General features: G+C 43.2%; 3 protein-coding genes and 1 non-coding gene across 4 annotated transcripts; 1 reads left to right on the top strand and 3 right to left on the bottom strand.

Annotated features, from left to right (window-relative positions):
- Positions 1 to 24,141: 24,141 nt before the first annotated feature.
- NT5DC4 (5'-nucleotidase domain containing 4) lies at positions 24,142 to 49,165 on the top strand. The gene is given in 20 exon segments (XM_032243718.1): positions 24,142 to 24,235; positions 24,614 to 24,657; positions 26,149 to 26,364; positions 30,878 to 31,046; positions 37,236 to 37,408; positions 37,493 to 37,529; positions 37,532 to 37,619; positions 37,699 to 37,769; positions 37,772 to 37,793; positions 37,995 to 38,086; positions 38,198 to 38,255; positions 38,584 to 38,677; positions 39,420 to 39,521; positions 40,167 to 40,262; positions 40,528 to 40,594; positions 40,703 to 40,873; positions 41,504 to 41,555; positions 41,942 to 41,995; positions 44,569 to 44,653; positions 49,055 to 49,165. Coding segments are annotated over 20 exon segments (1,896 nt in total).
- Positions 49,166 to 52,310: 3,145 nt separating this feature from the next.
- CKAP2L (cytoskeleton associated protein 2 like) lies at positions 52,311 to 83,927 on the bottom strand. The gene is made up of 9 exons (XM_032243665.1): positions 83,817 to 83,927; positions 81,748 to 81,814; positions 79,782 to 79,833; positions 75,225 to 76,462; positions 71,660 to 71,867; positions 65,853 to 66,008; positions 62,604 to 62,667; positions 60,739 to 60,928; positions 52,311 to 55,032 (listed from the first exon to the last, which is right to left on the bottom strand). Exons 1-9 carry the CDS (start codon positions 83,851 to 83,853, stop codon positions 54,807 to 54,809), a joined length of 2,238 nt encoding a protein of 745 aa, XP_032099556.1. The 5' UTR covers positions 83,854 to 83,927; the 3' UTR covers positions 52,311 to 54,806.
- Positions 83,928 to 91,081: 7,154 nt separating this feature from the next.
- IL1A (interleukin 1 alpha) lies at positions 91,082 to 108,328 on the bottom strand. The gene is made up of 7 exons (XM_032243664.1): positions 107,394 to 108,328; positions 106,677 to 106,731; positions 105,669 to 105,717; positions 104,560 to 104,782; positions 96,506 to 96,679; positions 94,646 to 94,770; positions 91,082 to 92,417 (listed from the first exon to the last, which is right to left on the bottom strand). The coding sequence occupies exons 2-7, from the start codon at positions 106,721 to 106,723 to the stop codon at positions 92,217 to 92,219; spliced, it is 819 nt and encodes a 272-aa protein (XP_032099555.1). The 5' UTR covers positions 106,724 to 106,731; positions 107,394 to 108,328; the 3' UTR covers positions 91,082 to 92,216.
- A 7,726-nt stretch (positions 108,329 to 116,054) lies between these two features.
- Positions 116,055 to 116,161, bottom strand: LOC116527036. The gene has a single exon (XR_004258353.1). It is a non-coding gene; the product is annotated as a U6 spliceosomal RNA (small nuclear RNA).
- Between the last annotated feature and the right edge of the window lie 28,018 nt (positions 116,162 to 144,179).

Genomic DNA, 144,179 nt, shown 5'->3' with positions numbered 1-144,179 from the left:
TCCAGGCATTGCCTTTGCAAAGCCATTGGGCTGGTGCTAGGCTAGGGCTTGCTTCATTGCTGGGTTCCTCCTGAGCAGCCCTCCTGGCACCCAGGGGCAACCAACCATCTCAGGAAGGCAATGGCTATGGCAGACCAGCTTGCTTTGTTCAGAGCACTTTTTGCTGTAATAGCCACAATTGTTTCCCAGAAAAACCATTTGTCACAGGAACCCTGTCACTTAGAGCTTTGTGTGTGCATTTTATTGAGGAACTGGCCAGAACATGCAGCAAGAACCTGACTTTGCCTGACAGAGGCAGATGATATTAGGAGTCTACTGAAGATGTAGGAAGCAAAGCTTCTCGAAAGACACTAGTATTTGGAAACTGCTTCCTTCTGTGCCCCTTTGGGAAGTTTGATGCATTGGACACTCGTAGATACCCTGCATCCATACCCCTTCCCTTTCCCCTTCCCAGCAGGCTCAGACTTCCAATTGGGACTTCAGTGATTGCAGCTCTAAGCCCATCAAGGCATGCCAGTTCTATCTTCCGGATGGGCATGTGAACAACTCTAGGCTATTCAGGGCGAATCTCAGGACTTTTGCTGGGATCTTAAAGCAAAGAATTTTCTGCTGCTTTTAAAAGGGGAGCATGCAGCCCCAGGTGTTCCTCTGCGGAACACAGGGCCCCAGGCCTGTATCCAGGATGCCACTACCATGTGGAAGACGGCACGGAGCCAAGCAAAGCAATGGGTCCTGGCAACATCGTTGAGCTGTTGTATGCAGCCTTCCTGTGGACTTTTCTGTGATGTGGGCCTATGCATTTATTTTATTGTTTAAGCCAGTTTGAATTGTGTTTTTTGTTTCTTGAAACTGAAACCATCCTAACTGGTACCCTTGGGATGCCAGTCACTACTTCTATCTGAGCTGTTGGATGGTCAGAGACAAAGCTCCAGCCCTTGGCATGGGGGAGACAACTTGGTAACCAAGGCTAAGCCCTTCTGAGAACACAGAACTGAAATGCTCAAAGCCCTTCCTGTGGGCTCCTCCAGAGAGGCAGCCCTGAGCTGTACATCCCAGTAGTTGCTGGAAGAGGTGGGACCTAAATTCCCTGTTTTGAGGGAGTGTACCATCTGTTATGCCCATTTGACATAACTGAGGCTTGAACAGCGAATTCCCTAGTGGGCTACATTTAACTACTCGTGAAACCATGGAAGCCTAGATACCCTGTAAATAATCACAAAGATCCTGTCCTCCCATCCCCATTCTTCCTCCATCCCGACCTAGTAATACCAGCAGCTCAAAACACTGCCCCACTTCCTGTTTTTGTTTTCTGTAGCTCCTTCCCGCCAGGTTTACCAGATGACCATGGAGATAGGCGTCCAGGTCCTGTCAGGCGCCCTTTGTCCTATCAGCCTCAGGCAGCTACCAGCCTGCCAGCCCCACCCAGTGTGCAACTCCCTGACTCGAAGCTGGGACTCTCCCTTGCCCCAGAATCTTTGTGGGTCTCTTGTTCTGTTCTCACCTGATAGCTCAAAAAGTTTAACTGTCCTCTGTGGTAGATTAAAAAAGAAAGAGGTGGGGAGAGCAAGAACATAAACTGATTTAAAAGTTAATACAAGCTAGCATGGAGGCTCAAGCCTGTAATCCCAGCACTTTGGGAGGCTGAGGGGGTCAGATCACCTGAGGTCAGGAGTTCAAGACCAGCCTGGCCAACTTGGTGAAACCCCATCAGTAGAGATGAGGTTTTTAGTAGAAAAAATACAAAAAAAGTTCATTGGGCATAGTGGCAGGTGCCTGTAATCCCAGGTACTTGGGAGACTGAGGCAGGAGAATCGCTTGAACCCAGGAGGTAGAGGTTGCAGTGAGCCGAGATTGTGCTATTGCACTGCAGCCTGAGCAACAAGAGTGGAATTTCATCTCAAAAAAAAAAAAAAAAAAGCTAATACAAAACTGCAATAATGTACATAGTTTGGTATTACTAGTTCAAGAATAGTCATCAACTCACTGGAACAGAATTGAAAGTCCTGAAATAGACCCAAGGATATATGATATATAGGAATTTACTGTGTGGTAAAAGTGACATTTCAAATCACTGGGAAGAGGAACTGCTCAACTGTGTGTGGTTTTGTCTCCCTGGGAGCACTTAGCAACGCCTGGAGACATTTTTGGTTGTCACAACTGAGGGGATGCAACTGAAGTCCATAGAGGCCAGAGACACTGCTACACATCATACAGTGCAAGAACGGCCTCCCACAGCAAAGAATTATCCAGCTCAAAGCGTCAGTAGTGTCACTGTGGTGAAGTCTTGGGACACATGGGATCGTGGGAACAACTGGTTGGCCATTTGGGAGAGAAAAACAAAGTTAGATTCTGAATCATACCACAACATAACTAATTTCAAGTTTGATAAAAGATAAATTTTAATAAGTGAAATCATTAAGAAGATCCATAACAAGACTTAGAAGAAAACACAGTTAAAGTTATCCTTTTGGTGTAAAGACTTTTCTAACCACACAAAGCACAGATGTAAAGGAAGTACTCAGAGATTTAACTGAATAGTCATGAAAAAACACTACACAGAGAGTATAAAAGACTAATGAAGGGCCAGGCGTGGTGGTTTATGCCTGTAATCCCAGCGCTTTGGGAGGCTGAGGCAGGCGGATCACGAGGTCCAAAGATCGAGGCCATCTTGGCTAACACAGTGAAATCCCATCTCCATTAAAAATGCAAAAAATTAGCCAGGCGTGGTGGTGGGTCCCTGTAATCCCAGCTACTTGGGAGGCTGAGGCAGGAGAATCGCTTGAACCCGGAAGGCAGAGATTGCAGTGAGCTAAGATCACACCGCTGCATTCCAGCCTGAGTGACAAAGCAAGGCTCTGTCTCAAAAACAAAAACAAAAACAAAAAAAAACAAAAAAAAACAGTAAGAGCTGTGGCATGTGAGACAAGGAATTACTATCTTTAATAGGCAAAGAGCTCATAGAAATAAGTCAATAGACTTCTGTAGAAAAAATGGGCAAAGAAAAGGTATGACAAGGAAGGTTACTGAAAACTAAGATGCATGGACAGTAACCCATGAAGAAGGTTCCGTTTTCTGCAGTAAGCGGAGAAAGGGAAGTTTTACCTGTCAAACTGGCAAAGATGAAGAAAATGATAAAACCCCAATTGTATTAGAGGGCTGAAGAAATGGGTACTCTCATATATTGTTGGAAGGGTGGAAAGTTATAACATTTTGGAGAGCAGTTGTCAAAATAATAAATCATCTTAAAAAGGAAATAATCATGAAAGTGTGCAAGAAAAGAAAAACCCTACCAGAATGCTCATTGTAGCACTGTTATAATAGAGAAAGACTGGAGAAAACCTAAATGCCCAGTAATCGGTGGTCAATTACATATTCATTCAATACAATTCCTTGTAGTCCTTAATGTAATAACGGTATAAAAGGCGGGGGGAAAACAAATAAAAAATACTGTAGTCATATCATATTTTTGTAAAATAAAAACATATAGCTATGTTCACATGAGCAGAAAAAGGGCCAGATACCAAACAGTTGACGGGACGATCTCTGGTGGGGGGGATTATGGACTACTTTTTCTGTATTTTCAAAAATTTCTAAAAGATACTGTTTTGCAATAAATATAAGAATGCTATTTGAAAATTTTAAAGTGAAGAGGTGTGGAGTACTAACTGGGTACAAAGTGCACTCCCTAAGCACCTGCAATCTTGGTTTCTGGTCTTGGACCAGGCCCTTCCCCTCTTCTTCTGTGACCTTGGTTTTATCACCTGTAAAATGGGGCTTAGATGTTCTCAGACTCTCAAGATCCTATCATTTAAAGCTCCTGCTGTCGAAGGCTGTTGAGCCCCCTGAGGATTTTGTGCCAAACATTTGCTCATTCTTCTCATGCATTAATAGTCACAAGTGTTTTTGTTTTTGTTTTGAGATGGAGTCTCCCTCTGTTGCCCAGGCTAGAGTGCAATGGTGAGATCTTGGCCTCGCTGCAACCTCCACCTCCTGGGTTCAAGCCATTCTCCTGCCTCAGCCCCCCGAGTAGCTGGGATTACAGACCCATGCCACCACACCCGACTAATTTTTGTATTTTTAGTAGAGACGGGGTTTCACCGTGTTGGCCAGGCTGGTCTCAAATTCCTGACCTGGGTGATCCACCATCCTTGGCCTCCTAAAGTCCTGGGATTACAGGCGTGAACTACTGCACCTGGCCAATAGTCATAAGTTTCTGATAGTTGATTTACCCACAAAAGACTTACACTCAAGTCTCTCCTTTCATTGGACCTTTGCCCTAAGGCAAACACAAGGTAAGGAGGTAAATGGACCCATGTTAGAGCTGAGCCAGCTGAAGCCCAGGAAGAGGGACATCCCTTGGGTTTAGTGCTTTCCTGTCTGAGGCTGCTTTAACTCGATTCTGCCAACCCCAGGGCCTTTATGTGGACAGGAAACCAGAGCTGCTTTATTATTAGGTTGCTAGAGAAAATGGGGGCAGTTCTGAAAGGAGAAAAACATTCGAGCGACAGAAACAAAAGCAGTTTTTATCAAACTAAAAGCTAATTACAAAAAGATATTTGGAGTCAGTGCTCTGATAGAAAAGTCCCCAGACTACTGGGAAAAATGATGGTCTTGTTGGTTGACAATTAGGGGAATACCATTCAAGGGCTCAATTTGTTCACCTGCATTGACAGGTGGAAAATGGAGGTAGCTGGAGTATCCGACTCTTTTTGGCTGAAAAATCTAAGATTTTTATTTTGGACAGGGATTCTTCAAGGCCTTCTGCCTGTGCCACATTCTGCAAGATTCAAGAAGATGAGAACAGAAGAAATAGGGTTCTAAGGACTCCATCCATCCAAGTAGCTCATTGCTATACCAGTACTGTCCGGTAGAAACATAATATGAGCACACATGCAACTGTAATTTTCTCTAAAAGCCACATTAAAGAAAAAAACAAGGGCAGGGCACAGTGGCTCACACCTGTAATCCCAGCACTTTGGGAGGCCGAGGCGGGTGGATCATGAAGTCAGGAGTTCAAGACCAGCCTGGCCAACATGGTGAAACCCCGTCTCTACTAAAAACTACAAAAATTAGTCAGGCCCAGGGGCAGGCGCCTGTAATCCCAGTTACTTGGGAGGCTGAGGCAGGAGAATCGCTTGAACTAGTGAGCTGAGATCCCGCCACTGTACTCCAGCCTGCTTGACAGAATGAGACTCCAACCCAAAACAAAAAGAAAAAAGAAACAGGCAGTCTCGGTAAGGTGAGGTGGCTCATTCCTATAATCCTAGCACTTTTGGAGGCTGAGGTGGGAGGATTGGTTGAGTCCAGGAGTTTCAGCCAGCCTGGGCAACATAGTGAGACCCCGCCTCTACAGAAAAATTAGCTGGGCACAGTGGCGTGCCCGTAGTCCTAGCTACTCAGGAGGCTGAGGTGGGAGGATCGCTTGAGTCCAGGAGTTGGAGGTTGCAGTGAGCTATGATCATGTCACCGCACTCCAGCCTGGGTGACAGAGTGAGATCCCATCTCAAAAAAAAAAAAAAAAAAAAGAAAAGAAAAAAGAAACAGATGGCATTAATTTTAATATACGCTTTAACCTAATGTGTCAAAAATATTATTTCAACACATAAGCAACATAAAAATAACTGAGGGACTTTATATCAGTTTTCGGTACCAGCTTTGAAGTCTGGCATATATTTTCCAGTTAGAGCACATCTGAATTGGGATTAGCCACACGTCCCGGGCTCATCAGCCTCAGTGATTAGTGCTTACTATATTGAACAGTGCAGCTTTAAGTCCAACAAGACAAGCAGGGCTTATTTCCCTCTTACAGATAGAAAAGAGGCTCAGATGCCTACAGGTGTCCCTTGGCTGAGCAGGAACCCAGGCCCCAAGCCTTCGGGCTCCCTGCAGGCAGTTCCTCCCGTTCTCCACTTCCCTTCACAGCCTGAAGCACAGTTCTGGCTTCCTTGCAGCTCGTGGCCCACTGGGGAGGCAGAACCGACTTCAGCTCCACTGTAATGACTACCGTGACTGCAGTGGAGCCGGGCTTCCAAGCAGGGAGGGGGCCGTGAAGGCAGGAGGAGACAAGGACAAGTTATCTCTTTGCGACAGAATGACTTCGGCTATGAGCTTCGTATGGGCAGGGCTCCCCAACGAGCTGCTCAGGCAACAGATCCCCTGAGACGTTTCTGAGGAGCCACCTGCCAGCTTGCTTTCTCTCTTTTTTTAAGACAGGGTCTCACTGGGCTGGACCAGCCAAGGCTGGGCTCAAGTCCACCTATCTCAGCTTCCAAGTAGCTGGCACTACAGGTGCACACCACCACATCCTGCTAATTTTAAAATTTGTTTTTGTAGAGCTGGGGTCTTACTATGTTGCCCAGGCTGGTCTCAAACTCCTGAGCTCAAAACAATCCTCCCACGTTGGCCTCCCAAATTGCTGGGATTGAACCACCACCCCCGGCCTACCTGCCAGCTTTCTATACCTTTAACTCATGGTGTTCATCTGCACACAGCGTTTCTTTCTTTTTTTTTTTTTTAAGATGGGGTTTCACCATGATGGCCAGGCTGGTCTTGAACTCCTGACCTCAGGTGATCCAGCCACCTTGGCCTCCCATGCACACAGCGTTTCATGTTTCCATAAGGCTTGGCCCCTCCAGAGAGACTCGAAGTGCCCAGCAGAAAGAAGAGAAGGCATCCATAAAAACAACAATAACATTCATACAAATATGGGAGCAGTGCATGGCTACCCAGGCAAAGTGAGTCTACCACTGGCAGTGCAGTATTTCTCCAGCATCTGAGTGGCAAGTTGGATATGAATCATTTCCCATATCGGGGCGGGCATTCTCCACTGCCCCCAGGCCATGTGCTAGCCTTCAGGAGGAGCACTGACTGCCCTGGAGCCTGGGTCCTGCTGTCCACTTGGGGTCTGCAGGCTGGTTTTTCCCTGGGTATGGCTAACTCAGAGATTATTTGATGTGATCCATAAATGTAGGTGCCTTTTCTAATAAAAATTTTATTACAATAAAAGTAAATATAGAAAAAAATTTTCAAAATGCAAATACTGGCTAATCACAAACTCTTAGCTCTACAGACAAACGTGTAAGCTAAGGGACAGCGTGGGCATGGGTTATACATGGAGACTGTGATGCCAAGCAAGCCAGGGGGAGGACTGAGAGGGAAACCATGACATCTGGGCCTGGCCCTGCCACTCAGCAAAGAGACTTCAAAGATGTCTCTATGGATATCACAAAGATCTAAATATGCTTTCGTTATTTCAATGCTATGGCCAATTCTATCCAACAATGTCAAACAGTATTAGTCAATGAATTAGATCTTTAAAGTTTCTGAATGGAAACACAATTTTATAGCATGACCATAAGCCTGGATAAAATATATTCCCTGCTTTGAATGTTGCTGTGAAGATCAACTGCATTAGTTTAAAGGAAAGCGCTCTGTAAACCAGGAGGTTACAACAAATACACATAGGATGTTATGATTAATCATCCTTATTCATTTTCCTTTAAGCTAGCTGCAACTGGTATTCATCTTTGTAGTTTTTGTGAGAATCTTCTAATCAAAAAGCTTCTGTAGTTTTAAAAAAACTTTCCCCCCAGGCCCTCAGTAACAGCTTTTGAGACACGGCCTTTCTGTTGCCCAGGCTGGAATGCAGTGGCACAATCTCAGCTCTTTGCAACCTCTGCCTCCCTGGCTAAAGCAATCCTCCCACCTTAGCCTCCCTGGTAGCTAGGCGCAGAGGTGTGGCCCTCATGCCTGGCTAATTTTTGTATTTTTTGTAGAGACAGCATCTTTTTGTTTTTTGAAGCTCCATCTCAAAACAAAAAACAAAACAAAAAAAGACCATGTTGCCCAGGCTGGCCTCAGACTTAGGAGCTCAAGCGATCCTGCCCCCTCAGCCTCCAAAGTGCTAGAATTATAAGCGTGAGCCACCATGCCTGGCCAGCCTCTGCAGTCTTAAGTTTCCTTCATAAAAATATTTATTTTGTCCTCAGCCCAGAACCCATCTTTTCATTCTGACACCTAAGAATCCACCTTCAGCTGGCAGGAGCAGGCTGGATCAGGAACTAACTCACTGTGACCTTTTGCTCTCGACTGTTCCTCTTTTTACAGCCTGGTTATGGTGTCCACACATGCCTTTCCATGCTCTCTGCTCCGTGGGCTACCCTGCCTTTCACCCCAGGCCCCAGCGATCAAAACAGGCAAGGACTGAGTTCACAGCCCCTGCCCTAGAGAGAGGAGGGAGTGAGTTGACAGCAAAGGCCAGAATCCCCACTGGCCTCATTCCCCACTGCCAGAGCAGAGTAGGGTCTGGCTGGAGCTCCAGGATTCTGCTGGTGGTGGGCTCTGACTGCAGTGTGGGGCACTCGCCAGAGGCATCATCTGGAGGTGGAAACTGGATCTGACGACAGCCGTTGTGGGTGTTCCATCCTTGGGTCTGCTTTTCATGATGTTGCTCATCTGTTTTCCTATGGGGATGAACATCAAATTCCGAAAATAAAACGAAGCCAGCAGCCATCCCACACCCCTGTGCCCTCCTGATGAAGATGCCATGAGCTGGGCGGTTGGCCCACCTCAGAGTGATGATGCGAGCATGTCATCACCTTTCTTTCCCAAGCCTGCTCGGGACTTGCAGGGAGGGCAAGCAGAGGAAGGTTACTTCATCTCCTCACCTGGACCTGGTCTCCTTAGATACTGGCACAGATGATATGAGGAGTCTGATAGGGGCTGCCTGATTTTCTCTAGGGTGTTTACAAACTCACCTCCTGAATATAAATATAAATGGACAACGGTGACCATATTTTTCCATCATTCATTCATGAATACTCCCAAGCATACACACAAGTAAATGTAGCTTGTGTGTATGCTTGGGGGTATTTGTAACAGTGCTGCACGCCTGTAGTCCCCGTTACCCCGGAGTCTGTAGTTCCAGCTACTCTGGAGGCTGAAGCAGGAGGATTGCTTGAGAATAGGAATTCACGTCCTAGATCCTGGGCAACATAGTGAGACCTCATGTGGAAACACACACACACACACACACACACAAACACACACACACACACACACTCACGAGTAAATGTAACCTACATATCAAATTTTCACTCGAAACCTCCTTTTCTATTTATGTTTTTAAATCAGGCCAGTAGAGGTGGCTCATGCCAGCAACTCAGGAAGCTAAGGCGGAAGGATGGCTTAAGGATAGGAGTTTGAGACTTGCCTGGACAACATAGCAAGACCCTGTCCCTAAAAGAAATGTAAAAAACTACCCGGGCATAATGGTGTAGTCCCGGCCACTTGGAGGCTGAGGCGGTAGGATCACTTGATTCCAGGAGATCAACTTTGACCCTGCCACTGCACTCCAGCCTAGACAACAGAGTGAGACCCTCTCTCTTAAAAAGAAAAAAAGGCAAGATATGCCAGAAAAACCCCTAAAAAATAAAAAAAAGTCTCAGTCCTGACAGCCCACCAAATTAAGATTCTCAACTGACGTTAGCAGACTACCAGTTCCTCACCACCTGCTTCTTCCAAAGGCTCTGCCTTTTGCCAGAATACATATATTATTTATCTTTTCTCTCATGTAGACATTCTGATATATTTGTAGACATATTACTTTTAAAAATTATTTTAAACTTAAAAAATTTAAAGATAATACATGAATATAGTAAAAAAAATTCAAACAGTATGGAAAAATGTAAAATGAGAAGAAAAAGTCCCCTTCCACATGGCATTCTCATTTCTTAGGGACCAAACTGTGGTCCTGGTATTTGGCAAGTATCTTTCCCAACATTCACAATGTCTGATATGCACATTTTATGTCACCCCAATAAAACTGGGCTTCCATTCTCTTGCTTTAGCACAGTGACTGTGCAAAAGAAATACAAATCTGACCTCATGTTTGAGCTAGTCTAGTTCTTAAGATCCCTGGAGAGTGCTAAGGACAGAGGCACACAACACACGCACATGTGTTAGGATTTGCAGTTGTAAGCAACAGAAATCACTGTTTTCTGTTGGACAATACTGGTGCTCATAGAATCTCTGGATGACTCACAGCTGGGATGCTCTGCAGATGAGACCAATCCCCAAAATCATGTGGCAGAGTTGGTCTGGTTATGCACAGACATAGGCACTGGTGGCTGCAGCTTGCAACACCATGCCACCCACTCTGGGTCCTGGTTGCTGGCTGCGTGGCGGCTGCAACTGCCACCCAGGAGACTGGAGGTACTGCCACCACTGCCACCTCATGGACTGAGTGGGTTTTACAGAGTGCTTCATGTGACTAATTTCTTTTTCTTTCTTTTTTTGGGATAGGATCTCTGCTCACGGCAGCCTCAACCTCCCAGGCTCAGGCAATCCTCCCACTTCAGCCTCCTGAGTAGCTGGGACCACAGGCATACACCACCACGCCTGACTAATTTTTGTGTTTTATTGTAGAGACGGAGTCTCGGCATGTTGCCCAGGCTCCTGTGACTAATTTCTGATTCAGACACTGGGTCTGAACCTGAGGCGGTAGGATCACTTGATTCCAGGAGATCAACCCTCCCTGCAAGGAAAACTGAGGACATGAGTCTCTGGCATTTTCAGCTTCTATTGTGAAGGGAATTCTGCCTTCTAAAGATGGGGTTCCTTTAATAGAGGATCAGATGCTGGATGGCTCAAAAGAATGAAAATTGCCTTCTACAATACCACCCTACAAAGCTTCTTAAAATATTGTTTTTTGGCCGGGCATGGTGGCTCATGCCTGTAATCCCAACACTTTGGGAGGCCATGTTGGGCAGATCACCTGAGGTCAGGAGTTTGAGACCAGCCTGACCAACATGGTGAAACTCCATCTCTACTAAAAATACAAAATTATCTGGGCGTGGTGGCGCATGCCTGTAATCCCAGCTACCCAGGAAGCTGAGGCAGGAGAATCACTTGAATTCCGGAGGTGGAGATTGCGGTGAGCCAGGATCGTGCCATTGCACTCCAGCCTGGGCAATAGGAGTGAAACTCCATCTCAAAACAAAAAACAAAACAAAAAAAGACAATTGTTTTCTGTCTGACCCCCAAGTCTCTTCCTCTCTTTCTCCCAGGTCCCCTCTCTCCTCAACTCTCCATCCTACTATCTGCTTTTTCTACTGCTTTGTGAAGTTCCGTTGTTCCTTAGTGGGTGGTGGGGAAGCTCTGAACGCTTCTGCTTTAATAATTTTGTCCCTGCCATATATACATGTGAGAGGGCCTAAAATATGTGTGCAGTTTTTACACAAGGGATGCTATACTCTGCCCGAAGTTCGGCACCTTGCTTTGAACAGCACAGATATGGGATCATTCCGTTTTCACACAAACAGAGCACTGCCTCATTCTCTGATGGCCGAACAGTGGATGAATCACGATTTCTTCCTTTTTTTCCCCCTAGAGGCATGCTAGATGGCTCACCGTGATTTATGTAATACATCTTCCCCTGATGGTTGTTAGGTTGTTGTCAGCCTTTAGTAACTGAAACAGTACTGCACCCTGGTGCATGTGTATTACTCGCCTGTGTTAAATAGGGACGTTGCTGAGCCCAGCTGGAGGAGGATTCTAGCCTTGAACACTCCTGGGTGTGAAGTCACGGTGGGCTGGGCGGGCCTCCCAGGGCCTGCTTCCAGAGAAGTCTCCATATGCCTTGTGGGTGGATATAGAACTGGAGAGAGGCTTGGCAGGAAATCTGCAGTGAGAAATGTCACAACCCAAACAGTAACTCACAGACAGATTCACATGTCTCATTCTACAGCAATCAGCAGCTGGACCATTACCTGGAGGAGCTGCAGGCTTGATGAAAGCCCCAGAAATGGCTAAGGCAGAGGAAGTGCCTGGGAGTTGTTTGGCAATTGGATACAATATCTTTTAGATATTTTTAAAGCCACTGAGTAATTCAAATCCTCATGTTTAGGGATAAATTCAGAGGCCAGTCCTTTCACTATTGGACTGGAATGATTTTTAGTCATCTCACCTCCCAGCATTTACTCCTTCTCCCAGATGTAGCAGCCCCACCTCCTTCCAGGGAGTCACCTGTCCAAGTCAGGTGCCTCCTCAGAGGAAGCATCCCTCACCCGCCAGGTTGCCAGGGGGTGTGACTCCACCTGGGCCAAACATACCCTCTCTCATGGACTTTGACTGCTGTGTGGAGTGCGGCTGGAACCAGAGAAACCTGGCTGATGCTGACTCATGCTGGAGGTTCCTGCAGGGCGACGTGTCAGAGAGCTCATGAGCTCATTTCCCTAGAAACCAGCATGCCTGAACTTGACCTCTGGCTCTGCAGCCAGACAGCAACAGTAACAACAGCAACTCCCTCCCCGCTTCTCAGGGGGCCCATATCTGGCCAGCTTCTCCTGCCTTGGTCCAGCATAGTCTGCACTCCTCCTGTGCGGTCCTCCCAGACCTTCCACCATCCTGGCTTCCTGTTAGGCAATGCCCCCCTTGACTCATCCCACACCTCCCTCACTTCCATGCTCACTTGGGAGCAGCAGCCAGAGCCAGCTAAAGCTCTGCCTCCCCCAAGCCAAGTACACCTTCACTCTCCCTCCAAAGCCCCATCTCATCTCAATGAGATGCCTCACTGTGATGCTGGAACCACTTCATCCCAAGTGATCCGGGTCAGTTTCTCCCCAATCCTGTGACTTCTGCCTCTGGTCACCCTGAGGGTAGGCAGGAGAGCCCTGACGTGGCAAAGCTGGGTGGGGACCAAAGGGGCGCAGGAGAGAAGAGGGAAGGTGCGGGAGGATGAGTCACTGGCAGAGTGGGCAGAGGCGCTGAAGAAGGGAATGAGAGCATGGACCTGGGCTTGACAGCTCAGCTACCGAACACCAAGATGCTGCAATTTGAGAGTTCCAGAAAGTTCTCTCTACTTAGCAGTAGCTCTTTTACCAGCCTGGGTTAATACAGGATCTTTGGATCCCTTGAGAAAATGAAAATATTTACATTGTGAACCCGTTAACATCCAGGCACTGTCATTTGGATTTGTTCATAACTAAGACCCAGCAAAGAGTGAGCACTAAGAGGATGAGACACCGGCCTGTTGGCTCCAGAAGAAGAAAAACAAATCAGAAAATCTGGATTTGAGGCCCGGTTTCCCACCTACTACTGGGCAACCTTAAGCAAGGTGTTTGTCTAGACAACAATTCTCTCGTCATACCAGGTCTCACCTGCTTTGTCTGGAGAATGGGTAGAAATGGGCCAGGGAAGGAATGACCTGGAAGTGAGGCTGGAGGGGGCGGGAAGGAGTGGTGTGCCGGCATCCCTGCTCCTCTCCAGGATCCCCAGGCAGCCCCTATACACACCTCTCTGTGCCCGAGGCCCCCAGCCATGTCTCCACGAAAATGAGGCAGGAGCGCGGAGCAGACGCTGACGTGCGCCTTCCTGTGCATCTGTAGTTGCTGCATAGAGAGCCAACCTGGTGATAAAATCGATAGTAGGTAAACGCTGGGCTCTTTCTGAACGTTTTAGACCCTAGGCTGCTGCCAGTGGGGGCGGGGTGGGGGCGGGAGATGGGTGCTGGGTTTTGTACACTCAGAAGTGAAAAGTACTTTTTTTTCAGCTGGGCATGGTGGGTCACACCTGTAATCCCAGCACTTTAGGAGGCCAAGGTGAACAGATCACTTGAGGCCAGGAGTTCAAGACCAGCCTGGCCAACATGGTGAGACCCCGTTTCTACTAAGAAATACAAAAAATTAGCAGGGCATGGTGGCCTGCACCTATAATCCTAACTACTTGGGAGGCTGAGGTGGGACAACTGCTCAAACTCGTGAGGCAGAGATTGCAGTGAGCCAAGATAGTGCCACAGCACTCCAGCCTGGGCGACAGAGTGAGACTCTGTTAAAAAAAAAAAAAAAGTACTTTTTTTTAAGGTACATAACAGGAATAAAAATAAAATGTGTACCGTTTCTCACAGTCTGGTGATTCAGGTTTGGTGTGTTTAAAAGACAGCTTATTTTGAAATGTTTGAGTCTTACACATGTTTTTGTGTTGTCAATGCTAATATAAAAAAACCATCTTTTATTTTAAGGGATGCCTATTGTGCTCAGGGTATAATTTTGTTTTTGGTTGTAGTCACCCTTTCTTAATATGATTATTTATTTCCATGAAGTTTTAAATTTTTTTGAAGAGTTAATATATTTCCATGGCTTACAATTCAGAAATAGGAACCAATGTATTGTGAACAATTTCTCCCTTTTTCTTATTCCCTGTCTCTAATTCCTACCACATTCTTTGTCCTCTGAAATCCTGTTTTTAGTTTCTTATATATTCCTCCAGTTTCTCCATGTAAATGGAAGAAATGTCAAATATAGATTCTTTTTTAAATAAATAATTTCTTTTAAATAAATTCTTTTTTAAATAAATAATTTCAATTTATATTTTAGATTGAGGAGGCATTACGTGCATGTTTGTTACCTGGATATATTGCGTGATGCTGAGGTTTAGGGTATGATTGATCCAGTCACCCAGGTAATGAGCTTAGTACCCAATAGTTAGTTTTTCAACCCTTGCCCTCCTCCCCCCAACCTCCCCTCTTGAATAGTCTCCAGGGTCTCTTATGCCATTTTTGTGTCCATGTATATCCAGTGTTTAGCTTCCACTTACAAGTGAGGACAGGTGGCATTCGGTTTTCTGTTCCTGCATTAATTCACTTAGAATAATGTCCTCCAACTGTATGAATGTTGCTGTAAATAACGATTCCTTCTTTTTTACCGCTGCTTAGTATTCCACAGTGTAGATGTACCGCATTTTCTTTATCTGATCCACCACTGATAAGCCCCAATCCATGACTTTGCTATTGTGAATAGCACTGTGATGAATGTACAAGCACATGAGTCTTTTGGTAGAACTATTTCTTTTCCTTTAGGTATGTATCCAGTGATGGGACTGCTGGGTTGAATGGTTTTAAGATCTATGAGAAATCTCAAAATTGCTTTCCACGGTGATTAAACTAATTTACATTCCCACCAACAGTGTTCAAACATTTTCTCCACAGCCTCATCAGCTTTTTTTTTTTTTTTGATGTAATAACAGCCATTCTGACTGGTGTGAGATGGTATCTCATTACGGTTTTGATTCATATTTCTCTGATGATGAGCGATGTGGAGCATTTTTTCATTCGTTCATTGGCGGTGTGTATATCTTCTTCGGTGAAGTGTGTTCATGTCGCCTGCCTACTTTTTAATGGGGTTATTGGTTTTTGCTTGTTGTTACTCTCCTCTTTTTTTAAATGCAGAATGTGGATACTATTTGTTCTGCAACCTTTCCCCCAACACTTGTTGGTAACTCTTGGAGCTCTTTCCTTACTAGTAGATGGAGAACTTCCTCATTCTTTTTTTTTTTTTAAATTGAGGTATGATTGACATACCAAAAAGCTATATATATTCAATTTGTACATCTTGATGAGTTGAAAACAAATATACACCCATGAAACTGTCACCATAACAAAGCCATAAACATCATCACCTCTAAAAGATTCCTCTCTCTCTTCCTCTTTTTTTGTGGGTGTGTTAAGAACTCTATCCTCTCAACACAATTTTAAGTATACGATACAGTATTGTCAACTATATGTGCCGTGCTGTACAGCAGATCTCTAGGACTTATTCATCTTGAATAGCTGAAACTTTGTACTCTTTGACCAACACCTCCTTTTTTTGCCTCTCCCACCAGGTTCTGGTAACCTCATTTTTCATAGTTGTGTGTGTATAAGGTATTGCATTATGGTGGGGCCTTAACTTTATTTAACCAGCTCTCTATTGATGGATGTATACTACTTGTTTTACTGTTATAAGCAGTGTTACCATGAGCAGCCTTATACAGACAGACATTTTGGATTCGTACAAATCAATCTGTAATGTAAGTGGAATGGGTCAGAGGATTGATCTTTTTTTAAGAGTTAGGATCTTGCTGTGTTGCCCAGGCTGGAGTGCAGTAGCACCATCAGGGCTCACTATGGCCTCAAACTCCTGTGCCCAAGCAATCCTCACACTTCAGTTTCCCAAGTAGCTAGGACTACATCACAGCCAACTAATTTTAAACATTTTTTGTAGAGATGGGGTATTGCCCTGTTGCTTGGGCTGGTCTCAAACTCTTGAGGTAAATGATCCTCCCCCTCAGCCTCCCAGAGTGCTGGGATTATACACATGAGTCACCACGCCTGGCTGATTTATCTTAATTTTGATAGAAACTGTCAGATTGCTTTCCAGAAGTGGTTGTACCCATTTACATTCCCACAAAGAATGTTTGAAAGTTCCTCTTTCTCCACAGACTCACCAACTGAGTGTTATCAACTAATTGGATTTTTGCCAATCTGATAGGTGACAATAATCTGTAGAGTTAATTTGCAGTTGTTTTATGAGAGAGTTTGATGATCTTATATGTTTAAGAGCCAGTTTTTTTTAATTTTCTTTGAATTATTTGTTCATTTTCCTCTTATTGGGTTATTGATGTTTTTCTAGAAGCTTTTTATGTATTAGGGAGATTCACTCTTGTCTGTGATATGAGATGCAAGTTCCTCTTCCCACAGGGTTACATGCTTTTGGTTTTGCTTATGGTGTATTTCATCATAAGCAAAATGCTTATGATGCTTTTTAAATTATGATTCGTTATTTTTTTAAATTTTGAAATAATTTTAGACTTAAAGAATTACAAAGATAGTACAGAGAATTTCCTTAAATCCTTCTTTCAGCTTCCCCTACTGTCTTCCAGAATCATGGTACAATGACTTTCAGTCAGAAAGATAACGTTGACTCAACAGTATTAATTAATATGTAGATTTCAGTTGGGTTTCCCTAGTTTTCCACCTAATGTCCTTTTTCTGTCCAGGATCCAATCTAGGATCCTGTTTTGATTTAGTTGTCTGACTCTCTCATCTGTGATGGTTTCTCAGTCTTTTCTTGTTTTTCATGACCTGAACAATTTTTAACAGTCATGATTGGGTATTTTGTAGAATGTTTGTCAATTTGAGTCCCTTTACTGTTTTCTCATGGTTGTATTAAGGTTACGTATTTTAGGGAGAATAATGCAGAAGTAATGTGCTTTTCTACCAGTGTACCATATCAGGGTACATGATATTAACTCTGATTGCTTGGCTAAGACAGTGTCTGTCTCCTTACTCCACTGTAAAGTTTCTATTTCCCCCCTTGTAATTAACAAGCATTTTGGGGGAGATGCTTTGAAGTTACTGAAATATCCTCATTTTTCTTAAGCTTCTGATACAGGGCAAGTGACCCTCCAAAATGGAGATTAGCCAGAGGGGGTTCTTGGCTTTGCTCAGGAAAGAATTCAAGAGTGAGCCAGTGGTGTGAGACAGTGGTGTAAACTTTTATTGATGTGGCAGTGAACAGCAGCAGCAGAGGAACTGCTTCTTGTGGAGCAAGGCTACCCATGGGCAGTGTGCCCAGAGCAGCAGTGGAGGGGCCGTTTTGCGGTCGTATTTATATGTACTTTATTTTTTATTATTTTATTCTTTTTTTTTGAGACATTTGTCTCCCAGGCTGGAGTGCAGTGGTGCGATCTTGGCTCACTGCTTCTGCCTCGCAGGATCAAGAGATTCTCTTGCCTCAGCCTCCTGAGTAGCCGGGATGACAGGCATAATTTTTTATGTTTGTAGTAGAGACGGAGTTTCACCATGTTGGCCGGGCTGGTCTTGAACTCCTGACCTCAAGTGATCCGCTTACCTTGGCCTCCCAAAGTGCTGGGATAATAGGCGTGAGCCACTGTGCCAGGCCTGTATTTTATACGAAAATTAGGTGATGGATTATTCAGAAATTTCTAGAAAAAGGGGTGGTAACTTCTAGATGTTGCCATGGCAATGGTAAACTGTCATGGTGCTGGTGGGTGGGTCTTATGGAGAGATATTTTTGGTGCCTCTTTGTTTCAGCCAGTTTTCAATCTTGTCTGGAGTTAAATGCTGCCTCCTACCTTACTTCTACCCACTAATTTTAGCATTCTTTTTTCTTTCTTTTCTTTTCTTTCTTTTTTTTTTTTTTTGAGACGGAGTTTCGCTCTTGTTACCCAGGCTAGAGTGCAATGGCGCGATCTCGGCTCACCGCAACCTCCGCCTCCTGGGTTCAGGCAATTCTCCTGCCTCAGCCTCCTGAGTAGCTGGGATTTCAGAGGCATGCCGCCACGCCCAGCTAAGTTTTTTGTATTTTAGTAGAGACGGGGTTTCACCGTTTTGCCCAGGCTGGTCTCGAATTCCTGAGCTCAGGCAGTCCACCCACCTCAGCCTCCCAAGGTGTGAGCCACCTTGCCCAGCCTAATTTTAGCATTCTTTTTTTTTTTTTTTTTTTTTTTTTAAAGATGGGGTTTCTCCATGATGGCCAGGCTGGTCTTGAACTCCTGGCCTCAGGTGATCCACCCACCTCGGCCTCCCAAAGTGCTAGGATTACAGGCGTGAGCCACCGCGCCCGGCAATTTTATCATTCTTATGTGGATTTTGCTACTGACTGAGCCAGCTACATAATTTGTAGGGCTTAGCACAAAATGAAAATTCAGAATCCCTTTAAAATAAATTATTAGGAATTTCAAGATGGAGACAGCAGAGAATTAAACAAAGTGTGGGGTTTTAGTTATTACTGTGGAATTTTAATGGTGATTTTTCCATTTTCCTCATTATCTCTACACTAATTTATTGGAGTTCTTCTGTAAGGAAGAGTTGTCCCTTCTGTCCTGTTTACTTATTAAGTCATTTATTTATGTCAATATTAATTTGTAGATATTTATTTCATTCTTTGGGTTACAAGTACATACTATTGTTATTCATTTTTGCTACTCATGTAGTTTCACTTTTGAAAATGTGGGCAGCTCTTTCAAGTGGTTCCTGTGTTCTTTTAATATGGCCCCATTTTTTCTATGTTTTATTTCTTTTTATTATTATTTTTTAAGACAGAGTCTTGCGCTGTCGCCCAGGCTGGAGTGCAGTGGTGCGATCTCAGCTCACTGCAACCTCCGTCCCTTAGGTTCAAGCAATTCTCCTGCCTCAGCCTCCTGAGTAGCTGGGATTATAGGCACCTGCCACTGTGTCCGGCTAATTTTTGTATTTTTGTTAGAGGCTGGGTTTCGCCATGTTGGCCAGGCTGGTCTCGAACTCCTGACCTCAGGTTATCCGCCCGCCTTGGCCTCTCAAAGTGCTGGGATCACAGGCGTGAGTCACGGTGCCCGGCTTTTATTTATTTTTTTTCTTTTAGTACTTCCTTGCTTCCTGGTAGCACAAGATGCTCCAGGTTTGTTTGCATTTTCTTTTTCTTAACCCTGGAATCAACCACTTCACCAGGGAGCCCCATTCTTCTTATTGGAGAATGGAATTTTTTTTTTTTTTTTTTTTTTTTTTTTAGACAGAGTCTCACTCTTCGCCAGGCACCAGGCTGGAGTGCAGTGACGCGATGTCGGCTCACTGAAACCTCCGCCTCCCGGCTTCAAGCAATTCTATTGCCTCAGCCTCCCGAGTAGCTGGGACTACAGGCGTGCGCCACCACGCCCAGTTTGGAGAATGGTATTTAGAAACCAAGATTTGGATGCTAGGTATGCTCCTAGGTACTGGAGTGTCACTGTTTCTAGCCCCTCTCAGTGAACAGAGCTAGGAAATAGTAACTCATACTTACAAACGTATTTTCATATCTACCTATTGATCTATTTACAAAAATGAGTTAATATTGATAACTCCAATGCCAACCCAGTGCCAAAGAGCTCATTCTAGCCTCCTGCTTCTTTCTTATTTGCAACTTTTTAAGTTTAAATCATTGATTAAAAATAAACTCAGTTTTGAATATGTCAGGAATTTGTCACACACATGAAATATAGAGAACAGTGTTCTGTATTACACTGCTTCAACAGTGATCAACATTTGGCCAATATTATTCCCTTTATCACCTAGAGTTGTGTTTTTTGGAATATTTTAAAGGAAATTTCAGACATCATCATATTGTTTCACTCAATTTTTTCAAATATCATTGCCTTTTTTCTTTTTTTGAGATGAAGTCTTGCTCTGTTGCCCAGGCTGGAGTCCAATGGTGCGATCTCGGCTCATCCCAACCTCCACTTCCCAGGTTCAAGTGATTTTCCTGCCCCAGCCTCCTGAGTAGCTAGGATTATAGGTATGCACCACTATGCCCAGCTAATTTTTGTATTTTTAGTAGAGATGGGGTTTCACCATGTCGGCCAGGCTGGTCTTGAACTCCTGACCTTGTGATCTGCCCACCTTGGCCTCCCAAAATGCTGAGATTATAGGGGTGAGCCACCATGCCTGGCCAAACATTGATTTTAAAAAATTAATAAACTGCATCTTTTAAAACAGTTTTGGCTTCACAACAAAATTGAGTGGAAAGTGCAGAGTTCCCATCCACCTCTCCCCCAACATGCACAACCTCCCACGCCATGGACATCCCGCACCAAAGTGCCACAATTGATGCACCTGCACTGACACATCTCATCACCCAGACTCCATAGTTTACATTAGATTTCACTCTTGGTGCTGTACATTCCATGGGTTTTGACAAATGTATAATGACATATATTCACCATTATAGGATCATGCAGAATAGTTTCACTGTCCTCAAAATCCTCTGTGCTCTGCCTGTTCATCCCCTCCCTTCCCCCAACTCCTGGCAACCACTGACTTTTCTGCTGTCTCCATAGTTTTGCCTTTTGAGACTCTCATGTAGTTGGAATCATACTGTATGTACCTTTTTCAGCTGGCTCATTTCACTTAGTAATATGCATTGAAGTTTCCTCCATGTCTTTCCATGGCTTGATAGCTAATTTCTTTTTAGCAGTGATATTCCATTGTCTGGATGTACTGCAGTTTATTTATCCATTCACCTACTGTAGGACATCCTAGTTGCCTCTAAGTTTTGGCAATTATGAATAAATCTGCTGTAAACTTCTGTGTGCAGATTTTTTTTTCCTTTTAGACCGGGTCTCACTCTGTTACCCAGGCTGGAGTGCAGAGGCACAATCATTGCTCACTGCAGCCTTGATCTGCTGGGCTCAAGCGATCCTCTCACCTCAGCGTCCCAAGTAGCTGGGACTATAGGCACATGTGATCACGTCCGGTTCATTTTTAAATATGTTTTTAGAGATGTGGTTTCCCTGTGTTGCTTTCAAAGTGCTGGCATTGCAGGTGTTAGCCACCATGCCTGGCCTCTTTGTGCAGGTTTTTGTGTGGACATAAATTTTAAATTCATTTGAGCAAATATCAAGTAATGTGACTGCTGGAACACATGGTAAGGATATGTTTAGCTTTGCAAGAAACTGCCAAATTGTCTCCCAAAGTGGCTGTACCATTTTGTATTCCCACCAGAAATGAATGAGAGTTCCTGCTGCTCCATATTTTCACCGTTACTTGGTGTTGTCAGTGTATTGGATTTTGGACATTCTAATAGGCATGTGGTGGTACCTCATTATTGTTTTAATCTGTAATTTCTTAATGATATATGATGCTGAACATCTCATATGTTTACTTACTATCTGTGTATCCTCTTTGGTGAGGTGTCGAAGTTTTTTGCCACTTAAAAAACATTATTTTTTACTCTTTTAGAAACAGGATCTTGCTCTGTCACTTAGGCTGGGGTGTAGTGGCACAGTTGTAGCTCACTGCAACCTTAAACTCCTGGGCTCAAGCAATACTCCTGCCTCAGCCTCTTGAATAGTTGGGACTGCAAGTGCATGCCACCATTCCTGGATAATAATAATAATTATTAATTGTAGAGAAGGGGTCTCCCTTTGTTGCTGAGCCTGGTCTTGAACCCCTGGCCTCAAAGTGATGCTCCAACCTTGGCCTCCCTAAGTGCTGGGGTTACAGGTGTGAACCACTGTGCCCAGCATTTTGCCTATTTTTAAATTGAGTATTTTGTTTTCTGGTTCTTGCATTTTAGGTATTTTTTTTTATTTGTGGGGGCTGGGGGTACAGGGTCTCACTTTGTCACCCAGGCTGGAGTGCAGTGGTACAGTCATGGCTCACTGCAAACTCAACCGCTTGGGCTCAGGTGATTCTTCTGCCTCAGCCTCCTAAATAGCTGGAACTTCTTACCTTGTTTTGTAGAGATGGGGTCTTACTATGTTGCCCAGGTTGGTATCAAACCCCTAGCCTCAAGCAATCCAGCCACCTCAGCCTCTCAAAGTGCTGGGATTAAAGGGATGAGCCATGATGCCTGGCTAAGAGTTCTTTGTATAATCTGGATAACAGTAATTTGTCAGATGTGTCTTTTGCAAATGTTTTCTACCGGTTCGTGGCTTCTCTACTCATTCTCTTGGCATTGACTTTCAGTATTATTGCTTTTTAATTAATCATTTTGAAACTCTATAGAAGTGTTTTTTTTTTAAGACGGGGTTTCACCATGTTGGTCAGGCTGGTCTTGAACTCCCGACCTCAGGTGATCCTCCCGCCTTGGCCTCCAAAGTGCTTGGATTACAGGCATGAGCCACCACGCCTGGCCTAGAAGTGTTTTTAAGTTTTTTTTTTTTTTTTTTTTTGAGACGGAGTTTCGCTCTTGTTACCCAGGCTGGAGTGCAATGGCGCGATCTCGATTACAGGCACGAGGCACCAAGCCCAGCTAATTTTTTGTATTTTTAGTAGAGACGGGGTTTCACCATGTTGACCAGGATGGTCTTGATCTCTTGACCTCGTGATCCACCCGCCTCAGCCTCCCAAAGTGCTGGGATTACAGGCTTGAGCCACTGCGCCCGGCTTAAGTTTTTTTTTTTGAGACAGAGTCTTTTTTTTTTTTTTTTTGTCTCTGTCGCCAGGCTGGAGTGCAGTGGCATAATCTTGGCTCACTGCAGACTCCGTCTCCTGAGTTCAAGTGATTCTCTTGCTTCAGCCTCCCCAGTAGCTGGGATTACAGGCACGTGCCACCATGCCCAGTTAATTTTTGTATTTGTGGTAAAGACAGGATTTTGCCATGTTGACCAGGTTGGTCTCGAACACGTGACCTTAGGTGATCCACCTGCCTTGGCCTCCCAATGTGCTGGGATTATAGGTGCTAGTTACTGCTCCTGGCCTTTAAGTTCATTTTTAAGAGGTTGTTTTTTTTTTTTTTTTTTTTTTTATTTGAGACAAAGTTTCACTCATGTTGCCTAGGCTAGTGTGCAATGGTGTGATCTTGGCTCACTGCAGTCTCCGCCTCCCAGGTTCAAGTGAGTCTCCTGCTTCAGCCTCCCGAGTAGCTGGGATTACAGGCATGCACAAACATGCCCGGTTAATTTTTTATTTTTTGTAGAGACGGGGTTTTGCCATGCTGGCCAGGCTGGTCTCAAACTCCCTAGCTGCAGGTGATCTGCCTGCCTCAGCCTCCCAAAGTGGTGGGATTACAGGCCTGAGCCATCATGCCTGGCCTCATTTTTAAAAGTTTGAACTCATTTTTTCCTTGTCCTTGAGTACGTCTTTCAGTTTGTGCCTTCTTTCCTCTTTGTCTACTGTCTTCATCTTTTCACGGCTTGAATCATTCAATAAACATGAGTGAACACCTACTATGTGCCAGTCCCTGTAGATATTGTGGATATGCTATGGAGTAAGACAGATAAGCTCCACACTCTCTTGAGTCTTCCTGAAGGGTCACATCTACTACATACATAGAAATCTTAAAAGAAATACATGCTTGTTATTTTAAAAAAGAATAAAATAGAAGTATATAAAATAGAATGTGAATGTTCCCCTCAGTCACCCTAATCCCATTCCTCTGCAGTCTCTACAGTTAATGGGTTGGGGTGTGGACTTTGATGGTACCTTCGGCTAAACCAAATCTGCATGACACGGAGGTCTCAGGTTGTGGCAGACCTGGCAAAAGTATTTCCAGATGGAAATTGGCACTGGTTGGGATGTAAAAGCCAAGTCAAAGCATCCCCATTCCCATTCCCAAAAGTTCTGATTTTGGTAGGCTTGCCTGACTGCTGCCTGCTGACCCTGGAAGTACTTGAGGCTTCCAAAATGTGTTCCTTGGAACCCTGGCTAGGATGCTGTTCTGAAATAAAGATTCCATGGTCAACGGAATTTGAGATATACTCTCTGTTACATTCCCTTCTCGGGGGCTCAATATGCATATCAAAACATCAAAGCTCTGAGAAGTCCTGCAATCACAAATCCTGTTTGTTCTAGTGTTTCATACATGTATTTAATCATGTCTTCTGTTTGTTCCATGGAACTGTAGTAAACCCATGTTGATCCCAAGTTCCGTGGAACTGACTCGGGGAGCCCAGGAGCCTGTGCTAGTCCATCTGCCTGTGGCTCTTGCACCAACAGCTCAAGCAGGTAAACAAGCAAAGTGTCCCAGATCAATGACTCAGTGATACAGCGTCCTATGCAACTGTGCTGTGAATACAGCATTTCTCCAGGGGATTTTGTATCTTGCTAGGGTGAGGTGAAGGCCTCCGAGGATGTGAGCTTCCCCTGAAAAAATCCACAGCAGATGACCAGTGAGGCAGATCGACCTGGCCACTACTCATGCAAGAACATTCTGTATTAAGGCCCTTGGCTTGTCAAACCCAGCGACCACTGAGGGCTCTAGGCTTACTTGGACATAAGGTTGGCTTGCACTCCAAATTCAATGCCTTCTAGAAATCCAAAGTACTCCTCAGAATTTCCATCATTTCCCTGGACACCATGCCCTAATGTTATCTCTGACTGCAGCTCCTGTTCCTACGGGTGCTGTCCTGGTTCCACGCCTCCAGATGGTAAATGTCAGCCCTTGAGATTTCTGCAAAGGGAACTGTTCACACCAAGCATGTGGTGCATGGGAGGTTTGGAGCAGGAGTGGGCATGTGAAGAAGATAGAGGAGAGGTCTCGGCAGCCGATGGTATACTAGGCAGCCCCATCTGTAGAGTCCCTGATCTTGGGGGCACCACTGGCCTCGGTCTCATCCAGTCTGGCTTCCTTTGCACGTGTTGCTGCTCTTTCTGTGTCTCTTCCTTTTCTCCCCTTCTCTCCACCTCCTTTGCTGGAGCAAGACTCCTGACTCACACAAGAGTTCAGCCCTATCTTTAGATCTCACCTTACTCAAAGGGGCTTATCAGGCCGGTGGTGAGGGAGTGTGATCTGTACAACCACAGGAAGTAGGTTGGCCTGTTGGAGCATGAGCTGTTTTTTTACTTTGTAGCTCTTGGTATTTGTTCTTTTGGGGTTTTCCAGTGCTTTCTGGAAACTGTGATTTCTCAAGCTGTAGGAATTGGAATCAGGGGATGTCCCAGTATGGGAGCAATGAAGGAAGCATAGACAGAGACATGCATGAGAAAGGACAATTTTTAAAATTTTTAATGAGAAAAAATTTCTTGGAAAAGATAATCTAAACAAAAGCCAAAAAAATCCAAGTTATAAGAAGAGTATGCAGTGAAAAGCAGGTCTCTCTCCCCATGTTCAGTCCCTTACTACTTGTTCCTAAAATGGCCACTGTCACCAGATTTTTATTGATCTTTTGGGAAATGTTTTGTGTGTATATAAACAGAAATGTATATGTATTCTCCCCCATTAAAAAATAAATGATATGGTGGGCACAGTTGTTCACGCCTATAATCCCAGCACTTTGGGAGGCCTAGGTGGGTGGATCACTTGAGGTCAGGAGTTCGAGACCAGCCTGGCCAACATGGTGAAACCCTGTCTCTACTAAAAATACAAAAATTAGCCGGGCATGGTGGCAGGTCCCTGTAGTCCCAGCTACTTGGGAGGCTGAGAAAGGAGAATCACTTGAACCTGGAAGGTGGAGGTCGCAGTGAGCCAAGATTGTGCCACTGCACTCCAGCCTGGGTAACATAGCAAGACTCTGTCTCACAAACAGACCAACAAAAATAAATAAATGTTGGCCCATCATACATATAATCTTACTTTTGCCTTTTAAAAATTTAACAGCATACCTTCACTATTTTACATGGAGCTACGGGATATGTATGTTCATAAACATATATGTTCATAAACACACACTCACAACACATACATATTTTATTTTTTCCCTTTTATTTGCACAAAAGGAAAACCTAGGTGATCCTCCTCATCAGCTGTTGGAGAAGGCTTCCAGGGCATGGGATTATCCAGTATGAGGTGGGATTCTGGGTGCCAGACATTCCTGATGTCAGATTTGGTGATGATGGACACTAAACATCGTTTCTGACCGCTCATAGCTGTGGCAGATTGTATCCTTCTTCCCAGTTCTCTTCCATTTGCTCTGTAACAGGATCTGGCTGCACCACCCCAGGCCACGGGACCTGGAGCGCCTTCCTGTGGGAGGAGTATATTCTTTCGCTTCCTCGGCTTTAGCCTGGGAAGAGGGTGGGAGTTGTACACACCAAGTCCAAGTCAAAGCCTGAAGAACCAGTGTGAACTTCTGCTTTGTGTCTTTGTCCGTGACCATGAGGATGGAGATAGGAGCTGGGCTGTTCCTTCAGCTTGGGTCTCAGACTAAGAAGACGTGGAATAAAGCCACAGTTGACCCACATCTTATGAATAATGTCGTGAGAAATAAACCATGCTTGCTGTAATCCCCTAAAATTCTGGGGTTGTTGGTTACAGCAGCCTAACCTGGTGAAAGGTGCCTTCTGCTAGGAGACAGCGTTGGTTGTGCTCAGTCACAAAGCATCAGGACAGCTCTGAGGACCTGGTTACTTGCTCACAGTGTCCTCTATTTGATCCGGATCGGCCGCCCATTGATAATCACATTGATAATTGATAAGCTGAGTTGTAACCCTAGCACTTTGGGAGACCAAGGCGGGCGGATCACCTGAGGTCAGGAGTTTGAGACCAGCCTGACCAACATGGTGAAACCTTGTCTCTACTAAAAATGCAAAATTAGCTGGGCATGGTGGCGCAGGCTTGTAATCCCAGCTATTTGGGAGGCTGAGGCAGGAGAATTGCTTGAACCTAGGAGGCGGAGGTTACAGTGAACTGAGATCGTGCCACTGTACTCCAGCCTGGGCAACAAGGTCAAAACTCCGTGTCAAAAAAAAAGAAAAAAAGTAAGTTTAGGGTGTTATTGCAGGAGCCAAGATGTACCACACTTAGTTACTTTTCTGTACTTTCTATATTACGCAGAAGTCCCAATGGCCATGAACTTTCAGGAAACTGTTTGGCAATGCAAAATAAGAGTTCTTAATAATGTTCACTTCTAGAAATCTAGCTCAAGATAATAATTAAAGAGGGAGGTTTGTCAAAGAGTTATTTGAAAAATTGGGAACCACCTAAATGCCCCATAACAGAGGAAGAGTGTACATACACTATTCTAATGAGGGACATTATGAAGCCATTAAAAATCAAGTTGCTGAACATTTAATAACATAAAGGAGATGTTGATGTTTTGATATTGAATAAAATAAACAGGACACAGAACTGTATATGCATGACAATCCTAATGTGCAGAACAAATTTGGGATTGTGCAGTTTATAATTTTATATCTTTTTTTCACTTACACTTGTGAATAAGCACTTCCCCTCAGTCATTAAATATGTAAATACATTTAAAAAGAAGACTGGGAAGGAAATAAGCAAAAATAGTGGTTATTCTAGTAGATAGCATTTTCTTTCCTGTACTTTCTATATTTTCTAAACATTCTAGGATGAATGTGTACTACTTTTAAAATAAAAAAATAAGTGACTGCTACTTAAAAATGAGAATTATTCCGGTCACCTCTAGGGCTGTGCCTTTGTGCTGTGGTTACCCAGGAGCCTTAACTGGGGCTCCTTGTCTAAGAATAAGCCTGTGTGTTTAATTAGGTCACTCTCCTGCCGACCTAGAATCTCTGCACAGGGCTTAGCTTGTGTTGCCCAGAACCCCTGAGGAGCCGCCCCTCCGAGGGAACTCTCAGCTTCTCACAGACAGGCACTGACTGCTTCTGTCTGCTGACTGAATTTGAGACTTCTGTGAACTGTCACTCCGACAGAGCTGCCACTCTCAGGCCTCTTCAACCTATCTTCTTTAAAAATTAATTCAGACGGTCGGGTGCAGTGGCTCATGCCTGTAATCCCAGCACTTTGGGAGGTCAAGGCAGGTGGATCACTTGAGGTCAGGAGTTCAAGACCAGGATGGCCAACATGGTGAAGTCCCCTCTCTACTAAAAAATACAAAAAATTAGCCAGGTGTGGTGGCATGCACCTGTAACCCCAGCTACTTGGAAGGCTGAGGTAGGAGAATCGCTTGACCCTGGGAGGCGGAGGTGGCAGTGAGCCAAGATTGTGCCACTGCACTCCAGTCTGGGCAACACAGCAAGACTCCCACTCAAAAAAAAAAATCAATTCAGACATATCTTATTGAAGAGAAAATGAAGACGTGGGAACATTTTAACCATTTTGGGATGATGAGAATTCATTCATTCATTAGTGAACAACAGCTGCTATGCCAGGCAGCTATTGTTCATTGTTCCCTATGGCCTTCCCCATATAACCTGTGTCACACACATTCAGGCCCTGGAGCGACTGGTATGTGGACAGAGGGCGTGGGAGAATTCTCAGAAGTCAAGCTGGCATGACAGCTGGAAGCGCTGCCCAGGAAGGAGCTTATCCCAAGAGGGAAAGGAGCTTGGCACGATAGCAAGGCCTTCAGTAGAGACTTCCTGGTCTGCTTTCCCACCTGCTGTTTCACTCACATCTTTATCCAGGTCTGGCCCTTGTGAGAGGGTGCAGTGTGCTGTGTGGGGTGCTGTGCAGTGTGGTGTGCATGTCTGAGCATGAGTGAGCGAGTGGGCGAGAGTCCAGGGTCCGCTGTCCACAGGGGAAGCTGCAGTGGAGTCAGGGAGCAGAACTGGGGACAAGTGGAAAAGGGACTGGCAGCCTCATAGGACAGAGTCTGTGAAAAAAATAGTACAGCACCATCCACTTTCAAAGATAGTCTTCCATAGCCATTTTACAATAACCCATGTGAACTGCTGGGTGACACCTTGGACCTTTTCATCTCCTAGGCTGCTCCACATCCGAAACCTTACATTGTGTCATCTTTAATGCTTGTAAATTCAGGTAGGAGGTACATACAGTTATGTACATGAATTCCTACGCCCACCGGTCTGTAAGATTCGCCCATGTTATTGTGGGTAGCGCGACTGGTTTTTCTTCATTGCTGATTCCACTGGGTTGACATGTCACCATTTATTTACCCATTCTGGAACTGATGGAGATTTGAGTTGTTCCCAGTTTGTGACGATGATGGATAAAGGTGCCAGGGCATTTTACACATGTCTTTTGATGGGCACGCACCATTGTCTTTTCTTTTTTCTTTTTTTTTTTTTTTTGAGATGCTGTTTCACTCTATTGCCCAGTGCAGTGGCATGATCTCAGCTCACTGCAACCTCCACCTCCTGGGTTCAAGTGATTCTTCTGCCTCAGCCTGCCGAGTAGCTGGGACTACAGGCACCCACTGCCATGCCTGGCTAATTTTTGTATTTTTAGTAGAGACGAGGTTTCACCATGTTGGCCAGGCTGGTCTCGAACTCCTAACCTGAAGTGTTCTGCCCGCCTCAGCCTCCCAAAGTGCTGGGATTATAGGTGTAAGCCACTACACCAAGCCCATACCATTGTTTTTGAGCCCACTTTCCTTCCTGTGGCCTCTTTGCTGCTCTTTGAGACTCTGGTCCTGCAGCTCCGCCAGGTTTCTTGCCCATCAGTGTGGCTGCTGCCCTGATTCATTTCTTTCTTGGCTGAGACTTGTGTAAGGGGTGTCTTTCACATGCCGTTCCCACATCTGCACCCTCTTCTCCCTCCTGACTCCTGCCCTGTCTCACCACTGACATCTCACTGGCCAAGGCCTCCTCTGACATTGCCTAGCGCAGGGGGCATTTGAACCTTCTCTCCCTCTGCCTTTCCGCAGCACTGTGCCTGCTCCAGGGGCTTGGGCCAGCCTTTCTCCTTTTGTTCCACTCCTCTGCCTGCTTCCTCTCGCCTCCTCTGCTGGTCCTCTCCTGTCTCCATCCCACCTGGTTGTTCCCGGGGCTCTGTTCTTGCCTCTCTTTCTGTCCCTCTCCAAAGGTCCTCATGCTGGATCTTTAGCTGCCAGAGATGCTGATATAACATCTCTCATCCTTGATCCCTAGGTCCAAAAACCTAGGGAATTTTCCAAACTCATTTTGTGGAAAACCTTGATAGGCTCTGACAGGAGGTTATTTGCTGTCCCTACGTAGCCACTTTGTGTGAATGAATATTCATATGTTGGCTGCAGGAATGTCAATGTGTTTGACTATGGGCTGCTGCCCCAGATCCCAGCAAGGGTGTGATCATGCATATACAGAGGAAATTATGTTTTATCTTCTTACACCCAGAAAATATTAAATCTAGCTGGGTGTGGTGGCTTGTGCCTGTAATCCCAGCTAAAGGCGGAGGCCAGTGTATTGCTTAAGCCCAGAAGTTCCAGACCAGCCTGGGCGACATAGTGAGATCCCTATCTCTAAAAAACTTTTTTTTTTTTTGAAAGGAAAATATTGAGGCCAGGTGTGGTGTAGAAACCCTGTTTCTACTAAAAATACAAAAAAATTAGCCAGGCTTGGTGGTGGGTGCCTGTAATCCCAGTTACTCGGGAGGCTGAGGCAGGAGAATCGCTTGAACCTAGGAGGTGGAAGTTACGGTGAGCTGAGATCGCATCATTGCACTCCAGCCTGGGCGACAAGAGCAAAACTCTGTCTCAAGAAAAAAAGAAAATATTGAATCTGAATATATTATCCCTAATGGTTTCAGATTAAAAATTGTAGACCTGGAACTCCCAAGGATGCCTCAGCCTAGGCCTCCCCAGCTCTGAATGGGGCCATTCACCCTCCTGACAAGTCCCCTTCCTTCTGGCCTCTCTGGGTGGGTGGCCCCATACTCCTCTGGCTTCTTAGACTCTAAGCCTCTTCCCTCACCACGATCACTACAGCTCATCAGCCCTCAAGTCCCGATTAACCCAGTGGGTCTCTGGCCTGTCCTCTCTTCTCCGTTTCCCATTAATTCAGGCTCTCAATAGTGCCTTCCTAGACTACTGCAGTGACTTCTCAGCAGCTCTGCTTTATCCGGGCTTCCAGTGCCTCCTTGAGCTGACACCAGAGGCAGCTCTAGAAACGTGGTGGAGCATCCTCATCATGCTCAAGATGCTGCCCGGCTCCCACCACCTGCAGGATCAAGGTTAAGCTCTTTAGTGGAACACAGGAAGCGTCCCGATCTGGCCTTGCTCCCCTCTCCCATCTCCCATGGGTCCCTGGGACTGGTTGTGGGCAGGCCACACCCTTCTCCCTATCACACTACTGTTGCTCTGCTAAGAATTCTTCATGTGGTCTGCCTAGGGGGCTCTCATTTTTCAAAAGAGAGTGGGCATCACCTTCTCCTGGAATTGCCTTCACTCCGGGCCCCTACAAAGGCCAGGTTTTGGTGAAATACAACTCTCCTGTTGATGTCCTGCATCTATATTTTATGCCCAAAGCCCCATGTCTGTAATGGAATATTCTAGGAGGAACTGAACTTGCCGTCTCAGTGTCACTTCTCTTGAGGCCCATGGCTCATCTTGCTCCCCTCCACACCCCTGCCCTGTGCCCACTACTGCTCCCAGAATGCTGGGCTTGATGAATTCTTCTCCTCACAACATTGTGACAGTCCCGTCTGGAGGAAGATTGCTTGAGCTTGAGTCCCGGACAGCTCCCCAGTTTTTGGCACCTCTTCCCATTCAAACTCATAAACCTGATCCCAGCCCAGACTTCATCCACAGACAAATGAATTCCATCCTTAAGGCTTCCTCTTCCCCTCCCTCATCACACATCACTCTGCAAGCCAAAGGGCTTTTTCTCCCAAATTTTCTTTAACCTCTCCCCTCCTAGCATCACAGCCACCGAGGTCTGATTCAGGCTCAGCATCCCTTGCCCTGCTCACTGCAACAGTCTCCAAACTGGCCTCTGCCCTCTCCACATGTTTTCCTCTATCCCAGGCCAGGGAGATCGACCCCCCATGCACAGGGAACCAGGTCACTCCTCCTCTTACCACTTTCCACAGATGACCTGTCACCACAAGATAAAGACCCTGAAGAGCTACTGCAGCGTGCCCCAGCTCATCCCTCACGCCCTGCTACTGCATTCCCAGTCACGTGTGCTGCCCCTCTAGCCAGGCCCGTCTGCTTGCTATTCCCACCCACTGGCCAGGCTGCTGCTCAGCACCATTAGTGGATACCCTTGCATGAGTGCGGCACCACCTGCCCTTGCCTGGTGGCGTATTCTTTAAGGCTTCCTTCTCTGGAAAGCTCTCGCTGAAACCCTGGGTACTCAAGGGCATGGGCTCATCTTTTCACTGTTTCCTAGTTACACATGCTGTCTGTCTCCTCCTGTGACTGTGAACTCCCTAAAGGACAAGTGGCACATCTTACTCATAGTTTTGAACCTAGCTTCCAGCGCAGATGTGGCGGGAGGCAGATGCGTAATCAATGCATGTTGTCTGACTAGGATGGTTTATAAACAGGAGCCGTCTGGAATACCCAGATCTCAGACTCCCAATAGCTTCCCTTTGCTCTGGACTCTGCCCTGGCCCCTCCTTACCTCGCCCACATCCTGCTGTGTGGATACTCACCCCTTCCAACTCTGAAGGTTGCAGGGAGGGGGACCGTGGCTCTCTGTGGGAGAGGTGTCCCAGCTTTTGCTCTCAGCCTCCCCTGGCTGAACCTCAGTGGGAGCTGAGCAGATTTTCTGTGGCCTTGGATGCCTTCCTTCTGCCCCAGATCTTGCCTCGGCGCTCTACTGCAGCTCCCTGCCCTCTGCTGCTGGACTGGGAGGCCTCCAGCACCCTGCCTGACATGTTCCTCCAGGAGAGGAAACAGCTGTCTCCTGAGCCTCCGGCGCCCTCCACCTCCCTCCATCCTTAGATGCTTCCCTGGGGAGACACGACTTGTCAGCGCTGCACAGCTGCTGGGATGAGGCTCCCTTGGTATTCCAATTTAGGCGTAAATAAGGCTTCACCCCCTGAGGGGTCAGTTTCATGTAAAAGAGAAGTCTCAAGAGCCTTGGATTGATGGCACTTGGGGGATCCCTTGGCTGCTGGCCTCCCCTGCCTTCTCTGGGCTGTGTAGTGACATTCCTGTTCCCACCTCTCTTCCACCCCTCCCTAAAATTGCAGGCTCCAAGGGCTCCATCCTGAGCTCCGGGGCAGTGTCTGCATGCCCTCTGCCCAGCCCTGGTCCCAGTATGCCCACCCAGGCCACACAGGTGCACCCTGTTACCCACCCACTCACCTACGCTCACACATGCATGCCAGCAATCATATGTTGTCCAGGTTGGTCTTGAACTTCTGGCCTCTAGTGATTCTCCCACCTTTGCCTCCTGACTCACTAGGATTACAGGCGTGAGTCACTGTGCCCAGCAACACTTTTTAAATGGATGCGGTTTAAGAGGAATGCTGGCTGGATTAGTCTTATTTCCACTTCCCTGTAATAAAGGAGAGCTGCCAAGCTGGGGGCTCAGAAGAAGGAGGGAAAAAGTGGAGAAGAACTTCAGGACAGCTGGAAAAGGGGTCTTGCAACATAGATCCTCTTTTTAAGAAGTGTGGAAATAATATCAAGTTTATGAAAAGTTGTAAAAGTAAAAAATAGTACAGACACCATCCTTACAGCCTTTACCAAGATGTACCTGTTGCTAACATTTACTCTATCTTTGTTTTTGTCCCCTGCTCTCTATGAACACACATGGGTATGTATGTATGTATGTGTGTGTGTGTGTGTGTGTGTGTATGTCTTATGTGTGTGTGTATGTATGTATGTGTATAGACACAATTGTTTTTCCTGAACCCCTTGAAGGTAAATTACAGTTACACTCATCATGACGTTTTTTCTAAATTCTTTAGTATTTCCCAGGAATAGGAATATTTTCTTACGTTATCACAGTGTAGGCATCAACTTCATAGCTTTACATATACAGCTTCATAGGGTAGAACTGTCATCTAACCCACCACCCAGATTGCAGTGTTAGTTGTTGACCGCATCACGTCCTTGGCACTAAACGTGCCTGCAGTACAGGATTCTGCGTAGGCTTGACTATTCCATTCAATCACCGTGGCTCTTTAGCTTCCTGTAATCTGGAACATTTCCTATGCCTTTCTTTGTCTTTAATGACATTGAGAAGTCAAGGGACTTTTGTGAGGGGCTGGGGCAGAGGCGGTTTTGCCTATTGATTAAGAATACAGATGCTGGCGTCCAGTGGCTGGGACCAGTCCCACTCTGCCATTTATCAGGCTGGTAAGTGTGGGAGAGTTGCTTAACCCTTTTGTGCCTCAATTTGATCATTCATCAATCCAGTGAACAGTTAGCCTGTCTCATGGGGCTACTAGGAGGCTTGGCACACAGTAAAAACAGGGCAAGCATTCACTTACTGTCGTGGTAGCAAATCACCTTTTCTTGAAGGGGTTCTCAGTGCATCAAGCCCCACAGGGGTGCCTCAGCATTGGCTCAGGGGTCAGGACCAAGCAGCCTGCAGCCCTCTCTGGCTGTACATGCAGTTATCCTAAGGACTCTGTGGTCTGGACAAGCAGCCATATTCTAAGATGGTAGCAGAGACGATGCCAGCCAAAGACTCAAAAGGGATGTGGCTATCTCAACAGACAGCAATGTGGGGATCCAGGGCCCTCCAGGAAGTGAAGCCCTTCCCGTTGATCAGCGTGGCTGGGCATAAGTCCCACATTGTTGAGTCAACTCCAGGAGAGGTACCTGGAGAAGGGACCCGAGAAACTACTGAAGTGACGAAGCATACCTGAATGTTGCTGGATGGCTTCACCACCCTCAAGTGCAGAGACTTCGAGATGGAGCCTAAGCTGAGCTATAGGAGAGGCAGGTTTTGTACAGCTGTCATGATGCCTCCCAGTGGAAGGGCTGAGCAACTCCTAGAGAATTCTCCTACCAGGTATTTACTCCTTCTCTTTTCTGACCTAGAGAGGAACCAGGCAATGTGGAAAAGGGGCTTAAAGGCTTTTTTCCCATGAGAAAAGCAGAGAGCATGGAATAATGGGTGGAAGGGACTGCAGACAGCCTTCTGATTTCTGAAGCTCAGTTCTGCCCCGACACCCTCCATGAAGGCTGCTGTATATAGGCTGCTAACCATCAATCCGACTATCCATGAATCTAGTCATCCAACTGTCTGCCTGTCCATTCATTCATTCATGCATCCACCCACCTCTCCATCCATCCTCCATTCCTCCATCTGATGGGGAAACACATCTACAGCATCTATAGCCTTGCCTCACCATCCTAGTTCAGTCATGCGGGGCTTGACCACAGGGATATATTCTGAAAAATGTGTCGTTAGGCGATTTCAGCACTGTGTGATGTCAGAAAGTGCACTTACACAAACCTAGACGGTACGGCCTGCTACCACCTCGGCGGCAGGGTGCAGCCTGTTTCTCCCACCAGCATCTTCACAAGCATTGGAGTGACGCTTTGCGTTATGATGGTGATGACGTCACTAGGCCATAGGAGTTGCTCAGCTCCTTATTATCTTATGGGACTAAGTGGCATATGCGGTCTGTCGTTGGGAAAAATATTCCACAGTGCAAAACTGTGGTTGCTCGTCTGGCTTTGTCAAGGAAGGAGCTATTCCATAGATATGTTTTCTTGTTGTTGTTCCAGATAACTTTTGTCCTTTTAAGAGTGCCACCTTCATTTAGTTTAGCCATTTTGGAGAGAAAGTGCTGAAACCGACTGTAAACTTGTCTTTCTTTCTCTCTTTTTTTTTTTGAGACGGAATCTCGCTCTGTCACCCAGGCTGGAGTGCAGTGGCATGATCTTGGCTCACTGCAACCTCTGCTTTCTGGGTTTGAGCGATTCTCCTGCCTCAGCCTCTAGAGTAGTTGGGATTATAGGCATGTACCACCATGCCTGGGTAATTTTTTTATTTTAGTAGACATGGGGTTTCACCATGCTGGGCAGGCTGGTCTTGAACTCCAGACCTAGTGACCCACCTGCCTCCACCTCCCAAAGTGCTGGGATTACAGGTGGGAGCCACCGCACCCAGGCCTTGTCCTTCTTTTTAAAACAGGGCCTTAACTGAGTTAAGTCTTTTAAGTTAAGTCTTCCTGGATGATCCAGGTCACCCCTCCAAATGGAAGTCACATGATTCATTGTGAAGCCAGTGGTATGGGCCCTCAGGGAGTATTTGGAACTCTACACTAAATGGCCCCAGTGGCTCTGCTTTTTGACACTTTCTTTTGTACTCCCCGCCCCCCATTCTGAGATCCCAGTTATCTTCCCAATGCTTATAGCCCTTGGCATGCTTCTAGCAATGTCTTCTCTAAATGGCCTTCAGTTGGAAAATTTGATAACCGAAAGTGTTAGAATTGTGCATAAAGCAAGAGTACTGAGTTCTTTCTTTATGAAAGACTCTCATTAGTATAAAACAGAGCCTCCTGCCTTTGTATCCCGTTGTTGCCTCATTCTGGGTTCTCTGCTACCCTCCACGCCACTGCAGTCTGTGAATGCAGAAGCCCTAGGAATGGGGAGGGCTACATAGTGGGCGGGAATTGCTCTTCCTAGATCCTTGCTGCTTTCGCTTTAGAGAAAACGATGAGATACCAGAGCCTGTTCTGACTGAATCCACCTTCAAAGGGGCTGGGGGAGATGGGAACAGGGTGGGGCCAGCTGGGTCAGTGGTGCCTGAAGCTTTGAGAGAGAGGAGAGTGGCTGGGCCCCACTGGTAGTGTGCAGGAAGCTGAGGAAGGGACCCCTGCCTCCTCCTCACTCTGGATGACAATGGCCAATGTGGACTGGGGAGAGCCCAAGGGTCTGGTCTCCCTTCAAGGCCCAAAGCAGGACTGGTACCAGCGGTGAGATGGGCACCTGGGGTGCAGGCCAGGAGTCTCAGCCTATAAACACCCCACATGCACACAGGGACTCCTTTAAATACACAGCTATGGAGACACCCAAAATGCAGATGAGCACTTGCACTCACAAGGGACACACTTCCACAGGTGCAGCAACCATCAGGAAACTGACCACACACACTCCGGCGGGAGGTCTTCCTCACTTCCCTCCCTCCACCAAGATCTCTCCCCATCACCACGGACACAGTACAAACACATTATCTCTGAATTTGGACACTGGGGCCCCATTTCAGAAGGTCACAACCTTCACACCAACTGCACGTACTTGTTTACAGGGGCGGATGCCCATAACATGTCTGCATGGTGGGACAGCAAGCTGCCGATTGCCCCCACACACTCAGACACACACTTGCACACGTGCTCCCACACGCTTACACACACACTCACACTTGCCCACACACTTGCGTTCAGACACACATGGGTCCAGGCAGGGCCCTGGCTTGGTCCGACCTACTTCCCCCATCCTTTCTGCAGCTGCAGGTGGTGCTCTGCTCTCCTCTGCTGGGTCCGTCCTCAGGTCTTGGATTCTGGGTCGCTGGCGGGCTGATGCCAACATCCTCCTCCCTCTCCCCCGGATTTTTGTCAACTGCAGCCTGATGCTGGGGAAGATTCGTTGCTTTGGCTTTGACATGGACTATACTCTGGCCGTACGAGGGCTGTAACACAGTGTATTGGGAGCTGGAGGGAGCAGGGGCCGGGCAGCCAGGCAACAACTGCCTGACTCCGCTAAGGCGCCTGAAGCCTACAAGCCCCCAGCCTATGAGGCCCTAGAGTTGAGCTGCTGCTGGAGTGCCTGGTGTGCAGTGGGTACCCACTCGAGATCCTGTGCTATACCTACAACCCCACCTTCCCCACCAGGTGCGTGACTCAGGACAGGTGGGAGGTCACTTGGCCTTGGTACCCCCCCCGCCAAGCCCCCCCACCCCTGCCTCTGCAGGGAGCTGGTGTTTGATGCACTCTGTGGGAACCTGCTGAAGGTGGACACCCACGGGAATGTGCTGTTGGGTGCCATGGCTTCACCTTCCTCTCAGAGTAAGGGACAAAGGGTGCCGGGAGGGTGGCAGGTCAGCAGGGGAGGACAGAAGCGGGGACGGAGGAAGGATGCAGGCCCACGGTGGAGGCTCAGCACAGAAGGGATGGGTGGGGGTTGGAAGGGATGGCTAGAACCTGGACAGGCCTCTAGGAGGCATTGGGGCGGGGGCACTGGCTGCACCCAGCCTACCCCCTCCTCAGGGCAGAGAGCTGGAGCTTCTACCCCGGCAAGTTCATTCAGAGGGACGACCTGCAGCGCTTCCACATCCTCAACACACTCTTCAACCTGCCTGGTGGGTGGAGGGTTGGCGGCACCGGGAGGTGGTCCTGAGGGGCCCAGCTCTGGCCTGGTGGGGAGCTGCCTGGGTCCCTGGACTGACAACTGACCGGCCTGTCTGCCCCAGAAACCTACCTCTGTGCCTGCCTGGTGGACTTCTTCTCCGGCTGCTCCTGTTACACCAAGTGTGTCTTGTGTCCTGCCCAGCCCTGGGGTGACCAGCAGCACACTGCCGCTGCTCAGGGACCAAACCCCAAAGTGGGGAACCCCTGAAGGGTTCCCCAAGGGGCTTGAGGGGTTCCAGAAGACCTCTACTGCAGGGTGGCACCCAACCCTGTCACTGGCGCTGCCTGCAAGGGGTGACCCTTAGCCCCAGGTGATGCCCCTCCCAGGATGGTTGGGACATAAGCCCACTGAAGGCTCCAGTGTGGCTGGTGGGGTATAGCACTCAGGGTAGGAGGTTACTTCAGGCTCCCTTATTGGCATCCCCTGTCCCCTCTTGGCCTGCCCCAGCTGTGACACTGGATATCAGCATGGGAACCTCTTCATGTCCTTCTGAAGCCTGTTGCAGGATGTGGCTGATGCCATGAATAGTGTCCACCAGCAGGTGAGCGAGTGTTCCAGGACCCCCGGACCCCTGACCTGTCTGCTCTGGGTTCTCCTGGGCAGCCTCCGGCCTCCAGTCCCCATAGACTTTCCATCCTCTTCCCACTGAGGACTGTGGTCTAGTCTGGGCTTCCCAGAGCCGCCCACTCTCCTCATCTTGACATAGACATGTAGGTGGGTACACACACACACACACACACACACACAGAGACAGACAGACACACACACACACACACACACAGAGACAGACACACACGCACACAGAGACACTTCCCTGGCTTTCTTGGAGGTTTAAGCTGCGCTCTGCTCCCAGGTGGCTCAGGGTCTTTCTGTGTGTCCTGGTGCCTCCCTGCCTGGGCTGGGGTGGCTCCCAGAAGGCTGAAACCTGAGGAGGGGATCCCAGGGCAGCGCCGGGAGTCCCAGCCCTGCAAGTCCCTCTATCTCCGCCCCAAGCACACCTCCCGTGCTGCTGGGGAAGGTGAAGGAGGTTGGGAAAGTGTTTTTGGCCACCAACGGCAGCTAACGCTACGCCGACGTGAGTGTGTGTATTGAGGGGTGGGCCCTCGGCCTCCTCCCTGGCCTCTGGGGACATGGAGGCATTGCAAACAGCAGTGAGGGGCGGGAGGAGCCACGACCCTTCTACCCCCAACACTGGACTGGTCTCCTGGGCTCCATTTTTTTGGCCTTTCAAGACCTCAGGGGAATGAGTAACTTTCTCACCACCTTGCTCCTGTGGTCACCAGGGTGCCAGGGGGATGGTAGTAAGGGCAGAGGTAGGCAGTGGCCCAAGCTTGGTTCCCTGGCCCTGCCCTGTCCTTGTGACCTACCTGTTCAGCACCAGTGAGGTGAGTGCTGGAGTGATGCATGCACAGCTGGGGTGGGCTGTGCAGGGGGCGGGGGCGCCAGGCCACACCGCGATGCTGAGGGCCTCTCCCATGTCCAGCCTCCCTTTGAGCAAGACCCAAGTGTGTGAGTGGTCATTTCTCATGAGTGGAAGCTCCCAAGTGGGTAGGAGGCTGGTGACCTCAGCCAGGCCCTGGGAGGAGCCTTTGGGGACGACAGGAGGCAGTCAGGTATGTGAGGAGGGGTGGTGGAAAGCAGGGAGGCGAGGGCATGGCAGGCCAAGGGGACGAGGGGTGCTGGGGCCTGACAGTGATCAAGTGTCATGGGGCAGGCAGCAGGCCCCTAACTTGGTAGCTGTGCTGGTGCCACCTGTCCCCAGGTCTCTGACTGTGCTGTGAGGGGCTCTGGAGGCTGTCCTGAGAGTGCACATGATGGCTCACACCCACCTCCATAAATTCCTTTCGAGCCCTTTCTAGTGCCCAGCTTGGCTGGGGATGCTGGGCAGCGAGACCTGGTTCCCAGGGGCTGGAGAGGTCCCATCCGGCTGAAAGGTTGGTGGGGAGAGGGCAGGCTGTGACGGGTAACCGGCTGTAGCAAGGTCAGATTTACCAGGCTGTGTGTGAGCGGCCCCTGTGCACCCCCAGCAGGCTGAAGCCTCGGCCAGCCCCTGGAGGTCCTACTTCGACCTGATCATGGTGGACACGCAGCAGCCCTGCTTCTTTTAGGAAGGGAGGGTCAACATGGTAACAGCCGGTGCAGAGGTCCATGGACCATAATTGGGGAGGGCAGCCTGCCTGCCCCTTGACTTGACCTGCCTTTGTGGCTGGCAGCTCGGCTGACCTATTTGTTCCTGGAGGCAGGGAGCCAGAGGCCTCCTTCAGGGCCCTCTGCTGCCTCCTCCCACGCCTCCCTGGTTACCTCTGCCGCTACCAGCTTCCTCCGACGCTCCCTAGTTAGAGACCAAAGATGCGGTTCTCCTGGCTCCAGGGCACCCCTCTGCCCCTCCAGGACTTGGGGAAGCTAGGCGTGAGCACCTACACAGGGCCCCACCAGCACTATGCTGTCTACTCTGGAGGTGTCAGCTCCCACCACGCCCCCACTCCTTCCCAGGCCCTACACCTGCCCCAAGCCACTGCCCCAAGGCAGGAAGGGCGAAGGAGTCTGTCCTCGCTTGGTGGGGCAGGCTCGTCCGACATGGTTTGTGAGCTCCTTGGGGTTTGGGGGAAGGACATCCTGTACATTGGGGACCACATTTTTGGGGACATTCTCAAGTCCAAGAAGTGGCAGAGCTGGGGGACTTGCCTAATGGTTCCTGAGCTGTCCTGGGAGCTGGACATCTGGGCCCTGGAGAAGGGTGAGCTGCTGGGGTTGGGAAGAGCCAGAGGGCACTGGCTGCCCATGCAGAGGCCCCAGCACTGCCTTCTCCCTTTCCCCATGGGGGCCAGGAATCCTGGCCACTGTTGTTTCTGAGGGAGGAAACAGACACCCAGAGAGGGTAAGCAGCTTGTCTGAAGCCACCCAGCCAGTAGGGGCAAAGCTGAGAGTCAAATCTGCATCTCCTGACCCCAGAGTCCTGTGCTGTTTCTGCAGGCCGCACTTTCCTCCTGCACCTGACCCCACTCTCCCCACCCGCCCTGAGGACATTCAGTGGGTCGAAGGTACACAGGCTCCATCCAGGAATGACTTGAAGTCATCCTCCAGGGCAGGGGGTCGTGTGAGCCCCCACAATTCGGGGTTTGTCCTGAGAGCTGAGGCTTTAGGTTTGAGTCACCTGACTACCTCACCCATCCCTTGGGGCCTACAGGGCCTACGCTGTCCCTGCTTCAGTCTGAGCAGAGCCTCACCTGATATAAGGGGCAGGGGTGTTATGCACACAGCTGGGGGAGTGCAAGTCCGCAGCTGGGCCAGGGCAGACACAGGCCGGCAGGGCCAGTGGGTGACATAGGCCGTCACTCACCCCCACTGACCCTTAGTGGCTTTTTAGAGCAGTAGGAGGAGCTGAACAGGCTGGACATGTGCCTGGTGGACCTGTATCAGTGAGACCCTGGCCTTTCTGGGGGTAAGATGGGGGGCGGGGAGAGGGATGGAGGGACAGTGGCTCACATCCCTGCCTGGCAGCAAGGTCCCAGCCAAGGTTGTCAGGACATCAAGATCTGTTTCAGGCTGGGCTTCTCTAGCAAACTGGATGTGGGGACCCCTCTCACCCCCTTGGGACTGCTCACACTCTGTGACCGCTAGGCCCTTCCTCTGAACCCGTCCAGCACTCAGGGACCTTCCCTCACACGCGTGCACACACCAGCCCGGCACCCACATGGGATGCTCGCAGGGCGTCTTCCCCCTGACCCCTGTGGGAGTCTAAGGAGACTGTCCTGGCACTCAAGCTCTGTGCCTCCCCTTGGTTACCAGGCTATTTTTGTACCAGGCACATAGATGGGAGCAGTTGTGAGCTGTAAGTCATCAACTTCACTAAGAGAGATCCAGGTGACAGCTGGGTTTCGAGGGAGCAGGGGACCAGGCCCACTGGGGGCGGAGCCTACGTCCTCTGTGCCAAAGGCCGGGTTACCTGATTCTGCCCAACATCGCCCGGGCTCCACCTGCCTTGTCAGCCAGCGCCCTCTGCTGGCCAACGTTCCAAAGGGCAGCGGTGCCCTGTTGAAGGGCTGAGCTGAGCCTGATTTGCAGGCCTTGCCTCCAGTCCTGCAGTCCTTGTCAATCACCCTGCCTAAGAAGTACCTGCATGCTGGCTGGGCCCTTACTGACTGACTAGCCAGTTCTGATAGGAAATGTGGTTGAGGACCAGTGAGCCCAGCGTCCTGGGAAAAGAGAAGAAAGGACAACGTTCCCCTGTGGCATTACTGACCGGCCACCAAAAAGCTGGAGGTGCCCACGGCCGACCAGGTGGAGGGAGTCAGGCCACTTGGTCATCCCAGTCCAGCCAGGGCCCATCACAAAGGGTCTTTGCAGAGCCTTTTACAAAGCACAGCTGTCTGATCTTCCCACAGGCTTCTGAGGTGGATGGAGCACGGATTGTCACCTTTATATTACTAATGAGGAAACTGAGCCTCAGAGAGGGGTCACCTTGGGAGTAAATGTTGGGACTGTTCTCTAGGCTCTAAAAGCAGGGCCTGGTTGTGGGGTGGGACCTGATAGGAAGGTGGAAGCGGGGCTGGGGTGCGGCCTTTGCCAAGTCCTCTGTTGGACTCATAAGGTAAATGAGGCTGTGGTTTAGTCCTGGGTGGTCCACCTCCAGGGCCAGGCAGGTAACTGTGAGGGAAAGCTGGAGCGGGGCCCGTGGCAAAGTAGGGAGCTGCCCCACCTCCAAAAGCCAAATGTGCAGTCTGTAGGTCTACAACATGCTGCTCCTTCCCTACAGAGGGGCACAGGCCTCAGTGTCCCCCAGGGAGGCCAGAGTTGCCCAGAAAGGGAGAAGGCGAGGGCAGGCCCATGTGGGCTGGGATTTCAATTCAACGTGTTGCTCCTGTGGCCAGAAGGACACCCGGGAGAGGACCTGTGCTACAGCACCACGGGCAGCCTGTTCCACTGCCGTTTCCACCAGACACTCTTCTCCAGCCAGCTGATGTGCTACGCCAACCTCCACGCTGCCACCTGCTTCAACTTCCTGTACCACTGCTCAGCTCACTGTTTCGGGCTGCCCCGGAGTTGTTGGGTCCCTGCGGAATCTCCACAGCTGTCCCTGAACATCCATCCTAGAAGGACCCACTGGTTCCCAGCCTTGCTAGGAGGTCACAAGGTCACCAGACCCAATCTCCCACCTTCAGACTCAGTGGGGTCACAGCCTTGCAGATAACTGTCGAGGTCTTAACAAATGCATGGGAAGAGTTAGGTTTATATAGATAAGATGCCTCTGCGGGGATGTTCTTCCTCATGCCCAAACTTAACTCCTGCATTAGATTGAGACCACACTATCTCATCATTTCCTTGGTAGAAAGGATACCAGTTGCAAGGAGGAAGGCACAGTCCTCCTACCCTCAGTAAACATACAGTGGCTTCCGAGGAGGCGGCAGATGATACAGCAATCTGCTCTGGCTGGTTTTCCTCTGGGAGATCGAGGATGCTTTTGGGTTAAGAGCAGGGAGGTAGAGGCGGCCATGATGGAACTGGGCAAGGGTTAGGAGTCATGGGACTGGCCAGCGCAGGGCTTCCCTGGAACCTGCATATGTCAGCCCTCCCCAGATGGCATCATCATTTCCATTTTATAAGATGTAGAGCCTGCAGTTTAGGATCTGGACTTGAAGCTAGGTCTTTGAGGCTCCCTGCCGCCTGCTTTCCCTGCTGCCTTTGGCTGCCTTCCAGATGTTTGAGAGGGGAAAAGCCATTTATTGAACATCTGCGGTGTTTCCTGCACTGGGCTGGGTGCTTTTCATTGATTATGCTTAATGCTCAATATAACTCAGCAAGGTAGGTTTTATCCTCCTTATTTACCATTGGCAAGAAAGCACAGAGAATCTAAGTGACTTGCTGTCAAACAGCTAGCAGAACACAGAGCTGGGATTTGAGTGTGTCAGGCTCTAAGGGGTCACATTCTGTCCCCTGCACTGTGCTGCCGCAAGTCTTGCTCTATTGCCCAGGCTGGAGTGCAGTGGCTTAATCTCGGCTCACTGCCACCTCCACCTCCTAGGTTCAAGCAACTCTTGTGCTTTAGCCTCCCAAGTAGCTGGGATTACAGCTGTGCTTGGGAGGCTGAGGCACAACCGTGCCCGGCTAACTTTTGTGCTTTTGTAGAGACAGGGTTTCATCATGTTGCCCGGGTTGGTCTTGAACTCATGGGCTCAAGCAATCCACCTGCCTTGGCCTCCCGAAGTACTGGGATTACACGTGTGAGCCATCGTGCTTGACCTTGGCCTGGGATTTTTGAGGAAGTGAAGTCCAGCTGCCAGAACCTTCCTGCCCCTGCTGACCCCCTGAGGCACCTTCCTCTGATTGTTGGGCAGGAAGCTGGCAGCTGTGGGCAGGGGAGGCTGTGCATAGCTGAGGAATCCTGGAAGGCCAGACCCAGAACGGAGTACTCTGCCTCCATCTGCATTTATCCCTACAGATGCCGCATGAGTTGGTTGTATAGCAAGAATGGGCCAATCTGGACCCTGCCTCCTGCCTCCTCTCTTGCAGCCAGAGGGTGAGTGACTGTGGCCGAGGGTCTCTGTGGTTTGGGCTCGCATGGGCTCGAGCAGTGGTTCCCAATGGGGTGGTATCAACCCCAGCGAGCATGAGGCAATTGGTGGGGCGACTTTTTTTTTTTTTTTTGTCTTCAAGCATAGTAATTCCTGATTATTCATGTAAAAATACATATTATTTTATTGTAAATTGCTTTTTTTAATTTCTCCTTTGTTATAGTTAGGGTATTATCTAGTTATTTTAAATGATAGAGATGATAATTGTATTGATGAATTTCAATTCAGGATGGAAGAGTGGAAGTTAAATATTTGTTTTTAAAATGGGGCATGGGGGCCAGGTGTGGTGGCTCACACTTGTAATCCCAGCACTTTGGGAGGTTGAGGCGGGCGGATCATCTGAGGTCAGGAGTTTGAGACCAGCCTGGCCAACATGATGAAACTCCATCTCTACTAAAAATACAAAAGTTAGCTGGGCGTGGCGGTGGGTGTCTGTAATCCCAGCTACTCGGGAGGCTGAGGCAGGAGAATCACTTGAACCCAGGAGACAGAGGTTGCAGTGAGCCGAGATTGCACCACTGCACTCCAGCCTGGCAACAGGGTGAGACTCTGTCTCAAACAAACAAACAAACAAACAAAAAAAGAAAGCGGCATTGGATCCAAAAGGGTGACAGATTCTGCTTGGCAGTGGTTTGTTGATTCTTGGGCCCTGCACCTCTACAGACTGCTTTTGGCCAATCCATATAACTTACTCCCTCCAGGAGAGGTTGCAGGACATGCCCTCTTCCACACTGAGGCTTCCTCTCTAGACAGGCTTTGTTAACATCAATAACTAGTGGCTCTAGCCTCAGATCTTTTTGACACTTTGTGTGTCCTGACTCACCTCTGAGCTGAGACATGATTGGATGCCTAGGTTCCTCCTTGGGTTCCACACCCCCAAGCCTTATATAAGGGTTTCTGTTCCTACCTTGACTTTCTAGGGGCTCAGTTTAAAAGATGTGCATTCCTGAAACACTGTAAAAACCCTAGAAGAAAACCTAGGCAACACCATTCAGGACATAGGAATAGGCAAGGACTTCATGACTGAAACACCAAAAGCAATGGCAACAAAAGCCAAAATAGACAAATGGGATCTAAGTAAACTCCAGAGCTCCTGCAGAGCAAAAGAAACAATCATTAGAGTGAACCGGCAACCAACAGAATGGGAAACAATTTTTGCAATCTAGCCATCTGACAAAGGGTTAATATCCAGAATCTACAAAGAACTAAAACAGATTTACAAGAAACAAACAAACCCATTCAAAAGTGGGTGAAGTATATGAACAGACACTTTTCAAAAGAAGACATATATGAGGCCTACAAACATATGAAAAAATGCTCATCATCAGTGGTCATTAGAGAAATGTGAATCAAAACTACGTTGAGATACCACCTCACGCCAGTTAGAATGGCGATCATTAAAAAATCTGGAGACAACAGATGCTGGAGAGGATGTGGAGAAAAAGGAACACTTTTACACTGTTGGTGGGAGTGCAAATTAGTTCAACCATTATAGAATACAGTGTGCAATTCCTCAAGGATCTAGAAATAGAAACTCCATTTGACCCAGCAATCCCATTACTGGGTATATACCCAAAGGATTATAAATCGTTCTTTTATAAAGACACATGCACATGTATGTTCATTGCGGCACTGTTTACCATAACAAAGACCTGGAACCAACCTACATGCCCATCATTGATACACTGGACAAAGAAAATGTGGCACATATACACCATGGAATACTATGCAGCCATAAAAAATGACGAGTTCATGTCCTTCGTAGAGACATGGATGAATCTAGAAACCATCATTCTCAGCAAACTGACACAAGAACAGAAAACCAAATGTTTTCACTCATAGGTGGGTGATGAACAATGAGAACACTTGCGCACAGGGAAGGGAGCAAAACCTACTGGGCTAGGTTGAGGGGGAGGGGAGGGGAGGGGAGGGAAGGGGAGACACAGGGGGGCAGGGAGAATGGGGAGGAATAACACAGGGAGGAATGCCTGATGTAGGCGACGTGAGTTGGGGGGGATGGAGACAGCAAACCACCACGGCATGTATGTACCTAAGCAACAATCCTGCAGGATGCAGGATGTGCACGTGTACCCCAGAGCCCAAAGTATAATTAAAAAAAGAAAAAAAAAAGAGATGTGCATTCCATAGGTCCCCTTTAGCTGGGTGGTACCAGGCACAGTGTTCTTTCAACCAGTGTTTATTGAGTGCCTCCTGTGTCCCGGGCAGTGTAGGAAATAAAGTGTAAGTTGCTTCATTCTTGCCTAGGAGAAGCTCAAAATTCAAGTGCATTCACAGTCGTTAATCAGTGGTTTGCATCTCTTTTTCTATCCTAGCCCAGCAGAGGGCTGGACACACTCCTGTCCGTAACAGTGGCTTGCTGGGGAAGCCTGTGGCTCGATCCCTCTACCTCCTCATCCCATCAGGATCCAGACTAGGGCATTTCGACACATTACCTACCTGTGGTTGGGAGTCACTGTGCAAGCTTGGGAAGAAAATATCCATAGTCACTTTCTTTGTTTCTTATAAGGCTGAGGGCAAAGACAGAAGCAAGGACGAGGAGAGCTGCTGACGGAGTCCCGGACATGGCCTGGCATCGTGGGTCATCTTCTACTTGAGATATTTTTTGGACAACAGAAGTACAGAAGAAGGAAAAAGCAACTGTATTGAAATCTCCTAAATGTAGCAGATTTGGAGCCCACAAACACTTGTTTTAGGGAGGAGGGACTATTGCTCTTAACCTAGAAGTCATCCCCCATGGTCTTTAAGACATTTGGAAATGTGTGTACAAGTGAAATTATTTTACCTGCTTCTCTTGAACACATCATGTATCATATCCAATTTTATTTCTAAACGTACCCTTTAAAAATATTATTTCTGTGCACTTCTGATTCTGTTACTAGTAAGAACAATGAAACCCGATTGGCTATAGATTGCCCCACTAACTGCTCTTTTATTCAATATGAAAGATGTTAAATGAGATAGCCCAAATGTTTTTGAGCTTGTATACATGCATTAAAACACACAAAAAGTCACTCTCATGATTTAAAAACTTGACTCTCAAGTGTTAGAAGCTGCTCTATGGTATTAAAGCGCTGAACCATCATTGTTCTGATGCCACTGAATTTAATTTACTCCTGCAGTTCACCTTTTGCCTGCTAGTGGCATCATCTGGCATTCTGTGGAGACACAGGGTTGAATCTGCATGTTTGAAACGATGAAGCGAACTCTTGAAGGAACAGGTCTGAGGACACACTTCATTAGCTTCATTTTCTGTGGGTAAACAATGGCAACACTTGGGATACCTGAGGATAAATCAGGGACAATGGGCCATGGAATCAGAGAGTTCACTTTTTGTTTGTTTGTTTGTTTGTTTGGGTCACTCTGTCACCCAAACTGGAGTGCAGTGGCACGACCTTGGCTCCACCTCCTGTGTTCAAGCGATTCTCCTGCCTCAACCTCTGAGCAGCTGGGATTACAGGCACACTCCACCACACCTGGCTGATTTTTGTATTTTTAGTAGAGACAGGGTTTCACCATGTTGGCCAGGCTGGTCTCAAACTCCTGACCTCAAGTGATCCACCTGACTCAGCCTCTCAACGTGTTGGGATTACTGGAATGAGCCACCGAGCCTGGGCGTTTTTTTTTTGTTTTTTTTTTTTTAACCATCTCCTTTGCATTTCAGAAGTGTCCAGGTTTGACACTGCCAAGACCTTTTCTTCCTTTCCCTGGATTGACTTTCAGGCCCCAGAGCCTGTAGGGGCAGGTTCTCCAGGCAAACAGCAGGTTTCACTGGCCTGTGTCTCTACTTGATTCATACTCAAGGGCTAGAAGATAGTATTTATCAGAAAAACTGCTCAGACCCTAGACCCCTTCTTTTCTGGAAAGGGCTTGAAATAGAGTGTAGTAGTATACTACAAAAATCAACTCTTAGAATTCCTATGCAGGCTGGAGAGGATACAGAAAAGGACTGAGGTATAAACAATCTGGCAGAAGTGCCCTAGAGGATCCCAGGGAGGGAGAGGAGAGACGGAGGGTTGGGAGAGAGGTGGCCAAAGGGCCTTTCTTATGCCCGGCCCATTCCCTTCCTCTTCTCCTGGTTACACCTGCTCTCGCCTCAGCTCACCTCCCTGTCTAGACCAGTGTCTCCTTAGTCCCTCGCTCACAGGCCTCTGTTTCTCAGGCCTTGCAGTCTTGCATCCATGGTTCTTAGATTAATGTGTCCCCACTGGACTCTCAGCTCCAAAAGGTAATGTCCTTTGAGTTCACTGTTGTGTCTCTGGCATCTACGGTGTACTGTGCATTTTACTGAGTGATGTATGTCACCCAGTTTATTATTACTCTTGTAGAACTGCAGGGAAAGGGGTGGGGCGAAGGATATGAGACAAGAGAAAGTGGAGAAAGGCTGTAGGCTTTGGATTCGAGTGCTGCTCCTAAATCTCAGGAACGTGTCTGCGTAGGAGGTAGGACAGACACTTCTATTTGGATAGTTTTTTTTTTTTAACCTGATGTCACCTCTACACTCCTGTTTTATCTATACCTTAGAAGCACACCATTATTTCCAAGACTGTGTGCAGACACTGACAGTCATCTCCCATTTCTGGAAGAATTTTTAGCTGGGCACGTGGCCATCTGATAGACATTTCTCTGCTTTCTTTAAATGGGTGGGGACATGTGACCAAGTTCTGGCCCCTACATTCTGGACAGAAGTAATGGCTCCAAATTCCAATCTGTGACCTTAGGAGGGACCTGCTTTCCGCTTCCTCTTTCTCCACTTCCAACTGGCTAGAGAGTGAAGTTGGTTGGGAGCCTTCTTTGGCCACATGGATGAGGCTGCTCCCAAGGGATGGTTAGTGGCATAGCTTGGGCCTGGCAGTAGATAAGCACTGGGCTGTCACTTGGACGGCTGATGTGAGAGAGATGCATTTCCATTTGGGAGTAGCGACAGCAGCTGAATCGACTTCCTCATTCTGGCATCATCTAGAGCAGTGAGGAAATGAAGAGAACAGAAGCAGTATTTCTGGGGTAGTGAACTAGTGGTAAAAATGTGATCATTTATTTGTAGAATGAATGACAGTACTTTGGCTGTCACAGTGATTCCTGCTTGGTAAACTGGGAACAGTTGAATAGTTTCTCTTGCTCAGATGTGCTGTTTCCTTCCCATTATCCTAGTCCTCATTTTCTTACTTTAAATAGAGATAGGAGCTAAAAGTTCTGGACCTGGAGCCAGACAGCTCTGACTTTGAAATTGCATGACTGTCACTTATTAACTACTCTGTTTCCATAACCATGTCATAAAGCTATTGTATGACATGGTTATGGAAACAGAGTAGTTAATTAATGACAGTCATGCAATTGTAAGGGCATAGGGAGATAACGGACACGGAACTTGGTCAGAGGAAGCACTAAATAAGGGTTTTCTATGCTATTGTAAGGTCTCTCTCTCTCTCTCTCTCCGTGTGTGTGTGTGTGTGTGTGTGTGTGTGTGTGTGTGTGTATGTACATTAGTCAGGATTTTTTCTTTAGCAACTGATGGAAACCTAATGAAACTGGTTTGAGAAAAAAGAATTTATTGGCTCATATAGCTAAAAAGTCCAGGGCTAGTCTAGCTCTAGGCATAGCATTAATGTCTGTCATTGGACATAGGCTTGTTCTAACTCTCAAGTTTATTCGTGTTAGTACTATTCTCTGGCAGGTTTTGTCTATGAGGTTATAGACAGCTGAGATGGCTGTCCCCAGTCTCCAGATTTCTATCTTTATCTTTTCAGCAACTCTACCAGGAAATCTCTAATGAAAGTCTGGGAAATGATACCTCACTGGTTGTGAGACACTACCCCATCCTCTAATCAGTGCCACTAGCCAGGCAGATAACAAGTTTGAATTTGCCAGGCCTGGGTCATATGCTCATAGCGGGATTGAGTCCATTCTTCTTAAACCACGTACGGTGTCAGTAGTAAAGAGGTGGTCACAGTAGGGAAAGTGGGTGCTTTTTTTTTTTTAGACAGAGTCTCACTCTGTCACCCAAACTGGAATGCAGTGGCGTGATGTTGCCTCACTGCAGCCTCCACCTCCCAGGTTCAAGTGATTCTCCCCCCTCAGCCTCCCAAGCAGCTGGGACTACAGGCACATTCTATCACGCCTGGCTAATTCTTGTATTTTTAGTAGAGACAGGGTTTCATTACGTTGGCCAGACTTGTCTTGAACTCCTGGCCTCAAGTGATCTGCTCACCTTGGCTTCCCAAACTGCTGGGATTACAGGTGTGAGCCATTACACCCAGCCTGGGGTGCTTTTATTAGAAGAGGGAGTACATGCCAGGCAGGCAACAACTTTTTTTTTTTTGAGACAGAGTCTTGCTCTGTTGCCCAGGCTGGAGTGCAGTGGCATGATGTTGGCTCACTGCAACCTTTGCCTCCCAGGTTCAAGTGATTCTCCTGCCTCAGCCTCCCAAGTAGCTGGGATTACAGGCGTGTACCAGCACGCCTGGCTAATTTTTGTATTTTTAGTAGAGGTGGCGTTTCACCACGTTGGCCAGGCTGGTCTGAATCTCCTGACATCAAATGATCCACCCACCTTGACTTCCCAAAGTCTGGGATTACAGTCATGAGCCACATGCCCGGCCTCAGGAACTGTTTTTATAGTTTGTAAAAGACTCAGCTGAGTTCCTGGCATAGTGAGCACTAACAAACATAAACCATCAAGCCTCGGCTCTGTCTTCTGGTTCATGGTCATTCTGCACAGAGATGCTGTATATAATCCCTTTTTTTCTTTGAAACTTGTGTTATACTCACCTCCTCTAAAAAGCCATCCCGGAACAACGCTGGACTTATTTCTGCAGAGGCCCATATTTCCACTAAAATTCCCTATGAACCTTCTTCCTAAGTGATTAAGAGCCCACTTCTTTCCTTCCTACTCTCCCTCCTTCCTGCTCCGTATGTCTAGGAGCTATTTACTAAACAAGAGGGTTACTGAGTATCTATAAAGAGCCCTAGAATTAGGGTGCAGTTATTTTGCAGCTGCTGTACCATCCACAATCATTTCCATCCATATCTTCTTGTGTTTGGAAGACTCTACAGTCTAATGAGGCTGTTCAAAACCTCCAATTTGCCATTTTGAAACATAAATTATTAGACACCAATAGTTCCACCCACACAGTTATTGTTAGTACCTAGCATAACACTGTAAGACATCCTGCAAGGAACTAACGATAAATAAAATGAAACTGCTCACTGGAGAACTAAGCTGTAATGTCAAGACAATGGTTTTGAGGAGATGTAAAACCACCATAAAGGGACAACTGACTCCTAGGCCTGGGGTCAGGGGAGAGATTTAGGTGGCAAACACGGACCATTTGAGAAGCCAGAAAACAAATAAGTGCATAAGCAATGGATGGCAGTGTAAGATCAATCATGAGGACCTGGTCAAAGAACTTAGGACAGTGTCTGAGATCTGAGGCAAGAATATTCCTAATACAAAAAGACTCGCTTCAGACTCTCTAAGCCTGGTGATTTTGAATATTTGATTCCTCTAAGTCCCATGTTCAGAGCTTGTGATCTCTAAGCAGCCCTCTGAGCATTATTTGGCTTCACAGGAAAAGTTAAGTCTAATTCCTGCTTTTTGGTGACAATTTTATTAGGTATATTTAAGATTTACAACATGATGCTATGGGATACATATCGATAATAAGATGGTTGCTACAGTAAAGCAGATTAACATCGTCTGGTTTTTGTGTGATAAGAGCAGCTAAAATCTACTTATTTAACAAAAACTCCTAATACAATTGTATTAACTTTAGCCCAATCTCTAGACTTGTTCATCTTATCTGCTATTTTATATCCTCGGCCTACATCTCCCCATTTCCTCTTCCCCAATCTGTGGTAATGTTTCTCTGTATATTTGAGTTCTTTTTTAAAAAATTAAATATTCCACATGTGATCATGCAGTATATTTCCTTGTGTATGGCATATTTCACTTAGCATAATGTTCTCCAGGTCCATCTATGTTGTAGCAGATGGCAAGAACTCCCTCTTTTCCAAGGATCAATACTATTCCATGGCATGCATTGGCCATATTTTCTTTTATTTGCCCATTGACGGCCATTTAGGTTGTTTCCAAATTGTAGCTATTGAGAATAACACTGCTGCAAACATGGGAGTGCAGATATCTTTATGAGGTGGTGATTTCATTTTTTTTTTTGAGACAGAGTCTCACTCTGTAACCCAGGCTAGAGCTCAGTGACACTATTTCAGCTCACTGCAACCTCTGCCTCCTGGGTTCAAGCGATTCTCCTGCCTCAGCCTCCCAAGTAGCTGGGATTACAGACCCCTGTCACCACACCCGAGTAATTTTTGTATTTTTAGTAGAGATGGGTTTTCACCATGTTGGTCAAGCTGGTCTCGAACTCCTGACCTCAGGTGATTCACCCACCTTAGCCTCCCAATGTGCTGGGATTACAGGCGTGAGTCACTGTGCCAGGCCAATGATTTCATCTTTTTGGGTATATACCTACTCAGAAGAGGGTCAGATAACAGTTCTACTTTTAATTTCTTCGGAGTCTCCATAGTTTTTCACAATGGCTACGCCAATCTACATTCCCACCAACAGTGTACTAGGCTTCTCTTTTCTCCACAATCTCATCAACATTTATCTCATGTCTTCTTGTTAACAGCCATTCTTACAGACGTGAGGTGATAGCTCAAAGAGGTTTTAATTTACATTATTCTTCTGATTACTGATGCCAAACACCTTTTCATATATATACCTATTGGCTATTTTTTAATGTCTTCTTTGGAGACATGTCTGTTTAGGTCCTTTGCCCATTTTAAATTATTTGTTTTTCCACGATTGAGTTATAAGGGTCTATCTCTTACTGAAAGTCTGCTAGCATTACAGTTTTGTAGCTCATAGTTTTTTGAGCACTGTTATAATCTGACTTTCAGAAATAGATCTGCTTCCCTTACAATGAAAAAATCTAGTTCTGGGTGAGGCTGACAGACCCTTGATCAAAGTACATTCTCCTTGGTAATGAAGGGTCCTTGTGAGGTCTCTTGCGAGAGCCAACTGGTGTAACCTTAGACAAACTCCTAATTCTCTATGCAAAGTCATTATCACGGTTTTCTATAATAAAGATAAACAAGCGGGAACTAATAAAAATTTAATGTATTTTTTAAAGATAATACTTAAATATTAAGAAAGCTAAGATTTAAAAGGTGTTGACTAGATTTTTCTACACTTTATATTTACATAATGACTGATTTTACCTTTCCACAAGTAGTTGCCCAGGAGGAAGAAAAAGCAACCTAACAGTCTCTGGGGCTTGCACTGCCTTCTGAGGCCAGCTATCCCCTAGCATAGCAAAGAAATGAAGAAGCAAGTGTCCACTCCCCACCCTTCTCCCCTGCTCCCTTTTGTTATTTGAAGTGTTTCTGAGTAACAAATGCAAAAAACTAGGTTTGGATATAAAAGCTAGATGACCATGCCAATTCAGGATTGTGTTTCATCTGAGACCTGGCATAGGAAAAACAAGAATTCTCTCTCATTTACAAGGATACTGTGATGGAAGTCAAAGATCACACATAAATTTGCAATCTCTGGGAAAAGGCACAGCTGGTATAAACTCATCTGGGAAATGAGGGGTTCTGACTTGGCCGTCTGTCAAGGTCCATTCAGCCTGTTAAGCCAGCATCAACGTTCAGATTTTCCACGATGAAAGGACTTGCCCTCTCTGCTAAGGTGGATGTAGAAAGAAAAGTCCCATTACATTGTGGGACCAACCTTCTGATATAAAAAATTACGTTGGGATTAAAGTAGATCAATAAAGTATACATTTTTTTCATAGTTGTAGGGTAAATTAACATTCAAAAGTTTGAAATTTATGTATACTGTAAAACTGGCAAACTAGTCTCACACACATAAAGCAAAGATCTTCCCATAGGGAGATAAAATTTGAGAGTAAGCCCAGTGAATTACTTAAATCCTGAGCATCTGTAATCTGCATCTATGATGCCTCTCTATTACACACTTTTTTCCAGGTCATTTGGACAAGAATATTTCTTGTCTTATGGAGGCTCTAAAACACGTTTTTAAAAAAAAGCATCAGGAAATTATGATTCAGGGATTTGAAACCCCAATGTTACAGGCAAAGCCTCATTTCTACGAAATATAAAACATGTTGTTTCTTCCACTTCTAACAGTTCATCAAGAGAAGCCACTACTAAATCGTGTTCTTGCAGCATTTCCGGGTAGCAGGACACTGCTCGCTCGATCCTCGATGAACGCCGTACAGGAGTGATAAGCTTCATGTCTTGCACTTCTGGCATCCCATTTATTCTGAGAGATAGCAAGAGATGCATTAAAAACATTATCATTTAAAAAAATTGTCTTTATTATTTTTTGTTTTATATTCCATAATAAAACATGAAAGACATTTTAATATAAGTTGACACAAGAGACATGTCTAGAGCAGTTCTCATCTTAAGATGGCTTTTTCCAGGAGTTCAAGACCAGCTTGGGCAACATAGTAAGACACTATGTCTACCAAAAAATATAAAAATTAGCTGGGCAACGGATCCAAGATGGCTGATTAGGAGCAGCTCAGGATAGCAGCTCCCAGCGAAAGTGTGGAAGGTGAGTGAACGCCGCATTTCCAGATGGATTTTTATTGTCCACAGACCAGGAGATTCGCAGGCGGAGGAGCCCCATGGGTTGCCAGCGCAGCTGTTTTGGCCAGCATGGCTGTTTCCGCTGGGGCGGCTGTTTTGGTCAGCGCCCCGGCAAGGGGGTTCTCCATACAAAATACACGGGTCCGGGTACCGTTTTAGCTGGTGATTGGAGTTTGGGGAAGACAGAGTCGCCCCATTCAACTGATAGAAAAGGAGATTGAAACAGGGAGCCAGGCCAGGAGATTCCCAGGCAAAAAAGCACCACGAATCTCAGCGCAGCTGTTTCAGCCAGCGCAGGTGCAGTGGGTTGCCACATGGGAAATCACACAGATCCCGGTGCCTTTTCAACAGGCGACTGGAATACCTGGGAGACAAAAAAAAAAAAAAGGCTCTGAGGCAGGGAGCCATGTGATCAGGCTCGGCTGGTCCCACCCCCACAAAACACGGCAATCTGAAACGCTCTGGATTGAGAGTTTCACAGCAAGCACAGCTGAACCCGGGATGGTCGAGCTCTGTGGGGAGGGGCATCCACCATTACCGAGGCACTCCACTGCTACAGAGGTAGTCCGCCATTGCAGAGGCAGCCCGCCGTTACAGAGGTGGGCTGCCATTGCAGCATTGCAGAGGCAGCTCTAACTACACCCATATAAACAGGACTGCAGGGAAGTTCACATGGCAGCTGGGCAGAGCCCACAGCAGCTCAGCAAAGTCTCTGTAGGCAGTGACTAGGCTGCCTCCTCGCTGGGGAGGGCAGCCCTGAAAAATGCCAGCAGCACAACAGAAACTCATAAATAAAGCCCTAACTCCCCGGGACAGAGCACCTAGGAAAAAAAAGGGGGTTTATGAGTTCATCTGCAGCAGACTTAAACGTACCTGCCCAGCAAATCTGAATGAACAACGGAGCTCACAGCTCAGCACTTGAGCTCCTATAAAGGACAGACGGTCTCCTCAAGCAGCTCCCTGACCCCCGTATATCCAAAGAGTCACCTCATAAAGGAGAGCTCAGACTGACATCAGGTGGGTAACCTTCAGGGACAAAGATAGCAGAAGAAACTGGCAGCAACCCTTACTGTTCTGCAGATGCTGCAGGTGATCCCCAGGCAAGCAGGGCCTGGAGTGGACACCTCAGCAGTCCTACAGCAGAGGGGCCTGTATGGTAGAAGGAAAGCTAAGAAACAGAAAGAAATAGCTTCATCATCAACAAAACTGGACATCCACTCAGAGACCCAATCTGAAAGTCAACAACTACAAAGGTGACAGGTGGATAAATACACAAAGATGGGAAGAAACCAGCGCAAAAAGGATTAAAACATCCAAAACCAGAACACCTCTCCTCCTATAAGGGATCACAACACCTCACCAGCAAGGGAACAAGGCTGGATGGAGAATGAGTGTGATGAATTGACAGAATCAGGCTTCAGAAGGTGGGTAATAAGAAACTTCTGTGAGCTAAAAGAACATGTTCTAACCCAATACAAAGAAACTAAGAACCTTGAAAAAAGATTTGATGAAATGCTAATGAGAATAAACAACTTAGAGAGGAATATAAGTGAATTGATGGAGCTGAAAAACACAACATGAGAACTTTGAGAAGCATACACAAGTTTCAACAGCTGAATTGACCAAGCAGAAGAAAGGATATCAGAGGTCGAAGATCAACTCAATGAAATAAAATGAGAAGGCAAGATTAGAGAAAAAAGGGTAAATAGGAATGAACAAAATCTCCAAGAAATATGGGACTATGTGAAAAGACCTAATCTATGTTTGATAGGTGTATCTGAATGTGACGGAGAGAATCAACCCAACCTGGAAAACACTCTTCAGAATATTATCCAGGAAAACTTCCCCAACCTAGCAAGGCAGGCCAATATTCAAGTCCAGGAAATACAGAGACCACCACAAAGACATTCCTCAAAAGAGCAACCCCAAGGCACATAATTGTCAGATTCACCTGGGTTTAAATGAAGGAAAAAATGTTAAGGGCAGCCAGAGAGAAAGGTCGGGTTACCTACAAAGGGAAGTCCATCAGACTCACAGCAGATCTCCCAGCAGAAACCCTACAAGCCAGAATAGAGTGGGGGCCAATATTCAACATCCTTAAAGAAAAGAACTTTCAATCCAGAATTTCATATCCAGCCAAACTAAGGTTCAAAATTGAAGGAAAAATAAAATCCTTTAAGAACAAGCAAGTACTCAGAGATTTCATCACCACCCGGCCTGCTTTATAAGAGCTCCTGAAAGAGGCACTAAACATACAAAGGAACAACCAGTACCAGCCACTCCAAAAATATACCAAATGGTAAAGAGCATCAACTCAATGAAGAATCTGCATCAATTAACGGGCAAAACAGCCAGCTAGCATCAAAATGGCAGTATCAAATTCACACGTGACAATATTAACCCTAAATGTAAATGGGCTAAATGCCCCAATCAAAAGACACAGACTGGCAAATCAGATACGAAATCAAAACCCATCGGTGTGCTGTATCCAGGAAACCCATCTCACATGCAAGGATACACAAAGGCTCAAAATAAAGGGATGGAGGAAGATTTACCAAGCAAATGGAGAGCAAGAAAAAAAAAAAAAAGGAGTTGCAATTCTTATCTCAGATAAAATAGACTTTAAAGCAACAAAGATCAAAAGAGACAAAGAAGGACATTACGTAATGGTAAAAGGATCAATGCAACAAGAAGAGCTAACAATCCTAAATATATGAGCACCCAGATACATAAAGCAAGTTCTTAATGACTTACAAAGAGACTTAGACTCCTACACAATAATAGTGGGAGACTTTAACACCCCATTGTCAATATTAGATCAATGAGACAGAAAATTAACAAGGATATCCAGGACTTGAACTCAGACGTGGACCAAGCAAACCTAATAGACATTTACAGAGCTCTCCACCCCAAGTCCACAGAATATACATTCTTCTTAGCACCACATCACACCTACTCCAAAATTGACCACATAATTGGAAGTAAATCGCTCCTCAGCAAATGCAAAACAATGGAAATCATAACAAACAGTCTCTCAGACCACAGTGCAATCAAGTTAGAACTCAGAATTCAGAAACTAACTCAGAACCACACAGCTTCATGGAAGCTGAACAACTGGCTCTTGAATGTTGACTGGGTAAACAATGAAATGAAGGCAGAAATAAAGATCTTCTTCGAAACCAACGAGAATGAAGACACAAAGTACCAGAATCTCTGGGACACATTTAAAGCAGTGTCTAGAGGAAAATATATAGCAATAAATGCCCACATGAGAAGCAAGGAAAGATCTAAAATCGACACCATATCATCAAAATTGAAAGAGCTAGAGGAGCAAGACCAAAAAAACTCAAAACCTAGCAGAAGACAAGAAATAACTAAGATCAGAGCAGAACTGAAGGAGCTAGAGACACAAAAAACCCTTCAAAAAAATCAATAAATCCAGCTGTTTTTTCGAAAAGATCAACAAAATAGACAGACCACTAACCAGATTAATAAAAGAATAATCAAATAGATGCAATAAAAAATGATAAAGGGGATATCACCACAGATTCCACAGAAATACAAAACATCATCAGAGATTATTACAAACATCTCTATGCACATAAACTAGTGTAACTGGAAGAAATGGATAAATTACCGGACAGTTGCATCCTCCCAAGCCTAAACCAGGAAAAAGCTGAAACCCTGAATAGACCAATAACAAGATCTGAAGTTGGGGCAGGAATTAAGAGCCTACCACCCAAAAAGAGCCCAGGTCCAGACGGGTTCACAGCCGAATTCTACCAGACATACAAAGAGGAGCTGGTACCATTCCTTCTGAAACTATTCCAAACAATCCAAAAAGACGGAATCCTTCCCAAATCATTTTATGAGACCAACATCATCCTGATACCAAAACCTGGCAGAGACTCAACAAGAAAACTTCAGGCCAACATCCATGATGAACATAGATGCAAAAATCTTCAATAAAATACTGGCAAACTGATTGCAACAGCATATCAAAAAGCTTAACCACCATGATCAAGTAGGCTTCTTCCTGGGGATGCAAGGCTGGTTCAACATACGCAAATCTAAAAATGTAATTCACCACATCAACAGAACCAAAGAAAAAAACCACATGATTATCTCAATTGATGCAGAGAAGGCCTTTGACAAGATTCAACAGCCCTTTATGCTAAAAACCCTCAATAAACTAGGTATTGATGGGACATATCTCAAAATAATAAAACCTATTTATGACAAACCTACAGCCAATATCATACTGAATGGGCAAAAATTGGAAGCATTCCCTTTGAAATCTGGCACTAGACAAGGATGCCCTCTCTCACCACTCCTATTCAATATAGTATTGGAAGTTCTAGCCAGAGCAATCAGGCAAGAAAAAGAAATAAAGGGTATTTACATAGGAAAGGAGGAAATCAAATTGCCTCTATTTGCAGACATGATTGTATATCTGGAAGACCCCATCGTCTCAGCCCAAAATCTCCTTAAACTGATAAGCAACTTCAAAGTCTCAGTATACAAAATCAATGTGCAAAAATCACAAGCATTCCTATATACCAATAACTGACTTAAAGAGAGCCACATCAAGAACGAACTGCCATTTACAATTGCTACAAAGATAATAAAATACTTGGGAATACAACTAACAAAGGATGTAAAGGACCTCTCCAAGAAGAACTACAAACCAATGCTCAACGAAATAAGATAGGACACAAATAGATGGAGAAACATTCCATGTTCATGGTTAGGAAGAATCAATATCGTGAAGATGGCCATACTGCCCAAAGTAATTTACAGATTCAATGCTATCCCCATCAAGCTACCAATGACCTTCTTTACAGAACTGGAAAAAAACACCTTAAACTTCATATGGAACCAAAAGAAAGCCTGCATAGCCAAGTCAATTCTAAGCAAAAAAAAGTCAAAGCAGGAGGCATCACACTACCAGACTTTAAACTATACTACAAGGCTACAGTAATCAAAACAGCATGGTACTGGTACCAAAACAGAGATATAGACCAATGGAACAGAACAGAGGCCTTGGAGGCAACACCACACATCAACAACCATCCAATCTTTGACAAACCTGACAAAACAAGCAATGGGGAAAGGAGTCCCTGTTTAATAAATGGTGTTGGGAAAACTGGCTAGCCATGTGCAGAAAGCAGAAACTGGACCCCTTCCTGACACCTTACACTAATATTAACTTCAGATGGATTAAAGACTTAAACATAAGACCTAACACCATAAAAACCCTAGAAGAAAACCTAGGCAAAACCATTCAGGACACAGGCGTAGGCAAGGACTTCATGACCAAAACACCAAAAGCATTAAGTCTGTAAACACAAAGCCTGTTTTAGGGTTTGCTTACCTAGGGATTGGACCAATCTGTAATTTGATTCCAGAATAATTATGCTGTTCTGCCTTGGCTATTTGGGGTGTTGCTATGGCTTGTTCCCTCTCTTCTGGCGAAAGACAAGACTTCACAGATTCCTTCTTCTTGGCCAGCTCTTCCACTGATGTTATATTAGTTTCAGCAACTAATGAGTCAGAAGTAATTCCTGTGTATGTAAGGTCAGGAAGGAAAGTAAGATTTAGCAATTTAATACTTCAAATATAAATCACTAACATGAAAAATATATACATACAATGATTTCCCAGTGATCTTCATGGACTCCACACACTAAATAGTGATTGATTTGAGGTGGGATTTATAATTTCTTTTTTTCCTGGTAAGCCCTGTAGCAATGTCCTGATACATCAGGCCCCCCTCCTAGCCAGCCTTCAGACAGACAGCTGTAAGTAGATTCTTGACACCTTTTCAAGACTCTGAACACATTCCCAGTCTCCTGTTAACTCTGAAGAGCACTCTTTTAGGGACTATTCACTGGCCTTCTACCCTTACACCATACCTTGGATCAATTTTCTTGACTCACTAAGGTTAACTCACACAACCTCCTAATCCCCCTCCTACCCAGGATGACCACAAGGTTACTGCCTTGGACAGTGGGTGAAAAATGTCTTGCATGAATAGTTTTCATGGTAGCCCAACCACAATAACCAAAATAAAAGAATGGAAATCAGATTGTGCCAGGCACACTGTAGCTAAAGGCTGACACCCTAAGTGAGGTCAACAGTGTGCAACAAAAGTATGGATTCCTGTCTTCTCTTTTTGTTCCTTTCAAGAACACTGTCATGTTTTAACCAAGTATCTGAATTGTAGCCTCATTCTCAAAGAATCTACTATTAAGTATACCTATTCTATTTCCTTATTCCCACAAGTAGTGGGTTATTTAACTATAATTCCATGACTTGATTGTTCCCCAGTTAAATCTACTCTTTTTTTTTTGAGATGGAGTATCGCTCGTTGCCTAGGCTGGAGTGCAATGGTGCAATCTCAGCTCATTGCAAACCCCGCTTCCTGGGTTCAAATGTTTCTCCTGCCTTAGCCTCCTGAGTAGCTGGGATTACAGGCACGTACCACCATACCGGGCTAATTTTTTTTTTTCTTAGTAGAGACAGGATTTCACCACATTGGTCAGCTGGTCTCCAACTCCTGACTTCAGGTGATCCACCTGCCTTAGTTTCCCAAAGTGCTGGGATTACAGGTGTGAGCTACTGTGCGCAGCCTAAATCTACTCTTAAAGGAAAAACTTGTCACCTTCTAATATAACAAGAAGAATCCAATTTATTTTCTAAAGATAGCTTGTTTTTTCTTTCCATTCATACAAGTATTATAAGCAACTATAATGTTACTAATGTGTTTGGCACAATATTTCTCATAGAAGAGTCTTCTAAAGGTTAACCACTGACAGTAATGGTCAACCAATTAAAGAGATTCCTGAGATGGCTATTTTTAAAGGGATAACATGAATTTAGATGAGTATGTTGGTAGTTTATGATTAAACATGTAACTTAAGGCATTTCTCCTTTTTGCCTCAGTCTCTTCTAGTAAAAAGCTGTTTGTCTTCTTCCATCTAGGATTCTAGGGAAGTGGAGCATTTCAGTCTAGGCTGTTCTGGTGGAAACAACTTTTGTTCAGTGTTGAGCAGTGTATTTACTTGTAACAATACAAATAACTCAGCTGATGACAATGGCTGAAAGGGCCAGGTCATGGAAACCAACAAGTGAGAAGCATTTCAGGGGATCATACTTTTCTTCTTTTTCCAATGGGTTCTGGATGATTTTTACTGACATAGCTAGAGAAGATGAATTTAAATACAAAAATAATAATACCTTCTGTGGTTCTGTTTGAGTCTTGCAAAATATTAAGAACAACTTCCCGCAACTCTTGTATTGGCTAGAAGGAAGGAAGAAAATATATGAAATCTTAAAAACATTCATGGAAAAAATTTGCTAAGGAACTTTAACTTCAAATAAATGTTTTATAATAATAATGTTTCCTTTTAAAATCTCTTGTCTAGCAATAAATATTTTGTCTAGCTTGACAGTTTCACAGCTTCATGAGAAAAATAAAGAAACAGAAAATTTCAATTAAGTATTGGCACACTTGACTTAATGAACGGATGTATTTAAAGTTGTCTATAATGTAATTTGTCTACATCACATTCTATTTTCCTATTGATTTATATAATACCATCTAATATGTATTCCCACATAAAGATTCTGGCCCAATGATGCAAAGCTAGCCACACAGAAAATACATTTATGTATTTTTAATGTTGTCTTTGTTTAACGTAAAAGTCATATACACATTATAGAAAAATTGCGTAGGTTAAGCTTAACAAATGAAATCACCCATAATTCCATCATCCAAACACAATTTTTTTGAGAAGGGAGTCTCTGTCACCAAAGCTGGAGAGCAGTGGTACAATCTCAGCTCACCACAACCTCCACTTCCAAGGTTCAAGTTATTTTCCTGCCTCAGACTCTCAAGTAGCTGGGATTATAGACACGTGCCACCCCATGTGGCTAATTTTTCTATTTTTAGTAGAGATGGGGTGTCGCTATGTTGGGCAGGCTGGTTTCGAACTCCTGACCTCAGGTGATCCACCTGCCTCAGCCTCCCAAAGGGCTGAGATTACAGGCGTGAGCCACTGTGCCTGGCCCACATACAATCTTTGTAGGCATTTTGGGTAATTTTCTCCGGCTTTTCCTTTCTTTCTTCTTTTATTTGGTAACATACTTAAAAAAAAACTTTATGGAAAAGTAATTTTCTGATAAAAATATCTGAGACAGCCTTCATTTTTCAAGTATGTAAACCACGCTATGAAGCAGAACATCGTAAGGTAAGCTGTACTTTCCCACAAGAACATTATAGTTGGAGGTTTGTCTTCCTTACCTGGGACTCTATATCAAACAGATATAAACTGACAATAAAGCATAAAAGTAAAGCTTTCCATACATTTTTTCAAAATCCAAAACAGAATTATGATTTCAGCTAAATGAATGGGAATAAATATATAGAATATATTGCAAAGAGTGAATTCCATAAAATAGTCAAGTGTATTTTATATTTGTATAGCCTTCTGGTTAAAGATGGTGGATTAAATATACATTTATTTCTAACCTCTCTTGAAAATCTACTGAAAGGATAATAAAGGGATTAAAAAGAGGCAATAACCACAAAGCACAGGAAAGAAGAAATGGCAATAAGGTTTTGGAAGCTGCAATGCAGAAGGAAGAGAGGTGAACAATTTAATCGACTTAAGCGAGTCGAATCCCAAGCTGGCAGTTTGGCTGAGGAACAACCTGGCAGAAAGGTTCAAGAATGGGTGATAGGGCCCAAATCAGGAGAACTCTTTAGCATCTGTTCAAAAGGCAGTCAGATCTCCAAATCCACCCTGCAGCCCTGAACTCTGCGTTCTGGTAACTAACTGTCCGACTCCCTTCATCCTAAGAGAAAGCTGGGGATGTATTCTTTAAGTCTCTGAGGGATATCATGCAAGATTGGGATAGGGTGCTTACTGAGAAAAGGGAATAAGCAAAAGTTTCTATGTTGACGGTTGAGACTCCCTACTCTCTTCTCTCCTGCAACACTGGCAGCCTGGTTTCTACCTCCCAGGAAGGGGATTGGAACAGCCTGCTCTAGAAAACTTGACCAGCTTAAGAGGAAAGACCTAAAGATACTGACTGCTATTGAGGCTTTTCTAACCAATCAACTCAGCCAGATCACCCTGTGGTAAAGCCCTACTCATGTGTCTAGAGCTTTAAATAAGCTTTTTCAGACCCACCTCTTATAAACAGCCCAGTTTTACCGGCATCTGTGTAAAGCCTTTAATGAATAACAGAGAACAGTCCAGTTTCACCAGCATCTGTGTAAAGCCTTTAATGAATAATAGAGAATAAAACAAAATAAAACAAACAATAACAACGAGAGAAAGAAATGAAAAACACATAGACAATGTGGGAAGAAGAAAACTGATATGGGTTCTAAAACACAAGGGATCCACCCAACTTAAGAAGGATGTAAAGGGAATCTAAAGGTGGTGGTAAAGAGATCCCAGAAAGATAGCTGGTGAAGATGGGAGTAAAGAGCAACTTGCTCAGTCTGGAATAAGCCAGAAGGGAGAAAGGAGAAAGGAGGTCTCTAAGAAAAAGAAATCAATAGAATATCTGATATTTTCAAAGTATTGAGGAACTTAGACAATTAGAGAAGAGTTTGTGAATTAATTATAAAATAAACAGAAAACTAAGCAAAGGCAAAACAAGACAGTAACTCCAGGAGAAGTAGAAAGTTGTGCTTGAAAGGTAAAGCAGTCATAGTATATACTACATGGCTCAACACATTCAAATACTTCTTATATATTCATAACAATGTGAATGCTAAATAGTGACCAGAATTTCATGACTCTAATGAAAGTATGAGGAATGGCAAGGGTCTGCAAGGATGGTAAATAGGGGCGTGTATTTGTGTGTGCTGGGATCTGTGTATGTATGTGTGAAAGAGGGTTAAATCTTCATTCTGCATAGCTGGAAGTCCATAAATCATATCTAAAACTAAAAAGTCAAGAAACAGAAGCATGTTTTCTGAAACTATAGAGGTTAATATAAAAATAATCAGTTTGCTCTGGGAAGGGGGAAATGGGAGGGAAGGAAGGCAGAGGCCTTCTTGAATGAAACTTATCAAACTGCTTGACTGTTTAAATTATGTGCATGTACAATTCTGATTTTGAACTATTATGGAAAAAGGTACCAAAGAATATGAACTATGACATGGAAAATGACATTTTAATGAAAAGCATTATAAAACTATTTGATGTAGTTTTTATAAATAATAATTATATAGTGTTTTTTTCTAGATTTTAGAATTAAAAGTTATTTCATGTAATGCCTCTGAATTACTGATTTAAGAATGTTGATGTATTGTGTTTAATATATTTTCAGGTTCTTTATGGTAAGGTATGACTTTATAAGTGTTGGATATTGATGTTGTAACCTTCTAACAGCCATATTACAAAAAACAACGGAGAACTCACATGAAAAAGCATTTTAAGAAGGTACCCACCCAAGACAGATACTCACTGTTGCCCCATTTTTAATGGCCTCTTCATATAGCCCAATAACATCAAAGGTGCCTTTACTTGCCAACAACTTTGCTTTGCAGATCCAGAATTTGGCAAATTTTTCAGCTTCAGGAACACTGGACAATATGTTAAGTATTTCATTATAAGGTACACCCTGAAAAAAAAAACCAAAATATCCAGAGGTAATTATTACTATTTCACTGTTACTCTCACATCTCTTAATATTTATTATAGCAGGTATGCAGAAATTGTTTTGATTACTAATATTTTCGAACTTTTAAAAAAATTTCAATTTTACTGAGGTACAATGTACATGCAATAAAATGCACTTTCAAAAATTATCCATTTTAATGAGTTTGGACATTCATCATTAATTTTTTTTTTTGGGGAGGGTGAATGGAGTCTTACTCTGTTGCCCAGGCTGGAGCGCAGTGCAGTGATCTTGGCTCACTGCAACCTCCACCTCCTGGGTTCAAGCAATTCTCCTGCCTCAGCCTCCCGAGTAGCTGGGATTACAGGCACCCACTGTCACGTCTGGCTAATTTTTTTGTATTTTTAGTAGAGACGGGGTTTTCACCATGTTAGCCAGGATGGTCTCAATCTCCTGACCTCGTGATCTGCCCGCCTCAGTCTCCCAAAGCACTAGAATTACAGGCGAGAGCCACTGTGCCCGGCCTAATTTTTTTTTTGAGACAAGTTCTCACTCTGTTGCCCAGGCTGGAGTGCAGTGGTCTGGTCACAACTTGCTGCAACCTCTACTTCCTGAGCTCAAGCAATCTTTCCACCTTAGCCTCTTGAGTAGCTGAGCCTACAGGCATGATCCACTGTGCCTAGCCTCCTCATCATTAAATTTTAAGAGTTATGTGAGACCAAGTAGAAAATGTTTATCATAGCTGAAGGTAAGAAATATGTTCATTTTCACGTGGTACAAAAACAAAACAAATCCTAGAGTAAACATTTCTTACATATTCATAATATTCCATATTTATAACAATGAGAACACCGAGTAGTGACCAGAATTTCTGTATGACTAATAGCAGTATAAAGAATAACACAGGCATGCAAAGATCATAGGGGTATGAATATGTGTATGTTGGGGATTTATGCAGGTGTTCATGAAAGAGGACTAAATACCACAAAAAGAAACTTTGAAATGGATTCACTGGTTTAATCCCCTCTGGCGAGCAGGACAGTGACATGGACCCAGAGGAATGGGGAGCACTAGCATGCCCAGAAATCCAGGTACTGGCACACTCAGCCAAGCAGCACCTTTCGCTGCTATTAAAATGGGGAGACACAAAGGTAAGTTCACAACTGAGAATCACTAATATTTGAGAAAACCAACACTACAGGAAAGAGGCATAAAACTCAACTAACAAGAATAACACTGGAGCAAAGAGGAATACTTTTAAGAGTACTACAGTCAATATCTTCAGAGTGATAAGACAGAGCATTGCTATCCTAAAACTAGAATGGCTTTTTCTATGAAAAAGAACAATTGCAGGAACACCACTGAAGAATAAATCTGTGAGCCGAAAATTCAGCTGTGAAATTCTCCTAGAAATCAATGTAACAGAACAATGTAATGAATAGTATGAAAACAAAATTGAGAGTTCTGAAGGATATATCTATTATTCAATAATTCCAGTATCCATCTAAGAGAATTTCTAGAAGGAAAAATGGAGAGAACAAAGTTAAACACACAAAGTGATTGTAGAAGAAAAATTTCAGGAAATGAACAAAGAAACAATTGTTCAGACTGAAAGACTCTCAGAGATTTAAGCAGGATGAATGGGAGAAAAAATATATACTTAGAAAATCAGAGATAAAAAGAAAATTGTAAAAGCTTCCAGAAAGGGGAAAAAAAGGATTACTTATAAAGGAATGAGAATCAGATTGATGTGAGATATTAACAAATCAACAACTCCAGATGCAAGAAAGAAAATGAAGCAATCATTTAAAAATTTCCAGGGAAAAGAAGCTGAAATTAAGAAATTTTCCCCAACCAAACTATGAGTCCAGCATGAAGGCAAAATAACAATTTCACAAGAATACAGACTCAAAAGGTTTGTCATTCAAAAATCATAAAGTCACTAGTGAGTAAACTTTAGAACTCACATGAAAGACTTGAAACAAAAGTAACCGCAGGCCAGGCGCAGTGGGTGGTTCACACCTGTAATCCTAGCACTTTGGGAAGCTGAGGCAGAGGATTGCTTGAGGCCAGGAGTTTGAGACCAGCCTGGGCACCATGGTGAGACCCTGAGTCTACAAAAAAATTTAAACAACATTGGATGTAGTGGTATGTACCTATAGCCCTAGCTACTCAGGGGGCTGAGGTGGAAGATTGCTTGGGCCCATCCAGTTCAAAGTTGTAGTGAGCTATGATGGCATCACTGCACTCCAGTCTAGGCAACAGAGTGAAACCCTGTCTCTTAAAAAAAAAACCAAAAAAGGAACTGCCAGAAGATATGATATATATTCTGCAAATCATGTGTGAGCTTACATCTACCACTTTTTTTCATTTCAGTGTATTATTTTCTTTATGAAATAAAGAAAACTAGATCAAATACAGAAATGAGGGGAAAAAAGAATTCAGGTAAACTGAATTACAATATAAAATGGCAGGCATAAATTTAAACATACAAGTAATCATAATAAATGTGTATAAACTAAATTTGCTTTTTAAAAGTAGAGAGTCTCAGATTTGTTTAAAAAATTTAATTGTGTGTATTTATACGAGACATACCTAAAATAAGTCAACCCATGAAGGTTTAAAGTAAAGGGATGGAAAAAAATCTACCAGGCATATTCTAACAACAAAAAGCAGGTGTGGCAAGATTAATCAGACAAAAGAAATTAAAGCAAGTCATGAATTTTTCTGTACCTAACAACATAATTTTGAAAAACAGAAAGTAAAAATTGACAGACATATGAAGAGAAATTGTCAACGACTAATCACAGTGCCAGCGAGAGACTCTGGCATACTGCTTTCAGAAAGCAATGGATCAAGTAAACAAAATAGGATGCACATTCTTTTCAAACACTTTTGGAACATTTACCAAGAATGATCAGATATTAAGACCACAAAGAAAATTTTAACAAAACCCATCAAGTAGAGTACACATAGGCCACATTCACCAACTACAATGCAATATAATTCTTCTAAGATATTTTTTGGGTTAAAGAACTCAAAATGGGAATCTCAAACTATTTAGAAATGCACAATGAGAACATATGTCAGTTATTAAGCTTTTGTGTGTCAGCCCCAAACCCCCCTATCCTCTGCTTTGTGATGCTGGAGCTGGAACTCTGTAAACCACTTTCTGCTTGGCAGCAGCTTCCCTGCTCTGCCCATAGTGGGCACGAGAGGGAGACTGCAGGGATGGAGAAGGAAGACACTTGCTTCTTCACATTTGCTTTCATCACCCCAGCAATGGTTCCTCACCCTGGCAGCCAACAGTTGGTTCTAGCCTCCAACTTTTTCGCCTTTCCCCTCAGATCCCACCTCACTGTGCAGCTTCAGTGGCAGAAGCACCAAATGGATAGAATCTTTTCCTCAAAGTCTGAGCCCCAGCCCTGCAGGGCCCCTCTTCTAGCATCTGCTGGGTAGTATGCCCTCCTTACAGTTGGAGTACCATCTCTACCAGGGTTTGTCTCTTCTGCTTCTTGGTTCTGATACCCAAAGCTCTCTTTATTCCCCTAGACCCAGTGAGTACCAGCTGCTTCCTGCAGTATCATCTCTGTTACCTCTTTGCTGTCAGCCTGTGTATTGCACCCACATCCCTCTGATCCCTTCAGCATTTTTGTGCACACAGGCTCACTATGTGCTTTCACAGCCAGCATCTGTGCTCCCTTGTATGTGCCCAGAGAGTGAGAAGTGCCTGAGAATTCTTGTCCGCCTGAGGCAGCCATGAATAAATGGCCATGGAAGCTTTAACACTGTAGTTTCCTTGCCTCTGATCAGGATGACTCTGAGAGATATGACTGACACCGTCTCCAGAGCTCCCCTGTGGGGCTGTGCCAGAGTCACCGTCCATGGACTTGCTTTTCTGATCCTACAACTTCACTCCTTTCCCAGTTTTCCCTGGAGTGTCTTCCTAATAAACTACTTTCACACAGATTCTCCTCTTAGGGTCCACTTCTTGAGAATCTACGTAAGACACTGTGTAACCAATTATACTCTTTCTGTGGTTTGTTTTTCAGACTTGACTGTGACTGATAAAGAACATAACTTGGTCAAACATGGGAGATATGACCAAGTAAACTTCAGAGGTAAATTTGCTATAGCATTAAACATACTTGTAAAAAAAAATAAGAAAGATTCACTTTTAAATGATCTAAGGTTTCAATTAAAAAGGTAGGAAAAGCGCAATAAATATAAAAATGGGTGCAGACATTGATTCAAGAGAAAAAATAATCAATAAAACCTGAGGTCTTTTAAAAAAAATCAATGAGAAAAAATCTTTGGCAAGTCTAACTTTTAAAAAGTCACAAAATTCAAAATTTACTAGTTGACTCAAGATATATAAGCCCTAAATAGAGCAATGACCACATATCAAATTGAGAAGATACATACAAATTTATCCTCCAAAGAAACATGGTCCAGATAATTTTTATGGACAAGTTTTTACCAAACCTTCAAAATAAAAATAATTCTAATGTTATACAAACTATTTTCAGTGTATAGGACAAAAAGAAAAATACACAACTCATCTACCTAAGTCAGCTTAAAATTGGTACTAGGAAAACACAAGACAATCAAAGTACATAAAAATGAATAAAAGAATTGCAACTCACAAAACTATATACTTCATTTCTTTACATACCTACACCATATGAACATGCATGAAAACAGAAAGAATGACTGGCAATGGTGGTCACCTCCAGAGAGAAGTTTGGGATTTCTAAGTATGTATGTTTGTAGAGAGAGAGGGCTGATCATTTATCTATATTGTTTGAAATAATTTTAATAATAAAAATGTACTCATGATTTTTAATACTACAATGAAAAGAAAAAAGAAAAAGAACTCAAGTTTAATCCCACAAGAAGAAATAGTTAGTATTTAACTGGATGTTGTGAGTTTAATCCCATAAGGAGAAATAGTATTTAACTGGATGTTGTGAAAATGTTGCCTGGAGTAGACTTAAAGTGAACTTTTCCATTTCTTTTTTGCTGATGTTCAACATAACCAGCCAAAGGACAGAATAAATTTTGATTTAGGCAAGAATTTTAGTAAAGTTTATTCCATCATTTTTTAATATATTTTTTATTCACGGATTCTCCTAAGGATCACATTCTGCCTATCATCTATTTTATCCTTATCTGCAGAATCCAAGATAAAATTTAAATACTATTTATAGCTACCCAGAGTATTTAGAATACTTGAACTTTACATATAAACTTGACTTCTGACTTCAGTTTCATATCCAAATGTTAAATGTGTACTCTTCAGAACTTGATACCCAAAGAAGGCAAAGTTCCTTTTGGAGCCAGGTTGTTTAGATTAGTTTTCCAACTTCTTCGTGCCCTAGTTTCATTTGTAAAGTGATCATAGTAACAGTGGTTATGATAATTATGTAAGATAATCTCAGTTAACTGCTTATAAAAGCACCTGGCATATAAAAGTCACTGTTTATGGGCATGTTATTATTATTACTGCTATTATTATTACTCTATATTTAAGAGTAGCTAAAGCTCAGCTTAGATGAAGGCTATCTCTCCTATACTCTATTTAAGAAAAACATTTAAAAATTCTAAGATTCTGGTTTGGGCCAAAGCAGAAGGAACTTATTTTCTTCACTCACCCCTTCGATGAGGTTCAGACATTCTGTCAGAGTGTTGTTAATTTTACTGGACAGTTCGAATTGTGCTTTCTTTTCTTCTTCTTCTTTTTCAATGCTCTTCCAGAATGAAATATTCATTTCCTTTATTGCTTTTCTTTTTGTTTTAAGTTCCATAGGAGGCCGTTTATAGATTTTTCCCTTAGATTTCTGCCAGTCTTCTAGTTGTTTCCTAAAATTCAATTAAAGGGTGAGTGGTTTTATTTATTTTAAAACATAGTCAAGCTGCTAAAATATATGATATGTATATATATATGTGTGTGTATATATATATATATAAAGATAGAATATAATTAAATACTTTCAACTACAGACAAAATCAGTTGAATGGAATTAAAAAAAATTTACAAATGGATAATGGCATCACTGAGTTATGCCTACCTATGAGAAGGCAGACACCAAGATTCCAAGATCACACGTGGCCAGCAATTCAGATTTCAAATAGAATTTGTGATTCTTCATTATTTTTCTTCGAAAGTTTTCACTTCACTGTATGCTACTTGCTTTCCTAAGACATCACTCTATTTTTGAGATGACTTAGCACTTCATTTCTTTCACCATAAGCTGTCACTCAATTCAAACCCATCAAGCCTGCATTCTGCCTTCAATAAGGTCTTAGTGTGTGAAGTGACCCACTTAACCTAGTTCCTTAGTCCTCTCTTGACCAGACATGACTCTCTTTCATAAGCTAGACCAATAATTTCAGGGCTCTTAAATAGCTGGTTTCTGATAATGCCAAGTCCTCATTCTTGCTGACCCCCACTGTTCACATTTTCCACCCCTGCTTCTAAGCAGGCAATAGATTGCTTTTTGAGGGTAGGGGCACCAAGACATATAGACCCCAAGTGCTTGGATGTAGGCACTCCAGCTTCTTTAAATTACAACTACATATTAATGACTTCCAAGTGTACATTTCAGCCCAGATTTTTCCCTGGAGCCCCAAACTTTGTAAAACCCACTGCCTAGTTGATAACTTTTGATGTCTGATAGGCATTTCAAATTTAATACTGTCTCAAACAAAGCTCTTAAAATTTTCATCTCCACACCTGTGCCAAGTATTTGTTACTTTGGTAAATAGCACCCCAGGCTGTGTCACTGCCAAGGACTTCCCACGGCTCTTGGAATAAAATTCAAAATATTTTCCATGGCTGAAAGGTGCCGTGTAATCTGGTTCCTGCCTACCTCTCCAACCTCACATCACACTAGTCTCCCAGTCACACACCCCGCCGCCCCAGGAGTTCGAGTATCCTTGCAGTTTCTTTCTTTTTTTTTTTTTTGAGACACAGTTTCACTATTACCCAGACTGGAGTGAAGTGACACAATCTCAGGTCACTGCAACCTCCGCCTCCTGGGTTCAAATGATTCTTGTGCCTCAGCTGCCCGAGTAGCTGGGATTACTGGTGTGTGTTACTACACCTGGGTTATTTTATTTTATTAGTAGTAGAGATAGAGTTTCACCATGTTGGCCAGGCTGGTTTTGAACTCCGGACCTCAAGTGATCTGATTGCCTCAGCCTTCCAAAGTGCTGGGATTACAGGCATGAGCCACCGTGCCCTGCATCCCTGAAGTTTCTTGATCTAGACTTATTCCTGCCTTAAGGTCTTGCATCTTCAGTCCTCTGCTCAAATGACACCTCCGAGAAGAGGCAATTACCTGTAATTACTGTGTCTTATTTAGTCAGTATGTTGGTTTTCTGTCTCCTCCACTAGAGTGTAAGCTTTATGAAAACAGAAACCTTAACAGTCTAGTTCCCAGCACAGTACTTAGCACACATAGGTATTTAAAAACACATGGCAAAATTCACCTTTTTTTTAGCGTGCAATTCTGAATTTTGACAAATGCATGAAGTCATGTAAGCCTAACTATTATCAAGCTATGACAGTTGCAACACCCTCAATAATTCCCACATGCTCCTTGGTAGTCTCATCCCTAACCCCTAGCTCTGGCAATCACTGATCTGTTTTTTGTCTTTATAGTTTTGCTTTTTCCAGAATGCCAATAACTAAGTTTTTAATGAATGAATGCTATTAACTCTCATTTCTGACTCCAGAGCAAAAGCCATGCAATGCTTATTATTTCAGCCCCAAATACTGCCCTCTTACCTTCACTCTAACCACCTACTTAATGATAGAAGTTGAGACATGTGGCATGTGCTTCCTTCATGTTCCTGGCATTCTTCCTATCTCCTTAGCCTTCTTTCTAATCATAAATGAAGAGGGAACTTACCCTTTCTAAAGGCAACTTACTCCTAGGACCTCAATACCATAATTTTGTTTCTCTAGTACTTTCCACATATACACCAAACAGTAAGCTCCAGAAGGGTAAAGACTGACTGTGTGCTCATCACTGTGTCTCCTAGCACCTGGCACATTGCAGGTGCTGAAGAAACATGTGCAGAATGTATGAATGAATCTCTCCCTCTCGAGACTCCTCTTCTGTAATCAAACATGTTCAACATGCGACACAGTCTTATGACCAGTCCTCTGTTGTCTCACCTAGACTGTGAGCTCTAGGGCTGGGACCCTGACTTCCTTATTCACCACCTCAAGGTCTCTGCAGTCACTTTTCTTTCTGCTCAGATTGTTCTTCTTGCCACCAGCCTTTCTCAGCCTTAGGTCTCAGCACAGATGTTGCTGTTCAAAGTACCTCTACTGATCCTTGTATCTAAAGCAGCCATTCCAGCCCTACTCTCTTGATATATCACCCTGAAGTTGTTTACTTACTGTCTCTTCAGGAAGGCAGAGAGCTTGCTGGTGTTGTTCAGGGCTATACCAAGCTGTACTTTGCTTCACCCTGCTACACCTTTTAGCAACCATCTAATTTTACATGCTCCCTTCCCTCTTGTCAGAAATGTCCTTATTTTCTACTTCAAGCAGGTGCTTCTTCTGGGAGGTTCACCCACATTATGAGACTATATCTGGTCCTGGGTAGAAAGTGTACAAAATCCATTGGCTCAGTTTCAGTCAGTGTATGTTAATATTAACCTACCTGACATCTGGATTTCTACCATCTGAACTCTGTATTTGAACTGACTACTCCTCTCTGTTTGAGCTTACTTGCCAAAACTTGGCCCACTTAGACTCATGGAAGTTCCCAGTTCTTCCCTGATAACTTTTCTGAACTTAACTATTGGTTTGTCTGACAAGAGGCTACCATTTTCTAACTTCTTAGCTATGTGAACTCACTTATCTGTTCTATTGCTATCCAGTCTAGCAGGGCACTTCTTGAACGAGTGTCTACATCTGTAACCCCTACTTCTTACTCATCCATTCTATGTTTCAATTTCTTAAAAAAACCCAAAAACTATTTTAAGCATACAATTATAGAAAATAATTTATAATATATGTATGTACCACCTAGCCCTGTCAAGTCTTAATATTTGTTATATTTGCATCAAATCTTTTTTCAGACTGTAGTTAAAAATTACTTAGGAGCCATTATTTATGGCCTATTTCCTGACCAAGTCTTCTTGATGGTCAATTTGCCTAATCAACTTAAGTTGCAAAAGCTTGGAATTAAAGCAATGTACCTGCGATCCTCTGCTGTTGCCTTCTTTTTAATATTTGTGTTTGTTTGGGTCCCATTTATGGTTGTGACACCAGCTTGAGTTTTGGGAGCTGTTTTGTTCAGAAAATGGTTCTGAGGAACAGCCTTTTTCAACTTGGAGTCCAAAGTCTGTGCTGTTTGTTGAAAGTCATTATTATTACGTTTAATATCACTGGTTCCATTTGCTCTTATGCCAGGGGTGCTTGGAATAGCTGAATTAAATCTGCCAACTGTCAACTTAGGCCTCTGGCTTATGACTTTAGATTTTTGCAGTATACATGATGTCTGAGGTATACAAGAAGGTTGGGTGGACTTCTGATCTTGCTTGATGTTTGGATGTCTGTTGTTATATTCAACCTGAAGCAAATTGGAGTATGTTCTGGGTTTGGTATGTTTCATTCTCTGTTCAATAACAGGGTATGACCGTAACTTAGTTTCATTTGTTCCTTCATATTTACCCCTATTCACCTTTACATCTTTGATGTTCTTGACCACTGGTTTCTTTGATGGCTGAACCTTATTAAGGGTCTGAATAAAGCGAGAGGGAACCGTCCTTGAAGATTTTACTCCTGGTCTTGCAAGATCTGCTCCTCTAGAGAGTTGCTGTGATTTTACTGGGAGAGTCCTGCTTTGTGTTTCTCTAACGAATTGTTTATTAACTCTGTCTTTCAGAACAGCACTATTAACTGAACTTTTGCCCAAGGCTGGCTTAGGAGCTAAACTGTTCTTGGTTTGATTATAAGAGTCAATCTTTGGCTTACTTGTGGTACGTAATTTAGGATCTGGCTTCCTCTCAGGTTCTGATAAAGTTTGGGGCAGGTTCTCTTTGTTTGTTTCTTTTAGAAAGTTATCCAAAGATTTGTTTTCAACATGGGTATTATTAATAGAGTCTGTACATTTAGCATTTCCTTGATCTGTTACCTGTTGCTTTGTAGTTTTCAATTGTTCTATATTAAGTGACCCCACAAGTTTTCTTGACAGTTCTGTTGTGGATGATCCAGCTTCACGCTGTTGAAAACTCTTGCTAGAAGGCTTAGAGTATGGGTTAGAAGAAACACATTCTGAAGTCAGCCTTTTGCCCAGAAGTTTTGGTGGCTCCCACTTCGGCTTCTGGGACCCTGTAATATTAGGTGGTCTGGGCTGGAGTTTAATGCCGATGGACCTTTTAGGTTTGACAGGCAAAACACCATGGTTGGTAACATCATTTTTGGGTCTAATAGTCTGAAAAGACAAAGAAAATATATATTAAAAAATTCTTAACAATATCTTATTGTTTTAAAAATAATTGTGTTTAACACATGCTAAAAATATTAATCGTTTTTAGAATTTCATCTAAGAAAGTTGAATCCTGAGAAAGTAAAGAAAGACTCACTAATAGATAGGGTTTTGTTTGTTTTGTTTTTTTGAGACAGGTTCTCGCTCTGTCACCCAGGGTGGTATGCAGTGATGCAATCTTGGCTCACTGCAACCTCTGCCCTCCTGGGTTGAAGCAATTCTCCCACCTCAGCCTCACAAGTAGTTGGGACTACAGGTGTGCATAACCACACCCAGCTAATTTTTTGTATTTTCAGTAAAGATGGGGTTTTACCGCATTGACCAGGTTGGTCTTGAACTCCTGTACTCAGTGATCCACCCACCTTAGCCTCCTAAAGTGCTAGGATAACAGGCATGAGCCACGGCACCTGTCCTAATAGGTAGTTTTATAACTTGAGTTCCTATCAGAAACATATTAGAATCTTTTAGCTTGACAGAATTAAGCAGAGATGCAGTGAATATACAAAAATTGCTGTTTCAAAAATAAATTTGCCTCAATCAAAAACTAGTTGTTGGATGCCTATTATATGCCAAATGCCCTCCAAGGGACCCTGGAAAAATACATACATAATGAACTTAGGTTACCTCCCAACAAATCTCTCCTAGAACTTTAGCCACACTATGTATGTTTTTCAAACCAATGCCTTTGTAAACATCACAGTATCACTCAAGAACCTCTGTCTCATCCCTGGAGATCAGTGACAAGAAGACAGATGGCAGATGATGTGAGGCCTGAGACATGCTGCCACGGCTCTCAATAAACATCTAACAACCAGTAGTCATATTTGTAAAGTCAGCTAGGATGGGGTTTTAAGGTTAGAGTCTATGTTAATAATAAACAAATGTTTAGTCATGTGATTTAAGTTTGGATAAGAAAGGTAGGATTAGATTACAGAGAATTCTAAAAACTAGGGAAGAGAGTTTAGAATTCACATGGTAAGTAAATGGGCAAGCCATTATGAATTCCTGAACATCTACCATGAAAGCGATTACTCAGAAAGAATTTCAGATTATTTACGGAATATGTTTCCAGGGTAAGATATGGGAATGCTAGAGTTACCACTATATTTTTGATTTGACAATATTGTGAAGAATCACTATATAAACTTGGCAAGTATGTAAAGCATGTCTAATCAGAACCATCTGGCATTAAGGGCAAAGAGATGTCTATTCTGGATGACAGCAGTGTGTGTGGTGTTGTTAGGGGTGAAATGGGGGAAGTTGGGAGTGGGAGGCACAGAGATGGATGGTATACGCACAATGGCTATATCTGGATTAATCTTTGAGCACCCACATTTATACACACCTCAGATCTTTCCATCACTGCTTACTGAAAAGGCGGAGGGATGCTGGCATGAAAGCTTCCAAATGTGTGTTATTTTTTAGTTGTTCTTTCTTGTATATTGAAAACAAATTGATATAATCCACAAACCATAAAATTCACCATTTTAATAATTGCACAATTCTGTAGGTTTTAGTATAGTTAAACTATTATACGGCAATCACCACTGTCTAATTCCAGAACATATTCATCACTCTAGAAAGAAAGCTGGTTTACTTGTTGGCAGTCACTCCCCATTTTCTGCTCCCTGCGGTCCTTGGCAACCGCGAGTCTACTTTCTGTCTCTGCATGTCCACAGATTTGCCTATTTTATGTGTCACATAAATGGAATCATGTAATATGTGGCCTTTTCTGTCTGGCTTCTTTCACTTAGCATAATATTTTCAAGATTTACCCTTGTTGTAGCATGTATCAGTACTTCATTACTTTTTAAAATTAACTTTTTTAGAGCAGGTTTAGATTCACAGCAAAATTGATAATAATAATCATAGTGCCTATTATCTAGGAAGAATGCCATATATCCTGGTTTTCACAAGATAGTTTTGATTTATGTCTGTTGGTCAAAGAGCACTGCTTTTTACTTTCAAAAGTGTCCTGGTTTGGACACTAAAGCATATGGCCAACTTCCTTACATGTTTGTTCTGAGTGAGGTAAATATAAAGTATCTGGGTGTTAGTTGTTATTGTCATGTATCAAAAGTGTTATATAAATTGTCAAGCATTATACAACTGTAATGATGACTATTATTTACATACTGCTTTTAGTTTCTCCTAAATTCTGTAATTCCCTTCCTCATTTCATTTTCTGCTTTTACAACTATGTAAAGCAGATAAGGTAGGTATCATCCTCATTTAAGAGTTGATATACTGAAGTCAGTATTGTCGAATTCCAGAGAAGTCTCTGGGAATTCTGAATGAGGCCTTTCCAGCAGATTTTTCCTTAAGACTTGCATGCTATACTGGTTCAGTCTGCATAAAGTAAAAGTGTAGCCCAGTGTTTCCCAAACATAAAATCATTGTGCATAAATTTTTCCTTGTATACATTTTGCTATCCTTCGCATTGTCTAATGATGTCATGCATATACACAACATATGTATGTCTATGTATGCTTATGCATATGACTAAAATATGATGGAAGTAATTTGATGAATGAATCATTAAAACTTTTAAAATTCTCACCAATGAGAATGTTTCACTTCTGGAAGCACTATCTGAGTTACATTTCAGAACACAGATATAAACTATGCTTTTAAAAACTAAAGGTGAGATTTTTATTGCAGATGAAGAATCTATGCCTCTTTCAGAGGGCTAATTTCTTCCATTTAAACTTTAAGAATCTTTTACCATTCTATCTAATGTAGTTAAATTGATTAGGAAGCATATACTTGTTAAGTGGCCTGAAAGCTTCAATGCAAACGTTCCCTTTAAATGACTACTGAGCTATTTTACTTCATGGCAGCATACCAAAGTGGTTAAGATCACAGGCTCTCTCAGCTTTGTCACTTAATAGCTATGTTACCTGTTTAGCCTTTCTGTGACTTAGTTTGCTCATCTGTAAAGTGGGGCTATCAATAGTAGCCTCATATGATTGTGAGGACTCAATGAGGTAACGCAAGTCAGAAAAGTATCAGGCACACAGTAAATATTCAATATTAGCTATCAAGAGGACCATAGTTCACATGAGGCTTTTTTTTTTTTTTTTGGTTAATAAACTAAACTACGGTATATTGTACTTTTCAAAAAATGATTGTCTCTTATTAAACCAACTGTTTTTGTATCCATAAGAAATATCTTTGAAATACATGATCTTTAGGTTGCTAACATCTTTATTATTCTTATTACTAATCACACTTACAAATGCATATTTCTAGAATTTCTACTTACAGATTTAGAAGGCGGTGGATTCGGGCAATTATTCTTGGATTTTAGATAAGGCCTATAAAAGACAAATTAAAATTAATCCTCAGCACAGAAGGATCTCAAGCTAAGCTTGGGAGGTATAGTGATTAAAAATTATGATTAGAATTTTAAATTAGAATTTCTGTAATGGCAAAATAATTAAAAATTATATTCAATAAAGTCTCCTTATCATTATTTCTTTAGTCCTGTATCTTCCCTCTTGGAGACCACCAACTGCTCCTATTCTTTTCTTTTGCTTGTGATCCTTACAGACATTCTGTGCATAAATCTAGCATTCTCACAATATCAATGAGATATATGTGTTTCCTTCATGTGTGTATAGTCTTACTCATTCAAACATTCCTGGGGCACTGCAATGTGCCAGCCACTGAAGACACAATGTCAAATAAAACCATTAACTGATTCTTTAAAAAATTTACTTGTTTTAGGAGCTAGGCACAGTGGCTCACGCCTGTAATCCCAGCACTTTGGGAGGCTGAGGTGGGCAGATCACCTGAGGTTGGGAGTTCAAGACCACCCTGATCAACATGGAGAAACCCTGTTTAAAAAAAAAAAAAAAAAAAAAAAAAATCCTTGTTTTAAGTATCATTAAGTATTATCTTCTAATTTTCAGAGGGGAAAAATGATATAAGAAAAAACTATGAGACACATGAAATCTAGCTAGTGAGTTTGGAAATGCAAAAAAAGGATAGGAAAACAGAGGAGAATTTAGAAGGAATCAATCTGCATGGACCAAAAACAACCAAAAACAATTGCTAGACTAACAAGAACTTTGATCATGACTTGTTTGATGTTTGTCTCTCCTATCTAGAACATAAGCTTTGGGAGGGAAGGAATGTCTGTCTTGTTAAGCACCGTATCTCTAGCATCAAGAGTGACTGAGATAGTATAGGTAGTAAATAAATATTTATTGAATAAATGGACTAGGTTCATTTAATCAAGGAAACAGAGTCAAGGTTACCCAAGATAAAATAAAGGGTGAAAGTTAACTTCATAAAAATTAATTTTCAAATAAATATTTAGCAACTCAAATGGGGAAAAAATTAAGTAATGCTAAGAAAGAAGGACAAATAACACCACAAAGATGGTAAAAATCTACAAAGGATAAAAATGAAGTGGTTGGCAGGGCATGGTGGCTCATACTTGTAATCCCAGCACTTTGGGAGGCCAAGGTAGGTGAATCACAATATCAAGAGATCAAGACCATCCTGGCCAACATGGTGAAACCCTGTCTCTACTAAAAATACAGAAATTAGCTGGGCGTGGTGGCATGCACCTGTAGTCCAAGCTACTTGGAAGGCTGAGGCAGGAGAATCGCTTGAACCCAGGAGGCAGAGGTGGCAGTGAGCCAAGATTGCACCAGTGCACTACAGTCTGATGACAGAGAGAGATTCTGTCTCAAAAAAAAAAAAAAAAAAAAAAGAAAAAGAAAAAAAGAAAAAGAAAAAGAAGTGGTCATATTCTGTCTACCTCAACAGTAAATGCTAAGAGAATGACCCAAGAGCACCATTAGGCTGGAGGATATCACTCTGCAATGCAGGATTGATTGTAACTGGCTCTCCTGCCTTAGCAGGAAATGCCAGAACCATAGTCATTCAAGTTCTTAACCAAAAATTGCCTTTGTGAGAATCAACTTCCCCAAGAAAAAAAGCAGAAACAGGCAAAGCTTCCAGCATGGTAGGTAATACTGACCCTTCCCTCATTCCTTTGGAGAGTCTCACAATAACAATGCTTAACTCTTTGCCAATGGACTAAGCACTGCTCAGGGGTTTTTGTCATGCCTGGACTGAAATGCTCTCTTTGCATTATCATAGAATCCCAATGCAGCCTGAGTAGACTGTAAGCAAAAGGGCCATGTTTCAAAAAGTCTTTAAATTGTTAGTGCAAAGAAGGCAACACAACTTGCATAACTGTGGACAGATAAACTCACTTGGTGTTTTGGCTCTTCAGTTTTCCCTTAGCTGCAAGGTACTCCTGAAGCTTTCTCTGCCGCTCTTCTGCAACACAGGCAAGCAAACAAATGACATTAACTTTAGTTCACGATTTTGACAAGTTCATTAATATTCTAAAAGATGACACTTTTCTCTAGTGATTTTGACTTTGCAAAATAATATTATAAAATCTCTAGTCCTATATATTTGCCCTCAAGTTAATATCAACGTTGACAATATCATTTATATGCCAGGCCTACACTAAGCTCTTTAAACTTACTACTTTTTTTGACACAGGGTCTCCCTCTGTCACTGAGGCTGGAGTGCAGTGCCACAACCATGGCTCACTGTTGCCTTGATCTCGCAGGTTCTAGCAATGCTCCCACCTCAGTCTCCTGAGTTGCTGGGACTACAGGTGTGTACCGCTATGCTGGATAATTGAAATTCAAAACTTTTTTTTGTGGAGACAGGATCTTACTATGTTGCCAGGGCTGGTTTCAAATTCCTGAGCTCAAGTGATCCTCCTGCCTTGGCCTCCCAAAGTGCTGGGATTACAGGCATGAGGCAAAGCACTCAGCCTAAATTTACATTACTTCTTTCAATCCACAAAAAATCCAATGAGTTTTTGCAATCTGAAATTCAGAGAGGGTAAATGTCATGCCCAAAGTTACCCAGTTAATATGTGGCAATTCCAGGACTTGAAAACAGTCTTATCTAACCCTAGAGCTCACAGCCACTGTTCTCAGCTACAACATTCTATGCTTTGAAGAACTTCCGTACTGGCCCACCTGAGCTGGTGAGCCAGGCCTGGTCTTATGTTTTTTTTTGTTTTTTGACAGGGATGATGATTTTTACCCACAAACCCTTAAATGGCTTCCTTTGTTGGTACCAAGGATAAAATATGCCAGGTTGTCCGCTCATGGCAGACACTCATACTATGGTGACTTTCTATGCAAGCCATTTGTGAGGGGATGGCAAGTCAATGATTTCTGCCTTCAAGAAGTTTCAAACTAGTAGTGGAGATAAAGTAAACACAGCAATAATTACAATATAAGGTAATATCTAAGAGCCATAAAGAGGATAAAGAAGAATGGGAGTCCAGAGGTGGGGCATGAGTGAGGGGAGCAGGTGGCTGGAAAAGGTTAAAATTAAATAATGATGTGAAGGAAAAAAAAAAAACAAGACGATGACAGGGGCGCCAAACGACTTTTAACCTCTTCTGAACGGAATTGCCCTGTTTTGCTCTCTGATGCTCACGTATCCTTAGAGACAGCTTGCCAGGCAGTGTACAGTGCAGGGGCTGACATAGGGGGTTGGAGTCCCACCTCCGCGACTTTTGGCAAATTAGCAAACTTTGTTGCTGCCGAGCCTATAAAGCGGACAGAAATGCCCACCTTTAAAGCTTGTTATGTAAAGTGCCTACGTCTGTGCCCAGGACCTCGTAGGCATCAACAGGAATAAAGGATGAAACAAAACAACGTGCATTTCTTGAAGAAGGTGGTATCTGAGCAGGAGTTTTGAAATGTAGGAAAGGGCTCCAAGTACATCTAAGAGATCAGGGAACGCAGGAACCTTAGCCCTGGGTGCAGATTTAACCAACCGACTTCTAGCCACAGCAGGCTGAGAGGCGTGTAGAGCTCCGTCAGAGGCAGGAGACCCGGGTTCGGGCCAGACCCTGTCTCTTGTCATATAAGACCACGCCCGGCTCTACCTGGAGCCAAAAGTGGATCAAAGCCGCGCGCTGCTTCCCACTGGTGGTGAAAGCCCGAGCAAGCCTCAGTTTCTTTATCTAGAACGTAGTGACAGTAACATGTCTTTGCGGGGCTGCCGGAGGGCTTTCTGGGAATATGCCCATGAGGCACCTGGCCTGAGCACAGCCTCCGCCGCCCCAAGCTCAGACGTCTCCTTGGGGGCCGGGGCCGGAGCCAGGGATCGCGTCCGCGCTCCCAGGATGGAAAACGCCCCGAGGTAGACTGAGGCAGGCCAGCGGACGGGCACGGTGGCCTCCTACTCATCGGCCGTGCTCCAACGCCTGCGAATAACGGGGCTCGTTCGCGGTCGTACTCACCGACTGCAGCAGCAGCGGCAGGCCCGGGCCCCACCATGACTCTTCCGTGACAGTTTTTCTTCAAATGCTGCGCCGGGAGCCAAGAACGACGCGCCGCGCGTCCGCGCGTTCTCATTGGCTCCTGCGGGTTTGAAACTCGCTAATCGGAAGCACGGGAGGGCGGGACAACAGGCAATAGGCTCTTTGCGGTTGGCTCTGGTCCTGAGAGCCTGACCTTGGGACCCTTTGATTGGACGAACGTGCAGCGCACTTAGGCATTGAAAGCGGCTCCCACCGGTCGCTGCGCAGCCGGCCTCTGAGTGGGCGTGGGGCTTTCTGCGGCGCAGTCAGCTAGGCGGGCGGTTACTGTGTCGGTTACGTTGAAGCCCGCAGGGGGTTGGCGCACCGGGAATCCCTGGGCGGAGAGACGGGGAGGTCCTTCCAGGCTGCTGGGGTAGCTGCTTGATTTCGTCCTTCCACAGTCTCGGACTCATAGGAGCTGTGAAAAAATATCATGAAGAGGACATATCTCTCCTGGTTTGGGGTTTTATGCATCTAAAGGCTCCTAGTTCTTAGTACTGCAGGGTGGCTCCTTTTATTTTTTATACTCTATTTTTAATATTGGTAAAATATACGTAACATCATATATACCATTTTAACCATTTTAGAGTTACATTTTTCAAAAATATGCAGTTTAGTGGTATTAAGTACCTTTCACATTGTGGCACAACCATCACTACTGTCCTTTCCAGAACTTTTTCAGCTTTCCCAACTGAAACCCTTTACCCATCACGTACACACTCCACTCCTCCCTCTCCCAGCCCCAGGCAACCACTATTCTAGTTATTGTCTCTATGGATTTGACAACTGTAGGTGCCATATAAGCAGAATCATGCAGTATTTAGTTAGACATGGGGGCATGAGTTAGCAGTTCTTGTATGCTTTCTCTGTAGGTAAGGAGTTGCAGGCTTCTATTGTTAGATCCACAGTCTAATGTTTTGGTTGGGTCCTGTGACTGGCTTGTTTCACTTCCCATAAAGTTTTCAAGGCTCACCCATGTGTAGCATGTGTCAAAAATTCCTTTCCTTTTAAGGAGGAATAGCATTCTGTTGTGTGGCCATGCCGCGTTTTGCTTGTTGGTCCACCCCTCTCCGGACACTTGAGTTGCTTCCACTTTTTGGCTATTGTGAATAATGCTATGAATGTGAACATGCAAATAACTCTTTGAGACTCTCCTTTTCATTCTTTTGGGTATATACCAAGAAGTAGTATTGTTGGATCAAAAGGCAACTCTATTTTTAATTTTTTGAGAAACTGCCTTACTCCTTTCAGGGTGATCTCTTGTTTAAGATATATTTTTGATTTCGCCTATCAGCTGACTATAATGTCATAAGGCTAACGGAGAAAGGGACGGTGGATGGCAGGCCTTGTTGTTCTGAGTCCCTAGACACACTTGATCCCCTTGTTTCAATCCTAAAATTTTTTTCTTTTGAAATTTCTCCCGTTTCATCTATTCTGCAGTTTCTTGAAGAGGTCTGGAAAATGCACTTGGCTCCTTGTGTGTGAAGGTTCCTCTTCCGTGGATGCTGGAGAGGTAGCAGGTAGAGGTACAGCCATATCTAGGCCCCTGTTGGCCAGGTTCAGCTCACCAGTTGGGTACTCAGCAGGGCTTGAAGCTACTGTAGTAGCCCTTCTCTTTAGCCTGAAATAAGGAGTTTGGAAGAGAGCCAGGGTTTCTGGATGTATGCATTTTGATATTTTCAATAGTGTATAAAATGTTTAAAATAGGAAAACTGGTCATTATTTTTGTAAGTTACTGAGAAAGGGGCTCCTTCACAGTTTCAGAAAAGTGAAGGGGGTTCTGTTTTGGTCTTCAGAGAATCTAGGTGACTGAATGCATCTCAGTTTTAGAAGTCATCTTGCCTGTTCTCCCACCCAGTGCTGGAGTACTCCACGGCCGTCATGTAGGTACTGCACCTTTGCAGGAATACTACTGGTGTTGGTGAGCTGCCTTACCTGTCCTGTTATCGGAGAGGACTGCTTATTAGGAAACTTAAAATGAACTAAGCTTTCTTGCTTACTGGTCCTAATCCTTTGGAGCACCATAGGCCAGTTCTGCCTCCTTTTCTCCATCCTTTGAATATTTGAATGTCTATTTTATAGGACACAAAATGTGGAGAAAAAGCTGGGCAGATTTAAAAATTCTCAACTCTACCAAGCACGGTGACTCATTCCTGTAATCAATCTCAGCACGTTGTGAAGCTGAGGCAGGAGGACTGCATGAGCCCAGGAGTTTGAGACCAGCTTGGGCAACATAGCAAGAGGCCATTTCTACCAAAAAAAAAAAAAAAAAAAATTAACCAGCCATGTGACACATACCTGAAATCCCTTCTACTCGGGAGGCTGAGGTGGGAGGATCACTTGAGCCCAAAAATGAGCTGTGGTCATGCCACCACACTCCAACATGGGAGGCAGAGCAAGACCTCGTCTCCAAATAAATAAAATTCTCAGCTCATTCATCAAAGTTCCACTGTAGCTCTCCATCATCCTGGTAGCGTTTTTTTTTTTTTTTTTTTTTTTTTAGACAGGGTCTGGCTCCATTGCCTGGCTGGAGTGCAGTGGCACAATCTCAGCTCACTGCACCCCCACCTCCCTGGTTTAACCTGGTTTAAGCGATTCTCCCACCTCAGCCACCCCATCTGGCTGATTTTTGTATTTTTTGTAGAGACGAGGTTTTGCAATGTTGCCCCAGGCCAGTCTCGAACTCCTGGCTTAAGCGATCCACCTGCCTCCATCTCCTAAAGTGTTGGGATTAGAGGTGTGAGCCACCGCACCTGGACAGTCCTGGTGGTTTTAATGGTTTCCCATTGCTCTCAGTCTAATGACCTATAAGCCCACATAGAGCTTGGCCTTTTACTCCCTCAGCCTTAGTTCACACTACTCTCCCCTTCCTCACTGTCATCCAGTCATGTTTTTCCTTTCCATACTCCTCTCTGTCTGCGAATCCAACCTTTTTTCTAATTTCTCTTAATTAATTATTATTATTTTTACTCTAACAGCTGTATTGAGATATTCACATACTGTACAGTTCTCCCACTTACACTGTACAATTCAATTTTCAAACATTTTCATCACCCCCTAAAGAAACCCCATACTCATTAGCAGCCACTCCCCATTCTCCCTTCTTCTCAGCCCCTAGAAACCACTCATCTACTTTCCATCTCTATAGATTTTCCTTCTGGACATTACATATATATGAAATCATGTAATTTGTGGTCTCTGATGGGCTTCTTTTGTTACCAAAATATCACGGGTTTGGTGTAGGTCCTGCTGCTCACCTCACAGAAAGCCAATCACTGAGATGACAAATTATTGCCGAGGAAGGTTTTAAACAGGTGCTACAGCCAAGGAGATGGGTGCTCAATCTCAAATCCACCTTCCTGATCTAAAACTGGGGGTTTAGATAAGCAGGGAGGAAATGTAACAGTGCATAAGAAAACAGGAACCAGGGAGGGGTAAGGAAGCAATCCTGATGGACCAAAGTCTCATTGCCCTGGATGTGGTGATTTGGTGAGTTTCAGTTCTTTGATACTTTTTTTGAGAGGCCTGAAAGTCTTTTCCTAAGGAAGGAACTCAGACAAAACAAATACAAGCTTTAAGCTTTAGGACCAGAAGGGTCAATTTCTGTGTTTATCTGAAAGAACAGTCTATGGGACTATTGGATCAGTTTCACTTTCACTTAGTATATTGTTTTCAAGGTTTATCCACATAGCATGTGTCAGTACTTCATTCCTTTTTATGACTGGGTAACATTCCATTATATGGATATACAACATTTTATTTACCCTTCATCAGTTGATGGACATCTAGGTTCTTTCCACTTTTTGACTATTATGTATAACTCTGCTGTGAACATTCACGTATGTGTTTTTGTGTAGCCCTATGTTTTCAATACTTGTGGATAGATACCTAATGAGAGGAATTTCTGTGTCATATGATAATTCTATGCTTAACCATTTGAGGAGCTGCCACACTTGTTTTTCCAAGCAGCTGCAGCATTTTACATTCCTACCAGCAGTGCATGAAGGTTCCAGTTTCTTCACATCCTCAGCAACACTTGTTATTGTCCATCTTTTAAATTACAACCATCCTAGTGGCTGTGAAGTGGTATCTCATTTGGTTTTTATTTGTGTTTCCTTGATGACTAATGATGTTGAACATCTTTTCATGTGTTTACAGGTCATTTGTATATATCGATTCAGATTCTTTGCCTGTTTTTAAATTGGGTCAGTTTGTCAGTTTTTTTTTTTTTTTTTTTTTTTTTTTTTTTTTTTTTTTTTTTTTTTTGGTGATGTCTCACTCTGTTGCCCGGGCTGGAACACAGTGGTGTGATTTCAGCTCACTGCAACCTCCACCTCCCGGGTTCAAGGGATTCTGGTGCCTCAGTCTCCTAAGTAGCTGGGATTACAGGAGTCTGCCACCATGGCCAGCTAATTTTTTTTTTGTAGTTAAAAAAAAATAATTACAAAAGAGACAGGTTTTTGCCATGTTGGCCAGGTTGGTCTTTTTGTGAGTCTTAATCATCCTTCAGTCTCAGACAAAACATCCTTTTCTCGAGAACTGTGATTAGCTGGATTATTTGCTTATCTTTCTCCCTGCTAGTCTGTAAACTGAGGGTAGGCCACTATATCCATTGTTCTTGGCACCAAATAGAAACTAAATATCTTTTGAATGAATAGGGCTTTCTCCTTTTAAAGATCCCTTCAATACAGTAACCATACTATGTATAAGTAGCGACAAGCCCATTCAATAATACTATTAGCTCTTATAATCCATTTGTCTCCATCCTGTCTACAACAATATGATGAGAGACTTTGCTAAATGCAATGGTAAAAATAAAAATACAGGCTGGTTACGGTAGTTCATGCCTATAATCCCAGCACTTTGGGAAGCCAAGGTGGGAGGATTGCTTGAAGCCAGGCATTTGAGACCAGCCTGGGAAACAGAGAGAGACCCCCATTTCTATGAACCACACGCCCAACCCCAAAAAGAAAATAAGCATGGCTGGGTTGAAGTCACCGAGGATGGCTGGCTGGCTGTTCAAGTGACTTTACCTGATGGTTTGTGGAATATTTACTTTCACACAGGTGGGAGGATTGCTTGAGCCAATCTTCGGTGTGGATTCAGGAACCTGATTTAATTGACTTGATTGTGGATTAGATTCTCAGGGATATATTCACTAAGTCAAAGCCATAACAGCTACTCTTAAGTAAAATAGTGAATGAATCAAACACTGTAAATCCCTGGTTACTGTGCTAAGTTCTTTCTGTATTTTATCTTATTCGATATTACAGACCTTTGAAGTGTTAATAGTAATTACTATCTCCATTTTTACAGGTAAGGAAACTGATATTGAGAGATTAAGAGACTAGCCCAAATCACAAAGTAAATGAGATTTGAATCCAGTCCTGATTCCGAAGTCTGTTCTCTTTATAGTATTCTAAATTCAAAAAGACAAAATTATAAGATAGCGCGCCAGTTTTACTTTATAACAGGGTTAGAAGGGTAGAAGAAATCTGACACTCACACCTCTAGCCAGCACATCCTCTTCCTGAAGACAAATATGCAGGAAATCAGGTTATAATAAGAACTTCCTTTGTGAAGGCCAGGTGCAGGGGCTCACACTTGTAATTCCAGGGTAAGGAAACCCTAGGAAAGTCATGGCTGCTACAAAGAACAGGGTGAGACAAACGAGAGACCAGGTCTCTGTGGCGCTCTGCATCAGTTAAGCTAGGTTTGACTGCAAGCCATAGCAAACCCCATGAAAATGGCTTAATAACAGTAGCATTTCTTGTTTTCTTAAAATCTGGGGGTAGGATCTCAGTATAACAATGTTGTCAGAGATGCTGGCTCTTTTGCTCCTTCCACTCTGCATTCTTCATGTGTGGCTCTGACTTCCCAGTGGTTGCAAGTTAGTGACCACAGTTCTGAGCTTCACATCCTCATAGAACATACCCCATTTAAGAAATAAGGAGGATAAAAGACCTTCTATATGGCTCTTTCTTTTATCAGGGTAGAAAATCTTTCCCAGAAGTTGTTTCCAGATCGACATCTCATTTGATAGGATTAAGTCAACTTGACTTAGTCATGTAAGAATAGAATGAACATAATCTTAAACCAATTGGATTCATCCTTTGTGGCAGGGCATGTTGAGTTCTCAATGAAATCAGGGTTCTTTCAGTAAGGAAGAAGGAGGGATGGCAATTGCATGGACAACCAACAGTGTTCACTGTATACTTTTCTCCCTTTGACGTCACTTTTACGATTTTGTTTGCTACATACCTGCTGACATCTCCCATATCTATCTATATACAGTTATTTTTCTGAGTTCCAGATACCTTGTAATTTGCCCATTGTACATCTGCACTCGAATGTCTTTCTAGTAGCTCAAATAACATGTCTAAAAGTTTACTCATCGTTCATCCTGGAATGGAGAAGACTTCCATATTTCTACCAAAAATGTGGTTAAGACGCTGCCACTCATCCAGTCTCCAGCACCAAGAAACAGGGTCATCTTAGACTACTCCTTCCCCAAATCTACCACACCTAATTCCAAGATCCCTTGATTTTCCAACTAAATATATCTTGCATTCATGCTTGGATCTATTAGTTCTTTTAAAATTCTTTTTTATATTTTTTAAACATATTTATTTATTTATTCTTTAAGACCGGGTCTCACTCTGTTGCCTAGGTTGGGGTGCAGTGGTGTGATCATGGCTCACTGAAGCTTCCATCTCCCAGGCTTAAGTGATCCGCCTACCTCAGCCTCCTGAGTAGCTGGGAGTACAGGTGCGTACCACCATGTCCAGGTAACTTTTTTATTTTATTTTTTGTAAAGACAAGGTCTTACTATGTTGCCCAGGCTGGTTTCAAACTCCTGACCTCAAGTAATCCTCCTGCCTTGGTTTCTCAAAGTGCTGGAATTACAGGTCTGAGCCACCTTACCTAGCCTATCAGTTGTTTTTAGTGTAGCTCTGTATGTGTGTTTGTATAAAGATAGGAACACATGTGTTGTGTATGTGTAATGTGAGCTTTAAGTAAACCCGGAAATATTATCATTCTAATCCCATTTATGCATATTGGCAGCTAACAAAGAGGAGAAAAAAATATAAAATCTTGGTTTGGTTTTATAAAGTAACACTAAATACAGTTATTTATGTAAACATTTACCATTTGTCCCTAATTACCATGCAGTAAAATAATGGTAAAGACAATGAATAACTATGTGTCAGAGAATTTTGTTGCAAGCTTTATGCAGTTAATGACTGATAACAATGAACTCACTATTGTTGATAATAAGGTAACATTATGGTCTGATCACAATTTTTAGCACCTGGAAGAAACATTGATTACATTCCAGAAAAGAAAGTTTTGATAACAGTAGTCTCATGGTCGTCAAAGTTGAGTTCATCTCATTTTAGCTTGTAGGACTTGATTGCAGGCGGAATTGAATGAAACGAGAATGCCCAGGCAAGTTTAAAGGCAAAAGAGTCAAAGATCAGACCAATTATCTGCTCAAAGTAATTAATGTACGTTTATTACATAATTATAGGACTCCCAAGTACTAGAATGCAGATTTCATGACTATGGAATAAGCACAACTTGGACCAAAATGCCTTGTATTAATAAAATCAAACTTCCTTATCCTGGAAAACACTGCTATTGTGGAGGATGCAAGGAGCTCCCATAAATATAATACGTTATAATTATCTTAAATATATCTATAAATACATATATAAAAATAATAATTTAAAAATAACATTTCATGTTTTGCCTTATTCTTGAGGCTGAGCTTCAAGAAGTACTTTACCAAAATGACCTCCCTGATTAGCATACAAAACTGTTGAGGCAGAAAGGCTTAGCTATTATTCCCTCCATTTTGAAAACAATAAACTGAGGTCCCAGAAACTTATGCTATTTAATTAAGAGTTCATCAGCAACTTAAAAACAGAAGGCAAACAGCTGAAATGGAATGCTAGGTCTGTGGGTTCTCATTTCAACTGTTACTGCGCATATTTCTTAGTTTTCTTATGCCTTAATTTGCCCATCTGTAATATGGGTAGAGTCTTTTGGTAGCCACATTCAGTAGCTCTGGTCCTCCTAAGATTATTATAAAGAATAATAATTAAAATGATTGGTACTATGCAAAGTATAGGGTGTTCTTTAAATAACAAACCACATTATATGTTAGTGTTGGTTTCACTAGACATTGCTCCTCTCTTGCAAAGAGTGTAAACATTCATTTAGAATCACAAAGGCTCAGCACATGCTCAGCAAATGACTAACAGTAAAGCATTTAGCTTCTTCATGTACATGGTACATATAAACTGTCAACACTGCACAAGTGAGTAGACTCCAGAGCTAAGCCTGGTTTTCCAGTATCTGAAAGTCAGTGATAAAGGGTGGCCCCGTTGCCAAGCACACCAAACTGTCTTGCATTGTGGCAATAAGCAAATCTGGATGGGCAACTGATCTGAAGTAGCTCTTAGTTCCTTGAGTTTCCCAGAAGAAGAGGAGGTTAGTCTCACTACCTGTGATGGTTTTGGGTATTTCAGGCATCTCCTATGCAGAAAAGAAGATAATTCAGTTAGAGAACAAGATGTTGGAAAAAGGACTGAAGCCCAATCCCTTGGCATTTGGCCTTCATGAGAAACAGCACTTTAGGACTATAGCTGAAACATGATGCTATAGGCTCTTCATTTATTTGTTCATTCAGCAAGCATTTGTGGCATCCTATTAGATGTGTGGCCATGTCTATCAAGTTGACCTCCTTATTTGATTGGAGAGAGATCTAACTTAGTTATGAAGATTGCCAATGACACTAGTGTCTCACTGTATCCAGGCAGGTAGGAGTGAAACATTGTTTCTATCCTGCTTTCAATGCAGGCCTACAGCATCTTGCATCAAATCTGAGCACTGGTGATTCTAAGCCCCCTAAACATTTTGATCTTTAAGAGAACAAATCATACCTTTGGGAAATCAGTTTAGTATTTAGATGACATTTATCTCAGTATTAAAGTCAACAGTTGAAGGTTAAACACAATTTAGGAATAAGGTTAAAATACTTAGGTTAAAATACTTAGGAATTTTGCACACACGCAAAATTCCTAAGTATATCAGTAGCTAAACTCTTTTGATATACTCTCCTTAGAATGTACTTTTCTTGTGAGTATGAGTAGAATTTATCAATACTTCTATGGAAAAATAGATTTCAAATTCCAAGCTGAGATGCTTCTTTCCTACTTTTTAAAATCTAAAGCAAGTAAATATACTTTTGAGGCTTCCTTGGGGTTTCTGATGCCAGCAAGGATTTATTTCCCAAACCTATTCCTCTTCTAGTTTTTCCTTATCAGTAAATGGTGTTTCTCCTCTTTCTCCTGTTGGTTCTGTCTCTAAAATATAACCCAATTCTGTTTATTTCCACTTCTTTTCCTTACCCCACCCCCATGACTGCTGTTAAACCTCCTCATTGGGCTTTCTGCTTTCTCTATTGCCTTCCTTCTGATCTGTTTTCTATTTTAGGAAATATAAGTGAGGTCAGGGCATTTCTCTGTTTGAAATCCATTAATGGATTTTCATTGTACCTCAAAAGAAATCCAGACGCAAGCTCTGCAAGCACTAGTCCCTACATATTTTTCCTCCTCCTCACAATGCCCCAGTTCCAAGAGTGCTTCCTTCTGATCCTTGGAACTGTCCTTTATGAGCTTGAAGTTGTAGGGCCTGGGTACATTCAGATCCCTCTGAATGTTCTACCTCCAAACCCCCAACCATGACCCGCCCCCTCCTGTTGGCAGCTCTCATCTCAAGGAGCATTGTTCTTACCACTTTGTCTAAATAGCACTCTCCCACTTTATCTTAGCACTCTATTCTTTTTTTTTTTTTAAGCATCTTGTTCTTTTGTTAGTTGTTTGGGTTATCTATTTTCCGTATCCTCTAGAAGACCAAGTTCTATGAGATGAGGGATTTTGATGCACCACTGTATATATAGCTGTTGGCACTATGCCTGAAAAATAAAAGGATATCAATGAATAATGCTAGCCTTTATTCATTGATATCAATAAGCTACTGCCCTACTCTGTGGACATCACTTGATTCAAGTAGAAAAGCACGGGCAGGCACATAAATTCTAGTTGGGGATAGAAGGTCTTGGATTATACACTTACAAATTGAGTCACCTACTTATCAGTAGAGAAAACATCTAAGGTTATAGTTTGTGTGTGTGTGTGTGTGTGTGTGTGTGTGTGTGTGTTTGAGGGGGAAAGTGGTAGTAGAGATAGGGCTGGGATGAGGAATTATGCTGGCATCAATGCAGAGAGAGGGGCAATGGAAGCAGCAGGGCCCATTTTGGGACTTGGCTCCCAGCCTTTTGCTTTGCGCCCATTGGCAGGTGATTAATTCTTTCCGATCTCAGTTGGCTTATTTGAGTTCTTGGAGGCAGGCCACATTGTCCTAATGTCTAATATCGTGTAGGTCAGATAATAGATGTCAGTAAAGATCAATGGAATAAATGGATGCCCTGGGATGGGAGGTGAACAGGGTCAGGCAAGGAAAGGAAAAAGAAAGAAGAAAGTAATTTATCTCTTATTTACTTTTGCCACCTCTATTATATTTTCTTACAGATCTTGCCAAGGCATGCCTCTGGAGTCAATGGGAGTGGTGTGGGCAGGTGGCGGCTGTGGTAGGAAGGAAAGAGGATGGTGTCACCTTGTTAGGGGTATCTGCCTATTGGGCTTATTTACAAACATATGAGATGTAAATTGAGAGTAAGGTGGAGACAAAGGGAAACTGACCTTCAGCAACACCGGTTGGTTTTCATCTTGGGCACTCACATACAATCGAGTTTTTGAGATTCTTAGAGCCACATAATCTTTGTCATCATCCTTTGATGATATATAACCATCCATGTCAAATTTCACTGGTGAAGAGAAGAACCAAAAAGGAAGTAAATTCATTGTATTTGTATAAAATCAAGTGTTCTGTAGATTATGTGTGCATGATTGTGTGTGTGTGTGTGTAATTAGGTCCCCGCTTATGGTGTAAATACCTAGAAGTCAGGAATGGAATTCTATACATCTTTGTAGCCTTCACAATGTCTGCCACACTCACTGGGCAGGTAAATACCTGGTTAATGTTCTTAGAATTTTCTACATGGAATGAATTCTTGGAGGCTGAATACGTGTTGAATCTCCTATAATTTCATTAGTGGGATAAGACCTTGTTATTTCTCTCTCTTTTTTTTTTTTTGAGACGGAGTCTCACTCTGTCACCCAGGCTGGAGTGCAATGGCATGATCTCGGCTCACTGCAACCTCCGCCTCCCAGGTTCAAGCGATTCTCTTGCCTCAGCCTCCTGAGTAGCTGGGATTACAGGTGCATGGCACCACGCCCCGCTAATTTTTGTATTTTTAGTAGAGACGGGATTTCAACATCTTGGCCAGGCTTGTCTTGAACTCCTGACCTAGTGATCCACCCACTTCGGCCTCCCAAAGTACTGGGATTACAGGCGTGAGCCACCGCGCACAGTCAAGACCTTGTAATTGTTTAGATCATGAGTTTACAATGACCTAACATGTATCATATGTTCCTAAACTCTGACCTAATATGGAGGAGTTTAGGAACATATGACACACTCATATGTTGCTAGTGATACTGAAAAGTAGTTCAGTTTTTACTAAGAGAATAAAACTTAATAAGAACTGTCAAATTATTTATGCCCATTAATCTAGGCCTTCCACTTTGGGATATGCTCCAAAGAAATCACCAGATAGGAGAAAAAACAATAATATATACAAAGATATGTGCAAACAAGCTATTTAGAGTAAACCCAAGGGACCAACATAGCAACATTAATGAATTGTCTAGTGCAATTGAAAATGGCAAATACATATATGATGTCAATATTGGGAAAATTGTAGAAATAATATTGAGTAGGAAAATAGAATACAAAATAATTTGTAAATGTAGAGTTGAAAGCTAAATGTAGTGTGTTAGATAAAGTGCATCCAATCAGAAAAAGTCTTGCTTGTTTATTGCAAAGTTGCCTCTCTGGACCTTTGAAAATATGTATACTTGTTGATATGTCCTGAAAATAAAACATGTCTGCCATGAAAATTGCATGTGTGTGATAAAAGGTTTTTGACACTAAACTTCATCCTTTAGGCCATATTTGTAGCTTATTGGCGGTTTTGCCTCACCGGTATGTTATCAGAGATAATAAAGACCTTCCTAGTTTGGTGTCACTTGTGAAGTTGATCAATAGACTTTTTAAAGGAGAGCGATTGTTCTTCATTGGCTTCTGGGTAAATCTAAGAAAGTCATTTAATATGTCTGACAGTCAGTTTCCTCAGTTTTAAAATTGGGGGTAGGAATGAAAGAACAAAGGAGGCAGAGTACATCAGCAAGCTTTGTGCATGACTCTGTGCTCTCAAAGATAGGAAACTTGTCCCTTGTGGAACTTCCAGATTTAGTTGAAACTTCTGCCCTGGTGTGGGATTTTTACAGGGTCGCTGTGCTTCAAGCTGTTCTAGAATAATTGTGTAACCCAGGACTCTGAAGAGGTGTGTTTTTTGCAAGCAGAAAGATTGAAATAAATAAATAAGTAAATGAAAGGAGGGGAAGATGACAGAAATGTCTAGTGCTATTTTAATATACCTGCTTCATCCAGATTTTGTAATGCAGTAGTCATGAGGTGCTGATCGTTGGTTCGAATTATACTTTGATGATTGAGGGCGACATTCAGGATGAATTGGTGTTTCCTGGTCTTATTAAAGTTGTATTTTGCATTGCTCAGGAAGCTGAAAGGTGCTAACTTGGGCTTGATGATTTCTAAAACCATGATCACAAGTTCTGATTAATGTCTATGTACAAACACAGATGATATGCACACTCTGGTACAAGCAGGGAAAATAATCCTGGAGGGGACGTTAGGAATATTCCAATCCAGATGAGGAAGCAGAGAGAAGTAAAATCACCCAGTCAGCAGCAGAATTTGTTTTTTAGGATTATCCTTATTGTTACTTATGTGCTTCTTTTTAAACTTTGATTCCTCAGGCAATAGTTTTGTTGTTTTTAAAAAAGACTATTTGTGCAACTTTCTCATTTTTCATTGTTTGGGTGTTTCTAACTGGTCAGGAAAACTACCAGTATTTCCCATCTATGTTTTCAAATGAATACACTCTGAGAAAAAAATGAATGCATTAAAAATCATTATATATGCACTGAGAGTAAAGATCCACCACCTTTCTGCAAAGTGACACATATAAATAGCATCACAAATCCTCATGGCACTGGGAAATTCTACTTCTAGAAATATATTCTAAGGAAATAAATGGTGAGAGCAATGAATATTTATACAGATGTTCATTGTTGCATTGCTTATAATGGTGAAAAATGGGCACCCTAAAATCTTCTTGATACATTGTTAAGAAAAGCTGGATATAAAGTTGTAAATAGTGTGATCTTAATAGCATTAGACATATTTGTTCACAGGTGGGTATTTGTATAGAGAAGACTTTAAGGAAATTGCTGGCAGTAGTAAACTCTCAGTGGCAATATGAGTGATTTTTATTTTTTTGTATTTTGTTACATTTTAAAACCTTCTAGGTGAACGTGTGTTATTTCTTAAGTATTATCTTAAAAACAGGAATATTGGGTTTATAGTTCATGTAGAGGCTTCTACAGTAAAGGCATGGAAGAGAAGCTATGATTTTTATACTCAGGTAAAACTGAATTAGATTTGAGGCTCTCTCACTTACAGATGTGTGCCGTTGGGCTGTTTACCTATCTCAATGAGCTTAATTCCCTTTCAGGTAAAATAAGAAGGTAGGATTTTTGTGAGGTTTAGACATAATCCAATCATTAATAGATTAGTATTGCTGGTAGTATTCATACAGGTAGTAGTAGTAATAATAGTAATCGTTAACATTTATTGGGTGCTTACTAGGTACCAGACATTATTCTAATCCAGAAGTTAGGGAATGTTGACTCATTTAATCTTTTCAACAGTCAGGAGGGCCCAGCTAGCTCAGTCTGTATAGCATAAGACTCTTAATCTTTACAACAATCCAATGAGTGGGGGACTCTGATTATCCCCATTTTACAGTAGAGGAAACTGAATCACAGAAAATTATGTAACATGCTCAAGGAGACATAATTAGTATGAGAGGAACATGGCTTGTAAGTGGTGTTATTACTGCTTTCTCCTGAAAGGCTAAAAGTCACACAACCTTTACAAAATGGACAAGAAATAAGGCTATGAAGAAGTATTCTAGATTCGGGCCACTTGCTCATCTCTCCCTCCTGAAGAAGGATAAAAATTAATTTATCTTCTATACAGTTACCAGACTAATGCTTGGTTGTTTTCTTGTTATTCTGACTCCAGGTTTTATTTTCCCGTATATTCTATTGTTGCCACTTGCTTAAAACTTGAAGGCCGGATGCAATCCAAGATGGCCAAATAGGAACAGCTCTGGAGTGCAGTTCCCAGGTAGAGCGGTGCAGAGGGTGAGTGCTCACTGCATTTCCAAACAAATTTTCACTGCCCACAGACCAGGCGATTCCCAGGCCGCAAAGTACCACGGGTTTTCAGCATGGCAGTTTCAGCCGGAGCCGCATCTGCACACAGAAACTCACACAAGTCTGGGCTGCCATTTTGGCTGGTGCCCGGAATGCCTAGGAACAGAGCGAGCCATTCAACTGGAAGGTAGGGGGCTAAGACAGGGAGCCAGGGGATCTGGCTCAGTGGGTACCACCCCCACAAAACAAGCAATCTGAAAAGTTCTGGATTGAGAGTTTCACAACAAGCGCAGCTGGACCCACAACCATCCAGCTCAGTGGGGGAAAGGGTGCCCCCCACTACTGAGGCAGTCCGCCACAACCAAGGCAGTTAACACAGCAGCTGGGCAGAGCCTGTAGCAGCTCAGCAACGCCTCTGCTGTCAGACTATAACTAGACTACTCTGGCGGGGCAGGGTATCTATAAAGACAAGGCAGCAGCACAACAGGGACTTACAAATAAAGCCGACCTTCCTAGGACAGAGCACCTGGAAAAAGAGGCGGTTATGAGTTCAGCTGCAGCAGACTTAAAGGTACCTGCCCAGCAGCTCTGCACAGAACAGTGGAGCTCTCAGCACAGCACTTGAGCTCCCATAAGGTACTGGCTGTCTCCTCAAGCAGCTCCCTGATGCCCGTATACCCAAAGAGACACCGCACAAAGGGGAGATCAGGCCGACATCTGGTGGGTACCCATCTGGGACGAGGATAGCAGAGGAAGAAACCTGCGGCAACCCTTGCTGTTCTGCGGTCCCGACAGGCAATCCCCAGGTGAGCAGGGTCTGGAGTGGACCTCCAGTGGTTCTGCAGCAGAGGGGCCTGACTGTTAGAAAGAAAATTAAGAAGCAGAAAGAAATAGCTTCAACATCAACAAAAAGCACATCCACTCAGAGATCCTCATCCGAAAGTCACCAACTACAAAGACCGCAGGTAGATAAAACCACTAAGATGGGAAGAAACCAGCCCAAAAAGGAGGAAAACACCAAAAACTGGAACACCTCTTCTCCTCAAAGGGATCACAACTCCTCACCAGCTAGAGATCAAGGTTGGATGGCAAATGAATCGGATGAATTGACAGAAACAGGCTTCAGAAGATGGGTAATAACAAACTTCTCAGAATTAAAAGAACATGTTCTAACCCAATGCAAATAAACTGAGAACCTAGGAAAAAGGTGAGATGAGATGCTATCTAGGATAAACAGCTTAGAGAAGAATATAAATGACTTGATGGAGCTGAAAAACACCACACGAGAACTTCGCCAAGCATACATACACAAGTTTCAATAGCCGAATTGACCAAGCAGAAGAAAGGATATCAGAGACTGAAGATTAACTCAATGAAATAAAGCTAGAAGGCAAGAATAGAGAAAAAAGAGTGAAAAGAAATGAACAAAGCCGCCAAGAAATATGGGATTATGTGAAAAGACCTAATCTACATTTGATAGGGGTACCTGAATGTGACAGAGAGAATGAATCCAAGCTGGAAAACACTCTTCAGGATATTATCCAGGAAAACTTCCCCAACCTAGCAAGGCAGGCCAGCATTCAAGTCCAGGAAATACAGAGAACACCACAAAGATATTCTTCAAGAAGAGCAACCCCAAGGCACATAATTGTCAGATTCACCAGGGTTGAAATGAAGGAAAAAATACTAAGGGCAGCTAGAGAGAAAGGTCGGGTTACCCACAAAGGGAAGTCCATCAGATTCACAGTGGATCTCTCAGCAGAAACTCTACAATCCAGAAGAGAGTGGGGACCAATATTCAACAGCCTTAAAGAAAAGAGCTTTGAATCTAGAATTTCATATCCAGCCAAACTAAGCTTCATAAGTGAGGGAGAAAGAAAATCCTTTATGGACAAGCAATTGTTGAGAGATTTCGTCACCATCAGGCTTGCCTTACAAGAGCTCCTGAAAGAAGCATTAAACAAGAAAGGAACAACCAGTACCAGCCACTCCAAAAATGTACCAAACGGTAAAGACCATTGAAACAATAAAGAAAATGTGTCAACTAATGGGCAAAACAGCCAGCTAGCATCAAAATGGCAGCTTCAAATTCACACATAGCAATATTAATCTTAAATGTAAATGGACTAAACGCCCCAATCAAAAGATACAGACAGGCAAATTGGATAAAAAGTCAAAACCCATCAGTGTGCTGTATTCAGGAAATATATATCACGTGCAAGGACACACATAGGCTCAAAATAAAGGGATGGAGGAAGATTTATCAAGCAAATGGAGAGCAAAAAAAAAAGCAGGAGTTGCAATCCTGGTCTCTGATAAAATGGACTTTAAACCAACAAAGATCAAAAGAGACAAAAAAGGGCCTTACATAATGGTAAAAGGATCAATGCATCAAGAAGAGCTAATGATCCTAAATATATACACGCCCAATACAGGAGCACCCAGGTTCATAAAACAAGTTCTTAATGACCTACAAAGAGACTTAGACTCCCACACAATAGCAGTGGGAGACTTAACACTCCACTGTCAATGTTAGATGGATCAACAAGACAGAAAATTAACAAGGATATCCAGGACTTGAACTCAGATCTGGACCAAGCAGACCTAATAGACATCTACAGAAATGTCCACCCCAAATCCACAGAATATGCATTCTTCTCAGCACCACATCACACCTACTTTAAAATTGACCACGTAATTGGAAGTAAATCACTCCTCAGCAAATGCCAAAGAACGGAAATCATAACTAACAGTCTCTCAGACCACAGCGCAATCAAATTAGAACTTATAATTAAGAAAACTAACTCAGAACCGCACAACCTTCTCTTGGAAACTGAACAACTGGCTCCTGAATGTCAACTGGATAAACAATGGAATGAAGGCAGAAATAAAGATGATCTTTGAAACCAATGAAAACGAAGACACAACGTACCAGGATCTCTGGGACACATTTAAATCAGTGTCTAAGGGAAATTTATAGCAATGAATGCCCACCAGAGAATCAAGGAAAGATCTAAAATCGACATCCTATCGACAAAATTGAAAGAGCTAGAGGATCAAGATTAAAAAAACTCAAAAGCTAGCAGAAAAGAAATAACTAAGATCAGAGCAGAACTGAAGGAGATAGAGACACAAAAAATATTCAAAAAATCAATAAATCCAGGAGCTGGTTTTTGGAAAAGATCAATAAAATAGACAGACCACTATCCAGATTAATAAAAAAGAAAAGGGAGAAGAATCAGATGCAATAAAAAATGATAAAGGGGATATCACCACTAACTCCACAGAAATACAAATTACAATCAGAGATTACTACAAACAACTCTATGCACAGAAACCAGTATGCCTGGAAGAAATGGATAAATTCCTGGACACTTGCACCCTCCCAAGCCTAAACCAGGAAGAAGTTGAAACCTTGAACTGACCGATAACAAGGGCTGAAGTTGAGGCGGTAATTAATAGGCTACCAACCAAAAAAAGTCCAGGTCCAGCAGGTTCACAGTGGAATTCTACCAGATGTACAAAGAGGAGCTGATACCATTCCTTCTGAAACTATTCTAAACAATCTAAAGAGACAGAATCCTCCCCAATTCATTTTATGAGGCCAACATCATCCTGATACCAAAACCCGGCAGAGACTCAACAAGAAAAGAAAATTTCAGGCCAATATCCATGATGAACATAGATGCAAAAATCTTCAATAAAATACTGGCAAACTGATTGCAACAGTACAGCAAAAGCTTATCCATCATGATCAATTAGGCTTCATTCCGGGGATGCAAGGCTGGTTCAACATACATAAGTCAATAAATGTAATCCACTACACAAACAGAACCAAAGACAAAAACCACATGATTGTCTCAATAGATGCAGAGAAGGCCTTTGACAAAATTCAACAGCACTTTATGCTAAAAACTCTCAATAAACTAGGTATTGAAGGAACATATCTCAAAATAATAAAAGCTATTTATGACAAACCTACAGCCAATATCATACTGAATGGGTAAAAACTGAAAGCATTCCCTTTGAAATCTGGCACTAGACAAGGATGCCCTCTGTCACCACTCCTATTCAATATAGTATTGAAAGTTCTAGCCAGAGCAATCAGGCAAGAAAATGAAATAAAGTGTATTCAATTAGGAAAGGGAAAGGAGGAAGTTAAATTGTCTCTATTTGCAGATGACATGATTGTATATTTAGAAGACCCCATCATCTCAGCCCAAAATCTCCTTAAACTGATAAGCAACTTCAGCAAAGTCTCAGGATACAAAATCAATGTGCAGAAATCACAAGCATTTCTATACACCAATAACAGACTAGCAGAGAGCCAAATCATGCACAAACTGCCACTTACAATTGCTACAAAGAGAATAAAATACTAGGAATACAACTAACAAAAGATGTAAACGCCCTCTTCAAGGAGAACTACAAACCACTGCTCAAGGAAATAAAAGAGGACACAAACAAATGAAGAAACATTCCATGCTCATGGTTAGGAAGAATCAATATCATGAAAATGGCCATGCTGCCCAAAGTAATCTATAGATTCAATGCTATCCCCATGAAGATACCAATGACCTTCTTCACAGATTTGGAAAAATCCACCTAAATTTCATATGGAACCAAAAGAGAGCCCGTATAGCCAAGACAATCCTAAGCAAAATGAACAAAGCCAGAGGCATCATGCCACCTGATTTCAGACTATACTACAAAACTACAGTAATCAAAACAGCATGGTACTGGTACCAAAACAGAGTTATAGGCCAATGGAACAGAACAGAGGCCTCGGAAGCAACGCCACACATCTACAACTATCTGATCTTTGACAAACCTGACAAAAACAAGCAATGGGGAAACAATTCCCTGTTTAATAAACAGTGCTGGGAAAACTGGCTAGCAGTGTGCAGAAAGCAGAAACTGGACCCCCTTCCTGACACCTTACACTAAAATTAACTCCAGATGGATTAAAGACTTAAACATAAGACCTAACACCACAAAAACCCTAGAAGAAAACCTAGACAAAACCATTCAGGACATAGGCATAGGCAAGGACTTCATGACTAAAACACCAAAAACATTGGCAACAAAAGCCAAAATAGACAAATGAGACCTAATTAAACACCAGAGCTTCTGTACAGCAAAATAAACAATGATTAGAGTGAACTGGCAACCAACAGAATGGGAAACAATTTTTGAAATCTACCCATTTGACACAGGGCTAACGTCCAGATTCTACAAAGAACTAAAACATATTTACAAGAAAAAAACAAACCAATCCAGAAGTGGGAGAAGGATATGAATGGACACTTTTCAAAAGAAGACATACATGAGGCCAACAAACATATGAAAAATGCTCATTGTCACTGATTATTCGAGAAATGCAAATCAAAACCACATTGAGATACCACCTCATGCCAGTTAGAATGGCGATCATTAAAAAATCTGGAGACAACAGATGCTGGAGAGGATGTGGAGAAATAGGAACACTTTCACACTGTTGGTGGGAGTGTAAACTAGTTCAACCATTGTGGAAGACAGTGTGGCACTTCCTCAAGGACCTAGAAATAGAAATTCCATTTGACCCAGGAATCCTGTTACTGGGTATATACCCAAAGGATTATAAATCATTCTATTATGAAGATACATGCACACATATGATCATAGCGGCACTGCTTACAATAGCAAAGACCTGGAACTAACCCAAATGCCCATCGACAATAGACTGTACAAGGAAAATGTGGCACATACACACCATGGAATACTATGCAGCCATAAGAAACGATGAGTTCGTGTCCTTTGTAGGGACATGGATGAACCTGAAAACCATGATTCTCAGCAAACTGACACAAGAACAGAAATTCAAACACCGCATGTTCTCACTCACAGGTGGGTGTTGAACAATGAGAACACATGGACAAAGGAAGGGGAGCATCACACACTGGGGTCTGTTGGTGGGGGCCAAGGGAGGGATGGGAAGGTGGGAGGTCGGGGAGGGATAACATGGGGAGAAATGCCAGATGTAGGTGATGGGGGGACGGAGGCAGCAAACCACATTACCATGTGTGTACCTATGCAACAATCCTGCATGATCTGCACATGTACTCCAGAACCTAAAGTACAATAAAATTTAAAAAAAAAAAAAAAAAAAAAAAACCTTGAAAGCAAGGATATTATTGTGCTCGACCCCTTACCTTCTTCTATGTTATTGACGATGGCCTCCAGGTCATCATCAGTGATGGATTGGTTTAAACTCAACCGTCTCTTCTTCAGAACCTTCCCATTGGTTGACACTATCACCACACTCTCCTTGAAGGTAAGCTTGGATGTCTTAGAGGTTTCGGAGATATTCAGAGACACAGATTGATCCATGCATTCTTCATGGAGTGAGCCATAGTTTACATCATAGAAGGATTTCTATTATGAAGGAAAACAGAAACTGAGAGTCTGTCCATGGTCAGGGAATGAAAGTCCATTCAACAGGTGCTGTATTCTACAGATGTAGCGAGAAGGATCTGTTTCATTAGGCTTCCCTCCTTCTCTCCTCCCTCTCTCCCTTCTGCCTTACTTTCCTCCCTCCTTTTCTTCCAGGATAAAGAGATGTATGATTTCTTAGGAGGACTTTTTTCATTTATTTGCATGCTCAAAAATGAGATGTTGTAACTAAATAGGTTAAAAATGATTGTAGTGAGTGTTAGCTTTCCAATTAGTGCCCTCTCAGGAGGCTAAAAATCTACTTAACAATGCTCAAAATATTTTAGAAATACTCTTTTGGGGACAACTTTTAAATCCAGCACTGAAGACATACCAGGCAGTACTTATACTGTCTATTTTTGGTCTCCAAACACAATAACACAGCTTGGTGGGTGGCTGTAGATTTCTCGCTTTCAATTGGCTTGTTTCCTCTCCCTCAGCTTCATGTTTGGAGACGTTCTCTAACCTCCGATGCTGGTGTCAGAGAGGACAACCACAACACATTATGTTAGGAGACAGATCCCTGGTGAAGCAGCTTGTAGGGCCTGTCAGGATGGCATAACTAACATCCTGAAGCCAGGATGATGAAGCCAGAAGACTGTAGTTCTTAGGGATTTGGGATAGTTCTGCCGTGTTCTGGGAGAAGCCAATGCACATCAACTATTAATTTAGAGAAGCAACTGGTCTCATAATGAAGAAAGGCAGGTCTCTGGACCTCTAGTGAGGGTAAAACAAACGTATCTAAGGTTCAAGCCATTTCTGTTCTCTTTCGATGAAGAAACTACTGTTTAAGAATAGCAGTCCCATGAGAATTACAGTTATTGCTTACCTGATTCACAGAGAGATGGTCAATGGAGGAACTATACTCTTCATTTTCACTGTCAAAATAAGATGGTGAGAATGTAATTCTGTTTGTTATGTCACTGTGGTCTCTGGCCAACACATTTTAATGACCATGTTAGTTGTGGGTCACACACATACACACAGCTGTCATCTTTGAAATGTAAGGACTTCTATACATACACATAGGTAGAGTAATTCATACCTTACTAATCTGGAATTAGTAGTCATCAAGACAGGCTTTGAGCTTTACCTGCGCTTTATCTATAAAAATTGGACTTGGCTAACAAACTGAAGAATTTTAATTGAAGTTCATGGAAGAATGTTAAGCTCCTTAAGAGAAAAGAAAGGCTTTTGAAGCACTTTATTTTTATTTTAACTGAATAGATTATATGTTACACATTGCTTTCATTACACATACTTAATAATTTATACTTAGTAAAATATCCAGGCAAAATTTGACAGCCTCGTTTGTATTAGTATTTACTACAGATAATGGAAACATCATGTTAGTTTAATATGTTCTGTAATTTTAACTTTGTGATCATTTACCTTTCTTCTACATCTGAGTAAGGCTTGCCTGTGTATGTGCGTTCACATGCCCAACTTGCTGTGGAGCCATTTCCTGTTCCTGACTGAGATCAAGTTTTCCTGAGAATGGATTCTCTCTCAGTCCAGTAAAGCCTATTCTTGTATCAGGGCATGTGATCTCAACCGAGGCTGTGTCTAAGTCCATGTTGAAATTCATGTAGGACTCAGCAGCACTCAAAAATAATTTTTCTAAAATTGCGGTCTCCCTGCCAATGTAATCTCAGTTTAACATGCTGAATGCTTAGTTTTTCTGGATCTTTTCTGAACCTGCTCTGACTTCAGGACTAGTACATATCTCTATAGCCTCTGCCGGCCTGGCCTCATGCTGGTCGCTGTTACACTTAGCTGGATTCTAGTGGGCCTTGAAACCCTCATTAAATCACGAGAGATAAATCTTATTTCTTACCTATAACAGTTCTTCAGATCTTCAAACAGGTCTGGAACTTTGGCCATCTTGACTTCTGCAACAGAGAACACCAGCGGCTGTCAGCCCAGCCAGCCTCTAAGCAAGATCCCCGTGAGGACAGCCCCTCCTCTTCGTGCTTTTTGCAAACTTTGTAGAATGACTTAGTCCATGTTCAGCATTTTTCTCCATTCTTCTAGCTCCTTTGAATTAGTTTGCTATGTACCTGTCTCCTCTATTAGATCGTAAACTTCTTTCAGAATGTTTTATTTATATTGGGATTCCTTAAGTGTCCAACCCAATGTACTGCACAGAACAGGCATTCAATCAATGAAAGTTTGAAGAGGTTACAGGAACACCGCAAGAATAAGGTATTTGCCTTACACAGAGGTAACAGAGAGACAGAGTTGGAAATGCTCAAATATCTCCTAATAATTTTGGGTAGTAGAGATTCCCTCCCATGAGAAACCTCATTTGTATTCACTGATGCCCTAACAGGAAGCTAGTTCTGCCGTCCCTCAGTGAAACGAATCAGTCCTTATCAGTAAAATGAGAGAATCATTTTCTAAAATCTGTCTGTGATTCTAGTTCACACACCAAATCAGGGAGGGACAAATAAAGGAGAGGCTGTAGCTTTAGAGAAGGCAATGCAAGAGAAAACAGCCAAGGAGAAAAACAACAACAAAAAATACTTAATAGCTAGAGATGTGAGGACAATACCTTTGCTGACTCGGACGCCAATGAAATGACTCCTTCTCTGGCTGGCAGCTAAAGCCTGAGTCAGTCTTCTTTGCCTTTTGTATTCTCTCAAGTAGCAAGTAGGCGTGGCTACAAAGTGCGTCGTCAAAAGTGGGAATTTACGAGGAAGAATCTAGTTTTGTGTTTTTGATACTGGCTAAAATAATGAAAGATGGCAAACTGATATTATTGTTGTTTGAAGATAATCCAGAAGTTATTGACTTGGTTCATTTGTGTACTGCTGTGCAGTATATTATACAAACATGTAGTCTTAGAAAAAGGGAAGCACAGGAAACTTATCAAGTTTCTAAGAGGACGGGAGAAATCCTGAAATCAGAAGTCAGGTGGTTCGATTTGAAGAGGAATTTATTAATAATAATAGTTCTAATAGTAGCTGTAGTTGTGTTCTGGCCGAATTTGTTGATTGCGCCCTAGGGTTGAATGTGAATTGGCAGCATACTTGGCGGCTCCTGGCAGCTTTTGAGGGAAAATGAGCCATCTTTTCTGAAGAGGGAAGTTTGCTTGATTAAGGTGTAAATCACCTCAGAGTCTGGGGTGACAAGCTCCTGGTTAGGACAGGGTAGAGAAGAGGAAGGTGATATTTGACCACAAAGAAGCCTTGATCCTCTTACTCCTCTGAATATTGTCAACACATTTCCTACAGAGGGAACAGAGAACTCTTCACCCTGGCCCTGTTACCGTAAAGTAGCCCTCTAACGAGGACCAGAGAGAAGTCTGGTCTTCTCTAGGATATGTCCAAAGTGTGTCTTCTGTAGATACACCATGGCGTGTGCAAGCCCCAGGAGGTATGGGCACGGCCCCAGCCAGAAGCCAGTGGCTAAGTTTGGAAAGGAGTTTGGGAGAAAGGAAGACATGGATTTTTACATATGAGACTTCAGTGGTGTTGCCTGGTCACTATTATTAAAGAATTTCTTCTTTTTTATAATTCCCATGGTCAGCTTAGTTCAGGTGGCAGAACACCAGGCTCTTAACAAATGAATGTTTCAGGTTCCCAGTTGGAGTTTAAGCCATGTACCTTTTAAATAAAGGCAATGAACTAGGTGTGGTGGCATGCCCCCCTAGTCCTAGCTATTCAGGAGGCTGAGACAGGATGATCACTTGGGTCAGGGGTTCGAGGCCAGCGTGGGCAACATAGTGAAGCCCCTTTTCTAAAAAATTACAAACAAACAAAGGAAATGGATGGAAGAACAAGGTAGAAGAGAGAAAAAAAAATTAAAGAGAAAGGCAAGGCACTGAAACATGGTACAGAAAAGCAAAAAAGCATATATCTGGGAGGAAAGAGGCTTGTGTGAGTTGGATAAAGTATTCTCTCTGTTCCTGTTTAACTGTAAATAATGGAGTTGGTTAGATGATCATAAGGTCTACTTCAGGTGCAAAAATCTCTTATTCTGATTTAATGCCAGTCTGACTCTCCTGGTCATAGACCTGGTGCTATAATAGTTATAACAAGAGCCACAGAAATAACCACACTTGGATGTAAGCAATGTAAGTGTAACACCAGACTAAGGTAGAAGCTTGGGTGTCTCAGGATAAATCCTGAAGAAACAGTGATGCCAGCCAGCTGGTTACATTTCTGCTTACCTTGGTTCTTCCTTAGGCAACACAGAAATGTTAATCTTGATTACCCCCTCTCCTCCTGAGAATCTTATTAGGGCTATTGCTAAGGAGCAATTGCAAAGCACACTGCAAATGTGAAGCTGCTATGGAGATGCTACTAAACAAAAATAATAACAACACTAATGATGGCTTCAGTCACTCAAGAACCTGTATAATCATCATTATAATGCCTTAGTTCACCAAAGAAAATATAGTTCTTATGAAAATATTCGCTTGAAAGCTTCAACAGGGATAGCATTTTCAGGTGAAGGCCTGAAGGTATTTAGCTTCTGGGAGCAAAACATAGCATCTCTTTGGTAATCCAGGAAAACACCCTTGTTCCACCAACACAGGCAATACCCATCCTGGTCCCATCCTCACTCTTCTGTTGTAGTGAATTCCCCAATGTGGTTGTTTAATTTCTCAAGGAGAACATGGTTGAGAAACAGCCAACTTGGGTTAGAATATCACCCAAACTTTTCCTTCACATGACCTTCTTGGAATTTGATTTTTTTTTTTTTTTTTGGACAGAGTCTCACTCTGTCGCTAAACTGGAGTGCAGTGACGAGATCTCAGCTCACTGCAACCTCCGCCTCCTGGTTCAAGTGATTCTCCAGCCTCAGCCTCCCGAGTAGCTAGGACTACAGGTGTGTGCCACCACACCCAGCTATTTTGTGTGTGTGTATTTTTAGCAGAGATGGGGTTTCACCGTGTTGGCCAGGATGGTGTCCATCTTCTGACCTCATGATCTACCCACCTCGGGCTCCTAAAGTGCTGGGTTTACAGGCATGAGCCACTGTGCTCGGCCGAAAATTGATTTTTAAAGGAAGGCTAGGGTGGGTGAGGTTCAAAAAAAGGTGGGCCCTTGCATTGTTTTGGGGAGCCCGCTTTTCTGTGACTGTGAACAAAGATCACTTCTTCTAGAAAAGGGATAGTGGAACGTACTGGGCAGGCCTGTGGTGTGTGTATTGGGAGCCATCCTGTGACAGGGACTTTAGGTGGCTTCAGGCACCCACCTCTTGGATCTGAGGAGGCCTCAAAAAATCCTTAATGAGTCACTGTCATCTAAATCACTCAGGAAAAAAAAAAAAAAACTATTGTGTACTTATTCCGTGCCATGGATTTTGCTAGGAATCAGTAGTTTTTTCTGATAATCCACAAAATCAGATATGCAAGGCGAGATGATCTACATTGGTAGGTGACTGGATATGTTCTATGAGATTGGAGCTTGTGGGTCCAAAGAACCATGGTGAAGCCTTTCATGTGACAATTGCTTTATAGTTTACTTGCATTGTCTCACTGCCTCCTCACTGCACCTGCAAGAGGTAGCAGATACTATCTTCCTTCATAGCTGAGGACCCTTGAAGAGGTTAAGTGACCACCCAAGATCACAAGACTGTTGAAACCAGTGCTTGAATTCTGGCTTCTGCTTCTGAGTCAAATTTTCTCTTTCCACTGCATAAAGATGCTTGAGCTCTTATCACCACCAACACCAAGTTATGGCCAAAAAAGATCATCCTTAGGATCTTTCGCCCTCAAACATGCTATCATTCAGTGACTCTAGGATCCTTGTTAAAAAAAAAAAAACCTGTGGGGGGTGGGGGGAAGGGATCGAAATATCTCCCCTCCCTTTCTTTACCTCCTCTGATGAAATCTGATTTTATTCTGTGATATATAAGACCTGGATGAAGGTGACTGTTGTAATTGGGTAAATGGTTAGTGGTGGAATCTGGTTGTGAACTTCAGTCATGGTCTTGCCATTATTCCATGAAAACAGGAAACATTTGTAAATATACTTGGAAGCAACTTTAAAAGCAACTTTAAAATTGTTGCATATGGTAGGGTCTGACAGAATCACTTGAATGCAGAGAAAAACATAACATTTTCCTGTGAATTTTCAGGGAAATGCAATTATTTCCTTTCAGGTGATATAAAACCTCTTCAGAGGAATAAAGCATGCCTAAGCCAAAGCATGCAGAGACAAGTGAGCCTTTAGTTGCAAGTCATGCTCTATTTAGTTATGTGTTTTTAAATTCCATGACAGCTTCAGAGAAGGAGGAAAGGAGTTAATGACCTACCATGTTCAAGGCATTATAATACATTATCTCACTTAATACTCTCATCAAACCTGTGAGGCAGATGTTCTTATCACATCAGAAGAGGAAGTTAAGGTCTAGAGAGATTAAGCAAGCTAAGGTTGCAAGGTTACCAAGTTTCCTAAATGGGGTCCAGCCCCAAGGCATACCCTTCTTCAACCGCGAGGATGTCTCTTTTCCTTAATGTAGCTGCTTCCTTTCCTGTGTTCATTAAGTTTTAATTATTCTGCTTTAACTTAGTCTATTGAAGGTCCCAGAATTACATGTTAGAGAAGGATGAACATCGGAGCCCATGTAGATTAATCTCTTACTTTTATAAAAAAGGGAACAGCGTAACAAGGAAGTATGGCCCCAGGTCACATGGAGAATTCATATGAGAGTGGGAGGTAAAATTAAAACTCAATTTCTTGAATTCTAGTTCAAAGTATCCTACTACTTAGGTGAGTCAATGAAGAGAGAAAAAAATGAAGAAATAATCTCTAATACCTTCTCATCCATGAGTAAAAAGGAGTGGCTGGGTGTGGTGGTTCATGCCTCTAATCCCAGCACTTTGGGAGGCTGAGGCTGGTGGATCACCTGAGGTCAGGGGTTTGAGAGCAGCCCGGTCAATATGATGAAACTCCGTCTCTACTAAAAATACAAAAAATTAGCTGGGTGTGGTGGCAGGTGCCTGTAATCTCAGCTACTTGGGAGGCTGAAGTAGGAGAATTGCTTGAACCCAGGAGGTGGAGGTTGCAGTAAGCCTTGCACTCCAACCTGGGCAACAAGATCAAAACTCAGTCTCAAAAAAAAAGGAGAGTTACAAAGAATGAAACCCTGTTAAGTAAGTAAAATCAGCCATGATTCCTGCTATCCTGAAAGCTGACAGTGAAGACCTTCATCAATACATTTCTAAATGAGTAGATAATTACAAACTGAGATAAGCACAGTAAGGGTGTGAGACAGAAGCACATGTATTAGCCTGGAAGTGGGCAGTTCCGTGGAGAGCAAAGAGGGAAAATTCCAGGCTGAGATAAGTTCCTAGGGGTCAAAAAGGGTAGAAGTAGGTCACTGAGTTTGGAGCTCAGAGAGTGGAGAGGGAAGGAGTAAGGGGTATAGGGGTGGAGGGTGGGTTGGTGAGATGAGGATGAGGAGGAAAATAATAGCCAAATAGTTATGGCCTTAAGTAGGCTTCATGAGGTCTTTACTCAGAGTTTAACGGGAAGCCATTAAGAGTTGTATGTATTGGTGACACAATCAGCTTTGTGCTTCTAAAGGATCACCTTTGTGTTTGAAAACAATTTCTAGATTTTAAAGCAGTAGACAAAGGACAGAGATTATAAAGAGAAATGAGAAAGCTACAAAATGTACATGGAAACCAGTCTTGCTGCCTTAACTCAAACTGTGTGACAAAGACAGCAAGTGCTTTGGAAGCCAGAGAGTCAAGGGATGGCTGCAGCTTGGAGGATATGGAGCAATTCGAGTGGGCTAAAATCTGAAGTCCATAGCAGGAAGGGACAGCTTCACGTTCAGTCAGCAAATTTCTTTCTTCTTTTTTTTTTTTTTAAGCAGTAATTTATTTATTGAGAGCCTCCTCTTCCCACTCTTGCAGTTTCTAGGTCACTTTTTCCACTCATAGACTTTGTGCACAAGCCCCAGAAAGATGGCTGGGGGCAGGGGCACTGTGTGTTGTTCAGTGAGACCCATAATGAAGTGTTGCTTAGAAATTTCTAAGTGAGGATATGGCCCGTCTGCTTCTAACAGCCTGCACTCAGGGGTAAAGAAATGACTTAAAGTTGGAACCTATATTTAAAGTGGAAATAGAGTGTAAAAGTTTGGAAAATGTGTAGCCTGGGCAAGTGGCAGAGAAAGAATTCAAGCAGGGTGCAGAGCAATTATTGCTAGAAAGATTAGCATGACTAAAAGGGAGCCTGGTGCTACTATCCAAGACAGTAGGAAAAAGGACTGGAGAGCATTTCAGAGATCTATTAAGCAACTCCGCCCATCACAGATGCAGAGGTTTGGTGCACTAGGCCCAGAGGTTTTATGGGCCAGGCCAGGGCCCCAACTGCTGTGCACAGCCTTGGGACACTGCTGCTGCATCTTGGCCACTCTGCTCTGGCTCCAGCCTTGGCTCAAAGGGGCCAATAATACAGCTTGGGCCACTGCTTCAGAGGGCATAAGCCATAAGCCTTGGTGGCTTCCATGTGGTGTTAAGCCTGCAGGCGCGCAAAATGCAAGATTGAGGGAGCTTGGGCACTTCCACCTAGATTTCAGAGGATGTGTCAGAAAGCCTAGGTTCCCAGGCAGAAGCATGATATAGGGGCAGAGCCCCTGCAGAGAACCTCTATTAGGGCAATGCCAAAGGAAAATGTGGGGTTGGAGTCCTCACCCACAGTCCCCAGTGGGGCACTGCCTGGTGGTGCTGTGGAAATGGGGCTGCTACCTTCCAGACCCCAGAGTGGTAGATGCATTGGCAGCTGGCACCCTGAGCCTGGAAAAGCTGCCGGCACTCAACTCCAACCCATGAGAACAGCCACATGGGCTACTCCCAGGGAAGCCACAGAGGCAGGGCTGTCTAAGGCCTTGTGAGCCTACCCCTTGAACCATCTTGCAGGACATGGAATCAAAGATTATGTAGCAGCTTTAAGGCTTAATGTCTTCCCTGCTCAATTTCAGACTTGCATGGGACCTGTTGTCCTTTTTTTTTTTTTTTTTTGTCAGAGGTGTTTGAACGAGAACAATTCCATCTTAAATAGGGGCTGGGTAAAATAAGGCTGAGACCTTCTGGGCTGCATTCCTAGGAGGTTAGGAATTCTGTCACAAGATGAGATAGGAGGTTGGCACAAGAAGGAGGTAGCAAAGACCTGGCCGATAAAACAGCTTACAGTAAAGAAGACAGCCAAAACCCACAAAGCCGAAATGGTGATGATATGGTTTGGCTCTATGTCTCCACCCAAATCTCATCTTGAATTGTAGTTCCCCTAATCCCCACATGCTGAGGGCAGGACCTGGTGGGAAGTGATTGGATCATGGAGGCAATTTCCCCCATGCTGTTCGCATGATACTGAGTGAGTTCTCACGAGATCTGATGGTTTTATAAGTGTTTGGAAGTTCCTCCTACACACATGCTCACACTGTCTCTTACAGCCTTGTGAAAAAGGTGCTTGCTTTCCTTTCCACCATGCTTGTAAGTTTCCCTGAGGCCTCCCCAGCTGTGCAGAACTGTGAGTCAATTAAACCTTTTTTCTTTATAAAGTACCCAGTCTTGGGCAGTTCTTCACAGCAGTGTGAGAACAGAATAATACAGATAGCCTGGAGAGTGACCTGTGGTCATTCTCACTGCTCATTGTATGCTAAATATAATGTATTAGCACGCTAAAAGACACTCCCACCAAAACCCAAACAGTCATGTATGTGCTTGTCTCAGCACCATGACAGTCTACAGATGCCATGGCAACATCTGAAAGGTACCCCATATGGACTAACAAGCAGAGAAATCCTTGGCTCTGGGAGTTGCCTACCCCGTTCCCAGAAAAATTGTGAATAATCCACCCCTTGTTTAACATATTATTAAGAAATAACTATAAGTATCCTTAGTCCAGCAGCCCAAGCTACTGTTCTGCCTATGGAGTAGCCGTTCTTTATTCCATTATTTTCTTAATAAACTTGCTTTTACTTCACTCTATGGACTCACCTGGAATTCTTTCTTGTTGGGACCCCTTTCTGGCAACATTTTGACCAATTTCTCCCTTCTGGAATGGGAATATTTGCACAATGCCTGTATCGGTTTTGTATCTCAGAAGAAAATAATTTGTTTTTGACTTTACAGGCTCATAGGTGGAAGGAACTTGACTTGATCTCAGATGAGACTTTGGACTTTGGGACTTTGGGTTGGGGCTAGAATGAGTTAAAACTTGGGGGGATTATTGGGAAGGCATGATTTTATTTTGCAACGTGAGAAGCACATGAGATCTGGGGGGCCAGGGGTGGAACAATATGGTTTGGATGTCTGCTCCCTGCAAATCTCACATCGTAATGTAATCCCCAGTGTTGAAGGTGAGGCCTCCTGGGAGATGTTTGGATCATGGGGACAGATCCTTCATGAATAACTCTGCACTGTCCTCTCAATAGGGACTGAGTTCTCACAAAACCTGGTTGTTTAGAAGTGTGTGTGGTACCTCCTCCCTCACTGTCTTGCTTCTGCTCTCGCCATGTGACATGCCTGGCCTCCTTTACCTTTTGCCATGCTTGGAAACTTCCTGAGGCCCTCACCAGACAAAGTATCATGTCATACTTTTTGTACAGCCTGCAAAACCAGGAGCCAAAATAAACTTCTTTTCCTTGTTAATTACCCAGCCTTAGGTATTTCTTTATAGCAACACAAATATGGCCGAATACAGTGATGAACAGGACTGCCTCTTCTTTCCCTTCTTTCTTGAAGACCTGTCCTTCTTTCCCTCCTTCATAGATGCCCTTTAAAAATCAGAGTTCCTCAGAGAGCTTCCTGTGTGGAAGCAGTCGTGTCTATTCCTGTCTCTCACTTTCCTTCTTACTAATTCTTCTTATCTCATCAGAAGTGCATTTTTAAGAAATTCCCTTTCCTTTTGAGTCATTTTCTTTAGTGGAGTCAAGGCTATCTCTGGTCTGAACTTGGTTTTCGATTTCCAAGAATAACAGTGTTACTTTTGATTCAGATTCTAAAACATGTTCATTAAATTTTGCTGAGGAAATATAGCCATGTAAAGAAGAAAAGAAAATCTGCAATTTAATAACTAGAGATAATCATTGTTATGACTGCATTGTCTTTCCTTTCAGTCTTTCTTTTCTTTTTTTTTTTTGGAGGTGGAGGTGGAAATGGGGTTAGACGTAGGAACATTCCTTAATGGGGTCAGTGACTTCAGTTAAAGGATCCTCAGTTTCTCCACAGTCTTGGACATTAGAAAACGAAAAAAATATGGAACGCTTCACGAATTTGCGTGTCATCCTTGCGCAGGGGCCATGCCAATCTTCTCTATATCCTTCCAATTTTAGTATATGTGCTGCCAAAGCGAGCCCCAGTCTTTCTTTTCTTAAGACATACATAGATTTGCTTTTAGACAATTAGGACACTCAAAAATTTTTTTGACATTTGCTTTCCTGAAATCTAGAGAAATATATGTGGTAGACAGTGCTCACCAATACCTGCTCATTTGAGAGATTACTCAACTAATGTCTGTCTTTATTTCTTTATTTCCTGGTCTCCCTTGCAGTTTAGACTGGGGACATGTGGTTTGTTCTGGCTGGTGAACTGTGAGAGGAAGTGATGTGTTGCGTGTCTTGGCTGACGCAATCAAGGGCCATTGTGTGTCTGTGTCATATAAACTTACCCTGATGCAACAACTTTGGAAGTCACGTGTTTGAGAGAATGCTGCAAATGCATAAGGTGTGGCTGCAAATGCACGAGAGTAGAACGACCTGCAGTAGATGTAGGAAGTCACTGAGATTTCGGAATTTATTTGTTACTGTAGTATAACCTAGCCTATTCTGACTAATCCTATATATTAGTCAGAATATGTCCCCTTCCCTTCTTTATCACAAGCTCCAAGATGACGTTCACTTTATCTCAAATTCCTCTTTCACAAATCATTTTATTCTTGGACAGAATTATGTCTAGATTAACATTCCCCTTGTCATATTCTCTACCCTCTAGGAGATGAACTTTCCTATAAGACAAACCCAGAAACTAATCAGATACTTTCATGTTGGTCAAATTTGGCTTCCAGATTAAAGATAAATTAGCTGTGAAAATAAAATGGCCAATAATGAGGTTGGTACGGTTGGGTTAATATTCTAGATACAAATCATGTAATAAATAGACTGCTAATCTAACATTGATAAGGTGCTTTGCAGTTTTTCCAAGCATTTTTCATAAACGTAAATATAAGCATTCAATCTGCGGCAAGGCTGACTTTTTATGCATTGCAAATATCAATAGGAAAAGCCCTATGCCAGTGCACAGTTCTCTTCTTCCTCCTTTTGTTGTGAACTCTTGACTGCAGGGGAGGTTGGGCCCCTGGTTAGGGCAATTGTGGTGTAGGAAGGATGGGGAGTGGCAGGTGTGGCATACAGTGTGGCTGGAGAGGAAAGAGACTTGCGTCCTCATTCTGGCTCTGATCCTAATGAGCTATGTGACCTCTGGCAATTCCCACATGTCTCTGGGCTTTCCTTATCTATGAAAGGAGGAGATTGGACTGGCTAACTACTGGGATTCTTCCGTCCCTGTTTGTTCAGTATTTCATGACTAGAACATGACCATGTTTTACTTCACAGCACCTCCGTGCTTTTGATGGATTGTGTTCGGTTGCTCAGGGCCCATGCTAGACTCATTCTCCTAAATAGGATCTTTGTCTCATGCACAGTTGAGTTACAAATAGATACACCCTATACTCTTTCTGCTTTACTTCGATGGCAAATTTAACATCATCCTGAGTGTAAATAGAATGCTTCTTTTCTAGTATAGAAATATATAACAGTTGTTGATAAATTAGAAGGAAATGGCCATTTAGCCATGTGTGTTAAGTGATTATGACTTAGCCTTATTTTCTAGAAAGCTTGACATACCTGAAGGATCATCAGGGCCTTTGATGATCCTCAAGAAAAGGAGGCTCAGGTTTTTGAGTTTGAAAGTCTGGACAAGTATTAGAACATTTTGTTAAGAAAATGAACATCTAAAAAATATGATTATCACTTTCCATGGGGTCTTTGTGCTGCCCCTAATGGGCCATTCTATTCGCTGCAAAGTTGCTCAAAGGTACTGTGGCTCCCCGAGCGAGAAAGAGCAGGATGAAAGGGCCTGAGCCTGGACTCAGTAGCAGGACCCAGGACCTAGAGGGAGCGGGTATTCCTGTAGAGCACAATTCCATGCAAACCTGCCTGGAGACAGCTTGGTAACCTGTTTTACAACTCTGTCACGCGTGAGGAGTTGTGTTAGAAGCCCTGAGGAAGAAGGTGACAAAGAACTCCACTTGCCCTTAACAAGCTTTTAACCTGTGAGGAAGGCATGTGGAGATGACTATGATGCCAGCAGAATAAGGAAGTGTTATAACAGAGAGGAAGCAGAGGGATGCAGAGGGAGTAAGTGAGGCTGATAGAGGGATGGCTTCTCAGAGGCTGCTACTTGTTAACTTGAAGAGTTAGATTTGCATAGTGGAGGGAGAATGGATATCCCAGGCTGAGGAAATAGGATGAGGAAAGACATGAAACATATTTCATGCCTGTCTCTCCTACTTAACTTTTTAGAACTTCCATTGCCTCATCTGTAAAACTGGGTAGTAATTCTTTTTTTTTTAATTTACTGAGACAGAGTCTTGCTCTATTGTTCAGGCTGGAGTGCCGTGGCATGATCTCGGCTCACTGCAGCCTCCACCTGCCAGGTTCAAGTGATTCTCCTGCCTCAGCCTCCCAAGTAGCTGGGATTACAGGTGTGTACCACCACGCCTGGCTAATTCTGTATTTTTAGTAGAGACAGCGTTTCACCATGTTGTCCAGGATGCTCTCGAACTTCTTACCTCAGGTGACCCACCACCTTTGCCTCCCAAAATGCTGGGATTACAGGCATGAGCCACTGCACCCGGCCCTGGGATAGTAATTCTTACTTCATAGGGTTTCGGAAGGATGAAATGAGATTGTGTTTGTGAGACTGTTCGGTTTAGTGTCAGTTTCTTTTTCCTCTCTCCAAATGTCCAGCATTCCCCGATCTCTACACCTTTGCTCAGTCTATTCTTCCTTTCGGATTTAGTCTCTCTTTCCCACCCATGGCATTTAGACCTTTCTTGTCTCTACTAGTCCAGGTCCTTCTTTGACATAGGATGGAAAGCATGGATTTACCACAGGGAATGTCAACTGTGGCTGGCAAAAAATTAATTTGGAGTTAAAGCCAAATTAATTTGGAGTAGAATGCAAGCTTGTCAATAGTAGGTATAAAAGGCTAGAATAATTATTGAGGGTTATCAGTTCTTTCATTCATTCATTCACTCATGCCTTCATTCATAAAAGATGGGGATCTTTGATTCAGGAACACACTTGGAGCTAAGGACTGTGTGGAAAATAAGAAAAGCATGTTTCCTAACCCCATGGTGCATCTCTACTAGCAGAGAAACCATAAATTACACGTATAATCATGGTTGGGTGGCACATCAGTCTGTTCATGCTGCTATAACAAAATACCATAGACTTGGTGGCTTATGAACAATAGAAATTCATTTCTCACAGTTCTGGAGGCTGGGAAGTTCAAGTGCCAGCATATTGGGTACCTGGTGAGGGCCTGCTTTTGGATCATAGACCATACCCTTTTGTTGCATCCTTACATGGTGGAGGAGACAAGGGAGCCCTCAGAGGTCTCTTTTATAAGGTTAATAATCCCATCCACGTGGGCTCTGCCTCCCAAAGAGCCCTCCTCCAAATATCACATTTGGGACTAGGTTTTAACATATGAATTTTGGAGGGATGCAAACATTCAGTCTACAGCACGTGGTCATTAAGAAAGAAGTAATACAAGGTGCTTTGAAGGTATATACTGGGGAGGCCCTGATCAGTTTAAAAAGTCAGAGTCCCTGAGAAAGTAACATCATAGATAGGAAGGGTAGGAATTAATCAGATGAAGGTGCACGTAGAGATAGAGAGAGGGATTCATGTCCCAGGCAATGGGAACAGCACATGCAGAGGCCCCGATGCTAGAGGGACCATGGTGTGTTTGAGAAACTAAAGAAGGACCAGGCCAGCAGAAGCCCAGAGAGCGAGGGGCAAGGGGCATGGGATGAGGCTGAAGAGATGGGCAGGGCCAGGCCATGGGCAACATGTTAAGGACAGTGGGTTATCCTGAAGGCAGTTTTGAGGTGTTTTAAGCAGGAGAGCAAGCAAATCGGATTTGTGTTTTAAATTGATCGATATGAATGAATTCCAAAGGAGGGGGCAAATGTGGGAGAGGGAGAATGCAGTCATCTAGGTGAGAGCCTTGGGGATGTGCTGGAGTGACGCATCTTCTGGAGGGGGCAGCCAGGACACTGCATTCTGAGAGAAGTCCTGGCAGGCATGGGGAAAATGCTTTGGAGTGTGATGGGCCTTTGGGGCCACACCGACAAGAATCACCTGCATGAATTTAGAGTTCAGAAGAGCCAGATGGGCTGGAGCTAGATATGCGGCTCCTCTGCAGTGCGATGTGGGAGTGGGCGGGTGGCCAGAGAGGGTGTGCAGAGCAGGAAGGCACATCTAGCAGTTGACCAACTGGTGTTCACCCGTACTGGGCAGATGAAGGCCCCTGGGAACAGAAGCCGGAAGGTGGGAGAGAATGTGGAGAGTGTGATGTCCTGGAGACAAGGGAGCTGACAGCTGTGGTTCATCCATGTGGAGATAAAATGTGTGTGGCACATACCTCCCTGTGAAGCCAAAATCATCACTGGCTCCTCATTGTGGCTGGTATTCCTCATTGCTCCTTCCAGCATCCTCTGGCCTAATTTCAGTGCCTTCTCTTCAGTCATTCAGTGCTGTATTCTGCCCCTAGCGCTTTCTTGACTTAGAGGAAAATAGTCGGATAAAGTCTTCGATGAAAAATTCCTAGAACCTAGCATGGTACAACTTGTAGGCACTTATGTCTTTCAAAAGATGACCTTGGAAAAAACAAGGCCTTACAAGGCCTTACCTTGTTTGAAACCTGCTTAAAACCTTGAGATGTTTTAAGCAGGAGAGCAAACAAATCGTATTTGTGTTTTAAAACTATCTATATAAATTCCAAAGGAGGGGGCAAATGTGAGAGCAGGAGAATGCAGGCATCCAGGTGAGAGTCACAGGGATGTACTTGAGTCATGCATCTTCTGGAGGGAGCAGCCAGTGCCTGGGAACTTTGCAAAAGTGAGGGCTGTTGACCCACTGAAAAAAGTAAATGCATGGGCATTAGGTACAAAGTAATTTAAAATTTTAAAAATTAAGATTAGGCAGCCAGGTGTGGTGGCTCACACCTTTAATCCCAGTACTTTGGGCTGAGGCAGGCAGATCACGACGAGGTCAAGAAATCAAGACCACCCTGGCCAACATGGTGAAACCCTGTCTCTACTAAAAATTCAAAAATTAGCTGGGTGTGGTGGCATGCGCCTGTAGTCCCAGCTAGTTGGGAGGCTGAGGTAGAAGAATCACTTGAACCTGGGAGGTGGAGGTTGCAGTGAGCCAAGATCGTGCCACTGCACTCCAGCTTAAGCAAGAAGAGTGAAACTCCATCTCAAACAAACGAACAAATTAGGCCTGGCACGGTGACTTGCACCTGTAATCCCAGCACTTTGGGAGGTTGAGGCAGGTGGATCATCTGAGATCAGGGGTTTGAGACAAGCCTGGCCAACATGGTGAAACCCTGTTTCTACTAAAAATACAAAAAATAGCCGGGCGTGGTAGCAGGTGTCTGTAATCTCAGCTTATTGGGAGGCTGAGGCAGAAGAATCGCTTGGACCCAGGAGGCGGAGGTTGAAGTGAGCTGAGATCACGCCATTGCACTCCAGCCTGGGTGACAAGAGTGAAACTCCATCTCAAAAAAAAAAAAAAATTAAGATTAAGCATTGGAATATTTTATTCCATTAGCCAGGTGTGGTGATGCACACCTGTAGTCATAGCTACTCAGGAGGCTGAGGCTGGAGGAGGCTGAGGCAGGAGGATGGCTTGAGCCCAGAATTCGAGGTTACAGTGAGATATAATTACAAATTACAGCATTGCATTCTGGCCTAGGTGGCAGAGTAAGACCCAGTCTCAAAAAAAAAAAAAAAAAAAAAAAAAAAAAAAACCAAAAAACCTGAAATCCCAGCACTTTGGGAGGCTGAGGTGGGTGGATCACTTGATCGGGAGTTCAAGACCAGCCTGGTCAAGATGGTGAAACCCCATCTCTACTAAAAATACAAAAATTAGCCAGGCGTGGTGGCACGTGCCTATAAACCCAGCTACTCAGGAGGCTGAGGCAGGAGACTCGCTTGAAACCCTGGGGGGCAGAGGTTGCAGTGAGCAGAGATCGCACCATTGCACTCCAACAGAGTGAGACGCTGTCTCAAAAAATGAAATAAAAATAAAAACAAATAAATGAATAAATTTATTCTATACTTGAAAGCAATGTTAAAAAAAATCCCTAAACCCAGTTCATACTAAGAGTAGAAGAGAATAATAAGAAAATATATAAATGCCGGGCGCGGTGGCTCAAGCCTGTAATCCCAGCACTTTGGGAGGCCGAGGCGGGTGGATCACGAGGTCAAGAGATCGAGACCATCCTGGTCAACAGATTGAGACCATCCTGGTCAACATGGTGAAACCCCGTCTCTACTAAAAACACAAAACATTAGCTGGGCATGGTGGCGCATGCCTGTAATCCCAGATACTCAGGAGGTTGAGGCAGGAGAATTGCCTGAACCCAGGAGGCGGAGGTTGCGGTGAGCCAAGATCGCGCCATTGCACTCCAGCCTGGGTAACAAGAGTGAAACTCCGTCTCAAAAAAAAAAAAAAAATATATATATATATATATATATAAATGATAGACAGAGTCTATCTGTCAGAGTAAGGAGAAAAAAGATTAGAGAGGTAGGTGGGTAGGGGCAAATTGTGTTGGGCCTTCTAAGTTTAATATCTGGGCTTTCATTAATGAGCAATGAGGAGCTGCTAGAGTGTTTTCAGCAGAGCAGTGAGGGGACGCAGAAGATTCTGACAGTGATGAACACAACAGATTACCATATGAAGTGAGTGAAGGCTGAGAGATCCATCTGCTGCTCCAAGTGCACAGAGGGAGAGCCTGGGCCAGGGGAAGTGGTGATGGGCTCACCAAACTGATGGGAGAGAGGGTGGGAGAATGGATCTGGGGAGGGAGGGCCATCTGGGTGTGCAGGAGAGTGGGAGGGGACTCCAGGGTAACAGTAAGATCTTAAGTCTGGACCACAGAAACAGAGAAGTCTGGAGGAGGAAATGGTCTGGAGAGGAAAATGATGCTTTGCACTTTAGACAATCTGAGTCACCACATGGGGCAGGCTTAAGTGAATAGATAAACATTTCCCAGATTTCCCCATAAGTGAGTTCTGCTTTGTCCGTGGACCCTGAGAATTTCTACAGACCTGAGCCAGGGGCATAGCAGAGTTTGGAAAGAAGGAGTTCTTAGAAATAAAATAGAAAGAGTAGAAGTGACACATTTACCATATCCTGGGTTTGAGGAAGGAAACTGGGCCTTCAGACTCTTGGTCTCAGATTTCCTCAAATGTAGCCTGAATAAGGCGTTGGGTTACATTTCAAAGCTTTTGTTACATTCCAGTATTTAAAACCAGAGGGGGAAAGTGTGGATTAATAAGTGGTATTTTGGAACCAACAAAGCACTTGAAAAATTAAAAAATAAAAAGGCAGCTGGACACAGTGGCTCATGCCTGTAATCCCAGTGCTTTGGGAGGCCGAGGTGGCAGGATCACTTGAGCCCAGGAGTTTGAGACAACATAGCAAGACTGGCAACATAGCAAGGCTGGGCAACAAGCAAGCAAGACTCCACCTCTACAGAAAATAAAAAAAAACAGCTGAGCATGGTGATATATGCCTGTGGTCCTTGCTACCCTTAGGCTGACAGGGCAGAATCGCTTGAGGCCACAAGTTCAAGGCTGCAGTGAGCTATGATCACACCACTGCACTCTAGCCTGGGTGACAGAGCAACACCCTGTCTCTAAAATAATAATTGTCATACATTTTTTTAAAAGTAAAAGGAAAAAAAAAGGTCACGTCTTCCTTATACCAAAATAAATTCCAAATAAATTAAAGGCTTAAACATAATAAAGTTAAACCATAAAGCTACCGGAAGAAAATAAAGGCAAAAATTTAGATAATCCTGGGGATACATTTCTTTGGAATGAATTTCCTTAAGATGAATCTCTAAAAGTGGAATTCAGGGTTCAAAGATCTCTGTCTTCTTTTCTTTTCTTTTTTCTCTTCTCTTCTCTTCTCTCTCTCTCTCTCCTTTTCTTTCTTTTCTTTTCTTTTGTGAGGCAGGGCATGAACATGGTTCACGGCAGCCTTGACCTCCCAGGCTCATGCAATTCTCCTGCCTCAGTCTGAGTAGTTGGGATCACAGGCCACCATGCCCAGCTAACTTTTCTTATTTTTCATAGAGACGAGGTCTTAGTGTGTTACCCAGACTGGTCTTGAACTTTTGGGGTCAAATAATCCTTCCAAAGTGTTGGCATTACAGGTATGAGCAACTGCACTCAGCCCAAAGATCTCTTCAACTGTAAGATTTTTGGTACTCTATTGGCAAATTGTCCTCCAAAAAGGTTATGTCTTCTTACGCTCCTGCCAGCATTATATAAAAGTGTCCACTTTTGTAGCCTTTCACCAATGCTAACTACTTTTGGTTTCAAAAAATTTTTCAGTAATTTTCTGTTAATTACTTTTACTTTTTTAATTGAGGGCGTTCAACTTTTATTTGTTAACTTTTAAGAGCTTTTTGTAAAATAATAAGGTAAACTCATGGACACAGATGAAACAAATATGTTTTATTTCCTATTTTGGTTTGTATTTCAATTAGTGAGCAGTATTCATATCGTAATTCCATTTTATAAAACAGAAAGGACTAGCCAGATATGTACCACTATGTCAATAGCAGTGATAGCTTGGTGGTGGAATTACAGAAGCTTTTGAGTATTTTGTTTGTGCTTTTCTTCATTTAAAAAAATTTCTACAACAAACATATATAATTTCTGGTGTCTTAAGAAAAACGTAAAAAATTTAAAAACACTACAAAAATTTAAAAATATCTCCTTCAATTTGTAGGACAATTTTATAAGGAGATCTTCCTCTGGGCCTCAGTTCTTGGAAATATTCTCTCTGGGCTCCATTGGACTCCTTGGCAGCTTTTTGGGTAGTAGGTGCCTTTGGAAAAGTCCTTCTCATCTGGCCCTTTCCAAGCAAATCTAGTAAACAGAATTGGCTCTATGCTCAGCAATGCCTGATACAGTTGATCCAGGGCCTAGGACTCATTCCTTCATCACCAGCCACTTGCATTGTCTTAAAGCAAGCCTTTCTTAATTTAATTTGGCATTTCCTGTCCCAGCTCTTTAGTTTCTTTAAACAAAGTCTTTAGAAAACTCCCAGGAGATGCCTATAGTCGCTTCCTTTTAAAAAATTTTGGATTTCTTTCCCTAATCTAACCATTTCTTCAGGGCAGGAGTTAAGTCCCTTTTAGTGCATTTCTATGAAGATGGTGATTCAAGAGGCAGGACACCTGTCGCTTTGTGAAGCAGTCCACTCTGCAGCTGGACAGCTCTATTATAGAATGTTCTTTATTCTGGGGAGTCACTATTTTGATGTCCTCTGTGAGTCTCATCTGATTATTCCATCTATTTATGCCCTTGAAGATGCACAGGTCTGACACAATGAGGGAGCCCTTTGAAATCTGATGGCATCTCTTATGTGTCCCTGAGTCTTCTCCAACTGCTCCTCCCAGAACTTGTTTTTTAAGCTCCTTGTGGAGCTGATTACTTTCCTCCAGGCAGCTCAGTTTTCCCCAGTTTGCCCCTGGTGGTCCTGAAATATGATTGACTCCTGAATACTCCAGGTGTGAAGGAGAGTGTGGGGTGGCCTTTCTACTTGTCATGGTCTGGGTTTTAAGTTGTTCTCCAATAGAGCAGAGGTGACCTTCCCAGTGAACCACATTTTCCCCCCTTCTAAATCCTTAGCAGTTTTGTCTCCAGAGGCAAGACCTGACCAAACCATTTGTGTTGATGATTGAATCAAGGATTACTGAGGAGATGACAGTAGTGCCCCCTCATCTGAAGAGGACACGTTCCAAGCCCCTCAGTGAATGCCTGAAACTGTGGATAGTACCCGACCCTGTATATCTATGATTTTCCTATACATTCATACATGCCTACGATAATATTTAGTTTATAAATTAGGCAAAGAAAGAAAGTAACAATAATAATAATGAAATAGAACAATTATAACTATATAATGTAATAAAAATTATCTGAATGTGGTCTCTTACTCAAAATTACCTTTTTTTTGAATAAGAGACCACATTCAGATAATTTTTTGAATTTATTGCCCAGGCTCGAGTGCAGTGGTGCAATTACAGCTCCCTGCTGCCTCAACCTCCTGGGACCAAGTGATCCTCCCACTTCAGCCCTCTGAGGAGCTAGGACCATAGGCATGTACCACCATGCCTGGATAATTTTGTTTATCTTTGTACAGAGAGGAGGTCTCACTATGCTGTCCAGGCTGGTTTTGAACGTCTGGGCCTAAGCAAGCCTTCTGCCTTGGCCTTCCAAAGTATTGGGATTACAAGAGTGAGCCACCATGCCTGGCCCAAAATTATCTTACTGTTCTATACCCACCCTTCTTCTTGTGATGATGTGAGTTGATCCAATTCCTCCTTGATGAGATAAAGTGAGGTGACTGATGTGGGCATTGTGATGTAGTATTAGGCTGATATTGGCCTGATGATATGTCAGAAGGAGTGTCATCTGCTTTGGTGATCCTGCATCATAGAGTCACGATTGGATATCAGGAGCAGACGATGTCAATGACTAATGATAAGCTGGACAGGCGGGATGGTGGTACATGTTTTATCACACTGCTCAGGTGGAGCGCAATTTAAAACTTATGAATTGCTTAATTTTTGAATTTGTTATTAATATTTTCTGGGTTGAAAAATATTTCAGTTACCCAGAACTGCAGTTGACTCTGGGTAACTGAAACCATGAAAAGTGAAACTGTGGAAAAGCTAGGGAGTACTGTATTATGAAATTTTAACTCTATTCGGTAGGGGAACAGAATTCACAATTGTGGGCCCCTGAGAGGTCCTTGCATCTGTAGTGATCCAATTGTTTCATTTCTCATTGTAGTGAGAACTTGGCTTTGGAGTCAGACAGATTGATATTTTCTGTCATTCTAAATGGGGGCAGCTACACTCTCCTGAAGAAGTAGTTCTGAAAATTTGACAAAATGTGAATTTTTTGGTAAGAAAGAAATACTAAAAAATATTCAGTTTGTCTTCCTTTGTGTCTGATGTACTCCATAAAATACTTGGAAATATATTTCTCTCATAGAAATGTCACTGATCTTTGTAATTTTGATTATTCACAAACCTTGGCAAACTAGCTATTTCAGTGTTCCTATTTTACAGATAAGAAAATGGAGCCCATGGCAAGTAAGTGAGTTACTCATGGCTACTTAACTAATATTTTACTAGGTGATAGGGCAGGACCAGAGCCCAAGTCACCTCCTTGTCAATGCCCTGCCTTGTCTCTGCACCTTCCTGTTTCTTTGTATGTGTCTGTGCCTGCTGGCACAGACACGTACAACGTTGTCAATAATAAATGGCATAGTTTAACCCAGTGGAACTTCTGGTTTGTAAAAAATTCCACTTACTGTAAATGATTGACCAATTAAGGAATTAGTATTTTCTCTATCCTTCACACCGTTTTGGATGCCAAAAAGGATACAAATGTAACTTGAGACTCTCTGGGCCTCATTTTATACCTGTTAGCATGTCCAAAATTAAAAAGACTGACCACACCAAGGACTGGTGAGGATGTGGTAGAACGGGAACTTTCATACACTGCCGGTGGGGATGTAAAATGGAACAATCCCTTTGGGAAACAGTTTGACAGTTTCTTAAAAAGTTAGACATCTATTTATCATATGACTCAGCCCTTCCATGGCTAGGTCTTTACCCAAGAGAAACGAAAACCTGTGCTTGTACAAATACCTATACCAGAATGTGCACAGCAACCTTATTTGTCATTGCTAAAAACTGAGAGAATTCAACATTCAGGAGTGAATGGATATGGTCTATCCATGCAGTGATGTCCTACTCAGCAAGATAAAGCAATGGACTAAGGATACACACAGCCATAAGCATGAATCTTGACATAATTGGGCCGAAAGAAGCCATACACGAAGGAGTATATACTATATCATTTTATTTATATAAAATTCTAGAAAATTTAAATGAGCCCATGGGGACAGAATACATCAGTAGTTGTCTGATGTTAGGGGTCAGGGAGTGGGGAGAGAGGGGTTACCAAGGGGCGTGAGGAAGCTTGGGAGTGATGGATATGTTCATTATTTTGACTGTAGTGATCGTTTCACTGGTGTATACATTTGTCAAAATTATCAAATTGCATATTTAAATTTGTGTAGTTTTTAAAATGTCAGTCGTACCTCAGTAGTTGTTAAAAGACTATACTGGCTTGGTGCAGTGTCTCATGCCTGTAATCTCAACACGTTGGGAGGCTGAGGCCAGAGGATCACTTGAGCCCAGGAGCTGGAGACCAGCTTAGGCAACACAGGGAGACCCAGTCTCTACCAAAAATAATAATACAAAAAAAATTAGCTGGGCATGGTAGCATGCACCCGTTGTCCCAGCCACTTGAGAGGCTGAGGCAGGTGGATCACTTGAGCCTGGAGGTCAAGGCTGTACTGAGCCATGATCATGCCAGTGCACTCTAGACTGGGTGACAGAGTGAGACCCTGTCTTTAAAAAAAAATAATAGAGACTCTCTGGACCTTGTGACTGTGTGGATGTAAAGAAAGTATAGTAACAATAATTCCAGTTTTCCTAGTTCCTGTTGCCTTCTTACCAAGAACTTGGAGCTGCCTGCAAGTCTCAGCCTGGCACATCTCTGAGTCCTCAGAGGCCATCTTACATGAAAATCGGTCTAGTAGCTACAGTCCCAAAGGCACTGTTCATGCTATTGCTGAGAGCTCATTGCCCATGAAGTTTCATGAGGGCCCCAGCACTGGCCCTGCCACTGCTGACCAGAGGAGAATGCTGATGTCCACTCTGGAGGCCTGTCTCTCCTCTGAGGACCCATGTGTATGTTATAAGACGTGTGATCCTTCTGCATTCGTGTAGGAAGGAAGACATCCCCCTGGTACTCTCTGTGTCTTGGGCACTTTTTTACACTCACATCTCACAGTGAAAATAACTCCTCTAAGCCTCTTTCTCTGTGACCTCCTGTGGTTAAGCAGACACCTGCTAAAGAAACGTGCTGTGCTGTTTTCTCACGTCCCATTCCTCTGCACGTTCTCCCCGCCCTTGCATACAGATCAGTTCATACCCATACATGACTTCCTGCTCTTTGCCCTGTCAGATCACCCTACATATCCAGACGAGTCTACGTTAGCGTGGGCACGAGGCCTCAGCTGAGCATTCCTGCCCCACAGTGGGGCCAGGTCTCCATGGCAGCTTCCCCAGATTGTACCACATATAAAATAATTTTCCATTTCCCAGTGCCTCTTCTTGGGCTCCAACTTAAAGAAGGAAGAGCCAGAAGGAGGGGAAAGAGGGGAAGAAAGAGTGAAGGATGGACCTGCTGCCCTTCTCCAGAGCTATAGGTACGGCTGAAAATTGAATGGGATGTGGGATTGATGTTTTTCTTCTTTTCTCATCCCCCACCTCAATTCTCATCATGACATTTTTCCAAACATACAAGTTAAAAAATGAGCAAAATGAACATCTTCAAACTCATCTTCCAGAAGTTTTAATTTTTGAATGTAAGTTTTGGGTGGACGAACTTGGAATGAGTTTTAAGTATTAAAACAAGACTGATTTTTATCTTCTTTTTCAAAAATCCAGTTAAAAAATAATGGTATTATTATTTTGTGTGTGTGTGTGTGTTTTTTTTTTAAAAGATCCAAATTCTACATGTAAACAAATAGTTTTACAAAATTTGTTGCAAAAAATGATTAGATTCTTGCCCCCATCTCTACCTTCCTATCTAGTGTTTAGTACTTGTTTCTTAATGACATGCTTTTATTGTTACTTCTTGAATTTTGAGTTTTAGGTATTAACAATTATCTTTGGAAAATGAGGATTTAGGTTCTTTGTTCTTCCCCAGTCTATACCACACACATTCACATTTCCTACCTCCTGGTCTCTCTAATGCAATTATATCTTCATTTTCTTAGACCAGTAATCAGTGCTTGTATTATTACGAATATATGTTATTCAGATCCAAACCATTTAGCAAACCAGGTACTTTTCTTTGTCTTTTCCCCCCATTTGCTTAGTTTCCTATGTACTTATGACGAAGGCTGAATATAGTTTATATTTGTCGTCCTTTTTAAGAAAACAAATGTAAAATTATAAATACAAAATTAGATACAGGGTTTGGAAAGGAATTTTGCAGATGAAGTGTTCTGAAATTTAAGTTTGATTAGCTTCACAGTAAATCCACCTCTGATTATCGTTAATTTCACTTTAAACTTTTCACTAATTATTTAAATCTCCTCTTAAGACATTCAGATGTATTAGGTAGTTTACTTTTATCTTAGAAAAAAAACTCCTAGCACTCTCTGACCCTGCTCCAAGTTGGACTGGTGGCTCCTTGTTGCTGTGCCCACTTTCATCCTGGGATCCCCTTCACCATCAGGATTCCCTTCACCTAATTTCTGCCTTGGATCTTTCTTCTTGTTTCCCTTCAGTGGCCTCTTGGGAAAGATGTCTAGGAAGGAACATTTTCTTTAGAAACTTGCATATCTGACAATATCTTTATTCTATCCTGACATCTGGTAGATCAGCTAGGTATAGAATTCTACGTTGAAATTAATTTTCCTTCCTGATTTTTAAGACATTGCTCCATTTTCTTCTAGCTTCCAATATTGCTGTGAGAGGTCTGACACCATTCAAAAGCCTGATTCTTTCCATGTGACTGTTATTTTCTGTCTGGAATGTTGTAGGATTGTCTCTTTATCCCCAGCGTTCTGAAATTTCATGATGTATGTCTTTCTTCATTCATTATTTTAGGCACTCAATGGGCCATTTAATCTGGAAAACCTCATGTTCTTCAAGTTCTGCAAACTTTATTATTTCCTTTTTTACTGTTTTTTTTTTTTCTCTTACCTCTTTCTCTGGAAAAATTATTTTTCTTTTGTCTCTTTCTGGTCTGTTTTCAGCTCTGAGTCATTTAGGACGGTTGTCTAATATTCCTATTAACTACCTCATTTTCTAAGTCTTTATCCTTTTGTTTTACTTTCTGAGAGACTTGCTTGACCTTATCTCCCAACTCTTTTATTGAATTTCATTTTTCTTACTATATATATTTTTACTTTGAATACAGTTCTCTCTTCCTCACATTTTCCCCCATAGTATTTTGCCTTTATTTGATGGTTCTACTATCTTATTACTGTAGAGATATTCATAATAGTTTTTTAATTTTTATTTATTTTTATTTTCAAAACAGTGTCTCACCCTGTCACTCAGGCTGGAGTGCAGTGGTGTGATCATGGATCACTGCAGCCTTGATCTCTGGGCTCAAGCTATCCTCCTACCTCAGCCCCCCAACTAGCTGAGACCACAGGTATATGTCACCATACCCAGCTAATTTTTAAATTGTTAATAAAGATGAAGTCTTGTTATGTGCCCAGGATGGTCTTTATCTCCTGGGCTCAAGCAATCCTCCTGCTTCAGCCTCCCAAAGTGTTGGGATTACAGGTGTGAGCCACTGCACCTGATCTTTTTTTAAAGTTTTCTTCTCTTTACCCAGTCTTTTTTTCCCCATCTGCTTTTTTGGGTTGTTCTGTTTTGATCTCTATCTTGCTAGAAACTTTCTGCAGATGTTTAGTAATATTAGATTTTTGAGAGTGGGCAACTAAAAAGCTGATTGGAAACTCTCAATACATGCTTGAGGCTTGGTGGTTGTGTGTCATTGCTTGATGTCCTGGCAAGGCCAATGGATTTGGGAGCCCCTAGTATTCATATAGGCCTGATTCCCTAGGGAAAGCTCTTTCGATCTCCTGCCTGGAGGATAAAGGCCTGGCTACCAGCCTTCTGCATGTAATATGAGGGAGAAAGTCTGGAATTTTCAACACCATGCTGAATCCTTTCAATGATCATTTTATTTTTAGTAATCTCCTACCTTAACATTCTGTTTTCTGCTAGTATTGGAAAGATGATCTGAAAATCTAACCATTTATTTTTCCCTGTTAATATCATTTTTATCATTACTCAGAAGTTAAATAATTATCATGCTGTTCTCCAAGAAGGCTGAATCAACTAGCAACAAATGAGAATTTTCTCACAGCTTGGCTAGCATTTTAAAATAACAGCTTTATTGAGCCCAGGAGGTCAAGGCTGCAGTGAGCTGTGATTTTACCACTATACTGGGTGACAGAGCAAAACCCTGTCAAAAAATTTTTAAAGAACAGCTTTATTGACATAAAAGAGACATATAATAAACAGAGCACATATTTAAATTGTGCTACTTATATTTTGATATAACCTTGTGAAAGCATCACCACAATCAAGATAGTAAACATATTTATCACCTCCTGATATAGTTTGGGTCTGTGTCCCCATCCAAATCTCATGTTGAATAGTAATCTCCAAAGCTGAGGGAGGGGCTTGGTGGAAGGTGATTGAATTGTGGGGGTGCACTTCCCCCTTGCTGTTCTCTAGATACTGAATGAGTTCTCACGAGCTCTCCTTTGCTGGCTCTCTCTCCTGCTGCCATGTGAACATGTGCTTGCTTACTGTTTGCCCTTCTGCCATGATTGTGTTTCCTGAGTCCTCCCTAACCATGCCTGCTGTACAGCCTACAGAACTGTGAGTCAGTTAAATCTCTTTTCTTCATAAATTACCCAGTCTCAGGTAGCTCTTTGTAGCAGTGTGAGAAGAGACTATATGCCTCCTAAGTTACCTCAAGTTTCTTTGTAATTCCTTCTCCTCACCTCCTTCATTGCCAAGCAAACAATCATCTGTTTTCTGTTACTATAGATTAGTTTACATTTTCTGATTTTTTTTTTTTTTTTGAGACAAGGTCTCACTCTGTTGCCCAGGCTAGAGTGCAGTGGTGTGATAATAGCTCATTGCAGCCTTGAATTCCTAGGCTCAAGTGGTCCTCCCACTTCAGTCTCCTGAGTAGCTGGGACTGCAGGTGTACACCACCACACCTGGCTTACATTTTTCTTTTTTTAAAAATAGAAATGAGTCTTACTATGTTTCTCAGGCTGGTGGCAAACTCCTCGCCTCAAGCAATCTTGCCTCATTGGCTTCCCAAATTGTTGGGATTACAGGTGTGAGCCATGACTCTTGTCCTAGTTTACATTTTCTAGAGTTTTATATAAATGGAAACATACAGAATGTATTTTTTTGGGGGGGTGTTTGGAGAATTATCTCTATTTCTTTGTTTCTTTTTTTTTTTTTTCCATTATCTCTATTTCTTAACCAGCTTTCATGCAATCTTTTTTTTTTTTACCATCCCTGTGATCCCAGTCCCAAAGGTACTAGATGCCGATTGGTCCTCAACTTCTCCACTGCTCACTTAGGATCAGCTGCCATTTACCCCACTGCTTTCCAGCCTTCAAATTATTTTTTCTTTTTTTCTTAAAGATACTTCTATGCGAGACTCAGAACTCTTGAATTGCTACTGCAAATATGAACTTGGTGATGTGAATGCCAGGGAATTGCCTGACTGATCAAAGAAATGTATCCCTTTCTCCCTCACTGTTGCTGTCTTCTCATTTGCTCTTCCCATCCTTGTGGAGTTGTGTATTTAATAATCCCTTTAATGTTTTAATATTTCAATGGAGTTTGGCAAAAAATACAGAAATAGGTACAAGAGTGCATAGCTGTTATTTTTTCTGGTCTCTGAGACTGTTCATGTATGCAAGTTATTTACCAAAAGGTTCTGCAGTGGCCTGAGATGTCAGGGGGTTCTGACAGAGCATGTTTGAAGACAGTTACTGGAAAAAAAATACCATTTCTGGTTTGTACTTCAGTAAGTTCAGATGACCCAATATATTGTTTACCTGTGGCATTCAGTAAAAAAAAGTAGCTTCCCCCACTTTCTCCTTTCCTGCTTCTACTGCAGCAGCTGCTTTGGGAAACTTCTCAGGAGGAGAGCATGCCAGCCCATGGGTAAGGGAGAGGTCTTGCAGAGATAAAAGCGATGCTCCCACTCAATGCAGGATGGTGTGGAGGTCAATAGGGGTATGTCTGGTGTCACTTAGGAAAGGGCCTTCCTGGCAGGGAAGAGAAGGGAAGGGAGAGAGAGAGGGAGCCAAAGATGAGTTGCTGAATACAAGGATTCCAGGGCCTGGGGCCAGGAAGAGAACTTTTGGAGGTGTGAGCCTGCAGGGCATCAGCTGATGAGGAGCAGCCTGAAGTCCAGGGAGGACTATTTTTGGTGACCAGGTAGAAAGTACCTTCCTCACACAGGGAGGCCACAAGGCTGATGAGCTGGGGGATTGGAGGGATATTCCTAGGACAGACTTGGGAAGCAGGCTCAAGTAGGGAGTGTAAGGTTCTTGTTGAGTCTTTTTCATTCCTGGTCTTAGAAAATAGAATCCAAGGCCTCCTGAGAGTGGAGGGTGCGTTAGGAGAAGGGCAGATGGGGCTTAGGCCCAGGACACCCATAGAACCACTGCCCAGCTGTCTCTTGAGGACTCTGCTGAGGTCACTCCAAGGATGATTCTTAGCCTCGCTAGACAGTACTGACAGAGAAAATTGTATTACAGCACCCACTTCCTTCTCTTTCGATGAAAAGTTAAAGGTTATCATTTCCTCTGGCAAAGGAAGTTACACAAATATTCCATTTCCAATCTTAGAAACAGCAAAGTATCAAGCGATTGCACACTCTCTGTGCTGGGGAATTACCAAGGAAGTTGGGGCAGAGTTCTGGTGGAGACAAAGTGAATTCAGAGCGATTAGTCAGTAGCAGCAGTAGTAACTGCTGCAGGAACCAGAATTTCCCCACACGTGTCCCAGGTTCTCATTTGCCAACTCAGTCTCCAAGTATTTTTATTGACAGGAAAAAAAATAGTTGTGAGTGAAAGAATTCATTTTTTCAGACCTGAGCCTCTACCCATTTTGTGTTTAAAGACATATCTCTCTTAACCTTTCCTTCGGATGGCAGATACAAATGTTCCTGATGTCATTGCCAAAAAAGAAGAACCAGTGGGTATATTGTATGCTTGAGTTCCAGCCATTTGTCACAATAGACAGAGATGGTTTTCATGTGTGCAGACATTCTACAGACTGTGTGCTAAACCTGACCTGCCACTTCCAAGGAGTGGGTCAGGAATGGTCATGGTTCTGGGGAGTTCTACCCCAATTGAGGGCAGGCATTCCAAAGTTCATTTTCTGTGAATGGGAGGGTTGACAGTCAAAGTACAGCTTGGCAATAACTCGTCTGTACTGGAGCCTGGGAGAGTTATATGCTGACTTCTCATGTTATTTCCCCATGTGAATAGCTGTGGTGTGAGGTCCAAGGTTAGGGACTTTCTACCGTAAATGAGGGAACAAAAGTCTCCTACCAGACTGAGAAGTTTCTGTTATAAAGAGACTTTTTTTTTGGCGTGAGAGGGGGTGGGCAAGCAGACTAATGTCTTATTTCCTCACGCTTTGTTTTAAAATGTAGACATCATACCCAGGAGAGGTGGCGTGGTGAGTCAGAGTGGGATTAGACGAACCAGTCTGGAAAGCAGAAGAAGGTCAAGTTCAGGGCACTAGGACTACTGCATTCAGTGGGGTGAAAAGGAGATGGCTGAAAGGAGGGGAACATTATATTGCTTGTTCTTCTTGAGCCTCTATTTCCTCATCTAAAAATAGGGTCATTTACTCACAGAACATTTATTTAACTTGTGCTGGGCACTGTGCCAGGAGCTGGACTAAAAATTAAATTCACCCCTGTGAGCTGCTCTGAAGGCTAAAATGTGAAGTATGTAAAAATAACCAAATGCTGTACACATGTAGCTATTCAATGACTGTGGGCATTGCAGGAGATTTTAATTTTCTTTTTTATTTCTTTCTCGTTAGTGAGAAGTTTTCTCCCAGTGTACTAAAAAAGAATTTATGGTGTTGGTTGTTATTATTGTCGTCATTGTAACTGTCTATTTCACCTGCTTTTTTGTTGCTTTCAGCCCATTCCAGGGCTGTCACCTAGGTCACTTTTTATCACCTAAATAACCAGGGAGACAAAGCACTTTCTTAAGCGATGGATCCGGAAGAACAATGCTGGCTTTCTCTAGGGAAAGGGGATGGGGGAAGTAGAGATAAGAAGGGAATTGGCCAAGATGAATGTACAGAGCCTCCTCATGATTTTATAACACAGTAGGATTAGATACGAAATGGGACAATAGCATCATCTGTTTTTATAACTGGAAAGGACCTCATTTTACAGGTGGGGAAAAATACAGTGGAGAAGTGAAGGGAATGGTCACAGGGTCAATCAGCATTTCTGCGTAAAAGCTGGGATTCCTGGTTCAGGGCTCTTGCTACAGTGACATATGGCTAATATTTGGCATTGTTTTTGAGGAAAGCTGAAGCACTGACGGGGTACTTCACTCTTGGGATAGTCTGCAATCTATCGAGGAGGAAAGAAAGGAAGTGAGGTCAAGGCAGCATTTTTGGGTGTGAGGTTTCATTCTTGTTTGTGGCCAAATCACAGTGTGACTGGGACAAGCCACTGCCCTTCTCTAAGCCTCCACTTTCTTTTTCTTCTTAAGAGGGTGGAAATAGTAGAGTAGAAGTAGTCATTTATCAAATGCCCGGTATTTTGGAGCCATTTTTACAAGGGGGTTGGGAGTTGACCAATTTGCTTTATCACCCCTAGGATTAAATCCAGCCACTATACTGTGGCATTCCCAAACTCCAGTCTAATCTCCTCCACTAGCCATGCCCCATACCACTCTGGTCATATCTGTCATTGCCCGTTGCACTTGCCCCCTCTTTACCTTTGCTTTCTGACCTACCATACGTCTATCGGTTGAAATTCTCATTTTCCAGGGCCTCACTTAAATTTCATCTCATCCATGAAAACTCTCTTGAACCTCCCCTTGCCCTGTTCCTCCCTAACCTCTCGAGCCAGAGTTTGTTTATTTCCTTTTATGGCCAAGGGACTGGGTTTGTGACCCCTTTCATGCAACTTAATATTGAGACCAAATGTCCTTAGACCTCACCAGCCAGACAGATGAGCATCTGTGGAATGCAGGCTTCTGCCTGGACTTGCTGATGCAGGGCTTCTCCCTTCCCCCAGGGTCTCTCCTGCTGTTTTAGGAATTTCCCTTATGGCACAGTCCATGAGCTCAGGGTCAAGTTCATACATGTTTTTACTTCTCCTCTGCAAATGGCCTTCTTGAACTCTGAGAGTCCTAAAGCTGCTATGCAGTTTGTGGGGTAAGTGGAAAGGGGCTTTCAAAAGTTGTGCTGTTGTTTCTCACCCCAATAGCATGAAACAGAAAGATGCTTACAAATAGCTGCCTTGCTGTCTAGTCCCAGCTGCTCTCCCTTGAGGCTTTAAAACCAGTCCCCTAGGTTGAGCTGGACTGGAGTTGTACCCTATCTTCATTATCAGTCTAATCTCTTTCTGCTCCCTAGAGAAGATAATATATATGTGTGTATGTATGTGTAAAATATAGCATCTGTATATAGAACATATATTGTTATATTTATATACATACATAACATATTCATATATATAATATATGCATATATAGTCGTATATAGAATATATGTAGTGATCAAAGCTGGAATCAAACTGTATATTTTATAATTTGCTTTAATTTGCATCTAACACTGAAAAATGAATATTTAACCATACCGTAAGATATTCTTCAAAGTAATCTTTTTTTTTGAGACAGGATCTTGCTTTGTTGCCTAGGATGGAGTGCAATGATCTGATCTTGGGTCACTGCAGCTGCAACCTCCCTGGCTCAAGTGATCCTCTCACCTCAGCCCTCCAAGTGGCTGGGACTAGAGGACTAGAGGTGTGTGCCTCCACACCTGGCTATTTTTTTTTTTTTTTTTGCTATTTTTAGAGAGGGGGTTTTGCCATGTTGCCCAGGTTGGTTTTGAACTCCTGGGCCCAAGCAATCCTCCCGCTTTGGCCTCCCAAAGTGCTAAGATTATGGGCATGAGCCACCACACCTGGCTTCAATGTAATTTTTAATGGCTGTGTAGTATTCCATTATGTGGTTGTATCCAAAATTATTAACCAGTCCTCAGTTTATTTCAAAATTTTTCGTACTATTTTGAATAATGTTCTAGTAAATACCCACAAAATACATACAATGGCTGGGTGCAGTGGCTCACGCCTGTAATCCTAGCACTTTGGGAGGCCAAAATGGGTGGATCACCTGAAGTCAGGAGTTCAAGACCAGCCTGGCTAACATGGTGAAGCCCCATCTCTACTAAATATACAAAAATTAGTCAGGCATGTTGGCACACACCTGTAATCGCAGCTAACTGGGAGACTGAGGAAGAAGAATTGCTTGAATCCAGGAGGCAAAGCTTGCAGTGAGTGGAGGGAGAAGCACCTCAAGTCCTTCAGATACCTATTGCCAAATTAAGCCCTTGTGTTTCAGGTTTACTACATTCAGCACAACTCAGGGTTTGGGGAGTAGAAGAGTGGGTGGAGGCAGAGGGCCTCTCCCTGTCTCCACAGACCTCCCTTGGTGAGGTCCAAGTCTGGACAGGTGGACTGTGGCATTGCACCGGCAGGTCCTGCTTCCTGTACTTCCCCTAAATCCATCCAGTGGAGTCTCATTGTTCAAGTCTATTTTTGTTTTTAATTCCCCAAGACAGAGTCTCACTTTGTTGCCCAGGCTGGAGTGCCGTGGCACGATCTTGGGTCACTGCAACCTCTGCCTCCTTGGTTCAAGCAATTCTCCTGCCTCAGCCTCCTGAGTAGCTGGGACTATAGGCATGCACCATCACTCCTGGCTAATTTTTTTTTTTTTGGTATTTTTAGTAGACAAGGGGTTTCATCATGTTGGCCAGGCTGGTCTCGAACTCCTGACCTCATGATCCACCTGCCTCAGCCTCCCAAAGTGCTGGGATTACAGGTGTGTACCACCGTGCCCAGCCTCAAGTCTATTTTTTTAAACTCTAGGAGGCCTGATATTCATGAGGGATTGGGGCTGGCAGCAGGGCCTCAAAGTTTTCAAGGCCTGGGGAATAGGCTTCAGCCGGGTTCAGGGTAACCCAAGTGATTTTGATTCCAAAGGGACAGGAAAAAAAATGATTGATATGGAAGTTGTCAAAGCACAACTTTCAAGACATTAAAAAATGTAACCCTTTTACTAATATGCAGTAGACTTGTGTCAAAAATTTAACTCAGTGTAAAAAGAAAAAAACAAATGCAGTTTTTCCTATGATGCTATCACAACATCTCAACACTGAATACTTCTGTGACCTCTAGTCACTGAAATGCATGGGGATTTCTCCCACAAGCAGTGCTCCAGCAGTCGACACCAGCTGGGTATCCTGATTCACTCCGACACCGTCTACCTGGACTTAGCGTTGGATCCCACAGGTTGAAGGCTCAGTCCCACAAGACGTCCTTCCACTTCAGATTCCAGTTGCAAGTGGTAGGTTGTCATCTATTTTTAGTAGAGATGGCCTATAAATGATGATGATTGATGGCCTTAAATCTGAGCGCCTGTGAACGCTTCCCCAGAGTTCCGAGAATTTGCCAGAGCAGCTCACAGAACTAGGGAAACTCTTAGGTTTACTGGTTCATTCTAAAAGATATTACAAAGGATACAGATGAACACCAGATGAAGAGATGTGCAGAGTGAGGCCTGTGAGAAGGGGTGTGGGGCGTGGAGTTTCCATGCCCCTCTGAGGCGCCACCCTCCAGGAGCCTTCTTGTGTTCAGCTATCTGGGAGCCCTCCCAAACCCTGTCCTTTTTGCGTTTTTAAGGGTGGTTTTATTACGTACACATGATTGACTGAACCATTGGTCACTGGTGACTGACACAGCCTTCAGCCCCTCCACTCCCCAGTGGTTGGAGAGTGGGGCTAAAAGTCCCAAGTCTCCAATCTTGCCTTGGCCTTCCCTGTGACAAGCCCTGAAGCTACTATTTGGGGCTGCCAGCCACCAGTCATCCTGTTAGCATGCAAAAGACATTCTTATCATTCCAGAGATTCCAAGGGTTTTTAAAGGCTGTATGTCAGGAAACAGGAGATGAAGAACAAATATATATTTGACAACATCACACTCATTGTTGGGGGAATCGACAGGATAGCAAAACTGATCAAAGGAGGATAAGGAGAGACTGAGGTCAAGGCTGCAGTGGGCCGAGATCACACTACTGCATTCCAGCAGGGGCTACAAAACTATCTCTCTCTCTATATATATATACCATATATGTGTGTGTGTGTGTGTGTGTGTGTGTGTGTGTGTGTGCGCGTGTGTGTATATATATAGAGAGAGAGAAAGAGAGAGAGAGATGCAGATATACATATACATATAATCAGTGGAATAAAAAATGCTGAAATGAGAAGCAAAGGTTAGTTGCATGCAGTGGCTTGTACCTGTAATTCCAGCTATACAACAGGCCAAGGTGGGAGGATCACTTGAAGCCAGGAGTTCAAGACCAGCCTGGGCAACATAGTAAGACCCTGTCTCAAATGTATTTAAAAAAATTTTCTTTTGAATAAGCAAAATTATATACAAATTAGGGCAATAATATTAATTTATTTTAAAAAATGAAGCAAAGTTGATACAAGGAGGGCAATAATATGACAGTTGGGTTTACCTTTTCTACAGAACAGAAATAATTTTATACTCTAGTGAATAAAAATTGCTTGCCACTCATTAATCTCCTGCAAGTTAACAACGGACTCTACAGAACCTTGTCTTCAATCAATAGTAAATGGTAAGTCAAACAAACTAATTTTTTTTTTTCGAGATGGAGTCTTACTCTGTCACCCAGGCTGGAGTGCAGTGGTGTGATCTTAGCTCACTGCAACCTCTGCCTCCTGGGTTCAAGCAATTCTCCTTCCTCAGTCTCCCAAGCAGCTGGGACTACAAGTGCCTGCCACCACGCCGGGCTAATTTTTGCATTTTTAGTAGAGATGGGGTTTCACCGTGTTAGTCGGGATGGTCTCGATGTCCTGACCTCATGGTCCACCTGCCTCGGCCTCCCAAAGTGCTGGAATTATAGGCGTGAGCCACCCACCCGGCCAAAGATATTTTTCGTTAGAAAAGGGGTCAGCAAACTATCGCCCAGGGGTCAGCTCTGGCTTCTTGCCTGTGTTTGTAATAAAGATTTACTGGAACACAATCACACTCATTTGTCATGTATTGTCTATGGCTGCCCTCATGTTGTGATGGTGGTTGAGCATCTGTGATAGAGACCTCATGCTTTTCAGGCTGAAAAGATTTACTATCTGACCTTTTACAAAAAAAGTTTTGTGGACTCCTGCATGACAGCATCAGATTCCTCTTGGGCAGCCAGCTTAGACACTGCAAAGGCACACATACTCTCTTTGCCTTTTCCCCACATGTGGATAATTGTTAACACAGTGTTTTAGCCTTTTGCCTCTTATACCTGATCTCATAAGGGCAGTTCTGCCTTAGCCAGTCTAACTGTTTAGACTTTTGTGATATTGAACCTATAAAAATGTGGAGATCCAGGCAGGGTGCAGTGCCTTACACTTGTAATCCCAGCACTTTGGGAGGCCAAGGCAGGAGTATCACTTGAGCCCAGGGGTTTGAGACCAGCGTGGGCAACCTGGCGAAACCCTGTCTACAAAATAAATGGAAAAAAATTAGCCAGGCATGGTAGCAAATGCCTGTGCTCCCAGCTACTGGGGTGGCTGAGGCAAGAGAATTGCTTGAGCCCAGGAAGTTTAGGCTGCAGTGAGCCATGATCGTGCCACTGCACTCCAGCCTGGAGACACAAGACCCTGTCTCGGGGTGGGGGTGGGGGGGGGGGGGGGGGCCGGAAAGCGGGGATTGGGAACATGGGGGGGGGTTTTTTTTTTTTTTTTTTTTTTTTTTTTAAATCAGAGCAGCCTCTATTCTACAAAACTGAATAAAATTCCCTGGGGCAGGGATTTTAACAGGAAATTTGGAAGAGAAAGGTGGAGACAGCTGTGAGGAAAATGAATATGAGAGGAAAAAGAGACTGTTAAGAAATGTTGCTTAGGCTATGTACAATATCCATGGAGTTTGTGTGTGGAAATAAGCAAAGGATCGGAATTATTTTAAATTGGCCTTATTTGGTGCCAGAACGTGTGTGTGTGAATGTGTGTAAGTGTGAGCGTGTGGTGGGTGAGTGGATGTTTTCCTGACTGGGACTCAGTGCTGAGACAGCAGCACAGTTGCTTATAGTCAGGGATACAGAGGAAGCAACAAGGACGAAGTACACAAGTATTGTCTACCTGTTGGTGATGGCTGGCGGCACCGCCCCGCGAGGACCACCTGGGCGGCTCCTCCCTCAGGCCTTCTGACTTGAAGAACAGCCAGGTTCCTGTGGGGTCAATACAAGGAGAGCTTATGTGCACAGAAAGAAGCTTTACAGTTACTTGAGCTTAAATTTATATAACTAAATTTATTGTAATTATAAATTTAAAAACATAAATTTTCTTTTTCTTTTTTTTTGAGGCAGGGTCTCACTTTGTAGCCCCTCGGGAATGCAGTAGTGTGATCTCAGGCCACTGCAGCCTTGACCTCCCGGGCTCAGGTGATCCTCCCGCTCAGCCTTCCAAGTAGCTGGAACCACAGGTATGTGCCACCACACCTGACTAATTTTTTTTTTTTTTGAGATGGAGTCTTGCTGGGTCGCCTAGGCTGGAGTGCAGTGGTGCTATCTCAGCTCACTGCAACCTCCGGCTCCCAGGTTCAAGTGATTCTTCTGCCTCAAGCCTCCCAGTTAGCTGGGGTAACAGGTACCCACACCACACCCAGCTAATTTTTTTGTATTTTTAGTAGAGACAGATTTCATCATGTTGGCCAGGCTGGTCATGAACTCCTGACCTCTAGTGATCCACCTGCCTCAGCCTCCCAAAGTGCTGGGATTATAGGTGTGAGCCACTGTGCCTGGCCTAATTTTTTATTTTTAGTGAAGACGAGGTCTATGTTGCTCGGACTGGTCTTGAACTCCTGGGCTCAAGAAATCCTCCTGTCCTAGCCCCCCAGTGTGTTGGGATTACAGGTGTGAGCCACTATGCCTGGCTTGTAAATTTTCTTAATGTTTTAAGTTCAACTTAAAAATCTTACTATTCTATTTATAAGGCCTCTTTTTAATATAACAAAGAGAAAAGCCACTTCTCTTTGAATTAATGCTCAGCTGTATCATTGCTTTACATCACCAACCTAAATCACAAACAGAGAGAGAGGTTCTCCACGTAAATGATGTTTGTTTGGGAATAGACCATTGCGACAGGAATATGCTCGCCGTAGTAAACTATGTGCATATTCAGGGTAAGTAAAGAAGACAACGTTTTTTTACAGGAAGAGAAAGATTTTCAAAAGAAAAAACTGAGCATTACATCACTGTTTTGAAATAGTTATGCTGGGCTACTGAGAGCAATAACAAAATTCTGAGGTTGGACAGGCAGCTGCTGGGCAGATGTCCTTAAAGAAGTCTATTTTGTGTAAGGTTGCAATGGCCTTTGTGCAGGTTGTGGTTTTTGCAGAGTGTTTCTCATGATCAGGCATACAAGCATGAGAACTCTTTCTTCATGGCCTTCCCTGGCTTCATTTTCTTAACATTAATTAAGAATGTTAACGAATTCTTAACTAAACAGGGTTTTCTTAACATTAGTGTCTCCATTTTGAGTTTGACAACTTTCATACCATGTGAAGTCTTTCTAAATACTTAACTCTCTTTTCTAGCATAGTTAATTGAGTTCCCTTAAATATTTTAAACTACAAATTTAATATATCTGATTCTTTCAAACACTGCAAATGCCTGCCAAGGCAGACTTAAAAATCTGATGAATAAAATCTTTCTAGCCACATAAGCAATCCCTAAAACTCCAAAAAAAAAAGGAAAGAAAAGAAAAAATGTAATAAATAAGACTAAAAATTCACACGCTTTTTACAAACTTAACCACATTGTTTTAGACCTTTCAGATTAAAATAGCAGTCTAATATCAACTACACATTTCAAATTGGAATTACAAAATTAATATTTCCCATTCTTTAATGTGCAGAATTGTTTCAGACACTTTAAATAACAAGGACATTACTCCGAGGATTCTAAAACAACACTTAATTGTAAACTTAAGGAGAAAGTGTTGTTGCAGTGGGTTTCCTTTAGGTCCTCAGCTCTATGCCTTTTATTCCCCCTGGTGTTGTAAAGCTAC

This window comes from Sapajus apella, unplaced genomic scaffold (assembly GCF_009761245.1).
Source record: "Sapajus apella isolate SASKATOON/1434 unplaced genomic scaffold, GSC_monkey_1.0 scaffold52, whole genome shotgun sequence".
NCBI classification, from domain to species: domain Eukaryota; kingdom Metazoa; phylum Chordata; class Mammalia; order Primates; family Cebidae; genus Sapajus; species Sapajus apella.
This window is presented reverse-complemented; position numbering and strand designations above follow the sequence as displayed.

What these genes read in the sequence shown, in the direction of transcription:
- IL1A (XM_032243664.1), bottom strand. Translation starts at nt 106,723, where the DNA reads ATGGCCAAAGTTCCAGACCTGTTTGAAGATCTGAAGAACTGTTATAG. An exon ending in GATCTGAAGAACTGTTATAG is followed by an intron (nt 105,718 to 106,676) that starts GTAAGAAATAAG and finishes TTATTTTGACAG; the next exon opens with TGAAAATGAAGAGTATAGTT. An exon ending in ACCATCTCTCTGTGAATCAG is followed by an intron (nt 104,783 to 105,668) that starts GTAAGCAATAAC and finishes CCTTCATAATAG; the next exon opens with AAATCCTTCTATGATGTAAA.
- CKAP2L (XM_032243665.1), bottom strand. Translation starts at nt 83,853, where the DNA reads ATGGTGGGGCCCGGGCCTGCCGCTGCTGCTGCAGTCG. An exon ending in GTCTGAACCTCATCGAAGGG is followed by an intron (nt 66,009 to 71,659) that starts GTGAGTGAAGAA and finishes TTTTTTTTTCAG; the next exon opens with GGTGTACCTTATAATGAAAT. An exon ending in CAGATTGGTCCAATCCCTAG is followed by an intron (nt 55,033 to 60,738) that starts GTAAGCAAACCC and finishes GCTATCTCTCAG; the next exon opens with AATAAATGGGATGCCAGAAG.